General features: G+C 41.9%; 6 protein-coding genes across 6 annotated transcripts in view; 3 read left to right on the top strand and 3 right to left on the bottom strand.

The window, feature by feature from the left end:
- Window positions 1–6173, top strand: part of LOC139221673 (calcium-activated potassium channel subunit beta-4-like) — a 24501-nt gene extending 18328 nt beyond the window's left edge. The window contains exons 3-4 of the mRNA XM_070853591.1: window positions 1169–1296; window positions 5846–6173. Coding sequence (XP_070709692.1) covers window positions 1169–1296; window positions 5846–6173 — 456 coding nt within the window. The remainder of the gene's footprint in view (window positions 1–1168; window positions 1297–5845) is intronic.
- A 12341-nt stretch (window positions 6174–18514) lies between these two features.
- Window positions 18515–52121, bottom strand: ptprb (protein tyrosine phosphatase receptor type b). Its single transcript, XM_070853731.1, has 39 exons — window positions 52001–52121; window positions 46537–46656; window positions 45871–46011; window positions 45538–45792; window positions 45195–45461; window positions 44494–44610; window positions 44264–44410; window positions 43935–44052; window positions 43436–43581; window positions 41069–41335; window positions 40401–40459; window positions 39350–39554; window positions 39151–39248; window positions 38901–39066; window positions 38683–38813; window positions 38061–38208; window positions 37700–37969; window positions 36810–36985; window positions 36546–36696; window positions 35538–35638; window positions 34718–34883; window positions 34334–34627; window positions 31616–31894; window positions 29075–29224; window positions 28181–28320; window positions 27839–27975; window positions 27513–27619; window positions 27316–27421; window positions 26535–26615; window positions 25753–25770; window positions 25079–25160; window positions 24615–24705; window positions 23297–23373; window positions 22371–22505; window positions 21881–22003; window positions 21630–21793; window positions 20836–20971; window positions 20328–20448; window positions 18515–20004 (listed from the first exon to the last, which is right to left on the bottom strand). Exons 1-39 carry the CDS (start codon window positions 52116–52118, stop codon window positions 19982–19984), a joined length of 5631 nt encoding a protein of 1876 aa, XP_070709832.1. The 5' UTR covers window positions 52119–52121; the 3' UTR covers window positions 18515–19981.
- A 10797-nt stretch (window positions 52122–62918) lies between these two features.
- Window positions 62919–88582, bottom strand: ptprr (protein tyrosine phosphatase receptor type R). The gene is made up of 17 exons (XM_070854206.1): window positions 88463–88582; window positions 87912–88029; window positions 85989–86335; window positions 74842–74955; window positions 74602–74751; window positions 73462–73569; window positions 71112–71234; window positions 70904–71025; window positions 70468–70593; window positions 67688–67877; window positions 66837–66921; window positions 65637–65716; window positions 64268–64405; window positions 63969–64079; window positions 63377–63534; window positions 63168–63281; window positions 62919–63012 (listed from the first exon to the last, which is right to left on the bottom strand). Exons 1-17 carry the CDS (start codon window positions 88580–88582, stop codon window positions 62919–62921), a joined length of 2298 nt encoding a protein of 765 aa, XP_070710307.1.
- Window positions 88583–98161: 9579 nt separating this feature from the next.
- On the top strand, window positions 98162–105420 carry LOC139221672 (tetraspanin-8-like). Its single transcript, XM_070853590.1, has 9 exons — window positions 98162–98290; window positions 99894–99965; window positions 100057–100173; window positions 101087–101161; window positions 101283–101378; window positions 102471–102584; window positions 102666–102698; window positions 103218–103301; window positions 103786–105420. Exons 1-9 carry the CDS (start codon window positions 98231–98233, stop codon window positions 103924–103926), a joined length of 792 nt encoding a protein of 263 aa, XP_070709691.1. The 5' UTR covers window positions 98162–98230; the 3' UTR covers window positions 103927–105420.
- Window positions 105421–106555: 1135 nt separating this feature from the next.
- On the bottom strand, window positions 106556–120293 carry rab21 (RAB21, member RAS oncogene family). The gene is made up of 7 exons (XM_070854166.1): window positions 119839–120293; window positions 114174–114233; window positions 113987–114094; window positions 112725–112788; window positions 110367–110421; window positions 110159–110247; window positions 106556–109485 (listed from the first exon to the last, which is right to left on the bottom strand). Exons 1-7 carry the CDS (start codon window positions 119974–119976, stop codon window positions 109346–109348), a joined length of 654 nt encoding a protein of 217 aa, XP_070710267.1. The 5' UTR covers window positions 119977–120293; the 3' UTR covers window positions 106556–109345.
- Window positions 120294–124658: 4365 nt separating this feature from the next.
- LOC139222234 (leucine-rich repeat-containing G-protein coupled receptor 5-like) overlaps window positions 124659–126252 on the top strand; it is a 36407-nt gene continuing 34813 nt past the window's right edge. The window contains exon 1 of the mRNA XM_070854207.1: window positions 124659–124930. Coding sequence (XP_070710308.1) covers window positions 124659–124930 — 272 coding nt within the window. The remainder of the gene's footprint in view (window positions 124931–126252) is intronic.

Here is a 126252-nt window from a genome sequence, read left to right on the forward strand (position 1 = left end):
ACTTTCTACTCCAGTACTACATTTATTTAACAGCTGTACTTACTTTGAATAATTTGAACGTGTTGAGCTTTGGACTGATGCTCTGCCTCACTGTGACATTTGTTTTTTATATAAATACAGTTCCTGCTCTGGTCCTGATGGAGACACGTTTAGACACATTTCAGTGTCCCGTCTGCCATTTTGATGAGATATTGTTCGCTGTGTTGAGGTGAAATGTAGTTTAGGTCGCAATCACCACAACTCCCCCGCCACCCCCTCCTCTGAACCAATCACATCATCGTCATAGCAACAGGTTGATCCAGCCAGGCACCAATCAACCTCCTGCTACGAGAATCTCTGTGTGTGTGTGAGAGAGAGAGAGGTTATGTATGTTTGGAAGCTGAAACTAAAACTAAACTGAAGAGGAAGACAACGATGCCGACCCCCTCTGAGCCAATCAGCATCCAGCTCGTCGCTTTGTTTTGACCTTATTACGGCGCCCCCTGCTGAGTGACCACACTCCTTTTTAGAGACTGTCATGCTCCTGATCAATCTAGGACAGATAGATAATAAGAAACAAAGTGTACGGTAAAGATATCAACTTTGAGTTAAGTTCTCATGCAGCAAAAAACTGAAGCTTTACTTAGTAGTAGGTCCACTAAAAGAGCTTGTTTGATCCACTGACAGGCTCAGAGTGTTATTCTAAGTGTGTGACAGCATGATGGAAAGGATCCCTACAGAGAGAGACCTGGAAGATCCTTTTGGTTTAACCACAAACAGCACACACACCAGACTACATTCACTAAAACAGGGATTTTAGAGAACAGGACACAGGAGCTGCTGGTTTGCTGCTGCCTCTATTGGCTAGTTTATTTGTGCCATTATGTGTCACACAAATATTGTGCTGGATCTGAAGTAACAGTTTGAAACACAAACATCACACAATAACAAAAACAAAGTAACTGATGGAGACAGAAGTAGGTCAGCAAATACCTTCTAAAATCCCTGTTTTAGTGAATGTAGTCTGGTGTGTGTGTATATTTACATACTTTTTTTAAACGTCCTCATCTTATTTCTGCTGCAGCAACACCTGAATTCCTCCTGTGGGTGATCGATAAAGGATCGTCTCATCCCGTCATATGTTATTGAAGGCTGCAGCGTTGATATTGATCTGTTTTCTGTCTCTCAGTGTTCTTACGTCCCCCCCTGTGAGAGGGACAACCAGAAGAACAAGGACAGCGTTCTGTGGTGGGAAGATTACTTCACCAAAGAGGTCAGCAGCCAGGCCTTCACCTGCTTCTTCAACCAGCAGAGGAGGTGAGACACACACACAGGGAGACAGACACACAGACACACAGAGAGACAGACACACAGGGAGAGAGACAGACAGACAGGGAGAGAGACACACAGGGAGACAGACAGACAGAGACAGAGAGACAGACACACAGAGAGAGAGACAGACACACACACAGGGAGAGAGACAGACACACAGGGAGACAGACAGACAGACAGACACACAGACAGACACACAGAGAGAGAGACAGACAGAGACACACAGACAGACAGAGACACACACACACACACACAGACAGACACACAGACACACAGACACACACACACACACACACACACACAGACAGACACACACAGACACACAGACAGACAGACAGACACACAGACACACACACACACACACACACACACACAGACAGACACACACACAGACACACACACACACACACACACACACACACACACAGACAGACACACACACAGACACACACACACACACACACACACACACACACACACAGACACACACACACACACACACACACAGACAGACACACACACAGACACACACACACACACACACACAGACACACACACACACACACACACACACACACACAGACAGACAGACACACACACACACACACACACACACACACACACACACACACACACAGACACACACACACACACACACACACACACACACATGTCCGTTGTCTACTTGAAGGTGTGAACCAGATAAATTGGAAGCTGCAGATGTGTGATGCTGTGAAATTTACCTTAGTGACACATCATTGTTACCACGGAGATCACAGACGGCCTGCAGCATCACATGGGCGTCTCTTTTTTTTTATCACAGATCCTTTTTTCACTTCTCAATCCGCCGCCCGCGACCTTTTAGGGTCTTTTAGCTCCGTGTCATGACGGAGAACTTTCTCAGCTGTGGAGCAGCACGACGGGAGGATGTCTCAGACGCAGAGAAGCTCCGTCATCGTGTTTTAAGTTGTTTGTCGGGAGGTCGGCTGACAGTGGAGCTCGCTAAATATCTGCCTCTCTGGAACTACAACTCCCACTGTGCATTTCAGCAAGAGAACATTATACTTTGTAACGTCTTTTCAACATAGATATGTGAGACTGTCCTCTCTCCTTCAGTAAACGTGTAGGAAAACAGGCCGTTTAGATTTGGCTCCCATTATGATGTCATAAGGGGATCTGTTGATCACGTGACCTCCTCCGGCCCCACAGGAAGTGCTCCGGGCTTTGAGCCGTGTGACTACAACAATGGCGTCCGTCATGTGACACCGTTGGGCCCAAAGAGGCTTTATGTCTCTCTTTATTTGTCTCTCCATTGTTTTTGCAACATTAAATCACCAAAACATAAAACAATAAAGCTAAAATAAATGTGTGACACACTGAATCAACAGGAACATTAAATGTGATGTGAATGTAATCAATTAATTAATAAAACTAAGGCAGGTTGAAAGTTTATTACCAATAACTCAGTGTAGAAATACTGAATTATAAAGAAACCATTCGATTCTGCGTCCTGAGTTATTCTATTTATTACTATTCTTTGATATATTCTGTAAACCCAGAACCACTATATATAATTCATATTCAATTCAATCAACATAATTTCTTAAAAATGAGTTCATGCCTGATTGATTGATCATGTGAAGATTGTTTGATTGATTAAAATGCAGAAAATACAACAAAAAAAGAAGAAACAACTTTTCTTTTAAACAATAAAATTAATTTATGTAATTTTCTTAATAAAAAATACTTTTGAATACTTACAACACTCAAGTGAAAAACTTGACTGAACTTTTATAGTTTTTATCCACCGACTGATGATAAATATATACCAATATCAATCAATATAATCAATATAATCAATATCAATACATGTCCTCACTCTGAATGTACATGTTGTTATTAGTAGTAGTGGTATTATTTGTATCATTACTTTATTCTTATTCTTTTGGAGCTGTGTGTAACAAAAAGCAATTTCCCCCTGGGGATTATTAGAGTAAATCTGATTCTGATCAATCAATCAATCAATCAATCACAGGTTATTAATACAGGCCTCTACAGCGGCACTAAAAAACAACCCTAAAATATATATAATACATACATCTAACAGTGTAAACATGAAAACCAAAATAAAATAAAATGTCACCAGGTATTAAAATCCAAACACCAGAATTTATGAAGAATCAATAAGTGAAATGATCCAGAACCATCAGATCCAACAGGGAGACGTTCTGAGTTCAGAGTTCAAAGTATTCGTCAGTACTTTTACTCTGGATGTGAATAAGACAAGAGGAGTAAGAGGAGAGTTATCAGCCGATCAGAGTATTCAGGTTACGTCGCCTCGTTTCCTGCTGTGACCGAAAACTGATGAGACGGAGAAGAACGAGAGAGAGGGGAGAGAGAGAGAGAGAGAGAGACAGAGAGAGAGAGAGAGAGAGAGAGAGAGAGAGAGAGACAGAGAGAGAGAGAGAGAGAGACAGAGGAGAGAGACAGAGAGAGAGAGAGAGAGAGAGAGAGAGAGAGAGAGAGAGAGAGAGAGACAGAGAGAGAGAGAGAGAGAGAGAGACAGAGAGAGAGAGAGACAGAGAGAGAGAGAGAGAGAGAGAGACAGAGAGAGAGACAGAGAGAGAGAGAGAGAGACAGAGAGAGAGAGAGAGAGAGAGAGAGAGACAGAGAGAGAGAGAGAGAGAGAGAGAGAGAGAACAGAGAGAGAGAGGAGAGAGAGAGACAGAGAGAGAGACAGAGAGAGAGAGACAGAGAGAGAGAGAGACAGAGAGAGAGAGAGAGACAGAGAGAGAGAGACAGAGAGAGAGAGAGACAGAGAGAGAGAGAGAGACAGAGAGAGAGACAGAGAGAGAGAGAGAGAGACAGAGAGAGAAGAGACAGAGAGAGACAGAGAGAGAGAGACAGAGAGAGAGAGAGAGACAGAGAGAGAGAGAGAGAGAGAGAGAGAGAGACAGAGAGACAGAGAGAGAGAGAGAGACAGAGAGAGACAGAGAGAGACAGAGAGAGAGAGAGAGAGAGAGACAGAGAGAGAGACAGAGAGAGAGAGACAGAGAGAGAGAGAGACAGAGAGAGAGAGAGAGACAGAGAGAGAGAGAGAGAGAGAGACAGAGAGAGAGAGAGAGACAGAGAGAGAGACAGAGAGAGAGACAGAGAGAGAGAGAGAGAGACAGAGAGAGAGAGACAGAGAGAGACAGAGAGAGAGAGACAGAGAGAGAGAGCAGAGAGAGAGAGAGAGACAGAGAGAGAGACAGAGAGAGAGAGAAGAGAGAGAGTGAAGAGAGAGAGAGAGAGAGACAGAGAGAGAGACAGAGAGAGAGAGACAAGAGAGAGAGAGACAGAGAGAGACAGATGAGAGAGAGAGAGAGAGACAGAGAGAGACAGAGAGAGAGAGAGAGACCAGAGACAGAGAGAGACAGAGAGAGAGAGAGAGAGAGAGAGACAGAGAGAGAGAGAGAGAGAGGAGGAGAGAGAGAGGAGACAGAGAGAGGAGACAGAGAGAGACAGAGAGAGAGAGAGAGAGACAGAGAGAGAGAGAGAGAGAGAGAGACAGAGAGAGAGAGAGAGAGAGACAGAGAGAGACAGAGAGAGAGACAGAGAGAGAGACAGAGAGAGAGAGAGAGAGAGAGACAGAGAGAGAGACAGAGAGAGAGAGACAGAGAGAGAGAGAGAGAGACAGAGAGACAGAGAGAGAGAGAGAGAGAGAGAAGAGAGATGAGAGGAGAGCAGAGAGATCTCCTTTAGCGTGTCGGCTTAATCCTCCTATTATCCACAGGCGGCGCTTCACCTGTGTGACCTTGGCTGGTTTTATCTTTATCTGTGCTATGCAGAAGCATCGGGACGAGGGAAACGCTGCCTCATAACTGACGGCCCGCTGGGACGCCACAGATGAGGAGAGCAAAGAACCGGAGCACTCGAAGGGTTTTAAAAAGAAATACATTAAAAGAAAGGTGGAGAAAAAGTGCAGGGAGGTTAGAGATAAATATTCTGCTGGTGTCCTTCAACAACTGTTTGTTCTTAAATAAGAACTGATTCTTCTTCTGTGACTTTTACTACAAACAACAAAGTGAAAATACTTCTCAATACTTCCTCGTCTCCTTCCCTCCATCCTTCCTTCCCTCTTTCCTTCCCCCTTTCCTTCCTTCCTTCCTTCCATGTTTCCATATTTTGTTCTCTCGTCTCTCCACCCTTCCTTCCTTATTGCCTTCCCCCTTTCCCTCCATCCTTCCTTCCATGCTTCCTTATTTTGTTCCCTCATCTTTCCATCCTTCCTTCCTTCCTTTCCTCCTTCCTTCCATGTTTCCTTATTTTGTTCCCTCATCTCTCCATCCTTCCTTCCTTCCCTCCATCCTTCCTTCCATGCTTCCTTATTTTGTTCCCTCATCTCTCCATCCTTTCCTTCCTTCCTTGGTGGAGGTGGAGCTCATCTTGAACTGTTTAGTATCAAACTGCAGCTGATGTCGTTTCTAAAAAACAGAAATAATAAACTCCACTCTTACTAATTTTGTCTTCACTTTTTGTCCTCTGATTTCAGGCCCGACGACGTGTTGTGGCGTCGCTCCCACGACACCAGCGTCCTGCTGCACTGCGTCCTCTGGCCGATGGTGTCGCTCCTCCTGGGCACGCTCATCGTGCTCCTGACGGTGTGCGCTCGCTCCCTGGCCGTGCGAGCCGAGGCCCTCCAGAAGAGGAAATGCTCCTACGAGGTGTGCCAAGACCTGTCCTCCGTGCCCTCGGACCGCCGCGGCAACAACAAGGCCGAAGACCCCCTCGCGACGAACTCTGACCCCGAACTGTCGTCGCCAACAAGGACCCTGCCGCTGTTCGCGGTGCCGGTGCGACGCCGCGATCGGGAACACTAAGAGGAAGCAGGAAGCTGTTTTCCCGTCACCAGATTGAATCCGTTAGGATGCTGACGAGCTGGTGGGCGAAGTCGACTAACTGGCTGAGGACGCCGCCAACAGCCCACCGCTGTCTGGCGTGGTTTGTATGAAAAACCAGGGGTACGAACACAGGACGAGGGGGAACTCCACCCTGCTTCCTGTGGATTTCAGCACCTTTCCCCTGATTTAAAGCTCAACAAACTCTGCTGAGTGGAATCTTCTGGTTATAATCAGACGGTAGTGCTGTGATAGACGGTACAGTGAGTCCAACATAAGGACTGACACATGCAGCTGCTCCTAACTGTAGCTCTTCTGTTCACCTAGTTTTCCCTTTGAGTCCCAGTAGCCATAACTGTTGATCAATAGAGAGCCAAAGTCCTGACTCCTCCTCAGGCTAGCCTCCCCTCCTCCTTCCTTCCCTCATCGAGGCTTTCTTCCATCCATCTTTCTTAAAAAACAAACATGTACGTCACATGTTAGAATATAAATCAGTGTCTCTGATTGCACAATATTCATTTGTGAGCTTCCTTAGCATCAGTGTCTTATCATATCCATAATATCCACCTGTGCGCTCTTAATGTTTAATCTATACACCTTTTCAGTTGTGATGTCTTGTTCTGTATTCATATAATTATTTTGCTGTCTTATAATCAGCGCTGAATGAGGTATTCAGATCCTTTTACTCAAGACAGTTACCTAAAAATAGTCTCAAGCAAAATGCATTTAAAGTCTCTAAAGTAAAGAATTATTATTCAATGATGCGTTAGTGTGAGAGAGCAGCATGAAACTGTTGGAGCTGCTTCAGGTGGAGAACTGCCTTAAATACAGTTAGATGGTTTAGAGAGGAGAGAAGTAAAAACAATAGATAAAAATCAGAAGAAACACAATATTAAAAACAGCAGTAAAACACTAAATGTAATTTTTTTTAAAACAAAACAAATGCAAACATGTAAAACTAATAAACAGAAATAAGTTAAAGAAAACAGTCAGTTTGTAATATTTCACTCTGAAATCACAGAAAAAGTAGAAAAATTCTCCAAATAGACACTTAAGAAAGGAGCAGTACGTCAAAACTGCAGGTAAATTAAGTAATTAAGTAAAAATACTTGGTTTCTTGCTTGTAAACAAAAAAAGAAAAGGAAATGGACAAATAGCCGACAAACAGAAAACAGGAAAAGGGGAAATTAGAAATAGCAAACAGGAGACTGATTGGAGGTGAATTTGAATAATTGAACTGACTTTATCATTTATTTATGTATTCAAATGCACCGTTGAGTCATCAGAGGAACCATCAGAGGCTCCTGGTTAATGATGTGAGAGTCTTTGAACCACGAAGGTGTTTGCAGACAGCAGGAACCGACCACAGGCCCTGATGAACTTCCCTTCAGCTCAAACCAGAGCAGAAACCACATCCACGTGTGGAGGTGGAGTCGATGTGACGGAGCCAACAGTTTAAAAAAGTAGAGACGCACTGATTAACGGATCAGAAATTTAATTGGTAACTAATCTGAGAATTAAAAACCGTTTCCTGGCTGCAGCTTCTGCATGCTGCTTTTCCTTTGAATGATTTTAACATATTTTTTATTGATTTTGAGGTTTTGCCTGTTGGTTGGACAGATTAAACATCGTGAAGGAGTCGCTTTGGGCTCTGAAATAAGAGTTATTAGTTAGAACTACATTTTCCTCATTCTACTTTTACGTAAGAATGATTTTAAATGCAGGACTTTTACTGGTATTTTTTACAGTATTAGTCCCTTTACTCGAGTTAAAGGATCTGAATACTCCCTCCAGCTCTTCCTGTCATGAACTATACAGCAGCCATGTTAAAACCGGTCGTATTTCAAAATCTTGTAGCTCCACTGCTCCTGTTAACTGGCAGCACGACGACAATCCTTCACCTTTTACCTGATGCTCTCCAGCCGCTCCTCTGGGTTTTAACACGCAAACTAAACATAAGGGAGAAATACTGAATCCTGTTAAAGCTTTAGCCAGACGGTCACTATTCAGCTATTTACTTCTGGTCCCTGTTGAATGTTTTAGTTACAGGAGTTAAATCCAGTTGACTCCGATGTAGGATCAGCTGTCAAAGTAGATTATTTATCTGTTTTATTATTGTCAGTTTTCAGTTGTAGTTTGGTTAAGTTTAGGCACCAAAACTACAAGGTTAGCTTTACGAAATGATCATAGGTAAATGATATTAAACACAAAGCATACAGCATGCAAATAGTATTTTTGGCTGCTTACACGCAGGTGAAAGGCAGCGCTCCTTGGTGCAGTTTCACTGAAAATGTGAAGGAAGAAGAAGAAATCTGTCTGTTTTTAGTCCTATGGCCGTCTGACTCGACGTGATAAATGATGTTGACACTAAGCAGCCATGTCGGGAAATCAGATGAACAGTCGAACTGGTTGAAAGAACAAGACGGCCGAGCAAAAGTTCGTCCAGAAATCCAACAACTAGAACAAAGATCGTCTCTTTGACGACAATCTGTGTGACAGAAATTCAGCCCAAGTTTAGGATTAGCCACGGACGAGCAACAGGCCTCCAAACAACCAGAGCATCACTGAAGTCTGATTTAGGAGATAATGACAGGACGTCAAACCTGTAGTTTGATCGGTGGTTGTTGAACAGACGTGTTGTTGGTCAGTAAACGCTGTGGAAGAGGTCGTGACGGCCTCGGGGTAAAAACAACACATGGCCGAGCGCCCAGAGGCCTTTTCAGACGTGGCCCTCCGCAGTAATGAGGACAAAATCTAGACCACGTGAATAAACCAGGATGTTTTTGACCCCATTTATCACTGGGTCACTTCATGTGTCTCAGAAGGCTTCCTCATCTCCAAAAAGTGTAAATCCATCACAGACGTTTTCAGGACAGATTGAAAACTCAGTCCATCGGGATCAATCAGGGACTGGTGCTGTGCCGATGGTCCGCTAAAACCCCAATAGTCCAAAAAATGTCCCACTGGACTGAAAGCCTGTCTGTCCAACAGCCCGCTATCTAACTGTAACCCCAGAGAAACTGAACCAATAGATGATAAAGGTCATAGCCACCACCAGGTCCCAAAATCAGTCCTTCAGTTAGATAAATAGATATTTAAATAATAAAAATATTCAAATAATTAGATATCTAAAGTCATCTAAGCTTACGGCTGCCCAGCAAAGGTTTTAAAGAGTTAGCATCTTAAGGCAGGTACATTTGAGTGTCGTCTGCATAAGTCAGAGTATAAAAGCATGTTTTTGTCGCCCCTCAGAGGCTGATGAAGGATTAGTTTTGGGTTTAATTTGCCTCCTTCTGGTCTGTTACTGGAGCCGGACGTGGTGGTGGTGGTGGTGGTGGTGGTGGTGGTGGTGGTAGCACCAAAAATGCACGCCGCAGTAACCCCGGGAGTCCGAATGGCGTCATACCAGGATCATCATGCAGCATTTTGTTTGGTTAAACACCATCAAGTTCCTGATTCCTGCACAATAATCTCTCGTTTCAGCACGGTCACTTATTTCTTTAAAGTTTTTTAATACAAGAGAAGCAGAACTTGTTTTAAGTTCAACTTTCAAAGGCTGCGTTTGAGACTAAATGACTTTTCTGCCACGCAGCAGAGTTAACAGTAGATCTGCTATCACCAAACATGATTCATCCTGCATCAGAGGGAGTTTTTCATCTTCAAGTGTTGTCTCCAAATTCGTACCACCACCACCACCACATCAGCGGTCTAAAAATTGCCTACGTGTTGCCTAGCAACGGCCGCGAGGCAGAGTGATGTCGCTGCCAATGAAAAGTGAAACAGCCGAAACTTCTTTTCTGTGTGTGAGCTGACTGTTGTTGTGAATCCATCTGTTCCTCCTCAGGTTCGGCCGTGAGCTTCATCACCATGACGTGATTGATTGTTGCTGCTGTAGCGAAGTTTGTTTGTGCGGCTCCTCGAGGAAAAGTTTAGTTCTGCGTCTTAGATTTGTTCTGTTGATTTGAGCTGGAGCAGAAATGAGGTTAATTTAGCCTGTCCTTAGCAACGTTCAACTGAAAACAGACTGAATGTAAAATGTTCTTTATTTGTTTCTCCTGTGCAGAATCAGTGTTTTCAAGTTTCATTATGGTTGAATGACAATAGTTTATATACAGTATATGGTAAAAACTCAACCAGACCCATAAACAAACAAGTTAATCACCTTGTTTTACTTGCAGACCTTCATCTAAGTAAAGATGGACCCCTTCGTCTGCACATGATGGACACCTCAAAGGGCGTTACCATCCCAATATGTTCGTATGCAATGGAAACGCTGTTCACTACTCTCGTAAATAGGACGGATCAAAGATGCGACGTGGTAACAGGAGATATTTCTAGTCCGCTCAGCTTATAGATCCCTTTGGCTCAGCTGTTAGCGAGAAAGCTAACATGATGCTAGCATGATTCAACACAGTAAACAGTAAATATAATTTCACAGCATGTTTAACAACAGCAGCAGCAGCTAACCAGCTGTGTCACTGTCCCCAAATCAATTTGAAAGCTTTCACAAACTATTGATCGGCCCCATGCGTAATGCTACTGTAGCAGCTAAGCTAGCTCGTAAACAGAGGCTCTGTCCATGTCCCTGTTGCTATGGTTACTCATTTAGTCAATGTATTAATGGGCCAATGTATTAATGGACACCCAGCAGCCAATCAGAGTGCAGTATTCATCCAGACCACTTATTGATCTATCTAATGTTCACCATAGGTTTGTGTAAGAAGCTTCCTGCACTTAAACACTTTAACCTCTTAAGACCCGAGCTCTTGTTTGATATGCATTTTTTATTTCTCCTTGCTATTTGGGCTTATTGGACCCTGATAAGTATAAAACCTAAGCATCATCTTTGTACATGGTGTAGTTTTAGAGAAACATTATGTCCACATATGTGGACAATCGGTCTTAATTTCCAGAAAACACAATAAAGTCACCTTTGTGCAAAACTCTTTATTTCCACCCTGAACATAGCAGTTTTTTTTTCCTGACTGCTTTTGCATGTATTTATAACACATACAAAACATATTTTGAACATGTTTTGAGAATCACGGTGCAAAAAAAACAATATGAAATATCAACAATGTTTGTCCATACGGCCCCAGCTAAGCAGAATTAACTACTATGGTAATATAACCCAACATGTGATGGTCTTTAGAGGTTAAACACCGTTTTCCAAAGAAAATGTGGAGAATTAAGTCGCATTTTTACGACATGACGGGACATTTAGAGGCATCTGGAAAGAGTTCAAGTGAGCTGGATATAGAAGAAGAAAACTGAACTGATGTGTAGCTTCATGATGTAGCTTCTCAAACAAAAGTCATTAGTTCCTCTCTCTTTCTCCACCTTTCCTCTTTTTTCATCTTCTTTATTACTTTTATCTCATTTCTCCTCTTCATGCTATTTTCCTTTCAATTTTTGTTCCGCTAAAACTTCAGCTTTGGCAAAATCAACGACACGCAAATGAAAACAAAGAGACACTTTAATCAGACTCCTTCCTGCAGGGACCTGTTTCCCTGTTTCACTAATATTTCACTAAACGAGGTTTCAGTGTGTTTCAGCTCTTGTAAACTGTGTAAAAGCCATCATGTTGTTCTTTCTCTGGCTCTGCCCTCTCGCCGTCTGTACTCTCCAAAGAAAATGTAGCTCCACAGTAGCACTTTTGTGTATTTTTATGAGACTTAGCGAGCTGTTGTCGTCTTTCCGTCCCAGATGAGTAATGTTAGGTTTTATATCTAAAGCCATATGCTGAGCTGTGAACCGCAGTAGCAATTAAACGCTGTATTTCGCTTCTTCACCACAAAACAGAAAATGTTTAAATATAATCTTGCAGACGTGGTGTCGCATTTACTGAGATTTTAATTGATTTTCTGATTTATTTTCTCCCCTGAGTTAATTGTAAGATTGGTTGCCATGGAGGAAAATATGTCTGTTAGTTACTTTAACTGTTTAATTTCTTGTATTAACATCATTCTTCTTGTCGTTTATACCACACCTTTGTACTCTGCACTGTGTTGTCTGCAGGTGTGTTGTCGTCCTTCATGTCTGAACCTCAGCTGTGTACCATGTGACCCAGGTAGCCGCTTTGCCGTGTTTTAACGATAACGATGATAACTATAGTGCCTGATAGAGATCTTTAAATAAAAACACATTTTGTCTTCAAACTGAGTTTCACTGCAGCCTTTCCTGCTCGTCCACTTCCAGGACTCAGTTACATTTATTTACTTTATTCATACATTTATTTACTTTCAGTTTCATTCTTGTGAATATGTGGAACCTGCAAAGAGGGAAATAGATGATTTGACAAAAAACTCTTTAAATAAAAGTCAATTTAGATGCACCAGGATTAAATCCCATATCGCTGATCTCTGGTTTGTTCCTACGTCAAGTCCTGAAAAAGATCCTGTTAGAAGGGTTTTATGGCTACATGCTACATGCTAATGCTACATGTTAGTGTGTGAAACAAGTCACCTGTCCTATGTGACGTTGTGTTAGCTTGGCTTATTTTAGGGGCGCAAAGCCAAAAACCAATAACTGCATGAAAATCCAACAGCTGTTAAAGAACAGGTTGTTGTAGGTCTGGGTTCAGGCAAATCTTAACTTGTCGGCCATAAGCTAACGTTAGCTAGGTCGGCCGTCAGAGCACAGTGCTAATGCTAGCTAGCATACTGTTAGCAGAGCAGGACTGATCCTGTAGAGGTAATCTGCTCACCTGGAGACTCAATAAGGTAAAAACAGGGGGGGTCACTGATGGACCCTCAGACCACTGGGGGGGTCACTGATGGACCCTCAGACCACTGGGGGGTCACTGATGGACCTTATTGCCCAGCCTGGTGCTGGAGGATGAAGGGACGTGACCGAAGGTGGATCAAACTAACACACTGTTTCCCATAAAGTTGGACTAAAATGTTTTTCACCTCTTCTCATGAAATGATTGTGACAATGTGATTTATTCTTGATAAATAAAGTTTATATCTTCTCAACTTTATTGATCAAACTCTTCCAAACAGATCACAGTGAAACTTAAACCAAACTGTGTAATCAGGCTTTAACAACATCGGGGGTATTGAACAATTATTCCAACTTCATGGGCGACAGTGTGTTTTCTGTGTATCTTCCTCTTTCAGCCCAACATGATGTCTTCAAGTCATTTACACAGTAACATCATTCAGTTGGTTTACCGTAAGTGTTGTTTGTTTTCCCCCAGAAAGGGGGCGGGACAAGACGAGTGATCAATACACCAAACAACAACAGTGGGTTAAAACGACCAGTGTTAACATGGCGACCTCTAGTGATGATGTCACCACGGTGACGTCAGGTGATGCACCAGTACGTTAATGCTGATAAAGGACTTTTCTGACTAATCACGCCACATGAACACACCATAAAAACACTACTACTACAATATCTACAGCGGCCTAACAATCAAATCAGATCAAACCGTCCTGGAAACACTGCAGAGAAGCTACAGGAAAGAAAAACAAGGAAAAGAGGAGAAAGGTAATGAAAAGGTGGAGAGAGGGAGAAGCTGTGGATGTTTACGATGGATGTTGGTTTGTTTCCTTTCATCTGCCCTCCCTCTAACCTCATCTTTGTTCTTTCATTCACAAAAATCCAATCAAAATGGAGAGTTCAATGGTCCTCAGGCAAGAGGACACACACACACACACACACACACACACACACACACACACACTTGTACAGCCTGAGTCAGACCTCTTGTTCTTTGTAATCAATGAATATTCAATGACTCTTTAACACACACACATTGATCCTCCCTCACCTTGGACAGCAGTGTTAATACCAATCTATCACAACACTGTTAAACACAAACACACACTCTCCCACTGACTTAACGGTACAATGTGAACATATTTGTATTTTATTTAACTGTTTTACTGCACGACATTTATCTATTTTAGCTTTAGTTACTTTTCTATTAACAAATGTATCAACAAAAAAATAAAATAGCTAAATTAATTAAAAAAAATTAAATAAAATATATATTTTATCATCAATTAATTGAATTGATTCTTAGATGAATAAAATCTAGTGAATATATTATAAAGAATAGAAAATAAATCCAGCAAATAGGTCAAATAAAATAGATACATGTGTATATGTACAATAAAAATAAATGGTGAAACACTGGACAATGTGATCAATAGTTAGGAATAAAAATGAAAATAAAGAAAACTAATCCACAATGTTGACAGTATTTATCTGTATTTTAGACAAACAGGCCCTCAACAAGTCACTTAACAGTATAGACAGTATATTGTGTTATTGTCACACCTCTGTGTGGTTTATTATTACTCGTACATAAGTCTCTTATTACTAAAAGTATAATATTAACATTAGTATAACTCATTTATACTCATATTATTTCTGAGCTTCTTATGTTTGTTTATAGAAATGTCATCAAATTATTATTTATTTATTAATTTAATGAGCCGGTATGACCATAGACTGTATAAAAGATTTGATAAGAGATATCTATATTGTCAAAAATATATATAAGATAATAATATTAGAAATAATGATGAAATATTGATAAAGGATCTTCTGTGGGTCTGACAGATTGTTTTAACAATGAGGGAAATGTAAGCGGTGAAACAGCGCCCCCTGGATCGTAATGTGAAACGTTAATGAAAAGCCGCTAACAGCGTGTGGCCAAACGGGGTATTGCAGGTCCAGAGTTAAGCTAACCTGTGGAGGAAAACAGGTGAATTTGGCGTCGTTTGATTGCAAAGTGGCGGCTGTCGGTCCGTTGTGGTCATTTTCAGGTAAATTTCACCTCGAAGCAACTTCCAGAGAGTCGTTTGCTAATTGAAATGAACGGGAACGTTGTAGCTAACGCTAGCTAACGGTGGCGGGTTTAGCTACATTCCCCGGTACTATTAACGCTGCTGTTGGACGTTAGCTTCATTTAGCCTAGCCTAGCTTATTTTAGCCTAGCCTAGCTTATTTGTTAGCTTAGCTCAGCAGCAGTATGGCGGTGGACTCCAGCTTCAGGTGCAGTGGAAAACTATGGACAAAGGTGAACCACTTCCTGACGAAGAGGTGAGTAAAATAAATGTTTGTAACTTCAAACCTTTTTATGTTTTTTTTACCACATACTGTAGAGTCCTGGTAGCTAACTGTGTTTGCAGTGGTGGAAAGATTAAAAGATTAGTTAGGAGTAAGTTTTATTGATTAACACACCTGAAAAATGCCTTTTCTTTTGATAAACATCCTTAAATCGTGACCATAAAGCTGCTCTTTCAATATAACTGTGTAAAATATTAGTTTTACTGTCAGCAGTCTGATGTTGAGTTCAGGGCCCGATTCAGCATCACGTACATTTCAGTTTCTAATCCACAGTAAAGACAAAAAACATAAACCCTGAAAAAGTAAAGTAGATTACCAGCCCACACCCACTGCTGGAAATACAACATTTTCTGGCATTTGTGCTTGAAAAAAATGACAAAATTAATTGATCAAAACAGTCAAAATAAATTTCAGTCCATCAAATTTTCAATTATTTGACTAAATGTTGCAGCTGTGTTACCTACAGTATCACAATAGGAGGCGTTTAATTGTCCAACACAGTGGAAACATGTAGAGACATTACGAGGGTTAACAAGTTATTTCTAATATTCTTTACCTACTGGGAAACGTTGCAGAACCAGACAAGTGGCTTAAAATGGAAAAACTCAATACTGCATTCAAAAGATTAATAATAATAATGCTAAAGAAGTTACGTATGAACAAATGTTTTACTTCCAGCTTCTTCAAATGTGATGTTTTGCTGCTTTCCTCAGTCTTGTTCTATAGAGAATTTAATATTTTAGGATGTAATAACAGCAGCTGTAACTTTTCTAATGGCTTAAAGATTATGACTCTATTTGATATTAGATAAATAAAGTACAACAAAGGTGAATCCAACAACAGAACAGACAGCAAATAGGTAAAATAATCTAGTTCCTTCTCATTCAGTCTTGAGTGAGAGCAGCTGTTTTCGTGCTCAGCTGGATTAAAAAGCTGCAGACTCTCTGTGGTCCTTTAACACCTCTGCTGTTTCCTCCTCGTGCCCATAAATATCAGCAACACCACCATCAGCACAACGAGAACCTAATTGAGACCAGTACATCAACTGCTCCCCTCAGTGCTGACATCAACGTTTAACAGTTTGAGGTCACTTCAGGCTTCTTCTTCTTCTCTGTTTTTAAACTTGTGCTGTGTTCAGCAGTGGGTCCCAACCTGTGGGTCAGGACCCCTCAGAGGGCCGCTGGATAAATCTGTACTGTATAAAGTATTAATATACTGTAATATTTAACCTTTTCAGGCCTCTAAAACAACTTAAATGAAACAACTTGAGAGAAATTTACTATTTATTAAAACTAAGGCTTCAATTGATTCTCATTGGTGCATCAGCATAAAAGGTCATGAAGTGATTTCCCAGATTTCTGGACTGGAGACAATTTAGGATCAACTTGTGATGCTTCTGAATTATTATTATTATTTTCATTAGACCTGGAAGATCCTTTTGGTTTAACCACAAACAGCTGTCATCTCGCTCTCTGCACACACACCAGACTACATTCACTAAAACAGGGATTTTACGTTGCAGAACACAAGTCTGCTGCTGCCTCCATCAGTTGGCTTATTGGTGTTTGTTGTGTGACTTTGGCAGTTTAAGGAGTTAGTTCAGACCAAACACAACATTTCTGTAACACACAGTAACACAAACAAACTTAACCGACTGAGGCAGCAGCAGAGCAGCCGTCCCCGTGTTTAGATCTTTTTATCAATGGAGTCTGGCAGCTTTGAAGAGAGCGAAACAGCAGCTGTTTCTGAGCCAAATTCTGTTTAAAAAATAGGGCTCAGGTTTAAAAATCTTGATGTCCCTCTTTGAGAAATTAATTTCTGTCCAGGTGAACGTTCAGATCCTTCAGTAAAAATACTAAAACTGCAGTGTAATACTTCTTTAAAAGTTTCCTGGCGGCTCTGAGTATAATGAGGAAAATGTAGTTACAGTGTTAAAGTAAAACTAGTGGCACAGAAAAGTGGTTTGATCATTTAACATCATCACTGAAGGAAAAGCAGGATTTTGCTGTTGGAGCTCAGTTTGAACTATTTAGTATCAGACTGCAGCTGATTGTTATTCTCTGATTAGTTTCTACATGAATCCATTGTAGTGAGAAATGAGCCAAACAGTCTGAACGTCACCATTATTAAAATCCAGGAAGTGTTTCTACATAAAAAATCATTTGACTAATTGATTCATAGAGTGATGGTTTGGGCTGCACTGGTATCCACTGTCAGGTAGTTTACTTTACAACAAAACACCAGATTTGATAAACTCTGAATATGTTTAGTTTGCTAAAATCTTAACTTGTAAAGTAACTAAAGCTGCCAGTTAACTGTAACGCAGTAAAAACAGTAGAAATGTGAATACTTCAGTGAAGGCATCAGGAGTTGAACACGTGGAGCGTTAACCGTCCTGTTTGGTCGAGTGTGCAGCTTGTTACTAAACTTGTTTCCCACGGCTGTTTGTTCGTCCCTGTCAGGACCAGCTGAAGCTCGTGGGATGATTTCTAACTGTGTTTCCGTATAAATCTCTGCCAGGCCGGAGAGAAGTGGGGGGAGGACGAGCTGGAGGTTTGGTCCGCAGGGACTCGGGCTCAGCTCGGCCTCTCTGACGGGGGCTCCTCTAAGCTCTTAAACCCCGATAGCTGCTGTATGTGGGTTACCCAGTTCTGCTGCGGCCTCGCCGTGCCCTAGATCAATATGGAAATCAGAAGTTTGAAAATCAGCTCCACAGATGCAGAGCAGAAGAAGTGGATGGAGGTTTTTCTGTGCCGTGGTAAATGTATTTATACAGCACCTGTCAGACACACAAACATTAGATGACACGTAAAAGATAATAAAAGCAGAAGAAAATAAATAAGAGAAGAAGACAATAAAAGCACGTGGATAAATAGTTAGAGAGTAAACAAAGTCATGGAGCTCTATTATTAAAACAGTAAACAGTGGTGTTTTACGGCCTGATTTAAACAGCTCAGGTGTTCAGGAAGCTCGTTCCACAGGTGAGGAGCGCAGAAACGCTGAGGCAGTAATGTTCCCGACTCTGAAGTGTCACGACGACCTTCGACAAGTGCAGCTAATATTATAATAAGTAATAACACAGTTGGTGTTCTAACTCTTACGTAACTTATTCTATAATATTATTTTAAAATGTTTTCAACATTAATGTTTCACACAGAAACAAAGAGACAAACACATAAACGTAGTTTGGCAGCTTTTTTTAATGATCACTTTTTAATCCAGTGTACAGAGATCTGACAGCAACTTATAAAAACTCTCTAAGGGCTGGGTGATATGTATAAATATATAAATATCTCTATCAGAAGTGTATTTTATTTAATATAATATCACAATATGTAAGCTAATTCATATAATTACTATGTATTACATTATGATTTTATTGATTAAAAACCAGTGATCACATCCTGTAAGAACAGAAATCATTTAAAAACCCTGAACATCTTCCAGCAGTTGAGTCGAACAGAAAGAGAACGTTTACCAAGTATTATTAATAACTTTTAATCATGTTGGCAAATATGAACTTTTCCAATTTTCAAAAATATCTAAAATACGTTCGTCCCAACAGAACTCCATTCATTTATTAGCAAATTTTAAAAATAAAGGGGGAAAATGGGAGTTCCTGGCTTGTATTCATTCACTTTTAAAAATATTTTAATGTTTTAAATTTAGACAGTTTATGAACAACTTAATGAAAGAGTGTAATATGTTTAATAGTATTTCTTTTTTTTTTTTTAGAAATAAACATTTTAAAAGCAGAGGTCACAGTAAACTTACAGTCTGAACACAGCAGGCTACAGTGTTTTCATAACGGCTGAATAGAGTTGACATACAGTGTGTATTCATTATCGTATAAAAAAAGAGTATTACACCAATATTTACATACAGCAATATGTGTAACGTTTTAAATAACCAGCTTATATGGAGCAGTGAGTGAGAACATAGTTATAATAGAACAAATACATGGCTCTTTCCTTCCCTGTGATCAGTCGGTTACATTAAGGTTCAATAACCACCGACGACCTGAGATCAACGTTAACGAATGTGACTCTTTGTTTTCAGTCAGTGTTGTTTTTTATTTCTTAAAGTCAAAAACTGGACAAAATATTAGAAGCTAATTAAAGTGTGAAGAGTTCATTTGCAAAAACAAACAAGAGTTTTGAGTTGTTTTTAAATTTGTAGTGCGTTCTGAAACATAAATGTGTTTCTTGAACACAACCCAGTGAATCTGTTGAGCGAATAAGAACGCAGTATTCAGGTCAGGTGACTCAGGTGAAGTTCCTGTATCTCCCTCGGGGCGTTAAAAGAAGAGGAAAGGTGAAACTTCTTCACATAAGGCAGCCAAAACAAAGGGTCTGACATGGAAACGATGATCTTTTAACCAGATTTTAGAAGATACGGTCTTTAGAAATGTTAAATATCGACATGAAACAGACATTAAAAGTGAAGTTATCTTAGTTAAAGTTAGTAAATTACATGTTTACCCAAAATGAAGACATCTGTTTTTTGCAAATGAACTCTTGGTGTGTTCTTCGTTTTAATGAGTCACAGATTGTTTAAAGCTTCGTTTTATTGTCTGTAATTTTGTCAGCCAATAATCTCTCCAATCATTTGTCATCTTTACTTTCTTATTTTTAATTTTAGTTTTTGTCCTGACGTTCAGCCAACGCAGAGACGTTTCTTCTTGTGATCAGATGACCGTCGTCTGTTCAGCGTCCGGTGTAGATGAAATCTGAGGAGACGCCAAAACAAGTTTAAAACTCAAAAGATCTGCAGCGACACATTTCCCCTCTTTTAATATTATAAATAACAATCACAGATGTTCTCACTTGAACCGGTCGATTTTAAAACCACACCTTGTAAATATATTCATGAAAACGAGCCGCGTTAATGATGTTTATGATTTCAAATGGTCTCGTGTCCGAGTGTCAGGAAGTGGTTAGCTTAGCTTGGCTTAGCTTAGCTTAGCTTAGCTTAGCTTAGCATAGGGACGACTTCACGACGTGTCTGTTAGTAACTCTGAAGAGTTAAAGATGGAGTGTTTGTTCTTCTCACCTCGGCAGTACTCAGGGTTGAAGTTTTCGTAGATGGGGTAGAGAGGATTCTCCTGCTCACTGCGATGTTTTCTGGCTCTCAGGACGTCCCGAACACACTGGTGCAGGAAGGAGTACTGGCACTGCAACACACACACACACACACACATTACTGGATGTACCGCTGTCTTGTCCAGTCCTGTATTTACTGGTGTTTTAGCCTAGCATGGCCTAGTTTTCACTGTTATTTCAGCCCCAGTTTGGTCCAATATTAGCTGCTGTTCTAGCCTTGATTGTCACCAATTTATGCTGCTATTTTAGCCCTGTTTGGTCCAGTATTGTCTAATGTTAGCCCTGGTGTTTAGTGGTATTTCAGCCCTGGTTTGGTCCAGTACTGGTTTGGGTATGAAATGTTTAGCCCTGTTTTAGCCCCAGGCTTTGATCTCTGATGTTGCTCTGTGTCGATAAGGCTGCTGTAGATCTTGATCATGTCTATTTCTAAGTGTTATTAATCGGGGGGGGGGGCACACCTCAGTCTGGACCATGTGCTGGCGGTGCAGGCGGAGGTCGAACACGCAGCCGTACAGGTCGATGGTTCCTTTAGAGTCCAGCTGCTGCAGGACGCGATCCAAGGCGATGAATGTCCCTGTACGGCCAACGCCGGCACTAACACACACACACACACACACACACACACACAGACACACAGACACACACACACACACAGAGGAAACTTTAGTGCCGCTAAAACATCTTTAAGAGTAACTTAAATAGGAAGTCCAACATCTTTTAAGCTGGGCTCTAGTTGTTCATATTTTGGTGTCTAAATGAGTCGGTGCTAAAGCGTCTGACACCATTACGGAAAGGATCCCTACAGAGATCGACCTGTAAGATCATTTTGGTGTAACCACAAACACACCAGACTCCATTCACAAAAACAGTCATTTTAACTGGCAGAGGACTTTGCTGGTCTACCGCTGCCTTGATCGGTTAGTTTTCTTTTGTGTGTTAATGTGACTTTGTGTTGGATACAAACAAATTCACCAGACACAATAACTCAGAAAAACTAACCAACTGAGGCAGCGGTACACCAGCAACTCCTGTACTTTGCAAGGTAAAATTACTGTTTTTGTGAATGGAGTCTGGTGTGTTTGAAAAAGTTAAACCAAAAGGATCTTCCAGGTTTATAATTCCCTGAAATGATTAGAAAAAGTCATTTAATCGACTAACGGAGAGCTTTAGTTAACACATGCCTGAGAACATCCTGAAGTGTCCATTACAAGTTTCCTCTATTAGATTTTTGAGAGGTGTCCCTCTGTCCCACCTGCAGTGTACGACGGTGGCTCCGGTGCTGGGAGATCGGTCCACGTAGTCCCGGACCGTCCTGACGAACTGGATCAGAGACTGGGTGCTCTCTGGGACGCCGTGATCGGGCCACACGGTGTAGTGGAAGTGGCGCAGCACCCGAGGGTAACCGCAGCTGCTCTCCTGTCGGGATTTATTGATGAAGCGTTAGTGAATGAAAACCCGCGACTGGACGAGCAGAAGGTGCAGCTGGAGGCGACGAGCGGGTACCGAGGTGATCTTGAACTCTCTGATGGTCCACTCGGGCAGGACGGACTCCGACAGCATCTGAATGACCAGGTCACCGTAGTACAGCGGCTCTCTGTCCGCGGGCCAGTACTGATCACACTTCACCTGTTCAATACAGTTTGATCAGGCCTGAACTTGTTAGAATCTGATAATTAAACATCGTCTCATCCTTCAGTCTGATTCATAACTTTGTAAAGATGGAATGAGACGTTTTTCACTGTTAAAACTTAGTGGACGAAGTGATTAATTGATGATGATGAAGAAATGTGTCCAACATTGATCATGTTTCAATCTGATCAAAGGGAATTCTGCCTTCTGTAGTTTGGCCGAGGCAAAGACGGAGAAATGGGAAAATCCAGTAGTTAAAAGTTCAACATGTCAGAACTTATTTGAAGAGTCATTTAGTTACTTTCCCGTTTCCCATGATGCACATTAACTTTAGCCATTTCCATCGTTTTCCAGTGAGACTCACCCGTCCTTTCTCCACACACTGCGTCACCATGACGACGTTGTAGACGCCGTGCTCCCAAACCATCCGCCAGAAGTCGTCCTTGGTGCCGGGCAGCGGGCCCTGGGTGGCAATGTACTCCCGGCGGTAGTTATTACCCTGCACACACACACACACATATAGGAGAGGGGCATTAGTGTGTTTTGAGGCTGAGACTAAACTTAGAATTGGGTTAGGATGTTATTGATATCAGCGCCTTCATTGATTGCTTATTGATTCCCTCTGTGGGGAAAAGCAGCTGTTTTATTCCCTCTGATTCTGAACACATCTGTCTTCATCAGGAAGTGAGAGTCTGTGCAGCATTTCTTTTCATCTCGGTAAAGATCTAAATCTGACGTTATTAGAAATGAAAGTTTCCTCTCGGTGCCGCCTGGTTAGGAAGCTGACCGTAGAGTTTATATCATACATTCAATAATTCAGACTGTGATACAAAAGATAAAGATAAAAAATTATATTTACAAGATTCATATCTTTGTAGACTTTTTGGATTTTGGACCAAAGAGACATTTAAAGATGTCGTCCTGCTCTGAGAACTTCTGATTTTTCACCATTTTCTGTCAAATGTAATCACCAAAGCGGTGAATCGATCACAGGCCTAGTAAATATTGGAGGTCGACGATATAGTGGATTCTTAAAAGTCGATATAATAACAGTTTAGAGCCGATCAATCCGCCAATACCCATGATTAACCAGCTCATCTCAGTGAATAAATATGGAGATAAATAGAAATAATCTAGCATGTATAACAATAATAATAACTTTAAATTAAAGGTATTGATTCCTGTCCCTCGGTAGAAGAGGTTACGCTAAAGGAATGTAATTATGTCCTCACAAATATAGAAGTTCAGGTGTGTGTGTGTGTGTGTGTGTGTGTGTGTGTGTGTACGCACAGGTATGTAGCTGGCGTTGATGTAGTCGGAGCAGGGGTCGTCCTCCAGGTAGGACAGCTTCACTCTGGTTGAATCATCTGGAAAAGTGAGAGAGATTCAGACGTCATCAGCTGTGACCCGTTCACACGGCTCGTTAAATCTGTTTTCTACAGCAAGATAAAGATAATAAAGCTTTGTTATAAATAACAAACGGACTAATATCTCAGATTAAAATGTCAAAAAGCCCAAGTGTGACGTCTTTAACTTGTAATTTTAACAGTTTACGATGATCAAACTCTTTTAGATTATAACACTGACGTTTGTCACATTTAACAGCTTCCCTCAGGTTTTGTCCTTTTCCAGGAGAGAATATTTATTAAAATGTTAAATGTCTGTAAATGTGAAGCAGTGACTCAGAGGGAGAAACAGGCCTGATTCATTTTACCATTAGTGTGTAAATGATTCACCTCCAGTCACAACTCACATTATTCTGTTCGTATAGAAAAGTGGCTGATGCTTAATCACTTTATTTAAACTGTGACACTGATAAATACACAAGTGTAAATATAACACAGGTGATCAAATGATGTGAAAACATAAAGGATCTAATGTGGCAATAAATTCATGTTATTAAACATCATTTGTTAACATTGTTCAAATAGAGATCCCACAGTTTTAAAGATGCCAAATATGTCGGGATATTTTATCCTGATTAAATGTTGTAACTGTTGAAATAAAAAAAGACGTCATTACTAACTCTGCAGTGTTGACTATTGATACTTTAAAGGAGACGTATAATTCAAAATACACTTTTTAAAGTGTAAAAGCCTGAAAACTATGACTTTACTTCACTTTTCTGCACCAAATACTTTTACTTTTAGTACTTTAACTACATTTTCCTCATAATACTCAAAAACATCGTCTTGGGCTTCTAATCAGTAAAATAGATTCATTGATAATGAAAATAATAGTTGCAGTTCTATTGAAAGAGGCAGGCAGGCGTACTGGGGGCTAAATGTAAAGTAAAAAAAGGTAGTTCATCCTAATTTTAAGGAAATTTAGACGTCCTTTAATAACTTTGTTCCTGCTGCAGCACAAACCGTCGCCATGGTAACATTAATGTAAAGTTACATTACTTTATTTCTAGTTAACTTATAAATGACAGTTTTCAGTGGCGGCTCGGTTAAGTTTAGGAAAGGATCGTGGTTTGGCATAAAGTAATAGTGATGTGGTGGATCACTTTCACCACACGTTGATCTGTAACGTCATTTAAAACCATGTAAAGAACCACACACACACACACACACACACACACACACACTCGTGCAGCGGTACTAACATGGCAGGATGTTGTTGTAGCGGTTCTTTCCTCGGTTCTCCGGCAGACGGGCGACGTCCATCGGCTGGTTGCGTCCGACATCCTTCAGATCCTGCGTTTAAAAACACGACAGTAGTTTCACATAATCCAAGAATGTTTCTTCTTTTAAAGGAAGTAGAGGCCGAAGTAGATGTACTTTCTATTTTATCAAGTCCAAAAGTGCTCTGTTACAACTAAAATTACAAAAAATATGATCAAAAGTACTAATTATGCACAACAGATGTGATAGTGTGACAGAGTATTACATTATTCTGTGTATCACTAACACGTCAGAGCGTTTTAAAGTTGTAGCTTGTCAATATGGAGCCAGTTTTACAGGGAAGATCAGGAGTGTAGTACTGCATCATATAAGAACACCACATGGAGTAAAAAGTACTATATTATAGTATAGTATGTATGTATAAAGTTATAAAACACTCTTTTACCTCGAACTCCTCAGACAGCAGGTAGTTGGAGTCAGCCTGCAGTTTGGTCAGATGGGACTCAAAGTGGCAGGATTTGATGGGACTGGACAAGGAGACACACAGATACAGGTCATTTATGAATATGGAGAACTTCCTGTCATCTTCTGCTTTTCTTTATACTTTGAACAGACCAGATTTCTTCTCTTCAAAGCCACCAGACTCCATTAACAAAAACTCATTATTATGTTATGACAAACTAACCGACTGAGTTACTGGGTTTTTGTGAATGGAGTCTGGTGGCCTTAAAAGAGACCCACCAGACTCCATTCACGAAAACAGCAATTTTACCTCAGAGAACACAGGAGTTTGCAGGTCTGCCACTGCTTCCATTGGTTAGTTTTATTGTGTGTTATACAAATGTTGTGTTGGATCTGAATTAAGCTTTTAAAAAACAGCAAAGTCACACAATAACAAAAACAAACTGACAGGCAGCAGCAGACCAGCAGCTCCTGTGTCCTGTTCTGTAAAATCCCTGTTTTAGTGAATGTAGTCTGGTGTGTGTGCTGTTTGTGGTTAAACCAAAAGGATCTTCCAGGTCTCTCTCTGTAGGGATCCTTTCCATGATGCTGTCACACACTTAGAATAACACTCTGAGCCTGTCAGTGGATCAAACAAGCTCTTTTAGAGACACTCACCTGGTGACCCGACGATTACTGCAAGATAAAGGGAAAGAAAGGGTCAGTTCGTGTTTCATTTGATAAATTTAAATTACACAGGCAGGTCATTGGTCACGTTTCTTAGAGTTAAGTCAGTTTGTTTAATGGTGAAAGATTCTAATCACTTTGACCTGATAATCAGCAGGTATTACCATCAAAACACTAACAATGACTCCACACACTGGATGTGATGCTTTAGCACTGAAACTTATCATCTAAATATCTGAAGTGATTGTTGAGCAACAAGAACAAACAAACTTTAGTCTGTATTCGTGATTTTACTGCAAACTAGAAAAACCCTTTAGCCAGGATTAGTCAATAATCATTGATTATTAAAACAGTTAATTAGCACCTTTAAAAGAACACTAGGTTTAACTGTCCCCACATATTTAATAAACTCTTTCTTTTACTCTAACATTATTTCTAAATAATGGTTTTTCAAACATATGGGCAGATTTCATGGACGTGCAGTCGTATTATAACAACAAGTACAAGCTCACAGCTGGCAGTGACACACACACACACACACACACACACACACACACTCAGAGTAATTAACAGATGCTGTGGACTGAACGATGAGGTAACCTGAGAGAGAGGAAGAGCACTTTATTGGAAACTAATACTTCACACACTCACATATTGGACGTAGGAGGTATTGGAAAGTAATCTCTCTCCCTCTCACATACTGAAGAAGAATAATTATACATGGAGCACACACACACACACACACACACACACTCACACACTCACACACTCACCTCCTGACGCCCATATATAACCCTGAGGCTGGAACCTCTTTCCACATACTCATCCTCACCACTGGGTTCTCTTGCACAGCCCTGCAAACAAACAAAGACGTTATCACACATGTGAACCAAACAAACTGTATAAAACACCTGCAGACATCACAGTGTGTGTTTACAGTGTGTGTTTACAGTGTGTGTTTACAGTGTGTGTTTACAGTGTGTGTTTACAGTGTGTGAGATCATATTTGAGATCTGGTGTTTAGACCAGAAACTCCTGTTCTCTAAAATCCCTGTTTTAGTGGAGTCTTTATTAGATTGTTTGTTCGCTTACACTTGTTTATTTCAGTGAACTCTGTAAAGCACTGTGAGACACTCTGTTGTGATATTGGGCTATACAAAGAAATTGAATTGAATTGAACTGAATTGAATAGTGAATGTAGTCTGGTGTGTGTGCAGAGAGCGATAGAACGGCTGTTTGTGGTTAAACCAAAAGGATCTTCCAGGTCTGATCTAGTGGACCAGTTGCATAAAAATAGATCCAGTCTTTGATCTAAATATAACGTTAAGTCCAACACTTTTCCCTAAAATGTGTTCTGGTTTCGTTCTCATAAAATAACAGTGATCTGTATTGTAGCCTAATGACCACTAAAAACCAAGTCAGTCTTAATATCTGTGCTTAATTAGACCAGTCTAAAGTTTATGCAGCCGTCCCTCCTTCCAAAACTTCACCAAGACCCCAGAATGAGTAAAAACGGCGAGGGATGTCGACAGGTGTGTGTTTTCATGTCCTCACACTTTGCGTAGCCGCTGTCTGTAGACCAGCAGAGAGACGACGGCCACCATCATACCGATCAGGAACATCCCGGCACTCAGACCCTCCACGACGCCCCCTAGAGGCTCTGACACACAACAACACACACACACAGTGAGGACACAGGCTCGTGTGTGTGTGTGTGTGTGTGTGTGTGTGTTCATGTACGAGAGACTCACCTGCGTGTGTCCTGAGCGGTGAGGACAGGTAAGTGTCGGTGAAGAGCGGCTGAGGAAACTCGCTGTGGTTTTCATCAAACAGTTTGGTGAAAGCTCGCACACTCAGCCTGAACACACACACACACACACACACACACACACACACACACACACACACACACACACACACACACACACACACACACACACAGTTACATTTCTGACTCTGGTAGCTGCACTTGAAGTGTGTGTGTGTGTGTGTGTGTGTGTGTGTGTGTGTGTGTGTGTGTGTGTGTGTGTGTGTGTGTGTGTGTGTGTGTGTGTGTGTGTGTGTGTGTGTGCGGTACCTGTAGGAAGTCTTGGACTTCAGCGGCCCGTCACAGAAGCCGCCGTAGCTGTCGCTCAGGTAGAGGTCGTCGTCATGGTAACGATCACAGGCCCCGCCCAGCCGATCCCCTCCTGCTCCCAGGTTCACCTCCACCACCTGATCAGTTATTGATTGATTGATCAAGTAGGAAGTGCAGCAAATATTTTCTTCTTCGTATTTATTTATTTATTTGTATCCTCAATTTAAAAGCCTGAAATAGAAACGACTCTGAAATGGAGAATAATCATAATGGACAACATTGACTTTATTTATTATCATATTGTTTCTCACTGATGACCTGATGACCTGTTGGTGATCTCACCTGTCCGGCGGAGGCGTCGGCGTCCTGCGGGCAGCGGCTGGTGAAGTAGGCGGTCTGGTAGGCTCTGACGGAGGAGTTGTTGATGTAGTCGCGGTAGGAGGGCATAGGGTGGCGCTGCTCCAGCTGAAGCATCTCATTGGCTGTTGGAGGTGATGAGAAGATCTGACTTACATCCTGTTGGCAGGTGTGTGAATAACTGAGCTACAACCGTTACAAAGACGTTTGTGGACTAGAACATTTGGACCAGAGGGTCCGAGTAGAGCCTGCTGGACGTCTGTGGTTAAAACAAAGCAGTGTGAAGACTTCAGACATATTAATAAAAATAAGTGTTTTGAGTTTCTGTGAACATTTGATTTTATTTCTGCTCTGAATAAAAGTAACTGTAGCACCGCTGTTCTCTTTACTGACACATTTCAAGCTAACATTTGGTTTTTCTTTTCATTTGATCAGTCGGGTAAAAACAACATCTCATTTTTCTTGATCTGAGACTTTGCTGAGGTCTGTTTGAGGGTTGGCCCACATTTATATCCTGCTAAATAATCCAGAGCATCTTCTGAACGCTTGTTTTTGGATTCCACTGGCCAAATGTTTGGCAGTTAGTAATGTTACAGCTCATCTGATCGCTGTGTGACTGTTTTCCACGTCAACAAGCTAATATTAACTAGCTAGTTCACTAAGTCATTCACAATGTTAGCCACATCGCTAATAAAAACATAAGCACATATATTGTTGGTGTGATGACAGTATGATGATCTGGTTCATGGTGCTGTTAGCTAACTCAGCTAGCTAATGTTAGCTTCATCGTCAGACGTGGAATGTTTGATCTCAGCTGGTAAAGTTTCCTCTGCTGTAAATAATATTGATGCTGTGATTATTAGACCCGTGTGTTTGTACCGTCAGACTCGGCCACGATCACGGCGAAGTATCTGACGGCCCCGTTGGCGTCGCTGAACCAGGAGCAGTTGAAGCGGAACAGGATGGAGGACGACGTGACCTTTGACGACCTCTCGCTGACACGTACACTGGGGGGCGGGACCGGAGGGCCTGAAAGGAAACCGATTGGTTGAACAGTTTGCTAGAAACTTTTCGTCCGGTTCTTATATTGGCAGCTCAAGAACTCAACGGAGGTTTTCAGTCTGGTCTCACAAGCAGTTTATTCTGGTCACAGGTCACAGGTAAAGTACTCGCTGGGCTCATGACGGACCCCGGGGGGCCGGTCAGAGGAGCTCCCTCTCGTGTGTCCTGTCCTGTTTCTGTCCTGTTCTCTCGTGTCCAAACATCTCATGTTCTCATCTCATTCTATGGTCATATTCAATTCTAATTCAACAAGTTTATTCTCATTATCACTAATTATTACTTTTATTTATCTTAATTGTAGTAACTCCTGGTTTTGATATTTTGTCAATAAAGTTTTACAAGAAAATATTTTTAAAAATACCTAAAAACTGAAGCTTTAGTGTTAACAGCAGGTCAAAATGCACTCATGCTGCCATAACTATAACTTCATATATACATAATAAAATAATGACACTAAATTACCAGAGTCAGATGTTTGACTTTGACTATTTCTTAATTTATCATCTCTTAATTGTGATTTAGTGAAAGAGTTTGAAACCAAGTCAAAGCTACTGAGTACAATCTAGTAATTATGACTTATTTTAAATTGTCAGAAAGTCATAATTTGGACTCATAAGTTACCATCATATGGTTATAGCTTCAGTATGACAGTAAGTAATGAGAATGTAGGTTATAATTATGACTATGATAAATAGATTGTAAAAACTCTTGAGCTTCCATAAAAAGAAACCCTTCTGTGTTTCTAATCGAGCTGTTTGTTTTTTTAGTCACCAATAAAAACACTTTCTTGGGGATTTTCCAGTCGTAGCCTCTTTTTTCTCTGTTTCTGTCTCCCAGTCCAGTTGTGTCAGGATGATTTATGAAGCAGTGCGGGCAGAGAGAGTTGCAGAGGGAAGGACAGACGAGCGTGAACTGAGTGGAACAAAGGAAAGTTTTCTCACACTGAATGTTTGGGGTCACAGTGACTTTTTGAAAAAAAGTGACGCATCAGGAGAGAGTGTGTGTTATTTCTGCCTCCTGAAGAAAACTTCCTCATTATCATTTGTTCTTTCCTGCACCAGCTGTTTGTAAAGGGCGACTTCGATATTTTTAAACCTGGTCCCAATCTAAATGACTTGTAGATACAAAAAGTGTTGGAACTGGTCCAGTAGATCACTTCAGCCAGCAGACACCAAACGGGCTGCAATGGCTGCAACGTGATCCTTTGGGACAACTGCACCTGATCACAGTAGGTCCACTAAAAGAGCTTGTTTGATCCACTGACAGGCTCAGAGTGTTATTCTAAGTGTGTGACAGCATCATGGAAAGGATCCCTACAGAGAGAGACCTGGAAGATCCTTTTGGTTTAACCACAAACAGCACACACACCAGACTACATTCACTAAAACAGGGATTTTAGCTGACAGGACACAGGAGCTGCTGCTCTGCTGCTGCCTCTATTGGCTAGTTTGTTTGTGTTATTGTGTGTCACACAAATATTGTGTTGGATCTGAAGTAACAATTTGAATCACAAACATCACACAATGACAAAAACAAAGTAACTGATGGAGACAGAAGTAGGTCAGCAAATACCTTCTAAAATCCCTGTTTTAGTGAATGTAGTCTGGTGTGTGTGCTGTTTGTGGTTAAACCAAAAGGATCTTCCAGGTCTCTCTCTGTAGGGATCCTTTCCATGATGCTGTCACACACTTAGAATAACACTCTGAGCCTGTCAGTGGATCAAACAAGCTCTTTTAGTGGACCTACTGTGATCAGGTGCAGTTGTCCCAAAGGATCACGTTGGAGCCCGTTTGGTGGCTGCTGGCTGAGGTGTATCTTAATTTGCATTAATGAATCAGCTTCCAGACCAACAAAGTAAAACTCTGCAGGCTTAACTTAAGTTTTTAACGACCTGCACCATCGTACAGATAATCAATAATCAAGATAATGTCCAGCAACCAATCAGGAGCGAGACCTTTGATTTGTGTGTCGGCAACGGCAACCAGAAGGTAAAGAGGCAAAAGCCAGGGAGTGATTCTGTTCACAGCGTCTGTTCCTTATTTAAGTCTTAATGTTGCAGCCTGATTTCATCAATAACTCGACTGAAACTGGGAAAACTTTACTCTCAAACTTACGGACGAATTAATAAATAAAACCCAGTCCTGCTGTTCTCTGTTCCCTCCGAGCGTCTCCCTGGTGAGCAGTCCTATTTAAACAGCTTTTATTTAAACACCACACTCAACCACAGCACCTGAGTGAGTGTGTGTGTGTGTGTGTGTGTGTGTGTGTGTGTGTGTGTGTGTGTGTGTGTGTGTGTGTGTGTGTGTGTGTGTGTGTATACTCACGGTCTATCATGTGTGTGTGTGTGTGTGTACTCACGGTCTATCATGGTGACGGTCGTGTGTGTCGCCGGTGGACTCGTCTGTGCGGCCGACGACACTCTGACCGTCACCGAGTACTTCCTGTACGCCTCCAGGTGGTCCAGCGTTACCGCGGTGACGCCCCCCGCCAGCCTCAGCGCCGAGGTCAGCTCCCCGTTGTCGTGGCGACGGCACTCGACCTCGTAGGAGTCGAAGTCGGAGGGAGGAGGTGACCAGGAGCAGGAGAGGGAGGAGGACGAGAGAGGGAAGCAGTGGATGGACTTCAGTGGGGACGGACCTGAAGGAGAGGAGGAGAGGAGGGAAGGATACAAGAGGAGGGGACACAAGGAGAGAGGTGAGGAGACAAGGAGAGAGGAGCGAAGACGAAGAACGAAGGAGAGAAGGAAAGGATACAAGAAGAGGGGATACAAGGATAGAGGAGAGGAGAGGAGGAGAGAGGAGACAAGGAGAGGAGAGGAGAGAAGGAGGGAAGGAAAGGATACAAGAAGAGGGGATACAAGGAGACAAGCAGAAGAAAGAAAATAAAGAGAGGAGGAGAGGAAAGGGGAGAGGAGACAAGACGAGAGGAAAGGAAATGGAGAGAAGGGAAGGTGAGGAAAGGAGAGAGTAGGGGAGGAAACGAGGAGAGAGGAGACAAAAGCAGAAGAAAGACAAGAGAAGAAGAAAGGGAACGAGAAGGGAAGGAGAGAGAGGAGGAAGAGAGCACAGGAAGTGGGATTGGAGGAGGAGAGGAAATGAGAGGGCCGGGGAGGAAAGAGGAGACGATGGAGGAGGAAGGAAAGGAGAGAAGAAGAGTTATAATTTTCTGCTGCGACCCGTTTAGACCAGAGTTCTGATGAGTCTGCGCTGCTGAAGCTAAAATAAAAGGTGTGTTTGCTCCGATGAAGACGAGGAAGGACGAAGGTGAAGGAGAACACATTCATCTTGTTCTGGCTCGTAGAAAACTGCTGATGAGTCCAGATTAAACCTCAGTTCTTTAACTGCTGCTCGTCCACAACATTAGCATCAGTGTAGCTGCTACAGCTTAAAGGTACATTCCAAAGTTTTCTACACAGTTTGTTCTACATGATGTTAATGGAGAACCATTTTTTACATTTGCTGGAAGATCCTTTTGGTTTAAACACAAACACACCAGACTCCATTGACAAAAATACTAATTTTACCTTGAGCTGCTGATCTACTGCTGCCTCAATCAGCTAATGAGTTTGTGTTATTGTGTGAATTTGGTGTTTTAAAGGGGTCAATTAAGATCCAACCCAATATTTGTGTGGCACATAACACAAGACAAACTAACCCCTGGAGGCAGCAGCAGACCAGCAGCTCCTGTGTCCTGTTCTCTAAAATCCCTGTTTTAGTGAATGTAGTCTGGTGTGTGTGCTGTTTGTGGTTAAACCAAAAGGATCTTCCAGGTCTCTCTCTGTAGGGATCCTTTCCATGATGCTGTCACACACTTAGAATAACACTCTGAGCCTGTCAGTGGATCAAACAAGCTCTTTTAGTGGACCTACTGTGATCAGGTGCAGTTGTCTCAAAGGATCACGTTGCAGCCTGTGTTGCACCTGCTGGCTGAGACGATCCACTGGATCACTTCCAACACTTTTAGACACCAAAATGATAAATAGGGCTCAGATTTAAAAATACTGAGGTTACTGTTTAAGTTGAAGCTGCATGTGTCTCCTACTTCCTGTGTAAGGCTTTGACTGTGTGTGTGCGTCAATAACTATTTCTGGTAAAAACTCCATCACCTCTTTGGCCGACCTCGGCTGAGAGAAATGAGAAACTAGGTCACTAAATACATATTTATGATGTGTGTGTGTGCTGGAGGCCTTGATTTTCTTCTTCCTTCTGCTGATCAGTTTTGATCCCTGCAGCCAAAACGCTCACAGACAAACAGACGGTCATTAAAAATGGATTGAAAACCAGAGGAGATGGACGGCAGCGGAGCGCCGTGGTCTCATTTCACGCTCAGAGCCTCGCTCGTGTTTCCATCTAGTGGTCAGAGACAGAAGCACCGGCAGCCTCCAACCCCTTAAACCAAAACCATGTTAAACCAGAGGCCCACGGTCTAATTCCCCCTTAGATGTTTAACTTATTTACCTTCATTTTCTCAAACTAAAACTTAAATTCACAATAAAAAAATGAAGGAACTTCTTAAGAACGTTTTCAAGTGATATTCCCTCATATTCTCTTAAGAACAGACGTCTTTATTTTCTTTGTCAGGTGAGGTTCGGGCATGAAGCATGTGTGTAAATGAAGATTAAGACTAAAATATGCATGTTTGTCGACATTATTGCCGTCAGTTAGAAATATCACAAAGACAATGTTAAGAAAAAGTGAGAAACTTTATCAAAATAAATCTCATAAATAAAGTTTCACACTATAATGACTTCAGGATCTTATTTTTCCGTCACATTTACCAAAATAAAATCCCGTCTTTTTTTCCCTGAAATACTTTTTAAGAATATGGATATCATTGTCTGTACAGAGTTGTTAGCCTAGCTTAGCATAAAGACTAGAAGCAGGAGGCTCATTACTGCCGACATGATGAAAAAAAGTAATTAAAAAGAGAAACTTTGGAGAAAAATTGACCTGACAAAAAAACTAATTTTGAAATACTCATTATTTTTCCCCTATGATGACTTACAGAAAAAGCCACAAGTTGAATTTCAGACCTTTTGTTTGATTTATTGACTTTTTAAAGACTTTTTCCACCTACTTGTCCTGACGCTCCTCTGGATTGGCTGGCTGCTGACCGTGGGCCCGCCCCCGGCCCCGCCCCCGGCCACGCCCCCACTGATGGTCGTCACGGTGAAGTTGTACTGTCGCCCCGGAAACATCCCGCCCAGGACGCGGCTGGTCAGGTGAGTCTGAGTGACCGACAGGCGGTCTGGAGGAGTCCACTGCAGGCCGAAGCGGTCGTAGTCCCCGGAGGGGGGACCGGACCACGCCAGCTCTATCGTGTCATTGGTCGGGCCTTGTTTGACGGACAGGTGGGTGGGCGGCTCTGGAGCTGAGGGAACAATAAACAAATAACATTATTAATGCATTAATACAACGAAGGTGCGATTAGCTACAACTAAATAGTTTTTCCTTGACTTACCGGTGCGTCCCAGCGCTGAGGCGTTACTGGTCAGTTCCCCACTGTGTGTGATGACCTCAGCGCGGTACAGCCTACCAGGGACCAGCCCAGTGAACATGTGACTCGTGTGCTCCGCCCCCAGCGTCTGTGCTCCCAGAGTGGCTCCAGAAACGTCGTACAAAACCACCTGCAACAGCAACATGGTACAAGATTCAGCTCCAATGTAGAGAAACTGGACGCCCCATTCAGAACTCCATTGAAGTTTTACTATTTTTTAGCTCCAGATTATTAGAACTGATTAAGCAAATGAACATTCAAATTAAAACCAGAAAACATCAAGAAGTGGAGTAAAAGTACAACATTTTCCTCTGAGACGTTGTGAACACTTGCAGTACTTCAGTAAATGTACTTTGTTCTACCTGCCACAGTCAAACACAGGTGTAACTAACAACATTATTAATGGCTGGATTCCATTTACTGTGAGTCCTGGCTCGCTGACACACCTAAATGGAACAGAGCCACTAATAATGTTCCTGGTTTTTATGGTTTCGTTTGTTTTTGAAATCAAGGAGTGATGTTAATCTTCTTATTTCACCTTCCTATGAGCCAGAAATACACCAAAAACGCAGTAAAAGTATCACAGTAACAGTAAAAGTACTCGTGCTGCAGTGAAATGTTTCCTGTTCGATCGGATGTTTCTGGATTCATGTTCCTGCTGCATTTATGTGTTTTACTGCTGTAGGTGACCTTTAATCTACAGCAATGCATCATGGGATATAGTTACGGAAGTCAGATAAATATATCAAAGTAGAAAGTAGAAAGTATAAAATAAAGTGTTTACCTGATAGCTGCTCCAGCTTCCCTCGCCGTGCTGCCAGCTGGCCGTCAGTCTGTCCGTCCGGCCTGAACTCTGGACCTCAAGAGACGCCGCCGAGGACGGAACTGCAGCGCGGAGAGGAAAGATGAAGATGATGATGATGGTGATGTCAGCGAGGAGGGAAAATAAAAGGGGTGAAAATAGCGAAGACGAGAGGTGAAGATGATGCACGAGAGGAAAAAAAGCAAAGAAAACGTGATGAGAATTTAAGAGTGGAGAAGACAGATGAAGAGAGAGGATGAGGAGATGGTGATGAAGAGGAGAAAATGAAAACATACCACACAATAAAGGAGTTTTAGTAGAACAAGGATCCAAACAGGGTTTCTGCAGATCTTAGAAAGCCTTAAATGATCCTTAGAACGGTGACCTTTCATGAGCTCGTCCTTCAGAGGAGCTCATGTGATAAAAACTTATTAGATCATAACGTTCACTTGAAGAAGCTGCATTCACTCCCAGTCGTTTACTGTTAGGTTTGTTGGTACAAAATGTAATTTCAGTTACTTTTATTGCTATTTCAGTTAACATGGATGTTTTCACTCCTAGTTTTTAGTTTATTTCCAGTAAAGTAGAATAAACTTGTTCCAGTGTGTCTCACATTGTCTGTTTTATTTCTCTGATCCATCTGTACAGTCCTACAACAGTTTAACATGATTTAATGTTCAAAAAACAGGTTATTTTTCTGGAATATACCATTGAAAGTCTGCAATTTGGGGGCTTTTATTATGAAAACTAACCGGATTCCCTTTGCCGTGTGTTTCTCTGACTTCCTGCCTGCCTCAGTGCTTTCTTGACACACCAGGGACACATTTTGCATAGTTTAGGACCAATAATCATTAATGAGAACTGTAAACTCTCTGGTGCCAATATGGATGTGAAATACGTCTTAAAGTCTTAAATTTAACTGGTAGAAACCTGCAGAAACCCTGAAACATAATGTCAGAAATATTAAGGCTCATGATAATGTGGACCGACCGGTTCTGGCCAGGACGGAGGAGTCGCTGCTCATGCCTCTGCTCCAGCTCACCACCTGCAGCCTGTACAGACTTCCTGCTCGCAGGCCGGAGAACACGCAGACGTCTGCGGCCGCGCCGACCTTCTGCAGGTCCACCAGCTCGCCCACCGCCTGCGGCACAGAGGGGGGGTGCATCCAGACTTACATAAACACATGCACGTCAAAGTAGGGCAGGAGTCTACGTGTAACAGCATCACTGCTACTGCAGGTATGAAATCACCCACCTGGTGACGCTCCTTCAGGCTCCCTGCAGCGTCCTGTCTGTGACTGGCTGTTGCCTCGGCGACGCTGTAGAGCGACAGGTCGTAGACGTCGACGTGGCCGTCCGAGGGACGCCAGGAGAAGGAGAGAGAGGAGGTGTTGGCTGCAGTGACGGTGAGATTACTGACTGCAGCCGGACCTGGACAACAGACACACAGACGACTAAAAACTCTTGTCGATCAAACGTAAAGTGGTCGAGATAAATAACCACATGGAAGCTACGTCACTGGTTCCTGAGCCCTCAGTCCACCTTAAGTCTGTGGCCTGATGTGAACTGTAGAATAGTTAAAGGAGGAATCTGGTATTTTAATAACCTGAGCCCTGTTTTGTCATATTCTGGGTTCAAACTGACGGGTAGGTCACAGCCGTTACAACACTCTTCAAAGCCGCCAGACTCCATTGAAAAAAACAGCAATTTTACATTAATTGTCAGCCTCTCGCTGTGTTATTGTTATTTATATCAATGTGTGACTTTGATGTTTTAAAGGTTCAGTTTTGATCCAACACTCAGTAGCACAAAAACTAACTCACCGAGGCAGCTTTAGATCAGCAAGGCCAATGTTCTGCAAAGTAAAATTACTGTTTTTGTCAATGGAGTCTGGACCATAAACTAGATACTTTGTTTTGGCTGGATGCAAAATCATGAAAGATACTGGATCAATACTGATCCAGAGTCTAAAACATCCTGATTATAAACTTGAATTGACTGAATGATCATCAAAGCAAAGCATCAGAGCCAACTGATAAATAAACTCCTTCACTTAACGGCTTCAGTTCGGTTTAGGAGAAGAGAAGAAGTCGTAATAAGTCACTTGGGATTCGCCCTAAATCTACTGAACCTGCTGTGACTCACGTGTTTGTCCCTCTGTGGTGGCCTCCAGTGACGGGACGCCGCCGCTGAGCGTCACCACCCTCACACGGTACCACTTCCCAGACGTCAGACCCTCCACGCGCTCGCTCCGACTCTTCGCGGAGACCGAACGATTGGCCACGACGACGCCGGCCTCGTCCAAAAGCTGCAGACTGTAGCCGTCGTACACGCCCACTGGCCTCTCCCAGCTGACGGTCAGACTGTGGGTGGTGTGGTCGTTATCCGCCTGCAGGGCGGTGACTCTGGACGGAGCTGTGGGGCCAAAACCAATAATCAATAATCACTAATAAGCAATATTAACCTTCTCAGATTTAAATTAGTTGAATTAATTGAATCGTCTGACCGGTCCTGTCGGTGGCCTTGTTGCTATTGGTCAGTTTCCCGCTCAGTGATTGGACGGTGATGGTGTAGGCGTGGCCTGGGATCAGATCCAGGAAGTCCAGGGAGGAGACGTGTTTCGGGACAGGGCGAGTCTCGACGATGGCACCCCCCTGGAGACAGGAAGTGACAACAGAATACTCATGAACCAATCATCTATCAGTTCTGTCCAATAATCATTTTCCTTCCAGCCCATCAGAATTGACCTTTTTCAATTCTGCTCCCAGAAACGTCGTACAAAACCACCTTCAACAGCAACATGGTACAAGATTCAGCTCCAATGTGGAGAAACTGGACGCCCCATTCAGAACTCCATTGAAGTTTTGCTATTTTTTAGCTTTTTTTGTTGATTTTTCTCCAGATTATTATAACTGATTAAGCAAATTAACATTCCAATTAAAACCAGAAGATATCATCAAGAAATTAGGGACAAAATTAATACTGTGATTACCTTGAATTTTATTGTAAATTTAACTAAAAATACTACATTCAAGTAAAAGTACTGCATTTTAAACCTAGTAAGTATTACAATCAAAATTACAGAATTAGATTTTTACTGGAATTGACGGATGTATTTCTGTACTCACCGTGGCAGACAGGGAGACGACGTACATGTCCAGGTCTCCGTCTCCGGGGGTCCAGGTGACCAACAGCCCACCGACGGCGTCTTTGAGGCCGGGCCGAGGAGCCAGGCGGAGGTTTCCGACCGCGCCGGGAACTGGATCAGAGAGTCCAGAGTCAGCAAAACTGGACCGGAGACCTTTCAGAATAAAAGCTCCTTGAACGCTACCAGACCGTCTCTCACCTGTGCGTCCCTCGATGAACTGCGCCCTCTGGTACGGCCCGCTGAACGTCGACACCACGATCTTGTAGAGCCGCCCGGGAGTCAGAGAGGTGAGGCGGTGATGTCGCACCTCGCTGCCCAGCGTGACCGGAGGGAAAACCCGAGTGTCGTTGAAGAGCAGAGTGACCTGGAGACGGAGGACAGGTGATGGTGATGGTGAGTGGAGGTGAAAATGTGTTTCAACAGTGTGGGGGTTTACAAAAACACACACCTCATAGTGGTCCACATCTCCAGGGGCGGGGCTCCAGGTGACGGTCAGGTCACCTGTTCCTGCGTTGCCTAGCGACAGATTACCCACAGCCGCTGGGACTGAAGGGAAACACAACGTTAGCTTAACATAATCGATTTTAAAAAGATTAATCACAGACACGACTCTCAGGTTGTACTTTGCTTCCTGGTTTCTGACTCACAGGTTCGTCCGTCGGTGGAGACGCTGCTGACGAAGTCTCCGCTCCAGGTTTCCACGGTGACGGTGTAGAGCCTCCCCGGCGTCAAAGAGGAGAAGACGCACTCGTTGTGTCCGCCAGAGACGCTCTTGTTCTGCAGCGTGCTGTGGTTGTAACGGATCAGAACCACGTAACGGTCCAAATCTCCAGCCGCGTGACGCCAGTACACCTGAACACAACACAGTTTGTAATAATAAAGGCAATGAGAACATTTACTTGCATTTATTTAGATTTAATAGCTAATAAACTCAACACAACTAACCAAACTAAAATAAATATACATCAGTAGAAAATCATACAGGGACCATCAGGTCAAAATTAGATGAATTTGAAGGGTCACAAGATGGTTTAACAAATACAAGAAGGTCCTCTAAAAACATTTAAGAGTGGTTGTGAAATACTGTGTTACAGTAAGGGTCTGAACAAAAGTTGTGTTTGATCTGAGCAATATTCTTCATATATTTAGGTGTCTAAATCACCTCAGTGATCCTTAGAATAACACTCTTCTAAGCACTTTTTGACCAGATGCAGTTTCTTCTAAGTGTGTGACAGCATTAAAAGAATCCCTACAGAGAGAGACCTGGAAGATCCTTTTGGTTTAACCACAAACAGCACACACACCAGACTACATTCACTAAAACAGGGATTTTAGAGAACAGGACACAGGAGCTGCTGCTCTGCTGCTGCCTCAATAGGCTAGTTTGTTTGCATTACTGTGTGTTCGACATATACTGTGTTGGATCCAAACGAAACCTTTAAAATACCAAAGTCAGAAAAAAACACAAACAAACTAACTGATTGAAGCAGCAGCTCCTGTGTTCTGTGAGCTAAAATCCCTGTTTTTGTGAATGTAGTCTGGTGTGTGTGCAGAGAGCGATATAACGGCTGTTGTGGTTAAACACTGTTACTACCTACCAGTCAGACATCAGTATGTATAGATAGGACGCAGGTCAGAAACACCAGAGCTCTCCTTTAACACCGTGCTATAGAGGTTGGTTGTTGTGGTCAAACTCACCTTGAGGAAGTCGTCTCTTGCGGAGTGGACCGCTGTCGGGTTCTGCACAGTCGCCGGTTCTGCAACACAGAAAACACAAGTTAGTTATAAAAAAAAAATCATCACGCTACCTTTACGGGATCTCTTTGCTTTTCCTTTTTAACTATGAACATGCATGATGGTGCATTCATGTGGTGTCAGAATAATCTGAAAAATGAGCTCCCAGCTGGGAAAATTAACAGGAAGAACAACAACGACCTGCGGACTGTGACGTCACACACGCAGAAACATGGAGGCTGAAAGTAAATATTTAGTTGATGGTCAGAGACGTTTCCTTTAATTAGGGATCACGAATATGTTTTTTTGCTCACATGTAATTTGTGGTCTGACTTCAGGTCGTTATCGTTAGTTTGTGTCCATGAAGAGTGAAAAAATTACAATTCACGTAATTTAATATCTTTAATATTAAAATAGTAGAAGCAGCTATCAGCGTCTTGTTTTAACGCTCTGATCAATAATAAGTTGTTTCCACATTACGACCTAAAAGCTCCTGAACGCACCAAAGTCGTAAGAAAAGACTTTCTGGGGAGCACCTGAACGCACCATAACAGCAGTGTAAATGACATACGTGTGAATTTAAACACGGAAGCACATTAACATGAATGTCACTAATCACGGAGCCTCCTCACGTGTTCGTGCTTGCACCGTGGTGGCGTTCTCCAGGCTGCCGCTCCTCGTCACTATGACGACCGAGTACAGCCGCCCGGCGACCAGCGAGCTGAAGGAGCACTCTGGCGGCGAGGAGCGGGACACGGCCAGCGTGTGGACAGTTCGACTCCCGTCCTGCAGACGGACCAGGTAGTTGTCCACCACGCCCACCGCCGGGCGCCACGACACCTGCAGAGCATCCAACCGGCCGCCGTTGGCAACGGTTACCTCGGAGACCGACGCCGGGGCTGAAAGTGAAAGATGATAAAAAGAACAAAGGTCAGCAAAGGTTCATTTATTACAGAGGTCCAAACTGGTTCTTTTAATGTAATCAATTAGAATTATGGCGACGTTTTTATTTACACAAGCTCAGGATTTATTGGGGGATATTCAAATACAAAACTTTATTTAAAATTCTGGGGGAGATTCCAAAGTTTCCAAAAGATACTTCAAGGAATTTCAGAAATCTGTGGATTTTAGCCGAGAAAGTTTGTAAAGAAAGTGACGTGTTGACAGAAACAACCAGCGACACTCAGATTCACAGATCATAAACCAGTCAGACATCAAAGCTGATTATCACCAATAATAGCTCCAATTTTAAAGGAATAATTCAACATTTTGGTGTGTGTGTGTGCTGCAGTTGTTTCCACTTGTCTGCTCATGTGCAGATTAAACTCACGTGTTAACCGTGTTTGTAGGTGTGTGTTTGAGCTTTGCACTGAGCCAGGCTAGCAGTTTCCCCCTGCTTCCAGTCTTTGTGCTAAGCTAAGCTAAGCTAAGCTGAGATCCATCTGAATGTCTCACAATGTTCCTGATAGACGACTGCAGTCATGTGACCAGTTTATCTTCCATCTATGGACCAAACAGGAGGTCATGTGAGCGGGCTGGAGGCGGGGTTTGATTTTGTTTTCCCTGAGTGTTGATTGGTTGGCAGGTGAACACACACACACACACACACACACTTCCTGCTCAGAACACCTATTGTGTTCCCACATAATGTCCCAGTTATTTTCAGGACAAAGTGTGTATTTGTGTGTGTGTGTGTGTTGTGTGTGTGTGTGTGTGTGTAGGGTACTGGGTGTGTCTTTGTGTGTGTGTTTCATTCCAAACCTCCTTTTTGGTATTTCAGCTATTGTTCTAAAAACTCTCTGATGTTATCGCATAATACACTCCTACACACACACACACACACACACACACACACACACACACACACACACACACACACACACACACACACACACACACCTCTGGTCTGCTGCTGTGTTGGTCAGTTAGTTTGTGTATGTTACATTAGGACTTTGGTGTTTTAAAAGGTTCATTCAGAACTAACATGAATAAGATAAAATAACAGAAATGTAAGACACAATAACACACTAACTGATGACCAGCAGCTCTGTGTTCTGCAAGGTAAAATTCCTAATAATGTCTGATTCTGTCTCTGCAGGGATCCTTTCCATAATGCTGTCAGACACAGTAAAATCACTGTTTTTGTAAATGGAGTCTGGTGGGTTAGAGGTCTGGGTCAGAAAAACTGAGATGCTTTTGTGGTTTTACTGGTCAGTTAAACAGTTTGAGAAAGAGGCCCAGTTACTCTGTCGTACTCTGATTTTACAGTAAATCAGACGGTCGTATCGGGGCGCTGTGAACTGTTGACATTCCTCCTCTGTTTGGGGTCAGTGAGTTTTTCCTGTTAACAGCAGCTGAATGTGTTTGAGGGGAAACAACAAGTCCTGCGTGGGAATATTGTCTCTAAACAATAAGTCTGACTGACCGCCAACCAAACGCTCTTATACAACTGTTCACATCCTTCAGTCGTACTTCTGCTGCTCGCTGTGCTTGTGTTACTAAAGATGTTATATTTATGCAGGTCTAATCTGTGGCAACTGTTTATACTGAGCAAAAACTATGTTTCTATAGTTTCTGCCATAACAAGTTTTGTTCTGTATTTATTCATATGTGCTGCTGTGTTTCTGTCGTAATGAGTATTTATTTCTGCCATATAATTATTTCTATTTTCCTGAAAAACTTAGAATAACACTCTGAGCCTGTCAGTGGATCAAACAAGCTCTTTTAGTGGACCTACTGTGATCAGGTGCAGTTGTCCCAAAGGATCACGTTGCAGCCATTGCAGCCCGTTTGGTGTCTGCTGGCTGAGGTGATCTACTGGACCAGTTCCAACACTTTTACTACCTACCAGTCACTCACACACCAGGATGTACAGAAATAGGTTTAAACACACCAGAGTTGTCCTCTAAGAGATTATAGAGATCGTACAGAGGCTTTACCCTTGAAGTTAAACTGACAGTTAATAGTTTTAATATCCAGTTTAGTTTAGAGTGACTCACCGGTGTGTCCCTCCAGGCTGGTGATGTCAGACTGCAGCCCCCCGCTGACGGTGGCGGCCTGCAGCTTGTAGAGGGCGCCGGGAGCCAAACCAGCCAGCAGCAGAGAGGAAGAAGGGACTGGGACGCTGTGGTTCTGGACCACGACCCTGTGGAGGGAGGAGGCAGCTCAGTGTCACACTGAGGATCCATCATGGTGGAAGAAACACTGAGAAACACCACAGTCTGAAAATACTGAACTAGAAGTACTGAAGCACTTAGATTATATACAGAATATGATATTATTCTGTTTGTCATTGAAACATATGAGTAAGGATATTTTATTTCATCATATCATGTTCAAATAACTACTAGAGTTAAGTTTCATAAAAGTAGTGCAGTAAAGTTAAAACAGGTTCCATCCAAAAACTTTTCTCAGTCCCACGACTTTCCAGGAATTCCATGTGCCGACCTGGAAACGACACAAATGGTGGAATGCACCTTTAATGAGTCACAGACTCACCCGTCCTGCAGCAGCGTCAGCGAGAACGAGTCCACGTCTCCGGGAGGTTTTTCCCATGATGCTCGGAGGCTGTCAACGCCAGAGCTCCTCAGAGAGATGGTACGCAGCGCCATGGGAACTGCAACACACACACACACACACACACACACACACACACACACACACACACACAGAGATAAACACACAATATTTTGTCTTTTAATATGTCCAGAAAGTTTAATTTGGGGATTTAAATAAACTCTAATTCTCAGATGAGAACATTTACAATAAATGAAACGAAGTATTTGTACTTTTCAGTACATTTCACAGGTAGAAGCGTGTAAACACACCTGTCCTCCCCTCCACAGACACAGAGGTGTCCAGTGTCCTGCTCCTGGTTGCCACGGTGATGGCGTACAGCCTCCCAGGTGTGAGCACGTTGAACGTGCACTCCCTCATGTTTGGCTCCACCTCCCTGGTATCTACGGTAACGTTACCTGGTAGATACAGGATGCAATGATTAGAGTAATGAGAAATCATCCTCCTCAGGAGGAAGGATCTATGGCATCTCCGTGGTTACCGTGGCGAAGGGTCAGGAAGTAGCTGTCACGTGACCCAGAGGGGGCGTGTCTCCACATGGCGCTGAGTGAGGTCTCGTCCGAGTGGCGAATGTGGAGGTCCAACACGGGGGCCGGAGCTGCAGGGACAGAAGGACGAGGGGGGATTTTAACTCTGAAGCAAACACACCAGACTACATTCACAAAAACATCATTTTACCTCACAGAACAAAGGAGCTGCTGATTTACTGCTAACATGATCAGTTGGCTTGTTTGAGTCATTGTGTGAGTTTAGAGTTTTAAATGATTAGTTCAGATTCAGACTAACATGATATATTCATTGACTGAGGCTCAGGGAGCATTATGAACTCCTGTGTTCTGCCACATAAAATTACCATTTCTTTCAATGAAGTCTGGTGGGATTGTAGTAAGCAAAGAAAATAAGAGTAAAACTTCAGCTCCTCATCAAAAAGGCTGTTTGACATTAAACATAAAGCAGTGAAAATATTGTAAATATATTGTACACTTAAACTGATATTGATTTTTCTTAAGGTGGGCCTTTTCTAGATGGTTAATATACATTTTTCTGCTGCCTTGTCCACAGCAGCTCATTGCTAAATTATCTGTCATATATTTCTTATTTCATTATGTTTCTATATTTTCTAGTGTATATTTTTGCAGTAACATTGTGTATTTCCTGTTGTATATTTTGCAGTAGTCTGACCTGTTGCTCCCTCACAGCTGCTCTCAGCCGTCAGCCCTCCACTCTCCACTCTCAGCACGGCTCTGTACAGCCGTCCAGGCGTTAGTCCTGTCCCAGGGAAGCTGAAGTTTGCCGCCTCTCGGTCCAGAGCGGTGCTGACTATTTGCTGGGAGCCATCAAACAGGAACACCTTGTAGTTCTCCCAGCGGCCAGCGGGGGGCGTCCAAATCAGGAAGAGGCCCCCGTCGGAGGAGGGAGAGAGGAAGAGGACGGTCACCGGTGCCGGAGCTGAAGATGAGACGAAGTCGGGATGAAGAAAAGAAAGGAATCATAAAAATAAAAAAGGAAAAAAGAAAGACCTCACCTGTCCGGATGGTGATTTCTGATTGGTTCGTCAGTTTGCCGCTCCTGGACGTCACCACAACCTGATAGGCGGAGCCTGGGGTCAGCTGATCAGCGGCGACCTCTGTGGCGTACGGAGGAAGCGTTCTCTCCCAGCGGCTCGTGCCATTGGCTGAGAGGGCGACGACGAGCGCGTCCACGTCGCCTTCGGGCTGTTGCCATGACAACGACAAACTGGTGTTGTGGTCGGCGGTGAGGTTGGAAACGGCGGCTGGAACTAGAAAAGAGATTCAGATATGAGGCTTACTTCCCTCCTCACTCCCCTTCTTTCTTCTTCTCCTCTCTCTCTCTGTACCTGTCTGAGCCTCCGTCGTCCGGCTGTTCTGCAGCTCGCCGGCCTCCGTCACCACGGTAACGTTGTACAGTCGCCCCGGCGTCAGGTCGAGCAGCGTGTGCTGCGTCGCCGTGCTCTCCAACGTCTCGTTCCTCAGCAGATCTGCAGAACAGACGGGAAGAAAGAAAAGGTCACTTCCACGATCACCTTCCCAACCAGACCTCAGTTTAAAGTTTGCCATTTTTAGCGCCTAAATGTCAGCTGATTTGATGATTTATAAAGTATTTTTATTTTTATTTAGGAAGTATATTTGACATAAAGTCTAATGTTTTGCCTCATATGGATCCTGGACGATGGCAGCTGTGGGGCTGCAGCACCACCTAAAACCCGATATGATGGAAAACGCCTGTTCACTAAAACACTTAAACTTTAAATGAACACTTGCTCCTTTTTCTACCAGGACTTAGATGCTCAGTGAATTTGTCTGATGTGACGCAGTCTACTGACAACAGGGGACAGATATTTATATTAAAAAAGACATTAAAAGGTACAGTTTACATAATATGGGACCTTTAACTGTCTGGTTGAAACACAGTGTGTTTTGTAGGGGCTTTAAATGTGACTTCCTGCTATGAAGCAGCTGCATTGAATCTTCTTCTCGCCTGAGATCAAACATGGCCGACGTACCTGCGTGGTCCCACAGCTGCAGCCTGAAGCGCTGCGTCCTGCCCGGGCCGGCCCGCCAGGAAAGGTCCAGGCTGCTGCAGGTCCTGGAGGTCACGGCCAGGCCGCTCACCGCCGACGGCCCTGACACACACACACACACACACACACACACACACACACACACACACACAGAGTCAGAAAACAGGAATAAAGTCCAAAAACACTAATGCAGCTCGCTTCCTTGATTTATATATCAGCGGTATTTTGAATCTGGTCCGACCTGAAGCACCAGGATCAAGTGTCTGCACGTCTAAACCAGTTTTAATTGATTTAATGGTTCTGAATTCTCTCAAAGACACAAAGATCGTAGCCTAGCTTAGCATCAAACGTCGCTAAGGAAGTTCCTCACAGTGTTTCGGTTTGTTTGTGGATTTGGTTTAGAGAAGAAAAGACATTTGTCCATCAAACACACAGACAACAAGACACAATAAGTCCAGTAATCAGGATTAAGAGCAGAATATCAATAAAACAACACTAAAAATGAATAATAATGAGAATAAAACAGATTAAATGCAGGTAAAATAAATGAAGAGAAACCTCAGAGTCATCATTTCAACATGGAGTCATTTCCGCCGGACGCATTAACAAACTTCAAAACCAGGAGAATGAAGAAAAAGATCAAATGGATTCAATAAAAGCTCGACAGAATAAGGTGACAGTTTCCTCAAATACAGTACGAAGTGTCGAGCTTACGAACACGACGACCTCATTCTGTCCATCTCTTGTATCCATTTCATCTTTTTCTTTGGTCTCGTGGTTTAGAAACTTCTGAACCAGATTGTTAAACCATCTCGGAGGCTTAACGAGCTCACAGAGGTGTGTGTGTGTGTGTGTGTGTGTGTGTGTGGACACATCTTCTACAGACAGCTATCAGGTCTTTGGTTTTAAATTGATCAGATACAGTCACTGTTGTTCTGGATCAACATGTTTCCTGTCTTTATTTAGTCACATCTGATGTCTGATTCCTGAGGAAACACTTTTATTAGTCCAACATCCCAAAACTGACCAGAGCGTGAAAAAAAAAACATGTTTTTGTTTGAGCGTCTCGGCTCTGAGGCGTGAACGACGGTGACGACAGCGCGCATCCTCTTGGGGAGCGAAACCTGTCCAGAAACGGTGGGACTGCTCCTTTACCGTGACTGTGATTTATGTGTTTGGATCAGAGTCGGACAGCAGGAAGGTTTCTGCAGGAAAAGGATCCATCGGCTCGATCTGTGGCCTCGTCATCAAAGTCTGAGCACTGTGGGAGTCAAGCTCTCACACACACACACACACACACACACAGACACACACACACACACACAGACACACAGACACACAGACACACACACACAGACACACACACACACACGGCTAAAAAACATTCCCATTCCCCTGCGTCTCTTCAAGCCGTCAACCTCCCTGAGTGCTCCCTGCTTCCCCAGTTGTGCTTTCCCACAACGCCTCGTGTGTGTGTGTGTGTGTGTGTGTGTGTGTGTGTGTGTGTGTGTGTGTGTGTGTGTGTGTGTGTGTGTGTGTGTGTGTGTGTGCCGCCGTGTCGCCACTGGTGCTTCAAACTGAGCTTCGAACAATAATATCAGGCTGCGACATCTCTGCCCCGAGCGCCACGCTGAGACAAACAAGAACAGCGAGTGTCTGCAGCCACTTTCAGTCCGACTGTTGATGTTTCTGAAGGGAAACGACCAGTGAGGAGTCTGTTCTGCTGCCTCCAAGTGGACAAAAGAAAGCAATTAATGCTGCTGGAGGAAATGGAGAACTCCATTTTCAAACCTGGGCCCCATTTTATATGTTTTGGTAGCTAAATAGCTTGTAAGTACTTAAAGTGTTGGAACTGGTCCAGTAGATCACCTCAGCCAGCAGCCACCAAACAGGCTGCAATGGCTGCAACGTGATCCTTTGGGACAACTGCACCTGATCACAGTAGGTCCACTAAAAGAGCTTGTTTGATCCACTGACAGGCTCAGAGTGTTATTCTAAGTGTGTGACAGCATCATGGAAAGGATCCCTACAGAGAGAGACCTGGAAGATCCTTTTGGTTTAACCACAAACAGCACACACACCAGACTACATTCACTAAAACAGGGATTTTAGAGAACAGGACAGAGGTTGGTTGTTAGATATTAGTTGTTGTCACGTTGTTTGTGTTACATATTGTGGTGTATCTGAACTAACCCTTTTGACCAAAAGTCACACAATAACACAAACAAACTAACTGATGGAGGCAGCAGCAGAGCAGCAGCTCCTGTGTCCTGTGAGCTAAAATCCCTGTTTTAGTGAATGTAGTCTGGTGTGTGTGCTGTTTGTGGTTAAACCAAAAGGATCTTCCAGGTCTCTCTCTGTAGGGATCCTTTCCATGATGCTGTCACACACTTAGAATAACACTCTGAGCCTGTCAGTGGATCAAACAAGCTCTTTTAGTGGACCTACTGTGATCATGTTGCAGCCTGTTTGGTGGCTGCTGGCTCAGGTGATCTACTGGATCAGTTCCAACACTTTTTGTACCTACCACTCATTTATACACCTAAAAATAGGGCCCAGTTTAAATGTAAAATGCCTCGTTTAGGGAAGGTGCTGATAATCGTGACGGCGACTTGAAGAGCTGAAACAGGTACAAACAAACCTGCAGAGGTCATGTGACCACTAAAGGTCAGTGGACGTTAACGGTCGGAGATAAGAAACCACAAACACCTCAGAAGAAGTGTTTTGCATTGCTGAGAAGGTTACTGTCGGGACTCGACTGGGTGCAGCAACGCCCTGTTTCCTCCACACACACACACACACACACACACACACACACACACACACACACACACACACACACACACACACACACACACACACACACACACACACACACACACACACACACACACACACACACCCTTTCCCAGTGCTTCCCACAGAACAAAGAAACAATGGAGGCAGGAAATGGCTGAACCCTGAGCTCTGCCCACGATGGAAATACACACTGAGGGCCCAACTTCTGTTCTGGAGGGCCGCCAGTGTGGACACACACACACACACACACACACACACACTTTTACTGCTCTATCACTCTCTCTCAGCAGGGCTGTGGTTCCTGTAGCTAATCACAGAGCTGCACAGAGAGGGGAAGCTTCATGACATTAACTAGCACGCACACACACACACACACACAACAAGGAGGTCGTGTTGTGTTCTTTTACTTCAAACGACGAGAGGTCAGAGGAGATGGAAACAATAGGACAGAACACAAAAGGGACATTTCACCAGACATTGTGAACGTGGTGTAAAAGCTCCGACTGTTTCACTTCAAAGGTCGGACTGAGAGCATCCCAACCTTTAACCAGCAGAGCCCACAGGTGTCACACGCCTTTTAAATATACTGGAAATGTCCCTTTACAGCTTTTATCCTTGAATTTAACTTCCTTGAACTCACTCGGTGACAGATACTGAACTTCCTGGTGCCGTCATGTGACCCAGTGACCATTTCCAACATGTTGGTCTGTCTGATGAACACCTGAGACACAACCAGCTCTAATCCCAGATTATATCAACATGTCCTCACTGTGTTTGAGGAAAAAGCTGATATGAAACAGCTTCTAAAAATAAAGCGGTGACATATTGAACATGTCAGACAGTCGGGGGAATTGTGTCTCAGGAATAAGAAATGTGCTCCTTTGATCCATTTAGTCTGTTTTATAGTAGTTTTACTGAAAGGAGAAAAGGGTTCTTGTGGGTTAACTCAAGTAAAACTACATCAAAATAAACTACAGGTGCCAAAACTAAACATTCTCATGACTCATGACGTATTATTTTAATGTTGGAGCTTTTAAAGTGGCTCATTTTAAGCCCTTTATGTATAATAGTAATAATAATGTATCTTATTTATTGATAATATTTTGTATCAATAACTTGATTCTGTGTTTCAGATAAATGCAGTGCAGTAAAAACTACAATATTTCCCTCTGACATGAAACACAGTATTAAAATAGTACTCGAGTGAAATACAAGTACTTCTAAACTAAACAGAAGTGCTTCTCATCAGTGGTGGGAGAAGTATTCAGCAGTATAAAGTACTAATACTGCATTTAAGTAGAAATACTGCATTCAAAACCCAGTAAATATTTAAGTATTACAATCAAAAATCACCAAATGTGTTTGTTTTTATTGTTAAATGATAATTCAGTGTAGTGAAAGTACTGTGTTTCCCTCTGGGGTGTAGCGGAGTAGAAGTAGAACGTAGTATTAAACAGAAATACTACTTCAAATTTGTACTTCAGTGTAGATGTACTTTGTTCCTTCTGCCGCAGGTGTAATAACACCTAATAACATTATTAATGGCTGGATTCCATTTACTGTGAGTGCTGGCTCGCTGACACACCTAAATGGAACAGAGCCACTAATAATGTTCCTGGTTTTGATGGATGTGTTTGTTTTTTTCTGTGACAGATGAAATTTAAGAGTGACTTTAATGTTACTTCTTCACCTGTTTTAGGCGGCAAATGGGAGACATCGGGATAGAAAAAGATGCATGCTGGGTAAACAAAGAAATCATATCATGGCCTCTTACCTGATTATAAAATAACTCCTCTTTCATATCAAAGTAACTGGTAACAGCCTCAGAAAATGCTGCAGCTGCACAGAAACTGTCACATAACAGCCGTTATATCGTTCTCTGCACACACGCCAGACTCCATTCACAAAAACAGTGATTTTACCTCACAGAATATGGGAGTTGTTGGTCTGCTGCTGCCTCAGTTAGTGAGTTCGTTTGTGTTATTCTGTGTTGCACAAGTATTCTGATGAATCTGAACCAACCCTTTAATACACCAGAGTCACGCAGACAACACAAACAGACTCAGTAATTGAAGCAGCAGCAGACCAGAAACTCCCATATTCAGTGAGGTAAAATTCCTATTTTTATCAATGGAGTCTGGTCTGTAAAGCTGGTTGATATTTTGCACATTTCATCCTCTACTTTAAAACAAACGTAAATTTACCATATTTTAACTGTAAATTTGTATTTTATATTTATGATTTATGACCTTTGCAGTAATTACCTTTTCTTCTCACATACTGTGTTTATTGTGACTGACAATACACCAAAGTACCAAAACAAGACCCGCTTATCAAAATATTAAAACAATGTAAAAGTACTTTCAGCCAAACTTTAAATGATCCCATAAAGAGGAATGAGCTTGACTTACTCAGTGCTTCTGGAGCTTTTAACCGTGTTACATGGTCCTCATCAGCAGATGGAGTTTGCTCAGCTGTCATGGAGTTGTGGATGTTTAAGCTTTTTATTATTTTTTTGCACTTACTGATGACTAACTGAGCGAACACCATCAGTGGATTAAGACTGTGCGACATTGAGGAAAAGCTCAGGAAGGAGCGAGTAAGTGGACCTTTAGCCCTGTGTGGTGCTGGTTGGATGAGGACTCACGGGTGTGCAGGGTGATGTTCGCTGCCTCCTCGTCCGTCTGGGACCGAACCTGCAGCTGGTAGGCGGTTCCAGGCTCCAGGTGATCCAACGCGCAGGTGAAAAAGTCTCCCGCTGCCATCTCCTCCTCCTTCTTCTTCACCTCCTCTTTCTTTCCTCCCATCTCATTAGTCTCTATCTCCTCGTCTCCGCTGCTTCTCCTCCGACACTCGGCGCTGTTGGCGTCCGGAGAGCTCAGGGTGAAGGAGCAGTCCTGTCCAGGTGTGATAACGGTCAGCGATATGGAGTCCAGGCCGGATTCTGGTCCGGCTACAGAGATGCTACATGGGACGGACGGGTCCTCTGTGGGAGCTGCTCCGCTCAGATCCTGACGGGGAAACCAGACACCAACGCCAGTGAGATGAAGCACCAAGAGTCCAACATTTGAAACACATGACGATGTATAACGTGCTCTAATGTTTAAGTATCTTATGAGCAACTTCACGTGTTTTTCACTCCATGATATTTATGGTATCTTATGGAAATGTGGCCATTCTGGATCTTCTCATCCTCTGTAGTATTGGAAGTTTTTATAGTAAACTAAAACTAATTTTAATTAAAGGTGAACTCTGTGTTTTTAAATCTGGGCCCTATTTTTATATATGCTGGTGTCTAAATGACTGGTAGGTAGTAAAAGTGTTGGAATTGGTCCAGTAGATCACCTCAGCCACAAAGTAGGTCCACTAAAAGAGCTTGTTTGATCCACTGACAGGCTCAGAGTGTTATTCTAAGTGTGTGACAGCATCATGGAAAGGATCCCTACAGAGAGAGACCTGGAAGATCCTTTTGGTTTAACCACAAACAGCACACACACCAGACTACATTCACTAAAACAGGGATTTTAGAGAACAGGACACAGGAGCTGCTGTCTCCATCAGTCAGTTAGCTCGTGTTATTAAATGTCAGACTCTTCCTTTAGAAATGTTGTGCAGATCAGTCAGACTTTCACTTTTACTTGTTTTTGCTGATTATTTCAAAAGGACTCTGATCTGTTTGTGTTCAGCAGCTCATTTTCTTTGTCTTTTATTTTCATGGGAGTGGAAGAACATTTGGTTTCATCCTCACTGCACCACAAGTAAAAGTCCTGGATTTAAAAGTAAATGTACATAAGTTTTGATGTTTGAAATGAAAACTAGTGATCAGATGAATATTGTGGAATGAAAAAGTAGAATAATTCTCTCTGGAATACAGCGACAGTGAAGTATTAAGTAGCTAAACACTCGAATAAATGACAGCACAAGTATTTAAATTATATCTAAGTGAAGTATTTGAGTAGAAGTACTTCAACCTTAAATTCAAAACTGATTTAATCGGCCGCTAAAACCAAAAACAATGGCTCTTTGTGTTGCTGCCAAGAAAGCATCCAATGGACTGCTGCGGCAGTTCATCAGCTGCAGCTATTTAAAGAACTGTAACTGTGTTTTATCACTCTTTGGGTTAAGCTGACCTCTGCCGTTGTGCATGTATGTGCTCGTGCAGAGTGATAATCTAGCCGGGGGCATCCTTTTCTTTCTATTGGACAGCAGATAACAGGAAATAAAACTATTTGTCACTGATAATGAGGTTCAGGGAGTTCAGACAGAACAATGCTGCACACAGACCCTGCAGGACGCTCTGAAATCAACAGTTATAATTCAATGTTGGGAGATTAAATCAATCAATCCAATATGAGGTCTGCATGTGAGGTGGCAAATGTGTAAAAACCATGTTCGTGTGATCAAAAACAGTCCAACAATTGGGGGAAAATGCTAATTTCCTAGCCTAGCTTAGCACAAACTGCTAGCTTACTGTTGAACTCCAACAAAAGCGAAAATATCCGCCGAATTATATTTTGCTTTTGTTGCATCTTGTTTGACGAGATGAATGAAAATAAAGAGAGATTGTGGCGTTAGCAGCAGTTAGTTTGGACCAACAGCTGCTTTCGCTCCATCCAAACCTTACTGACTACAGGATGGAGCGACGACTAGCGAGTGAGCTAACAAGACATGCAGTGAATAAGACATCACTGGAATCCTTCTCATTTTGCAGTGCAGAAGGCGGCATTAGCTTTTGTCCAGCTATATTTGAGCTCTTGTTCTTGTACGGTAGCGCACAATTAGCTCATGTTAGCTTCTGGCCAAAGTAGCATTGTTTGGGCTTGCAGCTTGGTGTTGATTCTCAGTTGGATTGGCAGTACTATCACCTGTTTCACTCACACCACAGAGAAGTTCAGTGACAACACATTTATATTCTATTCACTGTTTAACGTCTGATGATTAATATTGCTTTTTTTCCACACAGGATTTTTTTAATTATATGCAATTTAATAAAGAAAAGATTGATTCTGATTGTTTCGGATTATGTGTGTTGTCTTATATTAATATTGTACACAAACGTTCACCAGACCTTTTCTGACAACAAAGTTTGAGGTTCACGGAGTGTTTAGGAGCTCTTTTCCCACATTTCATGTCTGTCTCAACACTATCAGCTAACCACTAAAAGTAAAAATATCCCCAACAAATTTGCTATACCAAAAATTATACCAAAAAAAATTTTCTGACTTTGGTGAAGCAGCCGTTCCACAAAAAACAACAGAAAATGTCATCACTACCCTGAGAAACACTTTTAAATCGGGACGTTTAACTCCCTTAAAACGTGCCTTATTTTTGGATAATCTTTCAAATGTTACTTAAATCTCTTAAATGCAAATATCTCCTTGATCTTTTTTAATATTCAGTACAGATTAAGATGTTTTTGCTATTAAAGTAAATGTTTCATGATATTATAAGAAAGATAAAAGGATAAATTATCTTGTTTTTCCTCACAGGTTTTCAGTCTCAGTTGAATTCCTGGGTTTAAATTCACATTTTAAAGTACTGGTTCACCGCCATATTTTGCCTTTTATATACAAACATTGCACAGGAATATGAATTAATATTAAAAGAAATGTTGGACTACAGTGGTTGTTCAATTCTTTGAAGCAAAGCTGTGAGTTTGTCTTGATGGACATACTTTTCTACACATTCTGACAAAAATGCATGATATTTTCATTATTTTTGAACGAATAATAAATGTGAAATCTTGCGTTTGTGGCAGTAAACAAGCTTCATTTTGCCTTTGAAAACTACTTAATTAACTGTCAGCGGGTCATAAATGTGTGAGATGAATAAATGTGACTCACCCGGAGCAGCAGCAGGCAGGTGAACCACAGGAGGCAGAGATAACTGTGAACTTTACATTTCAGCATTTTGATCCTCCTTCAGATCCTCAGACAGACCACGCACCACCATAATCCTGAGGCTGAGGGAGAGGACGTGGGTTTATATCCACTGTTTAAGGCAGATTGCAGAAAATATCCGTCTCTCTTGTCTTTGAGGTCTTTCGGCAGAGAATGAGTCAAAGTTGGACACAAACGGCTGGAAAACGACTAATTAAATGTCCTTTTTCGCTCTTTTAGGAAAACTGAATATTCCCTATTTGAGAAAAAGAGCTTTTTCCTGAAATTTCATCTCTTTTAAGCGTCGTCTCTTTTCTGCCTCTCGTCCATCCCCAACTCAAGCCTCTCAGACTTCAAACTCAGCCTTCCTCTCCCTTCTCTGGACTCCCTCCTCCCCGTCTCTCCCTTCCTGTCCGTCCGTCCGTCTGTCAGACTCTACAGCGTCGAGGTTGGGAGTCACTAACGGACTTCCTCAATCAAGCCGACAGCTCTGTGAGTCACCGCAAAGGCACGACTACAAACCCTGTCTGGATGGAGGCTATAAATAGGCAGCACACCTAGCCGCACTAACAGCAGAGGTGTGAGTTATAAATAGAGACGAGTTTTCGATTAATTCCCTCAGAGACGGGATCGCTGTGGAGTTTAAAGTTTGCTCCGTCTCCTTTTTTCATGACAGCCGTCGTCTTTTCATGTGGCTCCATCTGTGAGGGTGTAAATTTAGTTTGGACTCCACGTTAAGTCCTGCGTTTGTTTTGCAATCATGTTTCTGGTGCTGCTGCTGATAATTAAAGTTCATTGGCACTGACTGCTAAATCAAATGACTGGAGGTTATTGTACTTTTGATTTCCTGTTTTTATTTCATGTTGACTTTGGGCCCGAGCACCACGCGGTTTAAATGCAAGGAATTATTATTATTTTAATAAATGAATTGCCTTTTCGAGGGTCTAAACATACTACACGCATCAGCCGTGGTGAAAAATTCCGTATTTTATGGGTCTTGCAAATGTAGGTCGCAAAATGGCTCCATAGCACCCCAAAAATTAAAAAAAAACATGTACGAAATTTGGTAGGTACACGTATCTCTTCAAGACGTACAAAAAAAGTCTCTTGAAGCGATGGCGTAAAGCCAACAGGAAGTCGGCCATATTGGATTTTTCGTGCATTTCTGGCGATTCGAAGGGGTTTTAAATGAACAAACTAGTCCGCTGCTTGCAGCTTTAATTTTGATTAGTTTTTTTATAAAGCTTATTAGCAGTTTTCAAAATATACTTGCAAAAACGTATTGGTTTTCGTCATAGTTCTTTGTAATACAGGGTATTTGTGAAGGACGAGGTTCAAAAGAAGATTTAAAAAGTATTGCATAACGGAAAAATAAAAATAAAATTCTATAACGTTAGTTTGTTGGTTTTTTTGGCTCTTTTTTGTCATTTTTATTTATTTTCAACAAAAATGCCTTTTCACATTGAGTGTTATTAGTGTGATTTAATCTGTTTTCATCAGCAATAATCTTGGTGATTCTGCTGCCAATCTCACTGAGAATCAACACTAGTGCAGCTCTAAGCAGTTCTTAGCCACTTTAAGCTGAATTTGAATTTAATCGTCATGTCAAATGCTGTGATATAAAACACAATAAGATTAAATCCCTTAGACGGAAGAAGCTGGAATCAGCAAACGTCATCTGACTTAAAGAATAACTGCAGTTGATTATTATTTTAGTACATTAGTCTTCTTAACTGCTATCTTGTATTAAAACATTATAATCTTATAGATTTAGTTTTTTTGAGCTACACTCTTCCATCCGTTGTTTTGAGTGTGCACTGACAAAACTCTTTGTGAAGTGCAGAAACCAAAAGCAGCGATTGTTACAGACGTCCATTTTTAGGCCTATTGTCTCAACATCAAAACTGAATTGTTATCTCTCGATAAAAACGTCTCCAGCTGAGATTAAAACAAACTCATCTGATAATCAATGATAAACAGGGACGTGCCAAATTCAACACATTTGATTATAAATTCAATTGTTGAATGAATTATGAGCATTTTTTATGGTGTTACCTTTGTAGGCTAAATAAAGATTTTATTTTATTTTATTTTTTTTAAATTGTATTTTCTTGTGCTTATACTTACTTAAAAAACAAAACAAAAAAGGGAAAAAAATTGGGAAATGTGTCGACCCACAGAGGTCAGATTTGTAAAAGGTTTGAGTCAACCGCTCTGCGAAGCAGCATTTCAAGTTAAAAGGCCAAAATGCTTTTGTTTCAGCTGGTTGGAGCTACTTTTAGTCATCCACACCTCTTTCCTTCCTTCCTGCTACCCTCCTCTCTCCCTCTTTGTCTCACTCTCTCCCTCGTTATACGACAGCGAGTTTCTAGGAACAATCGTTTATCCTCTAAACATGAAGCAGCGTCACCATAACGCACGCCGACTGTCATATTCTCATGGTAAATTACACTAATGCACAGTAGGACGTACAATCCATCATTCAAATAAACAGATGAATGACTAAATACCAACCAGCCTGATTATTCATTATACTGTAGATAAATACGTTAACTTAAACTGACCCCGGAGCTGCCATAAATCATCCAATATGATCTTGTAGGTATTTATAATATAGATTCGACTTTCCTGTTATAAACTATTCTAGTTTATCACACACATTTTTCCGAAGTTTGGATTTCTGCGCAGTTACTTTAACTATTTGGTTTTCACACCTGGCAACGCTGGTCTGAGTCAGTCAGTCAGAGTCCAAGACAACACGAGTCACAGCGTCATCGTTTTTATGTCCAGTGTTTATGTACAGATTACAGGAAACAATATATGTGTATATAGAGTAGACAGAGAGGTTACAGCACTACTCAGTGGCTAATGCTCAGGGCTATTACAACATTCAGGTTGATTAGTAATAGTTAAAAAACACGTACACTGATAAGCATCAGGTGTAATCTAACTGAGCTGTAGTTCCCTCACTGCACAAGTTTAAAGGGACGCTAACGTTTTTAATTTTAATGGTTTTAATTCCCTAAATTAAATCATTCATATTATTTCTGCCCCAAACTCATCACGAACTGAAAAGGGTGTTTAGATAAAGTCAGTTTTTTTAGCTGGCTAACTAAGTAGCATTTTTCATCTAGCTAACCGCTAATGTATCGAAAACTACTGTTAGCATTTACTAAATTAATCTAGTTAGCAAGCTAATAGTTATATTTCTTGAGGTTAAAGTTTACTGGCATATTTGGCATCTTTGAAAAGTGTGAAATAAAATTTTAGTGTTATGAACTTGTTGAACTAATAATTACAGACTTTGATGCTACCCATAATCCCCCTCTTCGAGATCAGGACCTTCTGTCACATTCATCAACACATTACCTCTACTGCACACAGATACCAACATTTATTCATTACTATAATGTGCTACAAGCTAGCTAAAAATCAGCTGACTGACTCTGTGGAGCATTAATTCTTACATGAGTTTGAAACTGTGCAGCTTTTAAATGAGCTCAAACGGGCTAACGCACTAGCTAGCCTGACCAAAAGTTGGAGGGAATAATGGTTATTTAACTACCTAATGCTATAATCAACTGTTCCACTGTTATGGTGCAGGTCAATAACAGCAGAACAAACAACATCAGCTCAACAAGCTTCGGTTTCTTTGGTTCAGGCTTTAAAATGGAGAAAAGTGCAGTCGCCTCCTAAACTGTCCTAAAATGTGACAGAAGGATCTGATCCAACTGAATGTATTCAGAGCCTGTGAGCAACTTCAGAGTGGCTGCAGCACTAAAAGATAACATTTTATTTTATTTTATAGCAAGCAAAAAGTCAATATTTTAAAAACATTGGACAAAAATGTAAAAAAAATTAAAATGAAATTCTCTGGTTAATTTTTGAAGTGTCGGGCTTCACAAGGCGAAGCTCCAATTAAACCCAAGTAGTTATTGTAAGTGTAATTATCTAAGTATCAATTACTGGAAACTCTACATGTGATGAATTGTAGATGATTATAATTTAATTCCAAGTGTATTAATTAAACAGTATTTTCAGAGTGCTTCCAGGAAACCACTCATGAACGCACAGTTATATATAATTATAATAACACATAACATAAAGCCTTAACCGTTTAGTCTACATTGGTAACCAGTAGTGTAAATACTGAAACACGATGCCTGTTAATTAAAGTGAATACAGAATCCCAACATGTAAAATGTAAAAAGTCTTAGCGTCCCTTTAAGCTCCATAAACAGTCGACAACACTGAAGTACAGGACGTGATTGACCTCCTACAGAACTGTACAGACACAATACCACGTCAGAGGCAGTGTGTGTTGTTGTACCCGCTGCTGCAGTGGGTCTGGAGGCTCTTCAGTCAGTTCACACAGGGAATTACATCACTGGCGCACTGGTAATAAGCCGGATTTTTAACCATTCACGGTTTAAAAATCGATTCAGTTCCTGAACTGGCTCACAGTAAAGTGAAAATTGGGTTGGCGGTGGTCCCGGGAGGCGCGTTGGACAAAAAGGTCCAAAGTCCCTCGATAGTATCACAAGTAAACGAATAAATAAAAAAGAATTTGGTACATAGAAAAAGAAGAGTCTTCAAAGTTTCTCTCTTTTATTGTCCGTCAAACGGTCCGGCCTCGACGTTCCCAGTTTTAGCAGCAACATCTCCGTGTTTGTGGTCCATGGATTGAAATGTAACTGCCCACATTAGGTTTAATAGCACTTGAACATGTACTGTACAGTGTTATCCCAGTCACACAGGGAGCAGATTAGATACTCACGGTAATGTTCTTCGTTACTGGCATTACTGCACAAACCTCCCATCTCTAAAACAAGCAAACCCCCCAGGAACTGACAAAACCACCTCAGTTTTATCTAAAATATATGGAGGATTAACGGAAGGATGAAGGAAAAAGAACCCCCCAAAAAATCAGCAAGACTTTATTTGAGCATTTCAAGAATTAAGTTAAAATGTTAAGAATGAAGTCCGGGTTTTTTTGCATTTCGAGAATAAAGGCGAAACATTTAGAAGGAAGTCGACAAACTTCAACTTTATTCTGAAAATGCAAAATAAAATAATCTTGCCTGAAAATACAGAGTAAATAAAAATATACACTACATTTCTATAAATATTTCTATTGGACATAAGGGAAATTAAATTCAAGCTTTTTTTCTTGTTACTATTTTGACATTTTTCCAGCGTTGCTTCCATGTAAAGAAAATCTGAAGACATTCAAAGCTCTGAAGGTCTAAAGTTTCCTTCCCTAAAGTTTTAAAATGTTTGCTCCATCATTAAGGCAGCGAGGCCTAAACCAGGTGGGTCTGTTAGGTTAAACTTAGATTTTCTGGCTCAAATAAAACACAAATAAAAACCTTTTAAAAAAAAAAACAAGACAAGTAAATCTTTTATTCCTGTTGAGTTGATGATTTAGAGATGAGGTTTGTCACCCACATAGCGAACTGTCATGCGAGTCGACAAATGGCTGATAGCTGCTAAACACATCAAAAACATGTAAAAACAGTATAAAAATAAAGTTATTATTACTCTGATACACCAAAATAACATAGTCACTAGATAACATAATTTACAACAGCACATCAATGAGATGACTGCACCGCTGTGACGTAAATTATTTCACATTTTTGGTATAAAGCAACATATCACACAAAAGGGGATTTGTCATTGCAAGAAAACAACGTTAAGTACTGAGAGTGTCTCCATATACTTGTCGTGTCAGCTCGGCCTGCACGGAAAAACTAAACTTTGACTAAAATGTCAAGATATTATAAGCAGTATTACCTTTAATTATGGAGTGAATGTATAAAGTCTGACTCCGGCTCCACTCATTCATGCATTCAGAATTGTATTCATTGGTCTAAAAGTTTTACCGTGATGGTGGATCATTGTGTCCATAATCGAAGATAATTAGGTTTTAATTACTAGTATAATTTTAACAAATAAAAAACAATTATTATCTTAGCATTCATAAACTACAGCTCCCACAATTCTTAGACTCAGTAATGCTGTCAAAGCCTCGTGTGGGCTGTACTTGCTCTTAATTGCTGTACTGAATAAATTGATATTATATTATGAGCATATTATAACCGTAGAAATACTAGATTTAATTGGTTTAACAAAATATTGCATTAAGGTAGCGTAACTAGTAATAGCATAAGCTTATACAGTAGGTTAGCATCTATTTACTGACGTTAAAGCATACGGACTAACACTGAACTACTAAAGCTAGCGTTAGCCTCTATCAGATTGCTATACACTAAGCTAACTAGCTTAGCAAGAGCTTATTTCATTACATTGGTTTGTTAGCTTTTAGCATGTGAGCGATGGCTGGAGCCCCGTTTGTAACATCAGCACTCCGTCATGAAGCTGCAAAAGAAATAAATGAAATAGATCCTAAAGTTGGTTTTGCACATTTAAACATGAAATCATTCTAATCAAAAGGTCGGACTTGATTACTCTTTATTGGAAATTAAATGGATGTTTATTATTAGGGGTATAATGGTACACATTTTTTGGTCCAGCTAGAAAAAGTAAAAAATAAAACAAAATTGCTTTTTTAAAAATTCAACAGTGATTTGCTGAACAGACTATGGCTCTTTCTTTCCTGGATAAAATCTGACAGAGCTGCTGCAACCGATTACAACCTAGTAACAGGAAAGGAAAATCTATTTAAAATAAATATGGTGATAAAAATACAAAACATAATAAAATATCCATTAAGGTACAGCATTTAGAGAGTCAGCTGGACTTGAATTCATGTTAGCAGCTTTCAGCTTCACATCAGGACTCGTACATGAACCATGAACTGAAGAAACACGTGTACCGTTACACCCCTACTGTGTGGACAGGATCAGTGTGTTAGCTAGCCAACTACTGCAGCATGTAAATACTCAAAATGAATGTGTTTGCTAAATGATTGTGCTAGCTGAGCTAACATCAGAGTTTACCCACAAACCTGTGCAATCTCTGAGGAGTTTCTAATGAAGTTAGAATTGTTAAGACATCTGTGAGGATCATGAAAACCCCTCTGAAGGAACAACCTGCTCCTGGATGTTTGCTGAATCACAGAGTGCAGATGTCACAAAAGGAGCTATGATGAAAGTGTTGGTTCAACAGTGGTGCAAAGGTGCAACCAGCTAACAGTCATTTTCCAATAGCCTTTTCAATAAGAACACCACATTATACAAAACCATTTTAAAATCCTATAAGACACAGAAACACAACAGTGTTATTGAACAATGTACCATCAATTTCAATCCATCTACTACTTCTACGTCTCCATGACAGAAAAGAGGTAATAGGACAGTCTGGTTAGTTAAAGACGACACGATCAGACAGTCGGTTGGTTAAGAGAAGTGAAGCAGGCGGTCTGTCCAGTTCCTCTGAAGAGCAACTCGCCAACAACACAAGAAGAAGAAACAGCAGAAGAAGAAGAAGAAGAAGAGCGGATACATTCCATTTTCAGTAATTTACCTTTCCTCCTTCCTTCACCTAGCTCCGCCCACAACAGTCCTCATTGGTTTGTCCATGTTGTCCGTCAAACTCAAAGATCCCCCCTCAGGAATCCCCTCGTCTCCGAGGACTCCAACATCTCAGAGAACAAACCTGCCAAGGACTCGCTATGTTTGCACACTTCCAGGCTGAAGTCGACAGCTCCTGTGGTGGCGCCGCTCACTGGCCGGTTTCTGCAGACAGACGGGCCTCGTACAGGCTCAAGGCGTGATGGACGAACTCGTACTGCTCACCTGTCTGGATCATACCTCCTCTGCACGGACAGACGGAGACTGTTAGTGACTGAAAGTTACCAAAAAGGTTTGTTTTTGCTACACAGAGCAGAACAAAAGATGTAACACAGAGAACTTTTAAACTTAATGTCTGGTCCCCACAAAGGTTTTAGGATCATTTCTTTAATGGAGTTACCTGTCGGCTCTGAGCTGGCAGGTGATACTCAGAACATCTACCACTCCCTCCAGCTGCAGCTGTCGACAGCCTATCGTCGTGGCGATGAAGCAGCCTGTCCGGCCAATCCCGGCACTGCAAGCAAAGGAGCATGGGTAATGGAGTCGTTTCAAAAGTAGTAGTAAAACAAAAAAAAAGCCTGTGTCCTGTTCCTCTCTCTCTCTCTGTACCTGCAGTGGACGATAACCGGCCCCATGGAGGCCGCCGTCTGTCTGTCCGTCTCCACGTCAGCCATCAGCTGCAGCAGCGGCATCGTTGAGTCTGGGGTTTTGTGGTCGGGCCATGACGTGTACCAGTAGTGCTGCAGCACACGGGTTTGATTCCCACACTGCACACACGAACACGCCAGGGTTGAGCACGTTTTACTTTACTTTTCAAGGTCCAGAAAACCAGAAATTATCGCAGCAGTGCTGTAGAGCCACTGCGTCACATCACATGAAGGCTCCTGAAATAAAACTAACTTTCTATAAAAAATAGCACCATAATTTCTGCTACTGGGGCCACTGGGGCACATGACATCATCTATTAAAACATTCATGTTTGTTTACATCAGCAGCTACAGAAAATAAAACTGCTGCTATGTTACGTTACGTTTATCCTCAAAAGAGAACCGTCACAATTCATCTCATTACACCTAAAAAAGTCCCCCAACTTTTCCACAACTACTCATTCCATGACTTCACACTTTCAACACGTCACCAAGGAAACGACAGCAGCAGAGGTGTGTGTGAGGTGTGTGTGTGTGTGTGTGTGTGTGTGGACCTTGAGTGTGAGGCTGCGTGTGGTGTAGTGTTCACACTCTCTGACGCTGTTCACCAACACTTCAACCTTCCCGTAGATTCCCCTCTTCTCCGGCCAGTACAGGACGCACTTCTGCAGAGGGAGACGGTGGGAAATGTGTCAGAATCACATTACTGTGGTAGAATATATGAAGAACATTTACTCGAATACTGAAAGCATTTGTACTCTACTGGATTATTACCATTTTATGCTACTACATTACATTACTGTGAAATATAATCTACTTTTTCTAATCCCTTCCCTGCTCATGTGACCGTTACCTCGTTCTTCTCCTTCAGTTTGGTGATCATGACGATGACGGGCGCCTCCTCCTGCCAGGCCATCTGCCAGAAGTCGTTCACCGTGTTCACCATGGGACCCTGAGTGGCGATGAAGGCCTTGTTGTCGCCTAGGTAACCCTGGGATGGGAACCAATCACAAAACAGCGTCAGCAGCTTGCTCCCCTTCTTTTTTTCTTTTATTTATTAAATAAAGACTTTTTTTGTCTTTATTCCCTCCATGTAGATTGTTTCCATTTTCATACTTCCTCTGTCTAAACTGTTCATGTTTCCTTATATCTCCTCCTGTCTGCTGTAACGTTGGAAATGTCCCCGTCATGGGACTAATAAAGGAAAAGCTTATCTTATCAATACAAAAGTTATTCTGTGGTCAGTTTTGGTCATTTTGTTTGGTAGCTGGGCCTCTAAAATAAATCTAGCAGGAGTCAGTAAAACTGATCTAGTGGCCAAGTGGGCCAGTGGGTGAAGAAGTGATGCTGGATGCTGATAAATGTGCTCAGCAGCTCTGGACTGCTGGTCTGTGCAGCAGGATGAAGAATGTGAACGCGGCCGCTGTTCTCTCTTGTGGTTGGACAGTTTGAACTGTTTCACTGGAGCTTCCTGACAGGAACAAAGCCCATTGTATCACAGTCTGAGAGCGACATTACAGACTTCTGCAGGGGTAAACTTTCACTGCGGTGTGTGTGTGTGTGTGTGTGTGTGTGTGTGTGTGTGTGTGAGGAAACCAAAAGAAACAAAAACTGTTGACATTCCAGAAAAGTGATGTGATGATTTCAATGTTTGTTCTCAATTTTAGAGAAGATTTAACAAGCAAATGCTGTCGTTACATTTCAAGTTAGAAACAATTAACAAGTTAGGAACAATTACTTGTTTAGTTATTGTGTGTTACACAAATGTTGTGTTGGATCCAAACTAACTGGATCACAGTAGGTCCACTAAAAGAGCTTGTTTGATCCACTGACAGGCTCAGAGTGTTATTCTAAGTGTGTGACAGCATCATGGAAAGGATCCCTACAGAGAGAGACCTGGAAGATCCTTTTGGTTTAACCTCTCTGTAGGGACACCAAAATAGGTTTACAAATGTCACATTTTCCTCCAAAAAAAGACCAAACTGAACAGCTGAGTACTAAAACAAACAAAATACAAAATGGCCGACAACTTGTTGTAACACACTCCTCCAACATGAAGTCTTGAAGTCTAAATAATTGAGGGACAGACTTGTGTTTCCCGTCTTTCCAGTAAGTCAGAACTATGGGATCTTATAACTGAGTGTGTGTCTGTGTGTGTGAGTGTGTGTCTGTGTGTGTGTCTGTGTGTGTGTGTGTGTGTGTGTGTGTGTGTGTGTGCTCACCCGTATGTAGTTGGCGTTAATGTAGGAGCTCAGCAGGTCGTTGCAGCTCTTCGACTTGAGGATCACTCTGGAATGAGGGTCTAGGACACAGAGAGGAGAGGAGGAGAGGACACAAGGGGAGTAAGGACAGAAGACATATTTAGACCTTCAATCTGGTCTCTGTGTGTTTTTGGAGTCCGAGTTGGTCTAAATCCACTGAAAGGGGCTTGACAGCAGGTCAGGACTGAGTCTAATTCAGACTCTCTTGTCTTGACCCTGATCTGCTTTTAGACTTGGTCTTGACTTTGACTCTACCCCCATTTAGACCCGGCTCGGACTTGATCTTCACTTGTTAACGACACCAAGTTTTTACATCTGGCTTTTGTCTTGATCTCAAACTCCTGTAAACTCTGTCCTCACGTGGTCTCAGACCACTTTTCATTCTGGACTCCATCTTGGCCCTCTTTTAAACTCGGTTTCAAGCCTCTTTTACACTTAAGCTTAAAAAGGGTCGAAGCCCACTTAAGCTTTAGTTTCAACTTGCTCTTGACTCCTTTTAAACTTGTTTGACTTGGTTTAGTCTTGACTCTCTAACTCTGTTAGACTTCGAGCCTCTTCTAGACTGTTAGGTGGGTCTCAACTCCTTTTTCTGACTAGATCCCGACCTCCTTTCAGTTTTGTTTCTACGCTCCTTTTACACTCAGTCTTGACTTGGTTCTGTTTCCTGGACTGATCTCTGATCTGAGCAGCGGAGACTTCAGAAAAGACAGAAACGGTAAAACAGGAAGGGGTTTGATTGACAGCAACTGTAGGTGAGCATTCCTTAGCCTTGATTGGCCGGAAGGAAGGAAGGAACAACCCCCTCCTCGCTGCTGTATTGATAACCCCGCCCCCTCTCCAAAACAAAGTGTATGTGTGTGTGTCTTACATAATGTCTTAATCAGGTTGGTGCTTGGCTGGCAGTGTGAGAACAAACTGTGCTCTGAGGAACATGTATTGTTCAAGTGTGTGTGTGTGTGTGTGTGTGTGTGTGTGTGTGTGTTGAGTGAAGAGGGAGGTGCTTTATTAGTCGTCCTTGGGGTTGTTGGACTTTGACCTTAAGCCCCGCCCACATAATAAAACCACTTCCTGGTTCAACAGGAAATGAGGGCTGTGATGGAATAGTTGCCGTATCTTAGCAACAATGATATCATTTCACACACACACACACACTGTACTCACTGGGCAGTATGGTCTTGTATCTGTTCTTGGTCCCGTGGTTTGGAATATCGAGCTCTTTGGGATCAATGAAGTTCATGGGGATTTCCTAAGATGGAAGAAGAGACGTTAGTGTTAGAAGTGTGTAGAAATAAAGTGATCCTGCAGCCTGACACACACACACACACACACACACACACACACACACACACACACACACACACACACACACACACACACACACACACACACACACACACACACACACACACACACACACACACACACACACACACACACACACACACACACACACACACACACACTAAGGTAGTACTTGGTGCTCCATCAGTAGGCGATTATTTCATGGCGCAAAAGAAAAAGTGTGTTCACAAGTGGACGAGCGGATCATTATTCCACCGCTACGCTAAGACAAAAACATTCTTCTTCTGGTGCTCTCTCATATCAGTCACTCCCTTCAATACAGTGCCAGTCCTCCACTGGTGGTGAGTTACAGTATGGCAACATAACAAATACACAAAACAAGGGAATAAAGAGGCTTTTCTCCTCTTTTTTGAATTTGTACAGACAACAGCACATCGACCCACTCACCAAAAAATACTTCGATACTTAAAGTTTGTGTGATATAGAAATGTGTGCCGATTCTGTTTTGAGAACTTTCCTTAAAGTAAATGCAGCTGATGAGTCCATATTTATAGAAATGTGATATTTTCATCATGTTTTCCACCGTTAAAGAAACCTGGAGACTCGTCCTGATATCACAAGGTTTAACAAACCCAACTTTAGCGCCTGGCAGGTGGGATTTGAACCTGTGGCCTTCTGGATACTCCAGGAAACGGTGTTTAAATACTTACAGCGAACTCGGCGTGCAGCTTGTGCGTGTTGTTGACGATGTCGCGGAGCTGCTGCCTCGTCAGCGGGCGGCCGGCCGACAGCAGGTACTCCCTGGCCGCCGCCTCTCGGGGGGTTACCACGGCAACATTAAGGGGCTCCACGGAGCCGAGGGCCGACATGTCCAAGACCAGGGAGACGTTCGAGCCACGTCTGGAGAGGAGGGAGGGACGAGAAGGTAGAGAAGGAATGATGTCAGAGCCGGACGGGCCGAAAAGTAGCGGACTGATTCATAACGTGTGACACGACCCAAAGTCGCCCTGACCTGAGTCTGTGAAGCACTCATGTTTCTACCAACAACGGTTTTACCCCTTTATTCAGACTCAGACTGGCCAAAAGATGAAGAAGAAGAAGTAGAAGGACAAGAGGGAGAAGATGAAGAAGAAGAAAGAAGAGGAAGAAGAAGAAAGGACAAGGTGTGCTCTGAGGAGTGTTTGTGGGTGGACTCTCGTCGTCTGGCTACGTGTCGACCGGCTTCCTCTCCAGGATGCCGTTACTTCCTATTCGTCTGATTGCTGATTGGCTGCCATCCAGAGTGAACACACACACACACACACACACACACAGAGGAGACACAGACACCAAGAAAAACATCCTGTTCTCACTCTGAGCCTGAAATCTTCCTTCCCTTTCTTACCTTCAGAGACACAGAGTGTTCTCCACACATTAACACCCTCGCTCGGAGCGCTGATGTAACTAGGACAAAATGGCCGCCGTGGCTTGAAGCGCGGCGAGTCAACGGAAGAGTTACGAGCAGCAGATAAAGGCCGAAGTGCTCGACACCGAGCAGAGTCGCAGATAAAGATGTTTTCTTTCCACTTATGAAACTACTTAAGGAGGGAAATGAACTTTGGACAGATTTTAAAGAGCTCCTAAAGCAACAGAAACAGTCCGCTGATTCTTCTGAGCTGACACGTCTGAAAAATGAGGTCGGTCTTATTTAAACGGACAAAATCCTCGTTTCTCACACCCAAACTTCATGTAAAGTAAAATGTGGAGGGACAGAAAAATAAAAAGGCCGTCTCACTATTTATTTTGGGGAGGATTACATGAAGCATTTATGGTGAAGCTGTTCCAAAAGCCTGGTTCCCATTTTGCATATCCTGGTGTCTAAATGACTGGTTGGTCCAGAGTTGGTCCAGTAGATCACGTTAAAGCCAGCAAACAGGCTGTAACGTGATCCTTTGGGACAACTACACCTGACTATCATAAGTCCTCTGAAAGTTCTGACAGGCTCAGATTGTTATTCAGAACTGCACTGTAAAAGTGAGGCTCAGAGGGAGGTGGTGCCTTTATTCTACAGCCAGAAAACTGTGCAATCAGCATTTAATTCACAGTAAGTTAACACTAAGTAAGAGATCAAGGCAGCAGCAGACCAGCAGCTCCTGTGTTCTATGAGGTAAAATGACTGTTTTTGTGAATGTAGTCATTTACATTTTAAGCCAAATCATGACGAATCTATGACCTTTACGTCAAAATTTGAATTCAACTCTTCAGACTGTGTCATTATAATATATTAGGAAACACAGATTTACATATAACATGAATAAAGTGAGATGATTTTACTGCACAGCGACATGAACCGAGTGGTATGAAAGCAGTCTGCAGGTATTCTATGGGGGACAAACACTGACAGCAGTGATGTAAGGTTTATATGAATTGTAGGAAACGGGCTAAAAGGTCATCGTAGGAACATTTGGGTTCACGTGGACATGAGGAGAAACATTACAGAGGAAATCGGACCAATGGGACGCCTCCCTTCATATAAACAGCAGCTTCAGGACGTGTAAAGGCAGCTCTGATAGATGGCACACACACACACACGCACACACACAAAGGGGAAACCTACTTCACAATCTGAATGTGATCCTTGAGTGCTGATGTTGCTGAACTACAAGCTGTGGACACACACACACACACACACACACACACACTAGTCGGCACGTAGGCAGCTCAGCACCTGACTGCTCCAACAATCACAGGTTAGAGGCTAAAGTACTCTAAACACACACACACACACACTGTGTTCTTCCGTTTCTAAACATTGTGGACAATCCGAGAGCCCGTCAGGTGAATTTTCATCCAGACTTTATGAAATTTCAAAGACGTTCAATAAGTGATGTTTTGTGACTCTTCTGCTCCCTCAGAGGATGAAGAAAGTCATTTGGATCCAACACAATTACAAAAGGAGCTTTCAAAATCCTTACTTAGGGAAAACTCCAGTATTTTTAAATCTGGGCCATATTTTTACATATTTAGGTGCCTAAATGACTAGCAGGTGCAAAAAGTGTAACGGGCTGCATTGTGATCCTTTCCTGCAACTCAAATCACAAAAGTAGGTCCACTAAAAGAGCTTGTTTGATCCACTGACAGGCTCAGAGTGTTATTCTAAGTGTGTGACAACATCATGGAAAGGATCCCTACAGAGAGAGACCTGGAAGATCCTTTTGGTTTAACCACAAACAGCACACACACCAGACTACATTCACTAAAACAGGGATTTTAGCTCACAGGAGACGAGAGTCTCTGGTCTACCTGCTGCCTCGATCAGTTCAGGACGACTATGGATGCAAAGTAATTCTTTAGACCAGAAACTCTTGAGTGCTGTGAGGTAAAAGGACTGTTTTTGTCAATGGAGTCTGGTAGCTTTGAAAAGAGCACCACAACAGCTCAGGTTGTTAGCGAATCATGTGCGTTAACTGCTGTGGTTCGGTCACGCCGGGTGTGCAGGAGGTCATCTTACCTCTCCTGAAGTCCTGCGGCAGGTTTCATCCTGAAGGGGGAGGGGCAGAGCTTCAGCTCGCTATTGGCCGTCACCGGGGCAACGCTGGCCGGGGGTGTGTGGTCACTGCTGGTGAGGGGGGCGGGGCTAAGAAGAGAAACACAGTCAGACATGTCGATCTGCAAATCTTCCTCCTCATGTCGGAGGGACGAGTCCGAAAAGTAAAATGATTAACTATCTGTTTTTAAATCCACCTAAAATCACATTTTTATTCCTCTGCTTTCATCTCAGACTGAGACTGTTTAAGGCCGTTTGTTAGTTCATGTTAATTTAAGACATTTTCGTACTTCTTAAGGCCTTTTATTAGCGAATGTGAACTTTTCTTAAGGACCTGTCGTTATCCGGAGATGAAACGACCTGTCAGAAGGTCACACAGCCGTACTGTCGGGCGACTTACGTGGGCAGAGGGACGACAGGAGGAGCGAGGCGGCGGCAGGCTGCGATTGGCTGCTGCTCCGGAATGGGTGTGGCTACAGCAGGAGGGAGCTCAGCCTGGACCATGCTTCCTGACGTCGCAACCTGGACAACAACAGTGAAGCGTTAGCAAGCTGTTATGCGTGTCTTTACGTGCGTAGGCAGGATCGGGCGTGGCGTCTGGTGCCAACCTTGGTGCCCTTTGACCTCTGGGCGGAGTCTGGAGGGACGGTCGGGGTCAGGTGGAGGTCAGGGGGCGGGGCTTTCAGCTGTCTGTCGGAAACCTGAACCTTCTCCTTAAGTCGGAACAAAACCTGGAGACCAGACAGGATGGAAGAATTCATTAATACAATTAATCAACTGTACCATTTAATCAAAATGAATAAAAGGGAAAATCCAGCAATTAGTCGTGTCCTGACGACGACTGTCATGGCATTTGTAGGGCTACGTATAAACTATAATACTTCCTGCGTCCACAGTATGTATCAAAGTGTGGCATCACTTTTTTCACTTATTCAAATCAGGAAAACTTTAATATATCTTGTTAAAAGAAATAAATAATAAAAAAATTTAAAGGTAGGAGAAAAGTATTGTTCTGGAACTGAAACTGAAAGTACTGAACAAAATATATAATGATACCCAGCTCCATGTTTTGTTTACTAATTCAGTCACGATCAATAAATTAGTTCAAGTCAAGTTATAGTGATAAAACCAACTATTCAAATGTAATATTTATTTTCTTAAATATTTTCTATTTCTTGTTTTTCTTTTTAGTTTCATGATTTATTACAATTCTTGTCTTTATTTCTATTCTAACAAGAAATTTCATGATTATCTTATTTTATCTATCTACTTTTATTTCCTTTCACCTCTGTCTTTGTTATCCATTTTACTTTTCTATCATTTCTTTCCATGTGGCAGAGGCCTGCAGGACAGGGTGTAAACAGGAGGTTAAAGGGATAGTTCTGATTATTTTAAGTGTGGTTATATGAGGTCCTTCTCCATAGTCAGTGTATTAGATACCGTGGATGGCGGTTTGGAGAGTCCTGGCACAGACGCTAAGTAAAGTACTGCTGTGGACAGATTTAAACCACCTAAAAAATATTTTCATTGCTTTAGTTTGCCATCAGACAGGAGAGCTCAAGTCATTCTCTCACAGAACACAGGAGTTGCTGCCCTGATCGGTCACTTTGTTTATGTTATTTTGTGACTTTGGTGTTTTAAATGATTACTTTAGATTCAAAATGATGTTAATTATTTGACTGGAGTAGCTGTGGCACAGCGAAATCTGGTGTCCTGCAGCGTAAAATTACTCTTTTTCTCAATGGAGTCTGGTGGCATTGAAGCCAACACAGACAAAGAGAACAGCTTCAGTTCCTCATCAGAAAGTGCTGTCTGACGGCAATGTAAAGCAGTGAAGCTGTACCTCAGACAACCACACTTAAAACAATCCAAACTATCCCTTTAAGGATGTCCTGGGTTGGGACAGACTGTTACATCACACACACCACATTATAATAAAAGGTTCATTTTAGCCCTTTGATGATGGCTGTAAAAATTACCTTCACACACAGTCAGATTAATCCACAAAGCTTCCTGGAGCTCAAGCATGACTAAAGAGTTTTACTTTTATGGTGACGTGTTTGTCAGCAGGTAAATCCAGAAAAATCCCAAAATTCAGTGAATAAACAAACGTGACGTCTCATCAGTGGAAGCTGCTGCTGTGAAATCATTAGAGGACAAACAGCCAAACTGAGAGTGGAGAGAAAACTGTAGAGGGATTAAAAGAAGTGATTTAGAATAAATAAACTAGAAGAAGTCCAGTTATTTCTGGACAGAACACAGATTATATGAGGTGGTTTTCTTGTGCAGGAGCGACCTCATGTGGATTAAACTTAAAACTGCAGTTGAAACAAAACGCTGGACTGAAGAGAACATTTAACCTTTTTTACTATAAACTTCAGTCTATATGATCATAAACTGTTAAATTCACAGAGAACTGGCTTCTATAAATGGACTCATTCATTAACATTCTCTGGGTTTTAGTTTTTTCCTCATCTCTCATTTCACTTAAATCTATTTTTCATTTTCCTTATCCATTTATTTTTTTCTTTAATTCGTTTTATTGATGTGTGTGTGTTTTAACGTCTATATTTTGAAGTGAAGATGTTTTATCTGGTTCTGTTTGACTGACTTTGGGGTTTTGGTACCATGAAAGTGCTCGAATTTTACTCTTTCAAACGAATCCTGAAACTCACACCTCAACCCCAGAACCAGACTCTCAAAGCCTTTTTCTCATCATCTCTAAATTGTTACTATAATACAAAAACAATACACCATTATGGTCTTTGTTTCGTTTAATTTCAAATACTAAAAGATTTTTGCTTTACCTGGGTGATTCTGTGGATTAAACACCAGATTTTCCAAATGATTGAAATTAAGCATTTCCCAAAAACTTTCCAGACTTTGTAGAAAACCTGTTTAGTACTAAAATATATATGCGAGAGTGTGTGTGTGTGTGTGAGAGATACTGAATGTTACCATCAAGCAGGTGATGACGATAACGAAGATGGTGAAGAAGAGGACGACAGTGTAAAAACCTTCCCTGCTCCACACGTGATCCCTCTGCTCACCCTGCAGGACGTTCTTCTACAGGAAACAGGGACAGATTTCAAAATTTCAAAATAAAGTTTCTGGTCTTCCTGCTGTGACGTCCCAGACCGTCTCTGTCGGTCTCAGAGTGTTATTCTAAGTGTGTACAGAGAGAGACCTGGAAGATCCTTTTGGTTTAACCACAAACAGCACACACACCAGACTACATTCACTAAAACAGGGATTTTAGAGAACAGGACACAGGAGCTGCTGCTCTGCTGCTGCCTCCATCAGTCAGTGTGTTTGTGTTATTGTGTGACTTTGGTGTTTTAAAGGGTTTGTTCAGATCCAACAAAATATCTTTATAACACATAAAAGATACAAACAAACTAACCGACTGAGGCAGCACTAGGACATCTCCCATATGCTGCAAGGTGAAATTACAGTTTTTTCCTGGTCTGTTTCCCTCTAAATGGACCATAATGTACTAAATGAACGTCCTGCTGTGCTGAAGACTGTAAACTAGAGACTGAGAGCAGAAACTGTTCACTGAGCTGATAAATCAGGTCGACTCATTTCCTCATTGACTTCCATCCAATCAGACTTCAGTTTGAAAGAATGCACGTTTATGGCTCCTCAGCGTCGGCTTCACTGTTTAAAGATATATCTTCTGGGTCTGAACAGTCTATATTAAATATTTGTCATTCTTGCATGAAAAACTGATTCACAGGAAAACACTTGAGGGAGAAAAGGCCCGTTTTTTGGTGGAGTATTCCTTTAAAGCAGGCAGAGGGGCCTGCTTTGTTGCTCCTCGCTGATATTCACAGATGAATGTTGTTACAGAGGCGCCGTCGCTGCAGGGAGGCAGAGTAATAATATTAAGATAATCTATAAAGCTGCTCTGTTCTTCCTCAGGCTGATCGATGGGACTTTAAAAGTTTCATTAAACTTTAAGCAGCAGCACTCTGCTCTCTAATAATCCTAATCCATCCTCTCCTCCGTCTCCACGGTGACTAACGATGCTGCCTGCCAAGCCGCGGTTACTAAGGAGACCAAGCAGCTTCCACACACACACACACACACACTCACCTCAGTTGAGACCTCAGTGATGCCGAAGTGTCCCAGGTGGCGGTGGAGGACCCTGACGTTCAGTGATTGGATGACCTCTTCGGCAGGGCGGGGCTCGGAGATCCCCAGCCTATCAGAGGACACGAAGAGCTCGATGCCGTTCTTCTGCTCCTGTAAGAGGCGACGCATTAATCAATCAAATCGATGCATCTATCGATCAGTGAGAGGAGGGGGTTTACGTGGGCGGCGTGTTCGTCTTACATTCAGCCGGTTGATGTGCACGTGTCTCGCAGGAACGCCCAGCGCCGCCGCCACGCCCTCTCGAAACCACCGAAGAAGACTGACGTTCAGCCTCCGCACATCCACGGCCAGGTACTGAGAGGAAGGGGGGAGAGAGAGGGTGATGTTAATAAAGCTCTAATAAAGCATTAATGTGAGGAAGGTCACGGCCTCCGCATCCCTCCACAGACAGCTGATGTTCACTTTAAAGGGCCAGTCTGTAACTTGTAATCATTAAAATTCACAAAACAGCAATCAATAAATCAAAAAGTGTGACAAGTAACAGAAAACAATGTGGTGTCTGTAGCGGTCAAACGACTGTAACAAACCATGTCGGCGAGGACACACCACCTGACACAGGTACAGGAAGCGTCTCTTCCCTGTCAGACCACCTGAATTACAACATATTGAAATGTTATTATGGATTTTTACCCAGTTACACCAAAAACAAACGGAGCTTTAAAAAGTCCCATATTGTGCAAAATGCACTTTCTAACATGACTGTGCCCCCGCTGTGCCGACAGACTCTGCTCCATCTTTGTGTAAATGTGTGAAAACAGGCCTTTTATCAGTAGGTTTGGCTCTGGTATCAGAAGGATAATGTGTTTTATGAACAATAAACCTCGTAAAGCTGAGCAGAATATGGGTCCTTGGGTTTCATCCTCCATGCAGTGCTAACATCCTTCAGGTCGCATGAAGGCCTTAAAACTGACTGTTATATAGAAGTAAAAGATATATTTCTATTGCTTGCTGTGTTTTTCCATCCGATATTGTGCGACACATTAAAATGCTCAGACTTGCTGTAAATAAAGCTCCTTCTGGAAACCAACATGTCCGCAGATGATTTCACCGAACAGATCGAATCATAACGTCATGTCTGCGTCTCCTGCCGTGTTATTTTATCTGTCTACGATCCATCTCCCTCACCCACCCGACTCCCCCACCTCTCCCCCGCTCTGGTCGGCTGCTCTGGTTTTCCCAACAGTCTCTCAGCTTTCAGCAGAAGTGATATGAGAGTCAGGTGTAACACACACAGCAATGACTCATCCTGGATTTTATGGCAGTCAGCGTGAGCGTGAGTGTGTGTGTGTGTGTGGAGTAAAATCAACAGGAAACAGAGTTTTGGAAGACGACCCTGAGGGCTTATGAACACACACACACACACACACACACACACACACACACACACTCTCACAGTTGATTGGTTTGTGTTGCTGAGACAAACCGAAGAAAGTCTTAAGCCTCTCATCTCAGTCATTTATACTTATTGTTAAACATTAACTTCAGTATTTCTAAACCAGTTTCCTATTTGTACATATTCTGGTGTGTAAATCACTGGTAGGTACAAAAAGTTGATCACAGTAGGTCCACTAAAAGAGCTTGTTTGATCCACTGACAGGCTCAGAGTGTTATTCTAAGTGTGTGACAGCATCATGGAAAGGATCCCTACAGAGAGAGACCTGGAAGATCCTTTTGGTTTAACCAGCACACACACCAGACTACATTCACTAAAACAGGGATTTTACCCCACAGAACACAGGAGCTGCTGGTGTACCGCTGCCTCTATCAGTTAGTTTGTTTGGAGCCAAATTAATCATTTAAAACACCAAAGTCAGAAAATAACACAAACTAGCGTGTTAGTTGCTGGAATGAGGTAGCCATAGAACAGCAAGCATGTGTGTTCTGCAAGGTAAAATGACCATTTCTGTCAATGGAGTCCGGTGGCTTTGAAGAAAGCAAAGAGAAAGAGAGAACGGCTTCAGTTCCTCATCACAAAGGGCTGTCTGACAGTGTACAGCACACGATTAAGCGGATATTGATTTTATTTAGGTGGCCTTTTCGTAGGTGGTTAAAATGGGTTTTGTTATTCTGTTGGATCTAAACTACACGTGCATTTTAACCACATAAAGCAAGCCCACCTAAAAAAATAAATAGAATTTAGCAAATGTATGTTATATTTACAATATTTTCACCGCTTTACATTACTGTCTGGCATTTCCGACGGGAAACTGAAGCTGTTGTCATGTCCCTCAAAGCCACCAGACTCCATTGACAAAACAGTCATTTTACCCAGAAGAAGACAGGAGTTGCTGGTCTAGTTGCTTCAGCTTTAGTGTTTTAACATGCAAGTTTGGATCCAAACAAATCCTTTAAAAACACCACAACAGCATAATAACACAAACAAAATAACCAGTCAAGGTAGCAGCAGACCAACAACTCCCATGTTCAGCAAAGTAAAATTGCCGTTTTTGTCAATGGAGTCTGGTGGCTTTGAAGTAGGAAACACCTTAATTTCCCCGTCAGTAAGTGCTGCCTGATGGCAAAAGATAAAATGTGGAAAATATTCTAAATATAGCGTACACTTAAACTGATGATGATTTTATTTAGATGGGCCTTTTTCTAGGTGATTAGCGGACTCCTGTCCGCTTCTCCAAACTGCCGCCATCTACTGTCGGTAATACACCGACTATGAGTAAAGACAAGCACACGTCAAATCACCCCCCAAACACACAAAGAACCGGCACACTGATGAAGTCTACTGTCAAACAGGACGGACTGTCTGTTCACTCACAAGACTTAGATTAAGTTGATATGTAAATTATTTCTCTACCGATGACGCTAAGCTAGCAGTTTCCCCCTGCTTCAGGTCTTTGAGCTAAGCTAGGCTAAACACATTTGAACTGAACACACACACGAAACCTATTATTGATAATCATCTCGTCTAACTGCGGCTATGACCCCAAAACATCAGACTGTTCCTTTAAAGAAGCCTAGAAGAAGAGAAACATGACGTCTGACCTCCGCAGCTCTTCGTCCGTCAGCTTCAGACCCACCGACTGCTGCTGCTGCTCTAACAACAACAACTGTGTGTGTGTGTGTGTGTGTGTGAGGTTGTTTGCTAATGGCTAAAACAACATGTTCTGTTGCCACTTAATTCAATATCAGGAACAATAACCACAGCCAGACAGGCTCAAAACACACACACACACACACACACAGCTGATGTTATTATCAGTCTGTCTCTGGTTACAGTTTGTTCTGATAAGAAAAAAAAAATCCTATTTTTCTGCCTCATACTGGAAATAAAACACTACAGAACCAACAAACGCAAACAAAAGCCAAATAAATTAGTTTACCTGCAGTTTGGGATGCAGCCAACGATTGTTTTTATCGGTGATTCATATTTTGAATTGAAAACTATTGATCGATAAAGTTAATATCTTCAAATTCCTTTTTTTGTCCAAGCAAGACCCAAAAATATTCACTTTACTCTCACAAACACATCTGGAAATGGCTCATATTCATCTTTTTAGCTTAAAAAACGTTTCATAAACAATTAATTAATTACCAAACTTGTTGCAGAGTCATTTTCAGCCAGTGAACTAACTAACTGTTTCAGCAGCAAAGCTCGAAACAACTAAATCATCAGACGGTTTAAACCAGAGAGCTAACACAGAAAACAACCAGTTACACATAAAAATAGAAAACGTGTAACTAAGAACCAGAAAACAAAGACTGTAAATGTCTAAACAACCTCACCAAGTGAACCTGCACACATTGTCGATCCTCCCTGTCCACACAGACGCAAAGAGACGAGCCGCCTGCCTGTCAGTCACAGCTCGGGTACTTCGCGCTCCATTTCCTGATCTAGACATTCCGTGACCTCTGATTGGCTTAGAGGGGGACACAGCTCAACCTGCCACCTCATTGGCTGTCGTCCAGGTAATGCCATTATCCTGCTGCGCTTCCTGTCAGGATCAGGTGCTATTTCTGTGCCCCACACACACACATTCACATAAACACACACACAGAGTAATAGCCACTAATTAGCCCTCAGGGCCGTAGCAGGGGGGTGGGGGTCCAATTTGGACCAATCAGATATCGGAGAAAGGGCTGTGAGGCGGGGGGGTGGGGGGTTGTGGCTCTAAATCCTAAAAGTATAAACAAGCGTTTATAAGGAGGACGAGTGAAAAGACATTAAGAACAAACTGGTCAAAAAAAGCGAAGCTGCATCGTCCTCTTACACTTTAACCCTCTGATCTCTAAACGCTGCGTCTGCGTCCTCGCTGCTGTTTCTTCTTCTGGTGACGTCGTTTCTTGGAGGATCTTCTTCTTCTTCATGTCCCTAAAATGTGTCCAACCTCAGCTAAAAGGTTCCAGAAGTCACTAAAGCAGAATGAGTGAGAAAAGGCCACATGGAGAAAATCCAGGAATCAGATGAGACTAAATAAAGACAGAAAACATGTTGATCCAGAACAACAGTGGATGTAGAAACAGAAACTAAACATCTGTGAACCCTCCAGAGGAGATCTGAACTGTTTCAGGTTTTACTTTCTGAGCGACAGAGATTTGACTCCATTGATGTTTCTGGTCATCGTATGTATGCCGAACGATCAGTTAGCCACTCCTGTTTCCAGTGCATCCAAGGATGTACAGACAAATATCACTGGATAACTTTGACACAGAGGAAAACTTAAAAACATGATGATTGTCAGGGAAGTTCTGCAGTTACAAGACATGAAATTGTTTGATTTATACGCAGATGGGAGAAAAAGTCCTGAAAACTCTCCTCTTTTTGTCATTTAATGTTTAGATCGGCTTTAAGCTTTTGTTACGTGCACTAAAACATCCCTACTGTAAACTCTGTGCTCTGCTTGTTGTCTGAGCTGTCGCCTTCTGTAAATTCTTCAAAAATAATAACAGGGTTTCCTTTTACTGTTTCCACTGAGCGGAGATTTACTCGAGTGTGAACGCCATGAGACTGTGTGACTGGCTGACGCTGAATATTTTAACGAATCAGCCAGAATAGTGAAATTATTGTGGGTGAGTGGGGTTTTTTTTTGCAGCATGTTAGCTGTGCAGCTTCTCTCTCCAGAGCGCTGATGGGAAAAACGTGAGCGCCACGTGCAACATCCAGCTCAATGAGATCACACACACACACAGAGCTGAATGAGTGGGCTGACATGAGGTTAGATTAATCATGCTTGTGTTGGTCCCTTTGAGAAAAAATGGCTGCAGGTCAGAGCAGCACAGGCTCAGAAATCTGCTATTCAACACGAGACCTTCTTTTTCTTACTACTTTAACATTTTCTAATGGCTGAGAGTGGAAAATATGACTAAATTAACATTGCACCAATATCACAGCATTATCTGAACGTGAATATGTCTTCAAAAACAATCAAACTTACTTGGTTACAGCAACTAAAGGCTCTGAGGGAGGCACTAGCTGCTATTAAACCACGTAGATCGTCTTTAAAGATGCATATTTTTAGCAAAATACACAAATATGTCGTTGAAGTTCGGGGTAAATGTGTGTTTGCAGAGAGAGCAGATAAAGCTGCAGAAGTTACAGAGTCCTGGATGAATCATGTTTCTCTCTGTGGGTTTGAAGTGGCGTCAAAAGTTCGCTCCACTAGCAGACGTAACACACACTGCCGGCATGAATAATTTAATAGTTTCTCACACACACACACACACACACACACACACGGAGGCTTGTGCTCAGCACTCTTGTGTGTGGGCTGAGATTTGAACTTGAACACAGTGAACCCGCCTGCTGTGATTCTGCATGTGTAAAGCTTCTGCAGTTTCTTCACTAACAAGAAACAAAATACACAGTTTTGAAGGAAAAGCTGCTTCAGCCAATCAGATCACTTAAAAGGTCAGAACCTGCTGATCATGTTGTTTGACTGTAATTCCTTTATCTTTCCTCTGCTCAGATTTACAGCGCCTCAGTCTACCCACGGGCACTGATTCCTACGCTTCGACTTGCAGGTTATTTGCCCACCACCCATCTCTACTCTTATTTCCTCCTTTGCATAACTCCAGTATTTTTAAATATGGGCTCTACATGACTGGAAGGTACAAAAAGTGTTTGGTGAAGTGAACTGGTCCAGTAGATCACCTCAGCCAGCAGCCATTGCAGCCCGTTTGGTGGCTGCTGGCTGAGGTGATCTACTGGACCAGTTCCAACACTTTTACTACCTACCAGTCATTTACACACCAGGACATGAACTAATAGGGCCCTGGTTTAAAAACAGTGGTGTAGCCCTTTAATGGAGGAAGGTTAGAGCCTCCTCATTGCTCCACACATATGAAAACTGAAGATGTGCATAAAAACAGGTGGATGGAAATGAACCTACATTGTTCATGGTTGAACAAACAAGCTCACGCTAAGACACACACACACTCACACACACACACACACAGTAGAGCCTTTCAGGCATGTGGTGAGCTGCAGAGACGGGAGGTGGCTGGGGACCATCTGGGACTTACACAACCCCTCAGCCTCCATCTTCATTTCCTCCTGTTACATTGTGTGAGAAGTCCCCAAAATCAGGGGTTTGAATGGAGTAAAATAGACTGAATAAAATCATATTGTGTTATCTGAACAGAATGTGACACCTGTTATGTGTGAATATTTAAGCTGCTTGTTCGTACCAATAAAGCTACTTTAACTGAAGATTGGAAACACATCACTGCTAATAACATCTAATATATAATATTTGTCTGCGTTCTAAAACAGAATAATGGGCCAATAACTGACGATCACTGTCTGTATCAAATAATATGTTGATTATTTTCCCATTAATAACATTTAAATAGTAAACAGTGAGAAAAAAAAGACTAAAAAACCCACAATTTTCCTCTTCAAACTGCTTCTTTTGTTCACCCAAAAATCCAAAACATACAGATATACAATTTAAAGCTGCAACAATTAGTCGATTGATCGATATAGATTCAATTTATTCACAATTGTAGTCTTTTTTTTCCAAGCAGATATTCTCTAGTTGCAGAATCCTAAATACAGTGATTTGTTTCTTGTTTCCATTTTATATCATTGTAAACTGAATATCTTCAGGGTGTTTGTCCTGTTTTGACAAAATCACTTTCATTTTGGCTATTTTAGGACATTTTGTAAAAAAAAATGTAAAAACATTAATTATTAGAAAATGAAAATAATCGTTAATCGCAGCTCAAATTCAATTCAGTCAGAAGAGAAATAAAACCAGCAAATCATCAAAATTAAGTGGGGACCTCCTTTTCTGTTTAAATCAGTTCACTAATTGATGGCGAAGAATATTAAATTCTAGAATCAGCATCACTTTATATAATCAATCAATAAAATATCATGATTGACATGTAGTTTGTATGTATGTGTCTTTTTTTTCAGTGTGAGTTTTGTGCTTTGAGGCTCGTGTGTCACTAAACCTCCGTCTTTCTTCTCTCCGTCCATTAGTGACGTGGTTGTCATAGCGATGTGATGGACTGGCAGCAGCCTGCAGGGACAGGTCATGTGACCACACACTCACTCACTCACACACACACACACACAGGAGGTCAATTAACACAGACGAGGGTTACGTAAGGCAGCGTTGAGCCTGGCAGCGGTTTCTCATTGATAAAAGCTGAGGACAGAGTGGGAGAGTCCAGCCGAAGAGTGATGGAAGCTGACGGTTTCTCCTTGTTAGCCGATTCCAAATCTGAAAATGTTCACCTCTCTAAAGAACTACTTCTTCTACCAGGAACCAATAAAATAAAATAGTAGTTCAGTAATAGTATTATTCTCTAATGGGGGGGCACCAGGCCAGACGTCAGCCGGTCAGAGGGGTTTTAACACCATGACGACCAGAGATTCATCCTGGATGGAGAAACACTCTGACTTTGACTTTAGCTGCTGTCTGTAGCTGCAGCACAATAAAGCAGGAAGTACATCCAAGAAATACATTTAAAGCAGCAGAAGAAGAAACGCGGCCCGTTTAATCCCGTTAGAAACGCATTTAAAGCAGCAGAAGAAGAAACGCGGCCCGTTTGATCCCGTTAGAAACGCATTTAAAGCAGCAGAAGAAGAAACGCGGCCTGTTTGATCCTGTTAGAAGCTTCAACATCAGTTTAAGGACCAAACCAGCAGGAACACTGATCAGCAGGAAAAACACTCCTATTGGGATTCGCATGAAAGACGGAGCAAAACCGAACCACAGCCGGGGTCGTTTCTGAGTTCATCAAACTCCATCAATAGATGGTTGCTAAGGCGTTGCTATGCAGTTGCCATGTGATTGCTGTTCCTGATTTGGAGGACACGGCTCGTTAAAAAGAAAAAAAAAAAAAAAAAAAACGTACGTACGATAGTTAAAGGTGAAAGACAAATAATTTTTTGATCCCATTTTAAATTGACATGATATCATGTGATATGTAATTCACGGCACAATTCAAGATCCTTTTGCAAGAAAAGGAAGTCGTAAGATTATCCCTGACTGGAACCACATCCTTGACTGTGGTTCTAGCGGGACCCTAAAGTTTGGTAGGAAAAAAAGTGTAAACTGACTGAGTCATTATTTCCATTGAAGATTAGGTTCAGAAGCCTGGTTCCTGAGCTTTTTCTGCTTGTGACTCCCCCAAAATGGAGCAATGTCTGATTGACTCATGACCCAACATCACAGCTCATGGCCTGTGAGGAAAGACTTGTTATTCTGGGATTTTAGGAGACCTGGAGAGATTAAAGCAGCAGCAGGACTTTTACTGGTTCACAAAGCTGAAGAGGAATATTTTATTTACTGAAGTACAAATTTAGAAGTCATATCAAGTTTGTGTCCTGTGGAGTGAGTGTTTTAGTCATCAGGCACTGTGCAGGGTCACCTATATCCCACTGCAAGGACCCCTGAACCCCGACAGCCGTGAACGTCGAACCAGAAACGAACACAGGTGGAAACGAACCACCCACACAGTCAAACCCACTCACAGGTAAACTGTCCGTAAACTCCCAGCGTTCTCGTCTGTCGTTTGGCTTCCACCGGAGGCCTCTCCAGATTGCCTCCACTCCCACGATGCATCTGTGGCGACGACACCTCTGACTGCTTTGGCAGAGGATTGTGGGAGTGTTGGCGGAGAGACATCACAGTTGAAGCGCGCAGATATTCGGTTAAACTAATGATCTGCTACATTTTGTCCTATAAATAAAACGTCTGCCTGCTGTGAATCAGACTGACTGATCCTGGTGGGTAACAGCTACTCTGCAAGACATCAGCACAGAGTGAATCATTCTCTGTTGGTTTTAAACAGCACAAAGCTGTTGAACACATAAAGAGTCCACAGCCATGGTAGCAGCTCTGCACTTTACAACGGAGCTTTGACATGAACGCTAACTTCAGCATGCTAACAACTTCAACTTAAGTAGCTCAATGAATAATCGAAACCTTTCACGTAACTAATGTTGGCGGACAAATGTAGAGGAGGAGCAGCATAAAATGAAAAATACTACATGAGGAAATGTGCTTTGTTATTTCTCACCACTGGTGCTCATTTCTTTTCATCAACGTAACGTTAATAACTAAACGATTTGTAAATAGACAGTCGCTACGTATTTCTAATCCCACTGACTCACCACACCTCCGTCTGATTGGACCATTTTTACCTTAGTGTCCGCCTCCTTACCGACCTGTACGTACACTGTCTGTTTGTCCGTCTGCTTCTACGTCTCAATGTCACTCTCAAGGTCGCTGCTGTTTATCTAAGAGTTATGCAACCACCCATTGTGTAGGTAAGTGGGTCTCTCACACACAGACACACACACACACACACACACACACTGACACTCATGACCAGCGTTTCCATGGCAACAGAGAGTGCAGCATCTCTCCTCCAGCGCCGTGGATACAGAGGAATGTGCAGCTCCACATCCATCATTCGCTTAACTGTCCGTTTGCTGCGACCTCTGACCTCCTCAGCATTAGTCCCCCGTGACCTTTGTGACCTTCTTTTATCAAAGCGGTCACACCATCAAATGTCGGCGGGGGTGCAGCAGGAGGGTTTACTCACACCAGCTTCCAGAAATTTCCACTCTGCAGCCTTCAGCCGCTGCAGTTTAACTGGTCGGTTCAAAGCCGAGGCTCTCCGATTCAACATGTCGGACATCTGATAAAGTAAACATCGTATCCAGCTGCTGCGGTTATTATACAGCATCGAAAAAAACCCTTCAGACTTGAGTTCATCTCCTTGATAATGACCACAACAAAATGCAATACGCACTTTCCTGCTCTTGCCATGGACGAACACCAGTGACACCCACACTGGGCAGGTCACATGTCTGTTGTCGGAGTACAGTAGCCAGGATGTGCCAATTCAGACAGCAAACGTAATAAAAGTGTCAGGAAAAGTGTCTTTTCTGGAGCGTCGTAATAAGAAAAAGGAAAGATGTTTATGTGGAAAACTGCAGGTGTTGTGAGTCAAGCAAAGTGCAAAACTGCAAGTCCAACACTTTTCAAATGTAGGAATCATTAAAAGAGACAAATAACATTACAGTGTGTCCTGACCTGAGGTCTAATCTCACAGAGAACAAAACAGAGACCAAAATAAAACATTTAGACTCAGCGACTAATAGTTTGGTCGACCGCTTGGTGGCAGCTCTAGTTTTTAACTTCATCAGTCGACCAGTAAAGTCTCAGTCCTTCAACTTCTCACTGGTCAAGCACAAGTAAAAAAAAGAAAGAAAAATCCTACAAACTCCATTCAAATTCTGCATCTTGTCATTCATGGTTTAAAAGTATCACAGGAACGTTCACGGCGTACAGCCCGGAAAATCAGCCCAATCTGATCCATTTCACAGCTCTGAGTAAAACAGATCAGCATCAGTGAAGGTTTGATACTCGCTACGATACGAGAACATTCTTTTCTCTGGAACAAGTTTATCTAAATAATTAAGCTCATATTAAACATGCAACAGCTAGTCGACTAATAGCTTGAACTATTGACTACTGGAGAATTAGAAAAATAAGGAAAAGATCGTTAGTTAGCAGCTCCATTAAAATCTTCCACATTATTACACCAAACTTTGGCACAAGACGACAACATTTCCCAGCTGAATTTGTGGGAAACTTTGGTCGAAACAGCTGTTGTCTAGTGTTTCTTTCCTACTGCACAGGAACCAAAGTTTTCCATATTTCTAAATAAGTGAAAACACAAGAAGCCAGCACGAATGAGAAGAGATAGCCTCCACTATTCAACAAATATCTGCAGAAACTCAGTCGACAATGAAAAAGTGTAGGCAAAAACATCGTTGTCTCGCGATTAACAGGCGATCTAACACATTTTACAACCTTCTTTCTCATCCAATCAGGGAGCAGATTACTCACCACGGTGACCAGGTGCCGTGCAGACACCACGGCGTGCTCCGGCTGCACGTCGTGATGAGGCCGTGCCAGCAGGTTGAGGGTTCGCCGCCCACCGGGCTCTTGACGAAACTGAGACTCCACGAGGGAGGCTGGCATCTCTTTAGATAATCCATCAGTGGGCTGGTGCTGCTGATGACGACCATGATGATGATGATGATGATGATGATGGAGGTGGAGGTGGTGGGACTCAGGAAGGTCGTTCACATCGTGCTGAGGATTCAAGTCGGGTTGGGGGTGCAGAGGCGGAGGGAGGCGACCGGAGCGGCGAGAAGGGAAGAGACGAAGCTCGTGATCACCAGAGGACGACTCTGAGGAGAGAAGACAGCGACGTGAGGTCAGATAAAGATGGCCGACAAAACCTGCAGTGGTTAGTTACAGTTGGCCTGTCAAGTTCTGCCTTCTAGCAAGGCATGTCCACATATCTAACTGTTTCAAAAGTGAGGTGGCGACTACCTGAAAACACACTTACACAGCATGCTGTTGCTAACGTTAGCTAGCTAAATGAATCTTAGCACTGTGCCGCTAAAATGTGGATTAGATGGATGTTCAAGCAAACATACACGCATCATATTGTTTTAGATGAGGTAAACAGGATTGATTTCTTTGCTTTTTTTGTTTATCTTATTGGAATATATTGTTAAATATGAGCACAATATGACTAGGCATGACATTATAGACCTGAGGAAGAGGAGGAACATCTTTACCTCCACCAAGGAGGTTGTTTGTCTGTCAGAAGGCTTACAGAAAAACTACAGGCAAATACAAATGTTGGAGCGCATCCGACTGCCAAACAGGCAATCGCTGGTTTTGGCAGAGGTCTGCTCTCTCTGAGTGCCCATGTAGTTGAAATATGTGGTCCTCCAACGCAGCACATTCAGCAGGACTCCCAGAGAGACAAAGAGACAGCAGCAGCAGAAACGAGAGCAGGAGATCCCATCTGCTGTCACAGCGTCTTTGGTCAGGATGGAGGCTTTCATCAGTCTGCAGGCAGGCCGAGAGGAAACCCCTGCACGCCGACTGAACTCACCCAACCGTGAGGAATATGAACGCTGCATAATTCATTCCCAGTCTTTATTTATCCTGGGAGAAAAAAAACTGAGCGAGTCAGTTTTTTCCCTAGCAGTGTCTGGCTTCACATTCACAGCTACAGACAGTCATAACGGGAACTGAAGGGCCCGAGTCTGTATTTCTGATCTATTTAAAGGAAATCAGAACCTTCAGCGGACGAACCTGAGCTCTCAGTTCTTGATTTCCAGTTTGTTAGTTGCAAAGTCTAATCTAATTCGCTGCATTTTGATTGGCTAATCATTTATTCAAAAGATGCAAATCTGAGAGCAACTTTAAGGACCAAATCTTTACTTATTTTGGGTTCAAAATGACTGGTGGGTACAAAAACGTGGCCTCTGCCGGCAATATTTTTTTGATTAACCAGAAACAGCCATAATGTCGCTGGGTTCAAAGCCACCAGACTCCATTGACAAAAACAGTAATTTTGCCTTTGCAGAACAATGGAGTTGCTGGTCTAGTTTCTGTCCTATTTTACACATGTCATCAGATCCAAAATACCTCTTTAGAACCAAAGTCGCACAATAACACAAACTAACAAATCAAGGCAGCAGCAGACCAGCAGCTCCTGTGTCCTGTTCTCTAAAATCCCTGTTTTAGTGAATGTAGTCTGGTGTGTGTGCTGTTTGTGGTTAAACCAAAAGGATCTTCCAGGTCCCTCTCTGTAGGGATCCTTTCCATGATGCTGTCACACACTCTGAGCCTGTCAGTGGATCAAACAAGCTCTTTGATCAGGTGCAGCATTATGTTGCAGCCACCATAACCTGTTCACAGCTGCTGGCTGAAGTGATCTACATATCTAAATATATAAAAAATAACCTGATTTAAGTGAGGCCTGACGCAGAGCTGAAGCTGGAGGTTTCTCACATAGCTTCTGTCCGACCTCCCTATAGTCTGAGCTGACAGACCGCTCGTCTGTTACAGCCGGCTGTTTGTTCTGGCAGAAAGTACACCGAAGACTGAAGAAAAATATCTGACAGCGTCCTCTGACTCAGTCTACCAGGACGTCTGCCTGCTGATTACAAGACGTGGTTCTTGCCAAAAATCTGCCGTCTAAGTCGACAAACGTAGACAGAAATCATGAATTGTGACCCTGTGTTTTTTTTAAGTAGAATGTTTAGTTGCTCTGAATGAGCTTAAAGCCGGTTCAGAGGCTGCTTTACATTTACTCTGTTGAATTTAAAATGACCTGAAACAGCATTTAAGGGAGGTTTCAGTTGACTGAAGCAATGTTTTGAGATGTCTGAGGAGCTGACACAGCTGCTCTCTCTCTCTCTGGCTTCTTTTCTCCCTAGCGACAGCTTCCTGGTTGCTATACACAACACGGAGTCAAGCCGTGCTCTGATTGGATAGAGTCGGCCCTGCCTCACCTCCGTGGGAGCTGTCAGCCAATCACGGGACGAGTTGGAGAGGCCTGACCCCGTAACTCTGTGGGGAGACACATCGTCCAACAGGCAAACACTGGAAACAACTGTCTGGTCTAACGCCATGACGCTAATACAGTTAATAAACATCCATAAATGAGGGGGATGAAGCACTTTGACTTACTGTTTCTGCATTTAGAAACAAAACACTAATAATCTTAAAGAGTGTCACTTAGAAAATACTTTGTGCCTCTCATGTAATCAGTACTAATTATTAGCCTACAGCTCAGTTACAGAAATAAGCTTCAGTATAATTATTTTAAAAAAAGAAACCAAACCCATGCAGGCCTTCTGACAGCACCACCCAGTAGTACCTCTATAATATTAGTCCTTTTGGAAATGAAGCAGGGTGAGAATTTTAAGTCTAATTCTTTTATAATCACTCAAACGTACTTCTGATGCTGAAAATAAGGAGAAATCTGCAACGGGGGAACAACTACTACTACTTTTTTTTACTTAAGTACAAGTAGTAACATCACAGAGTAGAAATACTCCCCTACAAGTAAAAGTATTGACAGTGTGCTTAAGTACCAAAAGTAAAAGTACTCATGAAGCAGAACTGACTGAATAATATATTCTATATTATGTTGTTGGATTATACAAACTACTGATGCATTAATGTGTTCAAAGAGGAGTTCATTTTAATGTCTGAACATCCTGCTGGGTTGCTTGTAGATTCCCCCCCGGGATCTATAATAAAACGTTGTACTCTATTTGGTGATTATGTATTATATTATTATTCTGCCTCCACAAAGTAGCTTAAGTTATCACATCAACGTAGTGAAGTACAATGTTTGCCTCTCAAATGCAGCCGAGCAGAAGTATAAAAGGAGTAAAGAATGAAAATATCTCAAAATAGTACTTTAGTATAGCACTTTCATCCCGTTTCCCATCTGTGAGATCAGACCAGATATTATAAAAACAGCGATCAAGCTTCAGTGTGTTTCCCTCAGTGACTGAGCTGCTGACTCACTGTTAGTACTGCTGAATTCTCCGGCCTGTCGTCGTGCACCAAGTTAAGATTTGGGGTTACAGAAGTAGTTCTCATGAGGTGAGACATTTAATCATCAACATCAACGTGCAGGAAGGTTTAGCAAGATGGCGGCGAACATGCATGCAGCAGCAGCTCAGCACTCTTTAATAAGTATTTGCATGTAAACATGCGAACATATGATGATAATTGTGTGTGAATGCACCTGAATTTCATTGTGTGGATAAAATGATCCGTCTGTAGTTCAATGAAGCCGATTTCTTCCTGTCATCCTTGTTCAGGCCCAAGCAGGAATCTTTCATATTTTTAAGGAAATTCCTTTAAACGTGTTTCAGAAAGCTTCCTGTTATTGTGATTCCTTTGACACGAGTTTGGCCTGATAGAGAAAACATTTTAAAACCTGGCTGAACTTCTGAAAGCACCTGTGGAGTTGCGGCGTACTCATCACCACTAACTAGAGCAAGAAAACTGAGGGGGCCCAGCGAAGAGGCCACTAATGAGCGCAGCAGGCCGGGACGCTTCTCAACCAAGCAAACAGACTAACAGATAAACACATATCACAGATTCACTGATTTTAGTTCTCCATTTCAAAAGGAAAGTGAAGAGGACTCAGCGTGCTGTGGAAAAACTGAGCTCTAAAAGAGGAATTGGTGGCGTCTTCCGTTCACATTAACACTGCCATCGTCTAATTATCATTGGAGGAGCTGCAACTGGGAGCCAATTAAGCATTTGAGAGACCTCAGTGTGGTGGTTCACTCTGACCTACATTCAAGTTTAAGGGTTCAGACAGGAAATGCAGCCTTAAACAGCACCGAGGTGGCAGAGAGTGTTCTGGCATTTTGTGCTGCAGTCTCAAATAAAGGTAAGAGAAAGAGGAGGAGTGTGTTAAAATCTAAAATCTGTTTTCCTTTTTCTTGGGGAGGGTTATGGTTGTATTTCAATATTTCCTAGTAATTGAGCTTTGGTCTTCTAATCTTGGCCTAAAAACCTCAAAAAGGTCCATCCAGACAAAAATCACCACAACATCAGAATAAAAATAGAAAAACCTCAAACATTATTCCTGTAAAATCATATATATGCACACGTGAATGAGGAAAATGTAGCACATTCTATGGCATTTCTCCACGTATACAGGATCACTAGAGAATATATCATTCAAATAATAATCCTGGGGAAGAATTAAGCTTTCCATGTGAGGATTTAATGCCAAATTATCATGTGAATACACCATATTGTTATGATATTCCTGCCGTATTCTGGTGGGAGGCTAGAGCTTCTGTTGTGGGCATTTTAATGTACTGCCATATCCTGCCAAAACCAACAGATTCTGGAGGCTGCAACAAACATTAATGAAGGGTGAATGCATAATAGACACCATAAAATAGATGTAATGGCAACGGGTAGATTCACATGACAAGTTAGAGGTGTTATTTTGCTTATTTTACAGGAGATCACGTCACAGATATTCAGTTTGTACGCAAATTCTGCTTTTAAGGAGCTGTTACCAGCATGTTAGAGCGTAAATCACATAAAATGGACTTGAGTCACCAAAATAACAGGCTAATTCATGGATGTGAGCATTACGGCTGCTAGTATCTGTGGTTGGAGGCAGCATGCAGACAACATACGCTTACCTGTGATCAGCAGCTGTGTCCATATCAGACACAAGAAGAGAAACATGGTGAAAAATCCTCCTCTTCCTCTCCTGCAGCTCATACTGAAATAAATCGGCCCCTGCAGCTTCTCTCGGTGCTGTGGTAATGCACCAAGGGGAGCAGCCGGTGTGTGTTTCCGTGCATCTATCTGAGGGTCTGCAGCATGAGGGAGGAGACGCTGCCAGAGCTCCGGAGATCCGCTCCAACACCGGCGCACCGCGACGCTCCTTCCCCGCCCTTCGGTGTCCTTCGGCGGCCTGGCTAGCGGGGGGACGGCCGCTGTGCAGCAGCTCTGGGGGAAGCGGAGGTTTCTCCCATCGGAGAGTCAGAGACGACAGAGAGGCGTGTGTCTGATGAGACGGTGCTCAGGTGGAGGCTGGTGGTGGTGATGATGATGATGAAGAGGAGGGAGGAAGGGGAGGAGAAAAGGCGTGGTGGAGGAGAGGAGGAAGAGGAGGATTAGTCCTTCACATCTTCACATATTTGTCATGTTATTTGCCTTGTTAGACCCACTGGTGTTGTTTGATCTGCTCGGTGACGTTACTGCCTTAAAGTAAATAATAACTACTGATTGATTACCTATAACTTGTCCATTTAAACAGTAATCACACTGATCGCTTGGAGCTCGCCAACACCTCAAACCCCCACCAGCCTCTGCCTCATTGTTTATGCTAATAAACGGTAGTCATTATGCTAGCGATTAGCATGTCACATTAACGTGCTAACGCTTATGCTAACTGTTTCGGCTAACCTCACCTTTCTTTCTACACTATAATTAAGAACAGTCAAGTGGGAGAACATCCACCTATTGATAACCCGCCGTTAAATTGGCTCATTTAATCGTTAGTGATGTGCAGGCGATGCCAACGGCACAGGCTCAGCTAGCTAAACTTCGCAGTAGCATGCTAACAGTTGGCTAACGATCTTCGGGATTTTTGTTTGTTTGGTTTTTTTGCTGCGAAATTTCTTATATCATCCAAAGAAAAAACATGGTGCGTGATTTGTCGTGTCATACAAACCGTATTTATCCACACTTAAGGTCAGTTGTTGTCCATGAGTCGGCGAAAGAAGAAGAATTTCTTGACAGGTAGAATTAGCTAAGAAATCTCCCTCATTAAGAATGAGCCACTACGTCGCAAAATGGCCGCCACATCCCACCTACTGCTACCAGTTAGATCCAGTTTTAAAAGGAGCTAATGCTAACTGTTCCACGCTAATTTGTCACACAGGCGTAAGACGCGGCCGACCTACTGGACCACTTTCAAAACTTTTTTGTACCTAATTTTCATCTCAAACCTCAAAATAGGGTCCAGGTTGCAAATCTTAAGAATTATCCACCGCGTCACAAAATGGCCGCCATCCCCACCAACTGCTACTAGTTAGATCCAGTTTTGGAAGGAGCTGATGCTAACTGCTTCAAACTTCAAGCTAATCTGCACTTGAAAACCACTGTAAAAAGAAGTGGACGTATTTTCCTGCTGAGTTTCTGCTCTCAGTCTCTAGTTTACTGTCTTCTTCAGCACAGCAGGACGTTCATTTAGTAAATTATGGTCCATTTAGAGGGAAACAGATGGTGAAACGTGCTTTAGTTGTGACAAACCAATCAGAGAGTCACTTCTGGCTCCAAAAAACAAAGATGCACCTCATGTCTGATACTAATTCCTCTCACATATAATAGATTATTTATACTGCAAATGCTGTACGTCCACATAGCAAACAATATATCGTGAACATTTGAAGTGCTTTATGATCCATCATGTACTTCTTTTTTTTTTACATTTAAGACGTTGACAAATCAAAAATGTAAAGCTTTTAACAATATGCACAAATATATAATTCCTGGTGTAATTATTCTGTTTTATTTCTCAGTTTTCACAATTTTAGCAAACAATGCAACTGGCAAATTCACACATTAAATCCTGCAGTTTATTTCTGTGAAGGACCATGAACCTCTCACCAGTTGATATCTACTCAGCAAATGTATTATTTGATTATATGGCACTATAATATGAACACCGCTCCTAGAAATACAACCTTACAGACAGAACAGTTTTTACTTGACATTATTATTGTGTGAGAAAACCGGAGCACCCGGTACTTTTAATCACTACTTATAAAAAGGCCAATTATACAATACTGTGTGCCTTAAATTTGTACTAACAGCACTAAATATAAAACTAATTACAGAACACAGGACTTGAATTAGCACTAATAACTCTATGACTAAACATTATAATAATAATAAACTGTATAACCTATATTTGAACTAACTAAGTGACCTGTGAGTGAACTAATAATAGTAAAACAAATGGCTCTAATGGTTGGTTATTTAATAACACTGGAAGCTCAGTTCACTGACAATGTATGTACTGTTTTAAATCAGCAGGAAGAGACTTATTAATGCAATGCACCGCCTCAGGGAAGAGCCATACCCCATAGCTGCTAAAGAGGGGAACCAGCACTGGCCCCAGGTTCTGAAGGACCAGACACATGATGGTCAGGTGGGACGTTTATGGCAAGAAAGCACAAGCACGCTTACATGCACTACAATACACCCCATAAACTACATCTCACCCCATACTGGGAGCTCCAAGGACAGGGCTGGTGGAAGGCCGTCATTGTAACAGGAGGATGAGATAGCAGCAGGGGAGGATGTTCTCAGAAAGACTCCATTGTAAGAAGCTCCCACATGATAGGAAAAGGTCACCAGGGAGGATACTTTGTTTACAGGTGCAGCTGCTGGATGAAGGTGGTGATGCCCAGAGGCTGGGACCAGCCTGGGCACCAACGAAGGGAGGGCCAAGTCTAAACCACGGTTACTCCCCAACTAGACGACCAATCAGAAATAATTGTATTCTTGCTGGAATGTATATACTGTTACTGCATATGTGTTTCAGGGTTCACTCTGGGACCTGTTGGCTGCAGACTAACAGCTTGCTGACTGTGGTTTTCAGAGCTCAGACTGAGTCCTTGATCAAGATCAATACTTATTCACACAGAAAATAAAACACCTTAAATGAGAGAAGTTGTCTGTCCTTCATCCAAAAAAACCAACACGACGACAATTCCAACTGATAAGATTTTTGCTGCTTGCAAAAAGAAGTTTTGACTTCAACTTAAAGATGAAGCCGCTGATTCTCAGACGTCTCTTTCACAACGTAAGGCTGTGGAAGGAAGTCTTTTTGGGCCCAAAGGTGTCACCCGATTACACAGTTGGGCCACTATGTAAAATTGGCTTCACGGCCTGGCGCTGCTCCTCCTGGGGGCTCGGAGGGCCAAAGTGTGAAAACCTGAGGAGTTTTGGAAACTGAGTCCACAAAAATTAGACAAAGAAACATGTAGTCTCCACTCTTTTGATCAGTGTATTTTATGACTTCATCTCATTTCAGATACTAACAGACCGTTAACATGCTGCTCACATGTTAACGCATCAGTAACTGTAGCAGCTGAGTCTAAACACGTAGAGCTGCTTACACTGGCTTCAGGCTGTGCACTCACAGTTGCACAACTTCATAGTGTCTTGTGAAATAGAGTCCAACTTCTGTCTCTTGTGGAACATTTCTTTCTCCCCACTAATGCTCTTCTGTACCCTGACAGTCCATTATCATTGTCAGTGTGCTCCTCCCTTTGACCTGAGGGAAATCCCCTACCTGCACTGTGTCTGTGACCCAAAGGGAAAGAGTGACACCTACTGATGATGTCATGAACTTCACAGGAAATGCCTCCTACACTCATAGATGACTGTAATAATAATAATAATACATTTTATTTTTAGGGCGCCTTTCCAAGCTCCCAAGGTCGCCCTACAGAATACACATAAAACATACAATATAATAGATATTTTAGCACATCACATGACAATAACAACATTGCAACAGGGGAGGGGAAAAGGGGAGTGGAGATGTTCCAGCACCGCAGGAGGCAGGCCACAGGCTACAGCCCCGGTAGGTGAACCCTTGGACCACGGCCCTCGTGCTGGAGGGGTGGAAGCTGGCGAAGGCGTTGGATGTAGGGCAGGAGTAAGTTCATCGGTTCCCAAAACCCGCCTCAGTTCATTCGCGGTCGTCGGCGATAACATGGCGGTTGCCATGGAGACGTCCCTGATCTGGTTCCAGACAAGCCAACAAGCACCAGGTGGATGGGGGAGGGATGGGGAAGAGCGTCCCAGCTGCAGTGAACTCAGAGAGGAGATTGTTCCGGCAGTGACCTTGACCAAGGCCACAGTTTAGGGAGGCCAGTTCAGATTAGATTATTTGGGTCAGAGCGAGACAGTATTCAATAGACTTGGCTTACATCTATTGTCCATTCTGGTCACTCAATCAATCCAATCGATCCAATCCTTTCTGCAGAGCCAAAAGCTTCTCCAAGATGTTATCCGTGTGGTTGAGGACCGCAGCCTGAGCCCTGCCTAAACCCTCAATCATGGCCGGCAGAGGAGTGACTGCTGCCACCGTCTTCCAGTTTTGACGATACATCAGTGCAAAGCATAGTCCAATCAGCAGAGCACCTAGTATCATGGATCCAAACAGATAAACATCTTCCACGTCCTCCATGAACAGGTCCGCCAGGCACATGGTCCTCCACTTATCCCACGAGTCGACCGTGTAGCCATGTAGCCATGTAGCTGTGTGTGATGAAGAACATTCTGCCAATTTAACTGATTCAGTTTGATGTAACCCTTTGAACTATGTGATCTAAACGCTCCGCCTGTGTCCATGTTGGTGTTTTTGCTTATTGTGACATCACTTCCTGGATCATCGTCAAATGCAAGAACACGAGTGGCGCTGCAGAGGAGGGCTGAAGGTGGCTGTGGGTCGAGACAAGCGCTCCCCGGGTGATACGGGTCACTTGGTCACCTGGGTGAGGGCGTATGATTGTTGAAAGACCTGATCCCAGGTTACTTATCACTGATGATGTGTTCAAGTCCACGTAAGACATACACAAGTAATTTACAACAAAAGAGAGCTGGCCCATAACGTGCTGCCTACTTTTGAGATGGAACATGCAAAGTGAGCATTTGAATTTGAATGCTGCGTCGTAACCCTAACCCTCCTGTTATTATGCAGCCATGTTTGAATAATGGCTGCAGCGTCTGACACTGAACCTTCCAATCCAGTGATCTAACACCTGATTAGCCTGAAGTACTCTGGCTCCACATAGGTCGGGTCTACTCGAGCACATCTGGGCTTGTTTATCAGAAGAGAAACTGGACACTGGACTTGAAAATGGAAATAAAATCTGACTGTCAGAGAGCATCCACACGTTCTTCCGTCACGTTTGCAGCCTCACACTCGGCTACATGCAGCACGTCTCCTTTAAAATAATAAAAAAAAAAAAGGCCTGAGAGTTATTAATCCCATTCCTCTGCAGTGAGTCACAGCAGGGAGCTCACATCTCCCCAGGTCTGCTTCACAGTTAGCAGTGTTTTAATCCGTGTTTACCCACTAAGACAGGTTTGACACACTCCCTCTCTGCCGTCTCACTCTCACTTCATCCATTCACGAGGAAACTGGTTTCACTTTAGGTGTTGTTGACTTTGCTGGCAGTAAGATGACTTTATTAGGAGGAAGCCGTTAAACCTGTCCCATTTATTGGCTTATTTGTTCATTATATTCAATAAAGCATCTGGTTGGTCAATTTCCTCATTCTTACTTCATGTTTTGAAATTTACTGTATTCGTCATTTTTCCGTAAATCATTGTGTAACGGCTTTCAGATTTACACCAGTTTTTAAATACTTAAATCAGCAGGCGGACTCAGCTATCAGCTTTTATTTGGAGGCTAATTTACATGTAACTTTGAGTTCAACAGTAGCTTAGAAAAGTTTGTAATTCCTAATGTTTTGAACGTGCACAAAGGTCTGTGCTGGGACTGTTGACACTACAGCACAGTTAAATGTTTCATTAGATTTGTCTCCATCGGACAACTTTGCTATTTAGTTTGCTTCCTGTTTTTAAGCTCACCTGCTTATTTTTGTTTTAACAAAAACACTTTTTATAATCACTATACTTACTAATCACTAATACTGTATAAGGTGCCACATAAATAAAGTCACTGTTACTGTTAATATCTAGACATGATGATGATGTCAGGACAATGAAAGAAGAGATGCAGCAAAGTCAAAACCAAATATGTATTTTTACACATTAAAAAAGTAGAATATACAAAGTAAAGTTTACTGGATCCAACATTTTGACTGATATTCACTAAGTATTTGGTGCATACTTCACATATTTTCCTAAATCACAATGCAGAGCTGCTGGAGTGAGTCCTAAAACCTGGAAACGAGTCAGCACCTCAGTCCATAGAGGTCACTGGAGGTCACTGGAGGTCACTGGAGGTCAGTGGAAGTCAGTGGGTTTCTGATTAGAAAAAAGGCCTGTGATTAACACAAGCTGAGCAGATCTTCACGTTTTATTCTACAACATAAAAGGTGCCAGTTTCCAACACTTTTAAGTCTTTTTAAAAAAAGGAGGTTGCACAGTTTAGCTAGCTAGAGTGAAATTACAAAGAAAAACTGTAGTAAAAGTGTAAAATATGGATTCTTATCGATGTGGGTCAGTGGTGGAGTCTGTAGTTACTTTACTGTACTTTAGCAGCTGGATCGTGTTTTTGCCTCTGCTGCTGACTTTCTGTCAACATTTTACCGAAAGTTAAAGATGTAATTTCCGGCATGTGCATTTCTTTTAGAAGGGGGCTTCATGTCTGGGCATCTTAAACACTCCACAGCTCCACCCCTCCAGAATCTCTGTCAACAGATGGGAATTTTCCACTTGTCTTCCCGGAATAAGGCCTTTCTCTCCCTCCCTCCCTCCTGCTCTCCATTTCTTTTCGTTAGAATACCGGAAGTCTCCATATCGGCTGGTACATCCAGGCGGGCGGCGCCTCCTCGGGCTCGTTTACTGGAAACCCCGCCCCGCCGGGCCCTCCCTCACCTTAAACGAGCGCCCGCTCCCCTCTCCCCTCAGTCTGTTCCGCTGCAGTCGGACCTCCGCCGCACCTGGAAACACCAACACCTGCTTTTTTTTTTTTTTTTAACTCCATTTCCGAGGCATCTTTACCGGTAAACATGGCGCAGATCAACACCTGCCTCAAACGGATCTTCACCATCTTCAACATCTTCTTCGCGGTGAGTTTTAATAACCGTTAAAAATGGCCGCCGCTCGGAATAAAAAGTGCGTAGTTTGCTGCAGGTCGGACTCTTCGGGCTTTAAATCACAACTTTCCGCACTCCTGCCGCCACTTTTATCCGTTTTTAAACCCGTAAATCTTCTCCAAACGAACAGGTGTCCCCACATTTTAGTTTTTAACCGGAAAAACAACTTTATCTGGACGCAAACTGTCCGGTAACGTCGTGACCTGAACTCCAGCAGAAGCTCCGAAAAGTGTAAACAAACAGTTTCACTGAATTAAAACAGAGAAAGAAAAAGGTTTTAATGTGTTAAATTCACTGTAATGTTGTGTTTTAATGTTGTGAATGAGCCCAGTCACCTGTGTTGGTGCTGTTTAAACTAAAATAAAGTTAAATGTTGACTTAGATTTAACTTTTTCTGACTTTTTAAGTTGTTTTTGAGGCCGTTATTTAGTCTTTAGTAGCTAAATAAAGTGTTTCCAGCTCCCCTGGATGTAGTTTACTAAGAATCCTGTTACATGTGCCTATTATTCTTAACTTAATTAATTGTATGGCCTTTGTTTCGCTGTGAATCACTTTGTAAATGTGTTGTAAAAGGCCCAGTTGGATTGTTAAAACTAAAACAAAGTCAAATGTTTTATTAAATTTATCTTTATTAAATTATTAAGTTGTTTTTTTAAAGCATTTCTGTCCCATTGTGTAGTTTTACCTTGAATCATGTTGGTCATATATTTTATTATTATTATTATAAAGGCCTATTATTATTTTTGAGGCTGCAGTTAAAATCTGAGAGGACAAAAGTGAGTAATTGAACTCAGGTTGACGTCTTTTGACTAAAAAAGTTGAGAAACCTGAGTGACTAAATATTTGGTATTTCTTCCTGGAGAGACGATCGAAGCAGCAGCAGACAGTTTTCTGGGATGCAGCCAGGCTTTTTATTTGCTGTCGGCCTTTGTTTGAGTTTTGCTGCTTTTCTCCCTCTTCAGTAGTTGGCAGCTGTGTTTTGTTGTGCAGGAGGCTTCAGCTCTTCCTGGTGTTGGTTTACAGCGAGCAGACGAGCTCTTCTGGTTTTCCTCACCGGTGTTCACAACTGTGACGCAGATATTCACATTTCAAGTTCTGACTGTTTGTCTTCCTGCAGTGATTTTCAAGGCGTGGGCCTGTAACCTCAAGTAACCTCATTAAAACACTGCGATGAAACATTAATCTCCCTTAGAACTAAAGTCGCACTAAACCTATTATTGTTTTATGATTAACAGATTTAATTCTTCGGCCTAAATAAGAAAACAGTTTTGCCCGAGCAGAAGCTCAAGACCCCACAAACATTCAGTCCACTATACTGATGAGGTGAAGGAACAATGAGATGCTCTGATAATCATCAATTTCAATTGATGGAATAATTGGAAAAAAATAGAAGTAATTTTTCTGTTTTATTTGAGTTTTAGAAGCTCAAAGACATAAAATTATCCCATAATAATAATGAGACATTTTATTTTTGGCTGCTTTTCTTGAAACTCAAAACCACAGACTTTTATTTTGGCGAGGTGAAGTGCCGCTTGTGTTGTGTGATCAATCTTTGTTTTTTGTGTGTGTGTTTCAGATTATTGGCGGCGTCGTCATCGCGCTCGCTCTGCTGTTTCAAGCCCTCACAAGCGTCAACGGAGGAGAAGCTGTAAGTACAAATGCACTTGAAACATGAAATTCACAAGATCGAACCATAAAAACAAAAATAATAACCCGTCGATCGCCTCTTCTGCTTCCAGCTGGAGGGTCGGACCACCGGCCTCGTCGTCCTGTACATCGTGGGCTCCATTACCCTGGTGATCGCCATCTTGGGAGCCTATGGCGCCCACAAGGAGAGCAAGGTGTCCCTGATCATGGTGAGTACTGACGCAGGGGCTGCACAGGATGACGACATTTCAGAGTAAGAGCGTGCACGAGGCGAGATTATGCCCAAGACACGCAATCTGGGGAAGTTTCATCAGTTTCAGGGAAGTGAAGTCCGTCTTTTTACCTCTGAGTCACAGGGTTACGACAAGATTTGACACTTTTGAGCCTGCTTCTGTCAATCATCTCTACAATAAATGCCATAAATAAGGACTATTTCTTTAAAACATTAATTTAGAAGGAGAAAACATCTTTTTATGACACTGGACTGGACGTTGCTAATTGTTCTATGATACCACTGCGTATATAACGTCGGAAAAGAAAAGAAATACAGGACCAACTGTAACAGTATGTTTGGTCTGAGGGTTCTCTTATGGCTTGAACACGATGCAAAACAACAACAAAAAAACGTTTCCAGACGTCTGGTAAATTCCTGCAGCTCTAACTGAGGGGAAAACCCAACTGCTGCTTGGTCCTCACCTGTCAGATTAACCACCGTGACCACTTTGATGATCAGTAAATTGGTTTCAGACATTAAGGGGAAAACTTTGGACTCTGATTAATCAGTGATGAGAAGAATCGTTAGTCGCTGCACAAACACACCAAATATTTAAATGATTGATTAAACCTTCGGTCAGTCACTGAGATTAAGACTTGAAGACACAACAGAAATCTGCACAATACAAATTTAAACAATGAGGAGAAATGAAGAGAAGTCGGCCATGAGAATCAATAAAGACTTCAGGTTTTAAATTCGCCGCTGGCATTTACCAACACGTCTGAGTGAATATGTTAGGGGTTTTCCACAAACAGTGTTTTAGAAAAAGAAAGTTCTGATTTGAAGTGTTGTTGTGGTGACAGTCTGTCTCTCTCTCTGTCTGTCTGTCTGTCTCTCTCTCTCTCTAGTTCCTGGTGTGTATGGTGATTGGAAGTCTGCTGATGCTCCGTGCTGGTATCCCCGCCGCCACTGTCCGCCCACAGGTAAAAACAAAAACCTTGCGCTCCGCCGCAACACGAGACGATTAAACCCCCCAGTTTTGTGCTCCTGTTGAATCAGTCCATGATATTGTAATAACTGTGTGTGTGTGTGTGTGTTTTGAAGATGGATGCCGTGTTGGAGGAGAAATTTCGTGAATTGCTGCCTCTGGACACGGCCAGAGAGGATGTGAAGAACGTGGCCATCAGCCTGCAGACACAGGTAAGATATACAGATGTGTAATAAACACACACACGCTGGCCGCAGGGTGAAAAGGAAAGTGTGTGTGTGGTTGTTGAAAACAGGAAGCAAGAAAAACCGCTCCGACCACACGTCTGGTGCTTCATGACATTTCAGCACAGACGGAGGCAGGAAGTGGTTTTCTGCACATGGAGCTCCGTCACAAACTCTGTGAAGGGTTCCATCGATTGAACAGCCGTTAACGAGCACCAACAGTTTTTCAGCCACTTTCTTGTGTCTCCGCCTGACATGTTGGTGATTTAATTTATGTTGTGACGTTTCTGGACGTAGTTTCCTTCAAACCACGAGGTCGCGTCTGACATAAGTTTGGATTTTCTGATTCTAACCGTCTGTCGTAACCTCGTCTAAGCCTTCAGCTACGTGGCGTTCACTTCACACACGATGTGACTGCAGATAAAGTGAAACGCCGACGTGAACGAGGCGTGTCGCCGGGCAGAAATGCAAATCGAGTGCAGCAGAGAGGAAGTGAGAAATTTTACTAAAAAGTGGCGTCGTCCTCGTCAGGTCGTCGCTGCCACAACGCTGTTCCTGTTTTTAAGCTGCACTTCCTCTTCTTCTCTCAGATAAAAGCCAAGAACCAAACAAAGAGGAAACAATCAAACATGGGAGCGAAGCAGATCATTTAATTCCTTCCTTTTTTTGCCCCCTTGTTCCTGAAGAGTCTTCAAGTTTTATCATTTTAGTGCTTTTTATTATTGACCCTCTAAAGAAGCTCTTGTTTTTGGGCCTGTGTGTTAATGAGCAACTTGGACGCTACAAAGAACTTCACATCCCCTAAAAACCACTGAAATATGTCTGTGTGCGTCTTGTTGTCAGAGTTTTAATGCTAATAATGAACTATTTTGAACTAACTAACTAATTACACGGACTGTAGCTGACTGTTACCACAGTATACATGTACGTGGAAAAGAGAAAAACTGACACGAACACATGAACCAATAAAGTTTCTTACTATCAAGCAGCTGGAACCATCACAGTTTTGGGCACGTTTGCTTCCCCCTGTTGCCGATCGATAACCTTCCTGTCGGTTTCTTCTTCTCCTCCCGTGTTTAGCTGCACTGCTGTGGTCTGTTCAGCTATGAGGACTGGGAGGGAAACATCCCCGACTCCTGCCTGTGCAACCAGGAGGAGGAGATGGAGGGAAAGTGTCAGTCAGTCAGCTACAGAGTGAGTATGGACGCATGAACAGGAGAGCTTTTTAAAATTAAAATAAAAGAAAAAGGTACTAACATTTTTCTTCTCTTACAGAATATCATGCTGAGGAAGTCCGTCTACATCAAGGTCAGTGGAGCCAAACTTTAAAGGGTCACTGTTTTTATATCTAAATCACTGGTAGGTAGCAAGTCAGCTGAGAAAGGAGGCACCTGATCACAGTAGGTCCACTAAAAGAGCTTGTTTGATCCACTGACAGGCTCAGAGTGTTATTCTAAGTGTGTGACAGCATCATGGAAAGGATCCCTACAGAGAGAGACCTGGAAGATCCTTTTGGTTTAACCACAAACAGCACACACACCAGACTACATTCACTAAAACAGGGATTTTTTTTGAGCCTGTCAGTGGATCAAACAAGCTCTTTTAGTGGACCTACTGTGATCAGGTGCAGTTGTCCCAAAGGATCAGGTTGCAGCCCGTTTGGTGGCTGCTGGCTGAGGTGATCTACTGGACCAGTTCCAACACTTTTACTACCTACCAGTCACTCAGACACCAGGATGTGTAAAAACTACCAAAGAAGTGAAAGCAGATTGTATAAACTCCGACTGTGTGATACTGAAGTGACCTTCTCTCCCCCCTCGTCCTCAGACCTGCTTCCCCATCATCAGTCACTACGTCCTGTTGGTCACTGACATCATGATCGGCGTCGTCTTCACTCTGGCTGCTCTGGCGGTGAGCGACACTCTGCACTCCATTCAAGCCGCTGATTTATAAACGTTTCACAATTTAAGTCTTGTTAGAAAACTGAAGGGACTCTGAGAACGCTGACACACTAGAGGGCTTTTAATTTGAAATGGAAACAGGAAGTGTTGACTAAAGTTGAGTTTCCATGACCTATAACTGTAACATGGCATGTAAAAAAACATTTTAAACACACACGTTAGATGAGGGATCTCAGACCCAAAACACAGTAAAGATATTTAAAATCACAATAATGTCAAATGAACCTTATAATTCTACAAACAACCCTCATGTATGACTCATCTAGCTACCAGCGTTAGAGACTTTCTGGCTGTCGAATTGATGAAAACTGAGGCAAAAGTCAACAGTGGACATTTACAAGTCTTTGAAAAGTTCTCTTTTATCTCTTCTGTTGTTACTGACCTTGACTTCCTGTCCACCCTCCCTCTCTCCCTCCCTCCCTCCCTCCCTGCAGCTGCTTGGCATGACTCTGTCCTCCATCATGATCCACCAGCTGCGTCACCCCGACCAGCCCACCATCCTGATGACGGTGCCCGCCATCTTCACCACGGCTCCTCCCAAATACCAGGAGCTGCACAACCCTCCACAGTACTAGAGGAGCGCCGGCGCCTCGCTCCCCCCCCTTTAGCTTCAGGGAGTCGAGCTGGTTATTCTTGAATTCAAGGCGGGCGGAGGACCGTGAGTCCAAAGTGCCTTACGTCACTGTGAGGAGTCCTGACTGTTGGCTCCATTGAGATCAATGGAAACTGTAACAAAAACACCACTGGGTTTGATTTTTCTAATGCAAAGCAGCTCTGCAAAGAGCTGAATCGGCGTTTTTATGCCTTTTTTATTTTATTCTTAACGTGTGTTGATATGATTGGCCAGTGTCACAAGGGGCGGGGCTTATTAATCGCTTGCAATTTTGTCAAAATCTGATGTTTCCATCCAACCAGAGAGGAGAAAGTTGTATTTTTTTTTCCTAATCAAAATTTTGAGACGCCATCTTTTAAATTATGGCTTTTTTTCTATGGAGTTTGGTGTTAAAAATCATCTTCTGGACACACTGGAGCTGCATCAGGGTCGACTTGATAAAGAAAATCTTTTAAATAACTTTTCTTCAGTATTAAAACACCCCTAAAGTCAAGATTGTAACATAATGAATCACCAAAGCATCTTTACAGACTTTGTCCCTCGTGAGGGGAAAAAAAAAATAGTAAAAAGTGACATCTTTATGTTGAAAGACAGGATTTTAATCTCTAAAGAATTATTAATTCTCTCATGTCAACATACCTGATACCAAACTTCATAGAAAAAATTAAGAATTTAATCTCTCAATTCTGTGAAAAGTCCTACATGTTTAGAAACTTGTTGGTTTAGAACCAAACCTCATAGAAATAAGTCAGAATTTAAAGTTTTGTTTGTGATCACAGGAATAAAATCCCGACCAACGTCCTCTCTGGTTTTTCTTTTCATTCCATGCGAACATTGTGAGCTCTGCAGAAGCACTGGAGAACAAGGAGCTGCAATATTTTACATTTTTAGTTACTTCTGACGGCAAAGAAGCTTAAACTTTTGTTACTTTCCAGCTCAGGACGGATTGATCGACTTTAATCCACCAACTGGTGTCTCTGCAGAAGCTGCTGCTCTCGTCTTTATTGTTAAAGATATATATTCTGCACATTTTGTTAGTGAATGTCAGTGAGTGTTTTCTTTAACGGTCACCACTTTACCATCATACGCTTGTCTTAAAGCAAACGCTTCATAATCCACAATTTCCTGTTGACCAGCAAAAGGAAGAAAAAGAGAAGTTGAGGCTTTTATTTTGAAAACCGAGCACTGTGTTGACAAGGCTGCAGATGCGACAAATTAAAAGCATGTACTGTTGAGCGGAGATGTGAGATTCAGAGAGATGCAATGTTTTTTTTTTAATGAAAAATGTAAATAAGGAAGAAAACAAGATGTTTGAGTGCAGAACGTCACTTTAAGCCAGTTAATGTGTGAAACCGGAAAAGGGAAATATTCTTGGCATTTTTTTTTTAAATCTCTTTGTATCTGAGCTGATGCTGTAGATCCCCAACGGCTTACATAATAAAAACCATCCACAAAACTTGTTTGTTTGTGTTTGTACTGTAGACAAATATTAACAGACTGTTTGAGGTTGAGGCCAAGTGATAATAATCCCTTGTTACATTTAACTTATAGTCGTTGTTAGCCGTGCTAGCAGCGCAGCTAACAACGACTATTAAATGTAATAACTTTGTGATCCTCTTGAATTGTCATTCATATTTTTATTCATATCATATTTTGATGTTGAAATGACAGAATAAATTTAAATCTTTGTAGTAGATCACCTCAGCTGATCTGTAAGATCCTCTTTGTTTAACCAGGAACAGCGGTTACATCGCTCTCTTCAAAGCCACCAGACTCCATTGACAAAAACAGTCATTTTAACTCAAATCAAAGGCAGCGGTGGACCTGCAACTCCTGTGCTCTTGTGTTATTGTGTGTTGCACAAATATTGTGTTGGATCCACACTAAAACATCAGAGTCACACAGTAACACAAACTGCCTAACTGATCAGCAGCAGCAGACCAGCAAGTCCAGTGTTCTGTTCTCTAAAATCCCTGTTTTAGTGAATGTAGTCTGGTGTGTGTGCTATTTCCTGTTAAACCAAAAGGATCTTCCAGGTCTCTCTCTGTAGGGATCCTTTCCATGATGCTGTCACACACTTAGAATAACACTTATGCTGTGTGTAAACATTATATTATTATTAAACACAAGACACAGATTTAGAAATGCCTTAAAATCATCCCACAAGTATGAGAAAATATAGAATATCACCAGAGCTCATTTCTGCATCGTTAAAAGTTGAAGTGCATGAAAAAAGCGCATGAAATAACGACAATGTGTCCGACACGTCCATGCGTTGTGTAAATGGTTATAATTGTTCTATTATCGTTACAAAAACACTTTGACACGAGCACTTTAAAAAATTACATTTCCAAAAAGTGCGCTGATTTTTTTTTTTTGTTTGTTTCCTTTTCAACCACATTTGTTGTTGTTGTTGTTGTTGTTCCCCCCCCAAACAGAACAGGACACACAGCGCTAGTTTTCTCTTCTTCTATGTGCGTAGATTTTCCCAAAAGGCAGATAAAACATCCTGTACGGTTGTTTTCTTTTCCGGTGAGCGTGGAGGAGATTAATGGAGCTACAGATCTCCATCACCGCCGCAGGAATACAACTTATTAAATAACCACTGTTCCGGTTTTTATTCACCATTTGTTTTAAAAGAAAAAACAAACAAAGCCTTTTACAGAAATCAAACATGCACGGTATCGTTTCTCTGTCCAGGAGAGTGTGTGTGTTTGTCTGTGTGTAGTTATGAGGACCTGTGTTGTTCCACCTGCATTGTGAGGACATTTTGTCTGGTCCTCACAGCTTCAAAGGGCCGTCTGAGAATTAAAACTTCCTTATTAGGTTAAAGTTAGGTACGGTTATGGTTAGCATTTAGTTGTGATGGTAAAGGTTGAGATAAGGGGAGTGTCCTCATAACTATATAAAGACATGAATGTGTGTGTGTGTGTAGAGGAGGAGGAGGAGGATGAAGGAGCAGCTGCACAATATCCAAAAATAATCGTTTAATTATACAGTTATGTGATAGAGCTGAAACCGTTCCGTCAATTAATCAATTAAAAAGAAAATTAATTGACAATTAAAAGTCAAAACTTTTGTTTCCATCATGTGAAAATGTGAAGATTTGCTTTTTTTGTGTTTCATTTCTCTGTAAATCAAATATTTTTGAAGGTTTTTGGGGACAAAACAACCAATTTTGAAGAGTTTGTCACTAAATTCACTTTGTAAACTAAACAATTAATGGATTAAATAAATGAAACCTGATTTTATTGATTATTTCAGCCGTCAAACTGCTAAACTGACACGTTTTAATCATCGTACATTTTATTTTTCAAAATAAACTTACATGTTTGTTAAAATATTATTAAATTTAAATACATAAATTAACAACAAATATCAAAGTGTAGTTTAACGTACAGACTGGAAATCTAAATGAACAGAAACAGCTTCAGAAAATCAACAGAGATTTAATTTGATAAATTATTCGACGATCGATCAGGAAAAACATTTTATGACTTTTCATCAATTAAAATGAAAAGAAAAGTGAAATTTTGATCAAAATTTAAAAAGAAAAAAACACATTTTGTTTCCAGCACTGACGTGTTTGAGATTTGCTGTTAATTTATTCTTTTTAATCTCTAAATTAGATTTTATTCTGACGTTTACGGACCAAAACCCTGCAGAGAAAATTAAACAAACGTTTTCTGACATCTTGTTTGAGATCAATAACATAAAGACAGAAAAACAAGTGTTTAACTGGATCAACGTTTTTATATTTGTTGCTTTTTATTTCTACTTTTACAAACTGAACTTTACACATTTATTTTTAATTTCTTGCTTAATTTTTCAGTTTTGTTTTTAATTTCCTTTAATTTTATCTCTTCTTCTTTAAATTTTTAATTGATTTGACCAGGAAACACATGAAGCTTCTCACAAACTTGTTAATTTTCAGGCTTTATAATCACTTTTAACTTTGTGTTCAGTGTTTCTTCAAAGTCAGATTTAATGATTTGAGTATCAGATCGGAATAAAGGACGAGTTCGGCCTTTTTTCACATGTATGACGGCATATTGGGGCTGATTACTGAGCTGCCGGACGGGTAATAAATAATAAAATTTAAAATAAATCGTGGATATTCTCTGTGATTACAGTAGTAAATTTACATGACAAGAAAAAACTCAGGGAATCTCTGAAAATAAACATTTATGAGAAAAAAACTGAATGTTGGTGGTTTAAGTCATAAATTTGTAAGAAAAATAATATTCTCAGATTATAAAGTCACAAATTAAAACCTCAGATTTTTACAAAGTTTTGATAAAACAGAAGTAAAAAAGTTTTTTCTTGTTGCTTAATGTGATTATTTAGTATATTTGGATGAATTTGTCCGCTGTGAGCAGAATATAATCTAATTTATGACTTTATAATCCCAGAAAATCCCACTTCGTCACCACGGAGCACGTGAACAGCATGGAAACAATTCACTGTCCACTTACTGGCTTTTCTGGGGCTTTTAACACCATCTAATGGTCTTCCTCCACCAATAAAAACGAACTCCAACCCCCGAGGAAGACCATGAAATGTGTCTGAAAGCTCAGGGAAAAAGTAACAGGTGAGACTTTTTCTGTTTTTCTCAGGTGTGTTTTCAAACATTTTACATGTACAAACATATAAATCTAATTAAAACAGGAGCTGATCAACAGAGACCGAAACAAATATTGATATCTGAGAGTGACAGATTATGATCACAGGTGTTTTTGTCCAGCAGGTGGAGCCGCTGGGCCTCGAGCGGTCGGCCTGCTGCTCCTCTGGGTTTGGAAACAGGAAACATGTTTATATTTTTAGATAAATACGATGGTTGATGGAGGTTTGTACAGTGTGTGTTTGTATTTCTGGATGCATGTTTTATCCCCCCTCAAAAACAAAAACCAACAAAGAAAAACAAAATAAATCTCTGCTGAAGTCTGAGCCGCCATTTTGTGTCCTAAAATCAACCGTTTAATTTATGTTTAGTAAGAAACACACACAAACAGCTGCAGTGGCCTTCAATGTTTCTTTGGGGTAGTTTTTAGTTTTAGTAAAAAAATTATAGCAGTCAAAGTGCTGAAAATGTGATTCTTCTGTCTAATTTACTCACTGAAAGCACGCCGGTTTTAATCATAAGATGCTTTTATTTTGGCGGGAACAATGATTAAACCATTTTAAATATGATTTCCCATGCTCCTTAGCAGCAGAGGCGGCGCTGAGTGAACACAGCAAAAAACACTTGGGGTTATTTGGGGGTTTTAGAGCGGACCGACGGGACGACAGAGACACTCGTAAATGTGTGAACATCATGTCTGCAAGCACGTCTGACAGAGTGTGTGTGTGTGTGTGTGTGTGTGTGTGTGTGTGTGTGTGTGTTAGCCAGAGGAGCAGCATCCTCCGGCGGGCGTGGCCTGTGGTTCGTCGTCGACAATCTGTACGCCCCGCCTACTCGATGCTGATTGGCTGGCTCCGTTGCCCTTCAACCTCTCCTCAGCCTGAGCCGTTTCCATCATCCCTGCAGACGGAGAAGAACAGAACCAAACCTCATTCAAAAAACAGCACAAATAACAGGCTTCTAAAACAAAGACCTCAGCCAGCAGACACCAAACGGGCTGCAATGGCTGCAACCTGATCCTTTGGGACAACTGATCACAGTAGGTCCACTAAAAGAGCTTGTTTGATCCACTGACAGGCTCAGATTGTTATTCTAAGTGTGTGACAGCATCATGGAAAGGATCCCTACAGAGAGAGACCTGGAAGATCCTTTTGGTTTAACCACAAACAGCACACACACCAGACTACATTCACTAAAACAGGGATTTTAGAGAACAGGACACAGGAGCTGCTGCCTCCATCAGTTAGTCTGTTTGTGTTTTCAGTAGTTAAATTTTAAACTTTTGAGCCCAAACAACAACATGTAACCTCCCACAGAAGTTATGTTTCAGCTAATTCAACCAGTTCATCACCACCCCAATTTAAATAATATAATAAATACACATTAAAAAAAATATACACTTGGATTATTAACAATACATACAGGGCTTCTTTTAAAAGAAGACAAATAATATAGAGCCTTAAAATAAGATCAGTGAATAAATCAATAATTATTCTTCTGGTGGCGTCTCTCTGTGAAAACATAACGACATTAACTTGAAGTTGTAGAAAATGTCCGACAGTCTGTTTCTTACTTTTACAGAGATCCAGGAAGAGCTCCTCGATGCCTTTATTTAACTTGGCTGACGTGTGGTAGTGTCTGGCTCCCACCGACTCTGCATAACTGCACAGAAACAGACAGAAAGGACGGCTACTGAGCACGCTCAGAACAACGAGATGTCTTCATCATCATCATCATCATCATCATCATCATCATCATCATCAGAGCGACGTGGCTCTCACCTCTCGGCCTCTTCCACTGAAACGTGTCTGTCTTTGTCCAGATCAATTTTATTACCTGCAGAGAAAACAGATTCATACACAGTCACTCTGCTGCACCTTAAACCAAACTCCATTCATTTTCTCTTCATTTTTGGATCAAAGTTGTTGAGTTGACGCTTCTTCTATGTAACATATAAGTACGTTACGCTGGACAGGAAATGTGATAAGGTGAAGAAATCCTCAAAATATAATGAAATCAAACTCTATTTTCAGATATTGTTTTCTAAAGGACTGGTAGGAACAAAAACATATTGGAATTGGTCCTGTGTGTGTGTGACAGCATCATGGAAAGGATCCCTACAGAGAGAGACCTGGAAGATCCTTTTGGTTTAACCACAAACAGCACACACACCAGACTACATTCACTAAAACAGGGATTTTAGAGAACAGAACACAGGAGCTGCTGCCTCGATCAGTTAGCTTGTTTGTGCTATTGTGTGAATTTGGAGTTTTAAAACCTGTTCTGTGAAGTAAAATAACTGATTTTGTCAATGGAGTCTGGTGGTTTTGAAGAGAGCAAACACAAGAACAGGAATAAGCACCTAATACAACCCCATTTCAAAAAAGTTCAACTATTTAGTTTTAAAAAGACACAGTTTTATTTTTAAAAAGAGCCCAACTGATATTGGACCTCTGAGGCTGCAACAGATCTTAATATTTGACAACATGGGTGTAATTTTTATCAAACACAATTTGTCATTCGAATCAAAGGGTTTACTTTAAATATCCTTAAATACTGAAGGACTTTGGTGGCGGCGTGTTGTTGAATCATGATCACATTTGAGTAACAGATCGATGAGTTTAAAGGTTCATCAGGCGCCTAAATGCCTGAACAGCAGTTTTATTCCAGTTTTTCCACAGCAGGAAAACAGTCTGGAGTCAAGCTGAAAACAAAACTGCACAAAACCATCATCATCATGTTTCTATGGTCACGAAGAGAAAATGTTTGCATCTGCTCTGTTGCTACAGCTTCTAAACATCCCGTTATTTGTCCGCGTGTTTAACTGGATTATGTGGTTGATCTTCTGATCGTCATGTGTTTGGACCAGCTCGGACTATGGCAGAGCCACAGTTACAGAATCTGCTGTTTGGTAATGTGATTTTTGTGTTTTTAATAAAGCAGCGAGTCACATGGGAACGTCCCTCAAAGTGATTTATGGACAGTGAGGATTAACGAACCTGCTCAACTCAGCTCACGGTTCAGATTCAGAGGATTCGACTTCGCTGAAAACTACGACTTTCTGCTTAAAGTGAAGTTTTGAGGAGGAGGAGGTGGAGACCAGTCGTTATATCACCAGACTCCATTGACAAAAACTGGTATTTTAACACACTCTAACTGATGGAGGCAGCAGCAGACCAGCACCTCCTGTGTACGGTGGGGTAAAATGACTGTTTTTGTCAATGGAGTCTGGTGCTTTTGAAGGCAGCGATATAAGAGTCTATGTAAGGAGCCTTTCCAAAACAGCCATTATATCACCCTCTTCAAAGCCACCGAACTCCACTGACAAAAACAGTAACTTTACCTCTAACGCAGCCCGAATCTGTTAGTGTTACTAGTGCAACATGCTGTGTTCAGTTTAAAATGACTGTTTTGTCAATGAAGTCTGGTGTGTTTGAAGAGAGCGATACAACAGCTGCTGGTCTACCGCCGCCTCGATCGGTTAGTTTGATCGGCGTATTTTAAAGGGTTAGTTTGGATCCAACACAATATTTATTTAACACACAACAACAGAAACAAGCCAACGTATCAAGGCAGCTGTAGACCAGAAAGTGAAGTGTTCTGCACGGTAAAATTAATGATTTTATGAATGGAGTCTGGTGTGTGTGCAGAGAGTTTGTGGTTAAACCAAGAGGATCTTCCAGGTCTTACTCTCAGCACTTCTAGTGGACCAACTGTGATCAGGTGCTGGCTGAGGTGATCTACTGGACCAGTTCCAACACTTTTACTACCTACCAGTTATTTATACCCAGGCCCAGGTTTAAAAATACATAAGTTACCCTTTAAAGTCCAAGCTGCTGTGCTGTAAACACGACTTTATGTCAACAGGTGCCTTGTGTGTGTGTTGCTAATAAACACTAATAATAATAATAAATAAATAATAATTAAATGTTACATTTAACTGACTCACATGGATGTTTTCTACAAACCAGACTGAAACTGACGTCAATAAAACATTACAGCCGCTAACTTCCCTACTGAGAGCAGCCGTGGTCTCCAATAATCTTTATTTATCCAAAAGATCATCATCTAATAAGGAAGTTATTTGTTTTGTGGTGATCAGCAGCATGAATAACAACCACGGGAGGGAGTGGACTTACCTACTATACATAAACAAATCTCGTTCCCCAACATTTTCCTCAACTCTTTCACCCAGTTCTTCACCTGCAAGAGGAAGAACAAACATTACTACGACTTTTAAATAACAAATAAAGACGGAAGAGAGAGAGGAGGAAGAAATGTTCATCTTTATAAAAGAAGAAGAAGAAAAGAGGCACAGTTAAGAAGCTGGACTGAAGATATTTTGGCATTTTTGTTGAAGAAATCATTTAAAATGAATCATTTGTTATCAAATTTGCTGATTAATAGTCTGTTGATCGATGCTAATCAATGAATCCAGAATTAATTTCAGCTCTATAAAGTGTTTAGAAGTGACAACATGCTCCAAACTAACAACACTTTAGTTTGAAGAGTTTTTGTTACAGTTTTATTTTTCCTGCAAAAACTATTGTTTTTATCATTTATATCAAATGTTATGAATTAAATCTGAAAATACTGAATCAATTAACAAAATAAAGAATCTGTTTCAGCATTTGGTGCAAACTCTTAAAGGATAACTTTGGTATTTTTTTCATATATTGGGTTCAAAATGATTGAACAAACTGACAAAAGTGTTGGAATTGGTCCAATAGATCACCTCAGACACGATGCACCTGATCACAGTAGGTCCACTAAAGCTCAGAGTGTTATTCTAAGTGTGTGACAGCATCATGGAAAGGATCCCTACAGAGAGAGACCTGGAAGATCCTTTTGGTTTAACCACAAACAGCCGTTATATCGCTCTCTGTACACACACCAGACTACATTCGCTAAAACAGGGATTTTACCGTGCAGAACTCTTCATTTTCTGGTCTGCTGCTGCCTTGTAAGTTCGCTCGTCTCTGTTATTGTGTGTTACATAAATATTGTGTTGGATCCAAACTAATCCTTTAAAATACAAAAGTCACACAACAACACAGACAAACTAACCGATCGAGGCAGCGGTGGACCAGCAACTACTCATGTGATTTGAGAGGTAAAATTACTGTTTTTATCAATGGAGTCTGGTGGTTTTGAAGTGAGCGATATAACGGCTGTTTCTGATTATATAAAAAGGATCTTACAGCTCCATCTCTTCAGGGGACCTACTTTGATCAGGTGCAGTTGCCCCAAAGGATTACATTGCAGCTTACTAAGTGGCTGAGGACCAATTTCCAAACTCCCAAAGTTGTCCTTAAATACTTCCAATGCTCAGTTCAACAGACGTAGCTCAGTAAGCACTGGAAGCCGTTTCTGGAAACATGGAGTCAGACGGAGGCGTTACCTTCTGGAAGGAGTCTTCGTCTGTAATGTCGTACACTAGTATGGCTCCATTGGAGTCTCTGTAGTAGATGGGACCTAACGCATGAAAGCGCTCCTGACCTGCCGTGTCCTGCAGAGAGAGAAACACAAAGCTTCACATCTTCAGTCGTCCTCGGCGTGAAAACAGCTGCAGAGGCCGCCGCTCTTACCCATATGGCCAGATTCACTCTCTTTCCTGTGATGTTGAGCTTCTTTGTGAGGAAGGACGCCTGCAGAGGAAGAGGAGACGGACAGTTTGAAAGTGAAAGAGAAAGTATTTCTGTCAGGAAATCTAAATACCAGTGGCAGTAAAAACCAACATGGACGCTCGTCTAAAACCTGAAACGTTCTTCTGCAACAGCTTCAGGTACTTTTGTAACTTCACCCGTTGCGCCACAGGACGTCCGTGGGTTCATTTTGGCCGGGAAGCTGTGAGAGTTTCTAGACGACGGCTTGTTGAACAAAGTGCGTCTGGGTGAAAGGTTCAGTTTGTTTCTCTGATTTATCGAGCCGCTCGCTGGGAAAGTGAACTTCAGGGTCGAGTTTAAGAAGGAAGTCGACTCACTGAGGGAATATATGATGAAGAGAGTGTGTGTGTATGTGTGTGTGTGTGTGTGTGTGTGTGTGTGTGTGTGTGGCCGGTCAGCTGACTGTGCGTGTTATTGATCTTGTCCTCTGAACTCTGAACCACAAACACTCACTGATCGTCCTCATTGTTCCAATAATTCATTTGGTAAATAAATTATTTATTTTTCTGGCATCATTGTTGTTTTTAATCTGATATTATTTTGGGATATAATAATGTATTATTTAAAATTACTTATTATTTTTTTAAATTACTAAAATAATATTGCAAGCTATTATTATTATTATTATTATTGTTGCTTTAAAAAAAATATATTATTATTTTATTTGCTTCCTGACATGTTTTCACTCTTATTATCTATTAATATCATTATAAATGATCAGTTTCACAGGTCACCAGAGACAAAACTGATGGTTTCCAAACTGGGAAAAGATTAAAAAGTCCTTAAATGACAAAGTTTGAAACAAGAGGGAAAAAAAGTGTTAACTTTAGTTGATAAATATGATTTTAATGATAAATATATAAAATAATATTTTGAATACGAACTTTCTACAGTTCAAACCTGGAGTCTTTATCAACAACAATCACAGATACTAAACTAGAATAATTATGGATTAGCTGTCAGAGTCTTCTACAGAAATCTGGAATATTAAGACCCAACAACTCTGTAGTCTGACACCAGTAACACCAGTAACACCAGTGACACCAGTAACACCAGTAACCATCTACATTACTGCAGCAGCAGTACTTTTCTTCTGTTAAACCTTAAATACTGTGACTTTTCGAGCCGTCTGCAGACGTCACGCTGAGCTCAGGCAAACTGGAACAGATGGTATATTTTTATGGTTTCTGACATTTTCCAGATGAAACAATTACTGGATTATTTGGAAAATTAAATTAGTCACAAAAGATGGCGAGCCACGATTGGTCGAGGTCCAACATGCCGTCTGCCCCGATCGCCTAATCTGACATTGTGACTGTCTGAAAAAGGAGAGAGACACGATATAGTCTAAAAAAATACAGTGAGAGAGGAAATATTGTGAAACATCTGTGAGCCTGAAGACGTCCTGCACAAACTGTGGAAAAATATGTTTGAAAAAAAGAAAAAAAAGAGGCATTTTCCGCTCTGGATGGTCTTGTGATGAAGTTTAATCATGCAGAGCTCGTGCTGGGAGATGACCGTTTCTCCACAGCATCCCTGTCATCCTCTCATCCTCCCGCCGAGCGTTCGCTTCATTTAACGCTCACTTCAAACTCCTGCGGCCACGGAGAATCGCCGCAGGGCGGAAAATCTCGCAGCTGACAGCGATAAAATAATCGCTTATCCGCCAGCGACACCCATAATGCACCTCCGGGCTGTGGGTCACATGACGCGAGTGGGTGAGGAGCGTTCAGGACCGTGTGACCGTGACCTGAAGGCGCCCTCCCATCATCCTCTCTGCTCGCTGGGTCCTACAAACGAACTCTAGTTCATTCATTTACTGGATCTCGCCCGTCTATGGGCTGCCTACATTTCCCAGAATGCCTTTCAACGACGGCAGACAGGCAGCGAGGAGTTCTGGAGTCCACCTGGACTTTATGACAACAGTTAAGAGAAGAAACGGTGAGATATTCAAGGCAGGAGAGATAAAACCTGCATAGTTTAAAGGGACAGTTCAGGTTTTTTGAGGTGTAGTTGAATGAGGTGCTTCTTCACTGTCAGTGTATCTTCAGCTGTAGTACAGCGGATAAAAACAGAGTTTAACCACCTCAGAAAAGACTCAGCTGTATCACCACTGTCAGACTTTCTCTCCACGGAGGAATGAAGCTGCTCTCCTTCTCTCTTCAAACACACCAGACTCCATTATATCAGAGAGGAGTGATTGATGAGACATATACAATAATTACATTTACCCCTTAAACAGACCTAAAACTATGAGTGTGTTTGTATTTCTTTTTCAGGTGAAATGACGCCAGTGTGAAGTATCTTCTCGTTTGGTTTCAGTTATCACCACAGATTCCTCCCTCCTGACTCACTGTAGTTTTAAAGCTACCGAATGAGGCAAAGCATCTGTTTGTTAGATTAAAACTACACATCCGTGTTGCCATATTTGCACCAAAGCAGCTCACAGCGCAGCACCTCGTCCAGCCCTGACGATGACACACGAGGAAAACCCTTGAACCTGTTTCAGGATTTTCCGTCTGCCGTCACTTTTATCCTGAAACCCAACACAACAGAAGAAGAAGAAGCAGCAGATTTCTGGCTGGAGTTTGGCTTCAGGCCCGAGCTCGAGGCTTCCTCACTCCCACCCGGAGCTGATCGGCCTCCTCCAGACGCCCTGCGGCGGAGGATCGATTCAGATCACTCGTCACTGACGCTCCGTCGCCGGCTTTTTATTTCCCCTTTTGCTTCTCCTGAAATCAGGGGAGAGATTTCTGAAACCTGAGCTCAGCAGATAAACGACCAAACCAGAGCGAGGCTGTCAGAGCGGCTGAAACACGATACGCAAACACACACTGACCGACTCTAAAAGCCTTTTATCAGCTCTGAAGGCTTCTGACGCAACAATATGAGCGACTGTGAAAACTCAGTTTATGTCCAGAAACTCTCCCGTCTGCTCTTTGGGATTGTTTTCAAATTCTTCACAAGCCGAGGTGGAAAACAGGGACGTGCAACTCAAGCTGAAGTACAATCAGAGTGTGTATTTGAGTATGAAAAATGATGAATTCCTACTCAGGAGGCTGAACAGGGTTCAAATCAGGTGTGAGACCAACAGGAAAACACATTTATTCATGTGTAAACTTAGTTATATGTGTCAGTTTTCTTCCATTATCATCAGTTTTCAGTTGCAGATTGGTTATGTTTAGGCACCAAAACTACTTGGTTACGTTTAGGAAAGGATCCTGTTAAACACAAATATAAAAGGGAGGTATATTACACACAAAACATCTTCTCCCCAACACACAACAGAGTGTTAATAGTGTTGCTGACTGCTGATATGTGTTACTTATGGCAGACTTCCTCTCTGAATTCAGCGTTTGGATTAAAGCGAACCCTGCGCCGATCTTCCGACCACCAGAGCCAGACCGAAGCTAAGCTAGCTAAGCTAACCGAAAGGCTGCGTTCACATGCAGGCGAGAAGGACGTCATTTTGTTGCACAAGAGCAGGACGGTAAAATCAGGCGAGGCCGACAGAGAATCCAACATTAAACTTTTGTACTTTTTGCTCCTGTATAAAACTACATTATATCATAATAATGTAATGCAAGCAACCATTTTATTCTACAGCTTCGTTACAGAGACCTGGCTTCAGTTTCACTGCAGATTAACATGTGACTATTTTCAGCCTGAAAGCGTCAGATCATGTTTACAAGCAGCAAATCCTCAGGTTTGTTTAGTAACGCTGAGGGAGGAGGAAAAAAACAAGAGTGAGAAATAGAAAGTGTGCAGGTGTGGGTGAGAAGGAGAGGAAATGAAAGTTAAACTTCATCCATCAGTTATGTTACGTAATCCAGTGTAATTTTGCGGTCGTTACTCTCTTAAACTCTCTGAAATTTACGACTTTAAAAGAACGACTCTGGTTCCAACAATAAAAACACATCTAAATGTCCTACTTTGATAAATAATGTTTTGATTTCTCAGTTTTTCCTCCTCATAGTTTCTGTTGAGTGTTTTTCTCTATAAACCTAAACTTAATCTTAGCAGGAAAGTCTCTGTGTTTTTAAACCTGGGTCCAATTTCAACATATTCTGGTGTTTGAACGACTGGTAGGTACAAAAAGTGTTGGAACTGGTCCAGTCGATCACCTCGTACTGCAACGTAACACTTTGGGGCGACTCAAATCATCAAAGCTCGTCCACTAAAAGGACAAACAGTCGTTTTATCGCTCTCTGCAGACACACCAGACTCCATTCACAAAAACAGGGATTTTACCTCAACACTGCGTTATTTTTGCACCTACCAGTAGTTTAATATGTTTAATATGTTCTGTGGTCGTCTCTGTTTAATGTGTCGTGTATTTTCACAGTTTGGATGAAAGATTAACATCACCTATGTTTGACGTGTCGGGTCCTGCACTTATGAGTCAGGTTTCCAGCCAGTGCAGCGCAGTGAAGTCACATTTCCTGTTTTGCCACTTTATCAATTTATCATTTTCCAGAATTGGCTGACTAATAATATTTAACGTGTAAAACAATCATTTATATAAACTATGTGCACACACACACATAAATAAACACATTTTTGTCCCTTTTTGTGATATTCTAAGCAGTTTTATACTGACTATATGTCCATGAACACAACTAATGATCAATGTCACTATCAGTTAACTGGCCAATCATTTTCTAGATTTATCAATTAAGTCCAAAAATAATGTATTTATTTTCATATATAACAAAGAGAAGCAGGGATTTTTTTGTCTTTTACTCCTTAAAAAATGATCTAAACATTTAATAAATTACTAAAAACTATTTAACAGTTGGCTCTAGTTTAAACCAGGATTGAGTTAGCTTAAGTTTTCACAGCACAAAGTTCGTATGTAATAAATAATGTTAATTACAGTCAACAACTCTGAAGAATGAGTTTAGTGTTTATCTGAAGTATTAGTCAGTAATAACAGAAGTACTTCAGTAAAAGCAGCGACATTATTCTGTTAAAATACCCAGTTATGAGTAAAACTACAGTGTTTCACATGAGTAAAAGTACAAACTCTATTATCGTTAATGCTGTTTGTACAATATTAATGTTCACAGCTGTAAAGTTCTGCATTTAAATACTCTGAAGTGAAGTAAAAGTACATCAAAGTTGTACTTAAATACTACAAATGTACTGACAGGCAGGGAAATATGACCAGAGGAGTTATTGAACTACATTTAAACTATCGATGAGCTACATATTGGTTATTATCAGTGTGCCCTGTGTCACTCAGGCTGAAAACACCTGTGTTTCTGGGTAGGTATGACGGGACGCTCGGTTTTCCGCCTCCTTCACCCCGCCTGCTCCCGGCAGGGCGGGCGGCTCCAGTGTCAGCCACACACACCAGCGGTAATTCGCAATAACCCCGCTCTCCCGGGACGGCACGGGCTACGCAACACGCGTCCACACACACACACGCACACACACAGTGACAGCAACAAAAACACCCCCCACCTCGACCAAACACCTCCACCTTCCAAAAAAAACAACCCGCTCCTCGGCTGTCACGGTTAGCCTGCTAGCTCGCCTGCTAGCTAGCTAGCCCGCGCTAGCAGCAGCTTCCTGTCTGTCTTACCTGTAGAGTTGTGATGTGTTTGTCGTTGAATTTGTTTTCGCAGTATCGCAGCACCAGCGACGTCTTCCCCACACAGCCTTCCCCCAGCAGCACCACCTTGAACGAGTAGGTTTTTCCGCCCGCCCCTCCTGCCGCCATGGCCGGCAGTTTGTCAAACAAGTCCTCGGCTTTTTATCAAAACAAGCGTTCAATCCAAGCTAGCGCTGCTAATGCTAACCCCCTTCAGAGCTGGACTCCTGCGCAGCTCACATCAGCTTCCGACTTTGGAAAAAGAGCTAAAATTGGGAGAAAAACACCTCGACAGCATAAGCGAATCAGACTCTTATAAGTATCCGGCAGCAGGTGTGAGGGAGACGGGTGTGAGCAGTGAGCTAATTCCCCTTTCGACCTGACGCGGATGCCTGATTTTCACCCAACTAATGGCGTCTCTCTGAGTTAGCAGTTAGCCGGCTAACTCCTCCGAAGATCTTCTATGTATCTAAAGATGGATCACTCAGCTCTTAAGCGCAAAAAAGCAGAAATCCCACCCCTTTCAACTTCCTGCTTTTGTACCCCCGCTCAAAATAATGTGTTTTCTAACAAATGTTTCGCGTCATTGGCCTAACAAGAGAGCTGAGACATGAAACCATTCTGTAGACTTCCCTTTATTCATTCGTTAGCGGGATGCTTGGGCCAGCGGCCAGGCCAGGAAGTGGTTCTCAGAGTTAGGAGAGGAGTGAGACCTCTGCACTGCTTCCGCTCTGTGCAGCGTCACATGATGAAAGAGTCGGCTGCCTGTCACAACCCCGAGAGCTGCGGGGGGTTTCTGATGTGGACACATCACACAGATACACCCTCAGACACCAGGTAAATAACACTTCAGACACCAGGTAAATAGAACAAATAGAACCTCAAACATCAGGTAAATAAAACCTCAAACATCAGGTAAATAAAAGGTGAAAAATCAGGCAAATAAAATAAATAAAACCTCAAATATCAGGTAAATAAAAGATGAAACACAGAAGTTATGATTCATTATTATACAAATATAACATAAAACAACACACTGTTATATTTCAGTTGGACTAATATGATATTATAACTCAAATATATAATATAATATAGTTATATAATAATGATAAAACATAATAAAGTACTTTAATACAGCACAAAGCTTCAGTTCAGGACTTCAGGAGAATCAAGTCAGACACTTCTGATAAAAACAAAATGAAAGAATAAAATATGCGATGATAGAAGATCAGAGCAGTGGCAGCATTAATAAAAGGCTTTTTTAAAAAAAGATATTTGATCATAACTCAAATATAACAACAAACGAGTTATGTGTCATTATATCTAACAATAACTTGAGGTTATTTTTGTGCTTTTATTGTGCGATCAAAGAGCAAATCTGTCCACACTGAGAGCAAAACATGTTTTATTGCAAGTAAAATTCATTAGTGATTTCAAAATTTTAGTTGCATTGATCATTATTATTATTATTGATTTCAGTTAGACGTGTTCACACAAACCTCATATCTATATTTATATAGTATATAACATCCAAAACACACAGTAAGGGCTAGAAAATTATTATTTATTGTAGTAAACATTTGTGAAAAGAGTGGAATAAACGTATTATTATTATCATCATTTTGTAATTGATTATTAATCATTAAATATAATAATAATTGTAGTCAAAATGTTTCCAAAATACAGTATTTTAACAGAAGGGCAGCAGCACATAAATGCATATTTTAGGTTATTGGTTTATTATGTAGTGAATAAATAAATAAAGATAAATTAAAATAAAGAAATTATTAAATTCCTCCATCTCTCTTCTTCTGTAAAAACCTCCTCAAGCACCTCCTGGAACTTCTTCAAGGATCCTGGAAAAACCCCATCAGCCCAAGAAGCCAACGTAGGTGAGTTAGTTTGTTTATTCACTTAAATATCACAGTAAGAGCACATAAAGTACACGACAGAAGTTTTTAAATATATATATATATATTAAGAATTATTATTATATATATATATATTATAGATTTTTATATATTATTATTATTATTATTATTATTATTATTATTATTATTATTATTATATATTTATCTTCCTGTGTGTGTGGCTGCAGTTTGGTCATCCGGCCACTAGAGGTCAGAGTCTGACTGTGAACAGAAAGAACCATAAAAACTGATGAATATAAAGTCAAGTCTAAATTAATCAATTTATCAGCTGTTAAATACTTTAGACTGAACTCATGCAGGTTTTGAATATTAGGATATTCCAGGCCCTATCATGGAGGGTCCTTGAGGGCTTTCCTGGAATCCTTGAGGAGTTTTAAGAGGTTTTAATGTCTTTTTTTGAGTTATTTTTGAATATTTATGATACTTATTTGTGTATTTATCACCAATCATCAATCATTTTTATGCTTGAGCTGCCTGCCTGTTCATATCTTTGTTTTAAATCTTTACCATTTTAACCTTTTAACTGTATAAACTGCATTTCTTTACTGTTTTGTATTTAATTTCTATTAAATTTGAATGAATATTTTTGACATATTTCAGTCACATTTTTTGATTCAAACTAAAATTAGGTTGTTTTTTTATTGTTTATTGGTTTTCGTGGGACACGTGATGATTTTATATCCCATGATGCACTGCTGCAGATTAAGCTACCCAACAGGAAATAAAGTTGTTAAAATTCTCTCCATGTTAAACCTGCAGTGTGGAGCTTTTGTCTCCCCCTTGTGGCCGACAAAGTAATTACACAAACACTGTTGTCGTGCTGAATTTATTTATTAGTTTCATTATTACGAGTTTTTTTTTAATCTGGAGCACCTGAACGTTTTCTTGGACACTTCTTAGGTTTGTTGGTTGTTGTGTTGTGCTGTGGTTGGACAGGGACTCAGTGTCGGACATTTTGAACTGGGATTGGTGAGGTTTAGGCAGGAGGAGTCACATGATTAGCGGTTAGAGTAAGAATATCAGGGTTCAGACGCCCACTAAGGAAGCACCAAATGCACAACTGCAATGCTAATTGGCACCCTAGCTAATGCTAACTCGGGTTGGTGCTTGTGCTAACTGGAGCTAACTGAGGCTAATGCACATGCTAACTGGGACTAATGCTTGAGCTAACTGAGGCTAGTTCTTGTGCTAACTGAGACTAATGCACATGCTAACTGGGGCTAATGCTTGAGCTAACTGAGGCTAATGCTTGAGCTAACTGAGGCTAATGCTTGTGCTAACTTGCTTCATAGTAAAAATGTAAGTTCCTGCTTACTCTGCAGATTTAGCTCAATAACAAAAATATAATCAACAAATAAATGATCATGTATTCTTATTATTATGGATAAAGACTTTATTGATAGAGAGAAAAGAGCTTCTTCACCAGGAGTACTTTTATTTTTGAAGCCTTAAGTACATTTTTCTGATAATATTCAACTGCAGATTTCCTCATACTGACATGTGTACGTGTGTGTGTGTGTGTGTGTGTGTATGTGTGTGTGTGTGTGTGATAACTATTTTCATATCTCACCTTCACCTACCACACACACACACACACTGAGCTGTGGTTAATGATTGGCAATCTGTGAGTCAGCTTCCTGTGTGTGTGTGTGTGTGTGTGTGTGTGTGTGTGTGTGTGTGTGTGTTCACATATTAACACTGAATGCAGCTTTTGTTAGCCGCTGTTGTACGTTAGCGCCGCTGTAGCTCATTTTGATGCTTTTCTGCCCCCTTGTGGCTGAAACTCACAACACGCAGCTTTAAGGAAACTTTAAAGTCTTTTATTCAAACTTTAAAGTCTTTTATTCAAACTTTAAACTCTTTTATTCAAACTTTAAACTCTTTTATTTAGTTTCCTCTTATTTACAAACGCTGAAGCTACTTCAGCTCATTTCTAGTGATGGTGATCAAAGTAATAGTCCATTCACTCCATCACTGTACTGACGTTCTTCTCTCTGCTTTTCTGCTTTATATTTCTACTCTACTTGTATTTTCACTCCACTACAGCTGTTTGATAACTTCAGTTACTCTGCAGATTTAGATCATTAAAGCCAAATATAATTAAACATTAAACTGTACGTGTATCATATAGAATAATTACAGCTTATCAGGTCAATTATTGAGGCGATGAACACATTCATGATCATTTATCACTGTAATCCAAGAACATGATATTCAGCACATGATAATAAGTACTTTGACTTTATGGTACTTCAAATATATTCAATATATATATATAATATATATATTATATATATAATTCGGGGTGTTTTTACAGTGTAAAGTTGAATTTACTGCAAGAAATTGTATTTTTTTTTAAAGATTCTTGTGAAGGTTTTTATTTTGTTTAGTTAACTGATTAAATTAAACTGATTATTTTGTACTTATTTATTTATGATGTTAGTTTTTTGTTTTGATGTTCCTGCTGTTGGACAGACAGACAGACAGACAGACAGACAGACAGGCAGTGACAGAGTGTATAAAAGTAAACGGGGCTGACACACTGTTGTAGTGAGTAGAGGGACACACACACCTTCACACACACTCTTTAACACACACACACACACACACACACACACACACACTCCGGCTCCACGCGTGCAGCCTGGAAAGCGACCAAAGTGACTTGAGCTCAAACAAGCTGAACTTTTTATTTTGCTGCTTCTGTTTCTTTGGGCTCCACTTTGAATCCGGATCAGGTGAAGTTAATGTGAACCGCCTCCAGTGAGGACAGACCACAGACACCCACAGACCCAAAGTGATCCGGATCCAAGGCTGCAGCTCTGACTGGGTTTTCTTCTTTTCACTGGACCTGGAAGTTTAAGCCTCACCGCGGAGGGCATGCCGGGGTTCGTGGCTTTGTTGGCCGCCTTTGCTCTCCTCTCGGCCGGGTCGAGGAGCTCCGTGGCCGCGGTGGTGATGCAGAGCTCCGTGGCCGTGGAGGAGAGCTCCTCTGGGGCGAACAGCTCCGCGGACCCGGGCAGGGCAGCGGGGCGGGCTGCCTGCCCTGGCCGCTGTCGGTGCGAGGTGGACGGGCTGCTGCACCGGGTGGACTGCTCGGACCTGGGGCTCCGGGAGGCACCGAGCAACCTGAGCGTGTTCACATCCTACCTGTAAGTCAGCGTGCAGGGCGCGAGTCCTCTGCTGTGTGTGTGTGTGTGTGTGTGTGTGTGTGTGTGTGTGTGTGTGTGTGTGTGCGCGCGTGCATGCCAGCGCGTGCAGCCGTGAGAACCGCAGCACCTGTCTGCCTGCCTGCCTGTATCTGTCTCTCTGTCATGTTGTTCATGTGGTGCTAAGGAGATTAATTTACCGCCACAGCTGACAGGAACAGGCTGCAAGGCAACAAAGAGGGATTGTTGAACTTCTTAGAACATCTGAGCAGCTCCAGCGGTTCTTGAAGAGGTTCAAAAGGTTCTTTACGAAGGTCTGCAGGTTCTCGACGAGTCCTCGAAGGGGTTTCAGGTGTCCTCAACAATGTTCCAGTGGTGCTTGTAAAAAAATCCTTCAGTAGGCTGCTTAAACGTTCCAGAGGTTCTGGAGGAGGTTTGAGTACTTAGAAAGTTTCAGAGGTGCATTAAGAAGTTCCTCAAGCAGTGGAAGAGGAACCAGTGGTTCTTGAGGGGGTTTCAGGTATTCTTAACAATGTTCAAAGTTTCAGGGTTCTGAAAGAGGTTTGAAAGTTTCTTTGAGAAGGTCTGCAGGTTCTCGGTGAGGTGCTTGGAGCACTTAAAGAGGTTCTAGTGGTTCTTGAGAAGGTTTCATGAGTTCCTAACAATGTTCCAGCGGTGCTTGTAAAGAACCCTGGAGTTGGTCACTTTAGAAGTTCCAGTGGTTCTTGAAGATGTTTGAAAGTTTCTTTGAGAAGATCTGCAGGTTCTTGATGCGGTTCTTGGAGAACTGAAATTGGTTTCCGCTGTCCTTAACAATGTTCCTGTGGTGCTTGTAAAAATCCCTAAAGATTTTACTTAAAAAGTTCCAGGGTACTGAAAGGGTAATGAAAGTTTATTTCAGAAGGTCTAGGTCATAGGTTCTTCATGAGGTTCCTGGAGCACTGAAAGTGTTTTCATTAGTTCCTGAGAAGGTTTCAGGTCTGAGGAGGTTGTAAAGAATCCTGGAGAAGGTCACTTAAGAAGTTCCAGTCGTTCTTGAAGAGGTTTGAAAGTTTCTTCAAGGTCTGCAGGTTCTTGATGAGGTTCCAGTGGTGCTTGTAAAAAAAAACCTTCAGTAGGCTAATTAGAACGTTTCAGAGGTCCATCAAGAAGTTCCTCAAGCAGTGGAAGAGGAACCAGTGGTTCTTGAAGAGGTTTCAGGTGTCCTGCTTGAAGATGTTTAGGGACAGGAGGTTAAACTGATACTTCAAGGTTCTTGGAAAGGTCTGAAGGTTTCTTTAGGAGAGTCCACATGTTCTTAAAAAGGTTCCTGAATAGTCGAAGAG

The sequence above is a fragment of the Pempheris klunzingeri genome, chromosome 22 (assembly GCF_042242105.1).
Source record: "Pempheris klunzingeri isolate RE-2024b chromosome 22, fPemKlu1.hap1, whole genome shotgun sequence".
NCBI classification, from domain to species: Eukaryota; Metazoa; Chordata; class Actinopteri; order Acropomatiformes; family Pempheridae; genus Pempheris; species Pempheris klunzingeri.

Coding starts and splice junctions, on each gene's coding strand:
- ptprb (XM_070853731.1), bottom strand. CDS start 52,118: ATGGCAGCGGGAGACTTTTTCACCTGCGCGTTGGATCACCTGGAGCCT. Junction 28,321..29,074: donor GATCGTGGCCGAGTCTGACG/GTACAAACACAC, acceptor CACCTCCAACAG/CCAATGAGATGCTTCAGCTG. Junction 27,620..27,838: donor AAGTCCAAGACTTCCTACAG/GTACCGCACACA, acceptor GTGTGTGTTCAG/GCTGAGTGTGCGAGCTTTCA.
- ptprr (XM_070854206.1), bottom strand. CDS start 88,582: ATGGCGTTAGACCAGACAGTTGTTTCCAGTGTTTGCCTGTTGGACGAT. Junction 70,594..70,903: donor CCTGTCGTCCCTCTGCCCAC/GTAAGTCGCCCG, acceptor TTCTCTTCTTAG/CCCCGCCCCCCTCACCAGCA. Junction 64,080..64,267: donor AACTGAAGGAGAAGAACGAG/GTAACGGTCACA, acceptor CTCCCTCTGCAG/AAGTGCGTCCTGTACTGGCC.
- rab21 (XM_070854166.1), bottom strand. CDS start 119,976: ATGGCGGCAGGAGGGGCGGGCGGAAAAACCTACTCGTTCAAGGTGGTG. Junction 114,234..119,838: donor AACACATCACAACTCTACAG/GTAAGACAGACA, acceptor CTTCCTCTGCAG/GCGTCCTTCCTCACAAAGAA. Junction 114,095..114,173: donor GAGTGAATCTGGCCATATGG/GTAAGAGCGGCG, acceptor CTCTCTCTGCAG/GACACGGCAGGTCAGGAGCG.
- LOC139221672 (XM_070853590.1), top strand. CDS start 98,231: ATGGCGCAGATCAACACCTGCCTCAAACGGATCTTCACCATCTTCAAC. Junction 100,174..101,086: donor GCAAGGTGTCCCTGATCATG/GTGAGTACTGAC, acceptor CTCTCTCTCTAG/TTCCTGGTGTGTATGGTGAT. Junction 101,162..101,282: donor CCGCCACTGTCCGCCCACAG/GTAAAAACAAAA, acceptor TGTGTTTTGAAG/ATGGATGCCGTGTTGGAGGA.